Raw genomic sequence first — 144,179 nt, forward strand, 5'->3', positions numbered from 1 at the left:
TGGCAGCAATGAACATGAGCTTGGGCAGACTTTGAGAGATAGTGGAGGTATAGATAGAAATGGAGAGATAGAATGATCTGGGGTGTTCTGATCCATGGGGTCACAAAACGTCAGACACAAGTGAACAACTAACCGAACAACAAAAAACTGTAAATGGGATAAAATGAGTGGAAGAGATATTGATCCGAGAGTCAGCTCACATGATTAGACCAGTGTTGTGCAAACCCTTAGCTTAATGGCCCTATACTACAGGAATCAAAATCAGACAGACATACACATACATACATAAGTATGCATATATGTGTGTGTATATACACATACTTACATATATATTTATCTGTATATATACATAGAGAGGTGTGGAACTATATAGGCAAAAACAAAAATACACATATGTATGTAAATAATCTATTTTATGCACATCTATATTCATTCTCTATATTTACATACATACATATTGTATCCTATATACATACATGTATGTACATATGGCTGTGCATATACATATATGTCACATGTAATACAGATAAGTTATTTAGAGCTAGCACAGTATAATAGACAATCAGCCTCAGAGTCCTAACTGTGATACTGTGTGACACACTTTTTTGTGTGTGACTATGAGCTTATGCCTTAACCTAAATGCCCCAAGAACATCTTCAAGGACATTTACAGAGGAGTTGCTGATCTCCACCTCCAAAGGGAGTTTCCATATTTCCAACCTAGGAGTTCATTATATCAATGAAAAACACAGATCTTGATGAGAAAAAAAAGGAACACACACACACACACACACACACACTCTAGATTTGTATAGATAGTCTATATCACTTTTGTAGTTTTTAAGTGCTTACGTATATATAATTTTGAGCACAATAAAAGATACAGACTATCTATAAAATCCAACTCAACTGCATTTCCTTAGGAGAGCCATTTAAGACACACCCTGATTCTTGCCTGTGTTTCTCCTTTCCTTTCTTTTTTTATATCAGTGTGTTATAAATTGTCGTGTGTGTGTGTGTGTGTGTGTGTGTGTGTGTGTGTGTGTGTTGAGGGGTGTCTTCATAAAATAAGTCATCACAATAGCAAATCCATTGACTCCTTGACCTCAGGAGTGGCCTGGAAAGGAGGAAATCCTATCCTTTCTGTGGCTGGGGCACTGAAGGGTGGAGTCTTGTTATTCTGCAGAAAAAGTCAATCAAGCTTGATTAGCCAAGGCTTAATTCAGAACCAACATGAAAAGCATGAGAGAAAGGTTAAAAGTAAAGCACTTGTTTCAGAAACCAGAGGAAGGCAGATGCACAAGTGCTTAAGATGCCCTATAGGTACTAGGGGATGGAGGTAAAATTCAGACTAGTCTCTGAGCTGTGTACAAATGACAGTTGCCTTCAGTTTCAAAGCCAAGTTCAAAGCCCACCTTCCAGTCAGTGCAGCAGACATTTACAAATCCAGGAATCCTGGGAAGGAGAGGAATCTACTCACCTCACAAGGCTTTGTGTATTTCTTAATATAATTCATAACAGGAACATCAGATGTAAGGGCAGGGACCCAGGAAAACTTACTAAAATGACTCATTTGACAGGGGAAGATTGAAATTAGGATTATTTGAACTGCTTTAAACCACAATCCCCCTCCCCATCCTGCCTCCAAGCTCTAGCTCACTCCTTGATCTCAACCTGAGCCAACCTTTTTCAAGGTTCAAACAAGATTGTTAAAACAATAACAGGATAATTCCCTCCCCACCCCACTCCCAACACACACACACACACACACACACACACACACACACACTCACACAAACTATTCTTAGAATCAGCTAGAAGCTAAACAAATTTAACTCTGCACAAATAGTTCAATCAATCAGTAAGTATTTTTTAAGCACCAGCGATGTGCTAAGTACTCTGCTGTGCTCTTTAGATCTATGTACAAAGAATAAAATGGTCATAAGGAATTGACATTTTAATGGAGAGAAATGTTCCATAAAAGTATACAGAACAAATATAAAGTGAAAAAATGAAAAGTATATATACATATATACACATACATGCATGTTATGTGTGTATATAAGTGTGTATGTGTATCTGTGTGTCTGTCTGCCTGTGTGGTATTCCAAAAGTCTTGGTGCATTTCAAGTTTTAGCAGCTTAAAACTGCATTAAGACTTTTGCCCTCAATAACCTTGTAATCCAGTGAGTCCCTCCTGTGTCCCACAGAGACCCATGTCAACAATCAGCTTTATGGTACAGCTGGAAAGGAAATGTCCTTGGGGACATTTCGTTGAGTCCAAGCCCACGGAGACCCATGCAGGCAGTCAACCTCATGGTACTACAACAGCTACTTGTAGTTGGGGGCAGCTAGGTGGTGCAGTGGATAGAGCACCAGTGCAAGAGTCAGGAGGACCTGAGTTCAAATCTCACCTCAGAGACTTGACACTCACTAGCTGTGTGACCTTGGGCAAGTCACTTAACCCCAATTGCCTCATCCTGGGTCATCTCCAGTCATCCTGATGAATATCTGGTCACTGGATTCATATGGTTCTGGAGCAGAAGTGAGGCTGGTGACCTGCACAGCCCTCCCTCACTCAAAACAAAGTCAAGTGCAAGTCATGTCGTTACTTCTCTGATGGCATGGTCTTCTTCAGCAACGAAGGATGAACACATGCTACAACAGCAGGCTTAGACTGCCATGGAAGGGAAAGGGGGCTGCCAAATGAGCAACCCTCCTTCAGGGTTGTATGCATGCATACATACACACATGCATACATATAGCAGTTAAAGACAAGCTATTATGGGATGGAGGACACTGATAGTTGAGGGACTTGGGCAAGGCTTCATTCACAGGATGGTGCTCGAGATGCAGCTAAAGAAACATGGAATGTCATGTGTAAGCAACAAGAGAGGTCAGTTTGGCTGGATTACCAGAGTATAGGAGGGGAAGAAATGTCCCATGAGGCTTCAGAGATTGGGGCCAGTTTGTGAAGGAAATTAAAATTTAAATGAAAGTGTTTATATTTTATCCTAGAGGCAATAGAAAACCAGTGTTTGGGCTGAAAAGAGGAATAAGGTGGTTACATCTGCTCTTAAGAAAAATTACTTTGCAGTTATGGGAAGGGTGGACTAGAGCAAAGAGAACTGTGAGACAGGGAGACCAATCAAAACACTGTTGCAATAATCCAGGAAAGAGGTGATGAGGGATCCATCCAAGATAGCAGCTGTGTGAATGCAGAGAAGGGGTTGGATATGAAGGATACAAATGTCCTTGTTAATTCCAGCACACAGATGCATGCAAAAGACCCCAGTTAGAAATGGTCTCCCTGAACACAGAGCTGGATCAAGACATTAAGGATGCAATTCAACCAACATCAAGAACCTTCCATAGGCAAAAGAGATTAAATCAGAGTCGTCACTAACAATCATGATGAATGGGGCAAGAAGAAAATGTTCCTTTAAGTCAACTTTTTTTAGATAGAGTCAGATGGGGATAATTAGAACCCTTGCATCTTGGGGCACCAGACCCCATCTGTCAATCACAGGCATTTTATTAAATGCCTGCTATGTATCAGGCATTGTTTAAGGTGCTAAAGATACAAAAACAAAAATGAATCAGTCCCTGTCCTTAAGGAAAAGGCATTCTAAACTAACTTTCTATTTGAAGAGATACCCCCAAGACATCATAAGTCTATTTCTGGAGAGGCCAGCATTGGCAAAAAGGAGCAGGGAAGGACCAAGTTGAGGAGGCACCCACTTAGAGATTCACCTGCTAGAGGGAGAAAGAGCATCGTTTGGTAGCTTCCTATTTTCACTATTCTGCCCAACTAGGTGTTAAGCTCAGTCATGTCTTTCTGCTAAGGAAATACGCTCATCTCCCTCTAGATTTCAGTTCCCAAGCCAATGTCTCAGTCATCCTTCACTTGAGAGCTCTGAGATCAAGGCTCTCAATCATTCTCTATGTGCCAGTAATAGCTCACCATCTCATTCACCTGCTGGCACCTTGGTATGTCATCACCAACTCTTACCAGAAGCTTCCAGGATAGGAGAGCTGATATGAGACAACAACAGGCATCATTTACCACATCCCCACCCCCACCCCCTTAGTACCTGTTGAAAGGGACAATGGAAGAGCCATACACTAACCAGGTGAGATAAAATTAACTATTGTCTCACCCCTTCTGGGTCTTGGAAGAACCATATGACACATTGGTGGAATGGGGACTGCATCAATATTGCTGTGAACAAATAGGAAGTTATATAACACAGTGGATAAAGCACTGGGCTGGGAATCAGGAGGACTCAAGTTCATGAGTTTAAATCCAATCTTCAGGCATTTACTAGCTGTGAAACCCTGGGCAAGTCACTTAATCCTGCTTGCCTCAATTCCTCATCTGTAAAATGAGTTGGAGAAGGAAATGGCAATCTACCTCATTATATCTGCCAAGAAACCCCCAAAATGGAGAGGATACAACTGAACAAGTGGGCAAATAGTGATGATGAGAATAAGAGTGACATTGAAAAACAGTGTAGCTTCTGAGAACTGGCCTGGAAGACCTGGGTTCAAGTCTCACCTCTGACATATACTAGTCGTGATCTTGGACAAGTCACTTAAGCAATCGTTAGTTTAGGCAATGAAGATTCTAAGTTACAAAGAAAGTGCCAATCTGAATTAGTAAAGGTACTTGCCTATATCCATGAAGCCACCATTCTCTGTTCCTAATAATAGCCATAACTGACATTCATACGCTGCTTTAAAGTTTACCAATCCTCTGATATACGTTACCTCTGATGATCTAAGGCTCACACTACCCTGAAAGGAAGGAACCACAGACGTTATTTTTTTTCCCATTTTACAAATGAAGAAGCGTAAGCTAAGAGATTTTGTGACTTGCCCAGCGTTACACAGATAATTAGTACTAAAGGCAGGAGCCAAGCCCAGGTCTTTCCTGACTCTAATTGGAATCATTCTGCTTATGCTCCTGATTTCAGATCTTGTGGACCTACATTTGTACATGTTAGACTCCCTTCAGTCTCTTTAAGGGTGGAAACAACTTTGTTTTTTGTCACTATATACCCAGTGCCCAGCACAGTATTTGGTAAATAGTAGGTGCTTAACAAATAACTTTTGAAAGAATGTATGAATGAATGCATACATGCATAAATGAATGAATGCATGCAACAAACATGGGGACAGTTTTCATGTGGTACCCAGCATCCTTCCTTCCAGTTTCCACTCAGTGAAGCGAGTCATTTGAGCCCAGCCTGGACACCTCTGCTTAACCTCTCACTAATTATTCATTAGACTTAGCTTCAATTCAGACTTTGCGACTAGATAACCTATATTCCAGCTCACCTTTCATTTCTCTGTTCCAGTTTCTTTCATGCTTTTTCCCCTTCTATCTTGTTCTTCCTCTTACCTATAAGTACACTGAGTCCCCAGGTAGCAAGCTCCTTACAGTATATTCAGGTTAATATTATTAGACAGAAATTTCCACTCTCTCGCTATTGATCCCTAAAGCAATTCTGACCTGTTAATAGATTTTTAAGCAGTCCTGAAGTCTGAATTCAGAAGGACTGCTTCCTCAGCTGCAGAATCAAAAATGTTTCATTATATTTTGTCTTTATCATTCATTTATTTCTAAATGTTATCATGCCTGTGCTTTAAGTCTATTTCCTCCGCTCTGCCCACTAACCCAGAAAGTAAATTATTGAATTATCTTGACAGAAAATTTAACACTTCTGACAGCAAGATCAGTGCCCTTCCTACTATACCACACTAAATCTCTTAGTATCTGATTCTAGCACTAATGGCACTATGCTTCAACATGTCTATGAAGTCACACATAATAGAAAATACATATGTATGCAGTGTTTCTCATATGCAGCATAGGCCCCTCCATACCAAGTCTCACAAGGGGGATCAGCTACTGGAGATTCAGAGTAGGAAGAGACTTTGAAGGTCCTCTACTACAACCCTCTCATTACAACTAGGTGGTTTAATAAAAACCAGTGGGACAAGGCAGTGTGGAACAGTGGATAGAGTATAGGAAGACCTGAATATAAATCCTTTCTCGGATACTTAGCTGTGTGCTCTTGTGTAAAGCACTATACTGCTCTGGTCTAGGCTTATTAATCTATAAAATAAGGGGTTGGATTCAGTGACCTCTAAGGACTTTTCCAGCTCTAACCTTATTATCCTATGACCTCTCAGATCTAACTAGTCGTGAAAATGACACTTGTTCCCATAATTCCTCTAGGGCCAGGAGGCTCCTTTCATAATATTATCCTTACCCCTTCTCTTGACTTACCACTCTAATTAGGACAATTTGGAGGGATAGGATAATGGGAAGGGTTGGGAGGGACTTTTTTGCAGCTAATCAGATGTACCACAGTACCAATCAGTACTATGGAATGCTTTGGCTCATCCATGTGTGTCTAGTCTCAGAACACCAAGAGCTTTGGCATGCCTTACTGCAGAAGCGTGAAGATTCTACTTTTATGTTGGTGTTTCTGGGTTAGAGGACAAGAGCTCTTTATAAGTGGTCTCAGAGAAGTTACTGAATTGCCCAGGTTCCCCTTCCCTTTCTTATTCCAGCTCATGCTACCATTCTATTCCTTCCTTAAATCCAGAATCTATGCTCATACTTTGATTTCTTGAGGGAGGGGATGCTGCTCATGGGGTTACCTTAACTGCCTAGTCTATATACTTCAGGCTACTACCCAGCATGAAGACCATGTCTTCCTGGCATGTGCCAGGCAAGTAAAATAACCCATCTTGATAAAAAAAAAATACCTTCTTGATCAAAACCTTCCTTCAGACCATTATGGAACTGATGACCTTAGAGCCCTAGGAATAGTAGTGCCCCTGCTGTCATCCTGAAGAAGGATAATCTCTGTGGAAAAGGAGTTCACTTTCCCAGCTATCATCAATATCAGCTGCTGGTCAAGGGCCACCATCAGGTGGGTAAGGCCAAGACCCCAGGGTTTGTCACCAGCCCACAGACCACAATTCCTGCTTCCAGCCCAGGTACCATGGGCATCCTGGGAAATGACTCCTATGGAGATGCAACCTGGCAACAATTTCTGAACACCCAGAAAACAAATTCTTGCCTCAAAAGTCCTTGATACTGTCAAATGGTTGGCCATCAGAAACTACTATGAATATCAGTAGAAATAATATTACAGAAGACCCATTTTTATCTGCTTTGCTACTACACTCTGAGGACCATAGGACTCTAACCATATACCCTGCACTGGACATGTCTCCTCCATTTTATTATGAGCTCCTTGAAAATGGGAAGTTTCATTTTCTCTTTCTAATCCCAGTACTTAGCACAGTGCTTGGCACAAAATAACCACTTAATGCTCTTCATCAATTCATCTATTTATTCATTTTAGCAGAACCCAACCCTAGAAACATCAGTTCAAGACCCAGTCATTGTCTCTAAATGGGCAAGTTTCATTGGACCATGGGGTACCTCTTAGAAGCTGAGAATAAAGAAGTATTTTTTCATCACCTATCACATTAAAAAATTAGGCATGGAAGACACAAAGAGAAAAACCAAGCAGTATGGTTCAATGGGAAAAAAATTACCACCAATGGATTGGGAGTCCAAGGACCTGGGTTTGGATCCCATCTCCACCCTGTGTGACCCAGTGAAAGTCACCTAATCTCTTGCTGAACTTAAGTTTCTTCATCTATACATTGCAGGGTTTGGATTGGATAGTGTCAAAGGTCTACTTTAACACTAAATATATGGTCCTGTGAAATAATCTCTGCCCTTAAAAAATTTACACTTGATGATGGAGCTCAGAAGATGGGGAGATACAGACAGGACAATCTAAATAAATATTGTATCAATACGGATGAGTATTACTTGTCATTATGGTAAATACTGTGCCATACAGGAAGTACCTAAAAGGACAAAATGATTACATTAATGAGGAACACTTGTAAGCCAATGGAAAATTAATGCTTAGATTCTAACCTTCACCAGGGTTAAGAAAGTTAATACTAGAAAATCCACACTGCTGAGAAATTGCCATGAAATTATTATAAACAACTCAAATGACTACGACTAATTAAATATTTATTCTTGGGAATCATTCCATATTCAAAGGCTCATAGGACCTTAGGTTTGGAGTTAGGAGAGACCTTGAAGGACATCTAGTCCAAACCTCTCATTTTATATATAAAGAAACTGAAGTCCAGGCAAGTGATATGTCCAACGTCACACATGTAACCATCAGGACTTCTCTATTTTACTCATTTGTTTGAGAGTTACCACTTTTCAGACCATTATCTGTGAAGACATTTTGAAGCACTAGGAGTTGGCTTTTTCCTCTCACACAACTAACAGTTACTGCTTTGGAGGAATTAAGCTATTAGCATGTCTGGGTCCCCTTCTCCCACCCTCGATCTCCCAAAGCCATTAACTAAACTCTGCTCCCATAACCTCAGTCTTCATAGTTCATTGCTCCGGTAGCAAAGTCATCGGCTCACAGCTCCAATAGAAAATGAAGAGAAAGATAGAGAGTTCATTGTTATTTGGGAAATACATGTGTATATTAGTACATAGGATACCGTGGAAAAGCTAGAAGGGACCTCAGAGGCTGGATAACCCAATATGGATGAGAAACTGAAGTCCAAGGGCTCATAGCCATTAAGTCGCACAGAACGGATTCAAGCCAAGGTCCTCTGACTTATAATCCGGTGTTTGAATTCTATCTCCATAAATGTTGTAGGATAAGGAGGAAAAGAAGGGAAGGAAGAAGAAGAAGAGGAAGGAGGGGTAAGAATAGTAACAGTAATGGCAATAATAGTAGCAAAGGTTTGTAGTAACAGCAGCAGTAGTGATAGTAGTAGTAATGGCAATTGTCATCATAGTAGTAGTAGTAATAGAAATAGTGAGAGTAATAATTTCCCTATGAGTGGTAACAGTATTAATGATAGTGATAGTAGAAGTAGTAATGGTAGCAATAACAGTAGCCATAGTAATAGTAATAATATTAGCTTACTACGTACCAGGGATTGTACTGAGCCTTTTATAAATATCTCATTTGATCCTCCAACATCCCTCTGAAGAAAGTGCTATAATTATCTCCATTTTACAGTAGAAGAAACTGAGGCAAAAGAGGTTAAGTGACTCACTCAAGGTCATACAGTTACTAAGTGTCTGAGGCTGGAATTGAACTCAGGTATTCCTGACTCCAGGTTCAGTGCTCTATCCATTATACCACCTAGTTACTAATGCATGTATACATATATATGTATGTATATGTGCATATTATATACACATACATACATATAGGTATGTGTGTATATACACACACATACATGAGTATCTGTATGTACATACACACACACACACACACACACACACACATATATATACACACATATATACACTTGGCAGCTAGGTGGTGCAGTGGATGGAGTACCAGTGTAAGAGTCAGGAGGATCTGAGTTCAAATCTCACCTCAGACACTTGACACTCACTAGCTGTGTGACCTTGGACAAGTCACTTAACCCCAATTGCCACATACTAGGTCATCTCCAATCATCCTGATGAATATCTGGTCACTGGATTCAGATGGCTCTGGAGGAGAAGTGAGGCTGGTGACTTGCACAGCCCTCCTTCACTCAAAACAAAGTCGAGTGCAAGTCATGTCATCATTTCTCTGATGGCATGGTCCTCTTTGGCAACGAAAGATGAACACACACATATATAGACGCACACATATAGTGTGTGTGTGTGTGTGTGTGTGTGTGTGTGTGTGTGTGTGTATATATATACATATATATATACATAATTGCTAAAGATTGGACGCCAAATGATATCTGTAGAAAGGAAAAGATAACTGGTGAATCTGTGAATTATGTTCCTTTTTAACAATGACTGACATTTATATAATGTTGTAAGTTTTGCAAAGTACTTCACATCCAGTTACGCCTCTGACACTTGAAGTCACCTTGTGAGTCACCAAGAATAATGCTTAGTTGTTGTAAGCAAGGCCAGTTGCTGTGATTATATTCTTTAGCAAATGAAAGTAGGTTTGGATTTCACCAATTTATGGGCTCTACAGTTAGAGAACTTAAAAATCCTCATTTCACAAATGAGGAAACTGAGACCCATTGAGACTGTCCAAGAATACATGTATCCTAAGTAGCAAAGCCAAGACTTAAGCTGAGGTCCTCTGGCTTCTACCTCCAACACTCCTCCCACTGGACCACACGCTTGATTTTTGCTACTCCTATTTCATGCTATGAATCTAGGCTCCACAAATTCCTTGTATTTATTCTAGAAGTAACAATATATGTACATATTGTTTCTCTTCTACACTGTAATCTCCTTGAGGGTAGAGGCTATTTCTGTTTTTTTATTTTTGTCTTTGTATTTCTTCAAGGACTAGCACAGTACTTGACACATGGTAATACTCTTCAAAGTAGTAGTAATAGTAATATATAGTAGTAGTACTAGTGACAGTAATAGTAAGAGTAGTAATAGTAGCAATGGTAGTAATAACTGATTGAAAATAGTGATGATCAAAGCCCAAGTTCTTATTTAAATACTATCTTGATGACAGAATACTCAAAAGACATACAATAATGAACCGACCGATTATTGCTTCATAGAAAGTCTTAGCAGTCATTGGTGGCTGGCAATGACACCCTTTCCCTTCATATTATCATATCTGATGACCTGGCGATTATGTGAGAGTTATTCCACCATTCTTCACCCTTTTCAATAGTCTGATTCAAGCATGATGGTCAGAGGATAATTCATCTCCATGTGGTTTCAATTCCTGATCTATTAATTGGCATCACTGGAGATGCATTTAATCCACCAGATGTCCAACTTTTAGACCACAGATCTAAGTGCATTTTGTAACTTTTGTCTCTGGATGATCTTTCATTTTCTTCTGTTTCCGCTAGAATAAACAGATCCTCACCAGGGACAAAACAAAACAAATCTGTTACTATGTGAAAACATTCCCCCAATAGGCAACCTCACATCATCTCTTACATTGGGTGTGAGCATCTGGAAGTCAGCGGTGGGCCTTCAGAAAGAGGCAGTCAAGTATCTACAGAATAATTACTGAGTTCCATGCATAGCCACGTTACTTCTTTTTTTTTGTACTTGTGCACAGAGGAGTGGACACTTGTACTGGCTGCCATGGCATGCTTGCATTGGAACCATAGACTTTTGTGGGTTAATTCTCTTAATATGAGATGATAGGGTGAGGCAGGGGTGGATGGACCACAAGCCTGATTCTGCAGAAAGTGATCAGCCTCAGGAGTAGCAGTAGCCTCAGGGAAACTTAGAGTCAAGAAGGTCTGAGTTCAAAGTCCACCTCAGGTCTCTGTAAGTTGCTTATCTGCTGTGACATTCCGTTTTCCCCTCTGTAAAATCAGAGACAGCAATAGTGACTTTTTCAAAACACCAAAGGCAAGATATTGATATATCAAAGGCATATACACAAATATATATATTTGTGTGTATATAATATTTGTGTGCTAAATAAATATTAGCTAGCATTCTTAACATAGAGCCATTTATTTAGAAAAAAAACAGCAACTTGGAGATGATCTAGTTTAGACTCACTTTACATATGAGAAAACTGAGACCCAGAAGGAGAGAAAGAGAGTAAAGATTACCCAAGTAGCAAGTTGCATGACTGGGATTCCATCCCAGGTCCTTGAACTCTACATTTGGGTTAAAAATATTCTTTCCCCAGTATTCTTAGATTATAGTAAATGCTTAATAAATTCCTTATCTCTGTGTCCCTGTACATCCTTCATCCATTTCTACTCAACTCAGAGTCCCTGACTCTAAACAAGTCATTCCCCAGAAGAAAGCTATTACTGGTGAAGCAACATAGTGCAAACTCTTGTAAAGGCTCCCTTTCTGCTGTTTAAATGAAGTCACAACAAAATGGGAAGATGGCACCCTACTGCCTTTGGTCATCTCCATCTTTTGCACAATGAGGACGCCTAGTGGCCAAAGTTAGCATGTACCTCACCACCAACCCCTCCCCCTCCCTTATCATTTTAGCCTGAGGACAATTTTTTCCTTTGGGATTACTGGCTGTGAAACTGTAATGTAAAGATCCCTATCTCTGCATTGTGAGAAGCAGGCTTCCTTTGGTCTGTTTCAGAAGAATTTGGTTCTTAATAGAAAGACAAGCTGTAACCAGTATGTTCAGAGAACTGTGAAGGTTGAAGCTTCGCATCTTGGGTCCTTACAAAGAGCTAGAGAGTCTTAGCAGTTCTTTTTACTGAAAATGAAATTTTAAATGATTCTTTTTCAATTAACAATCACTCATTTTCTTTCTTCCACTTTCCACTCCCCACCCTCCCCCATGGAAGAAAAAAGAAAACCTTTATAAGAAATGTGGAGAATCAAGCAAAACAAATTTCCTGCTTTGGCCAAGATTCCTGGTAGTTCTAACTGGCTTTGTTTTTCATGAAAGTGACCTGGAGTTGTTTCTTTCTGGTCTCTACATGTGCACTGAAAGGCCTGTGATTCACTGTTGAATTAGCTATTGTTGAACAAGCCAAGATATAAACTCAACAGCGTCCTTAAAGAGTATACCTTGGAAAGAGTACCTGACCCAGCAGATCCCAATACTCACATTCCACAGGGCCACTGTTGAATGTTGACAGCCTACTGGCCTGGACTCAGGCCTGTAAGGTCAGATGGTTTTGGACAACAAAGAAAGTTTATCTACCAGTGCATGCAATCTAACAAACATTTTTTAAGCAGTTATTATGGGCAAGGAGCTGTGGAAGGTGCTGAGCATACAAAAACAAGGTGACCGTCTATCAGGAGGAAGTACACAATAATCAGGTTAGCTAACATTTATACAGACTTTAAGGCTGGTAAATGCTTTACACAATATATTGGGAGCTCCTCAAGGACAGGAACTGCCTTTCGCCTTTCTTTATACCTCCATGGCTTAGCACACTGTCTGGTACATAGTAGGAACATTATAAAAATTTATTGATTGACTAACATATTTCACTCGATCCTTACAACCCTGGGAGGTAGGCACTATTATTATCTCCATTTTACAGTTGTGGAAACTTGAGGTTAAATGATCTGCAATAAGTATGTGAGACAGGATTTGAACTCAGGTCTTCTTGATTCCAGGCCCAGCTCTCTATCTACTGTGACACTTAATGTCCTACAATGGATCCATCTCTTGATGTAGTCCTTAGAATTCACCTAAAGGCTACTGGGCTTGGATATCTACCTTACTATTCCACCCTTAGAAATTTCATATCTTTCTATCCATCTTGCAGCTGAATTCTCTCAGTCATCTCACTCAATTAGAGATTACTTCCTTTAAATAGTCTGGCTTTTCCATGTGTACCCACAGCTTGTAACACAGGTATTTAGTAAGCACTTAAATGTCTTTTAATTCATTAATTCATTCACTCATTCCCTCTCTCTGTGGCAGTCTCCAATGACCCCATCTTCTCATACCATTTTACTCATTGCCTCCATTTCTTCTAAAGGGGATCCATCCAACATTCTGGGTAGAGGTCTGGGGGGGGGGGGGTGTCTCTTGACACAGCCTAAATACCAATGGAATCCTTAAGCTGTTCAGACAGTCCCCTCATGTTACTGGCCCACCTTCTTTTCTAGCTATGAAATATTATCTTTTATAATATACTATCACAGCAAAATTCACTACTGTCCATAGTAACTAGGACAAGATGAGTTCTGAGAAAGTAACCATCCATTTGGAGAGAAGTCTACATGGAGGAGATGGGACTTCTTCAGAGGGATGTTTAGAATTTAAGGAACCAGAGAAGAGGGTAATGGGAATTCCAGGAGAGAGAGTAGAATGGATCAAAGCTCTGCAGAATGTTTCCTGTTGAGGTCCAGCATGATTCAAGTGAAAGGTCTGAGTGGAGAAGCAAAAAAAAAAAAGGAAATGACACCAGATCATGAAGGGTTTGGGAAAGCAGGCAGAAAAGTTTAGATCAAGCAGTAAAGAACCACTGTAGCTTTTTAAGCACAGGGTAATCTTCAAATTAATCTGCTATTAGTATATAGGACGAATCTAAAGAGATTATGCAAAGCAAGACCCAAAAGCTGTAATACAAGTAAGAAACATTAAGGGCTTGGATTAAGGTCATTCCAGTGGGAATGGAGAAAAAAAGAAATGAATGAATATAGACAATGAATGAAAAAGAAAGACTTTATCAAGCGTTAATACGTGACAGACAGAAGTTCTGGAGAGAAAAACAGAAAAACAAGACAGTGCCTGATCCCCAAAAAGTCACACTTTAATAAGGGGAAGAAAATACATATAGGAGGTATCAGATGCAGGGTGATGGAAAGAACCATTGCTCATCCCATGCACCAGAGGGCAGATCACAGAGAATCTGAGACCCTTTTCAAGCCACAATGATTCCCTATTATATGCCAAATTAATTTTTTAGCTCTTAAAGTCTGGTTCCGGTACAATTTTATATACTTCTTCTCCACTCCTCTTTCTCTGTCCCACATTCCATTTAAATTAGACTATTCGCTATTTTCCTGTGCCCAAATATTTACTCGTGTTGCTCTTTCTCCCTTATATGGCTCCCCCTTTATACCTGCCTGCTAAATGGTATCCTTTTCCAAAGCACAGTTCAGATGTCATCACCTTCCTTGCCACCCTCCCACTAGGTACATACTCTCCTTTCCACCTCCCAGAGCACCTCATTTGTAGTTCTCCTAAGGTACTTCCTCTATTAAATTCTACTACAAAAGGGTATTATAGTAGAAAGATGATTCTAGGTCGTCAAAGGCTAGAGCACAAGTTTTGGCCAGTACTACATCAAGCTGGACAATTCCAGTGAAATACTATTTGTCATCTGAAAATTAGTCTATGGTGAGGAGAAGAGATGTTGACCAAAATGTTGACCATGATTTTTTTTTTCAATCAGAACAACTCACAAAAACCATTTTCCAAAAGGTAAAGATGCTATAATCTGTGTTAGTGGAAAGAAAACATACAGATGCCAACAAAGGCAAGAGAAATAGTAAGGGCTCAGAAATGAACTGGGGTAAGTGTGTCTGGGAATAAATGCTGCAGAATGCAGTTGTTTGGGTTTTTCTTTAAATGCAATTAATTTAATGCAACTAGTTTTTAACAAAAAGTCATCACTGATCTACCTTTTGGTATAATCTGGTTCCACAGCATCATGAAACTTCTAACAGATTCCAGTGCATATGGCATTCCCCATGGGGTCACACAACACAAGGAAATACAAAACAAACAAACATACATTATAAGAGGGAAAGCCAGTCAGGTAGAGGGACAGTAGAGAATAGGGAAAAGAACATTGTATTTGAGCCAGAGGAGCTCTTCCCATACTACCTGTGCAACCGTGGGTAAGTCACTCAACCTCTGTGTGCTTCAGTTTCCTCATCTGAAAAATGAGGAGGCTGGGTTACATGGTCTCTAAGATCCCTTTTGGGTCTAGAGCTATGATCTTATGAATTGAGGAGCTGTGCTGGTGTGCCAAAAAAAAAAGTCTCAAAAGCCTCACCTAGATCTGTTGTTCTTCCTCCTCCAAGGATACAGAGCAGTGTAAATACTAACTGTCCCTAATTTTATAACCTGCCTTCAGGTAGCCTCGGGGTCAGGTAGGTGGCGCCATAGTGCACAGAGTGCCAGGCCTGGAGCAGGAAAACTCACCTTCATGAGTTCAAATCTGGCCTCAGACACGAATTAGCTGTGTGAGCCTGGGCAAGTCACTTAACTCTGTTTGCCTCAGTTCCTTCATCTGTAAAAATGAGCTAGAGAAGGAAACGGCAAACCACTCCAGTATCTTTGCCAAGAAAACCCCAAATAAGGTCATGAAAAGCCAGACATGAATGAAAACGATTGAATAATAACAACATGGTCAGACTCAGGGTAGAAGAGAAGCAGGTACCCTTGTGAAGACTTGGGCAGCAGCCACTGCCTTTATGCCTGTAGATCAATTCTCCCACTTCCCTGCTTAAACTAGCATTTAAAAGGCCATTCTTTGACTTTTTTTTTTAACCTAGTCTTTATCACTAGATGGGTGTTGCCTCAGTCAAACTGAGACCTGCTAAAGACCTTAGTTTCAAAAGGCAAAGGTCTTTCACTGTAGCTGGCACCATTTCCAGTCTTGTGATGTATATTTGGCCACTGTATCCAGATGGTTGCAGAGGAGAAAGTGAGGTTGGTGACTTTGCACAGCCTTCCTTCACTTAAATCCCATTTACTTGCATGTCATGGCATCATGTCCCTAATGCCGTGGTCCTCTTCAAGAAGGAAGGACAAAGAACATGCCCAATGAAATAATATTTTACCTTGTATATTTGCAGTACTCCCCACATGCTATTCAATATTCATCTTTATAGCCCCTGGTTCCATGGTTTGCACATAACAAGAAGCCCAGTGGTTGACTAGAATCAGGGTTGAAGGTAAGAGAGATCTGGGTCCAAATCCTGCCCCTGAAACTTACTGGCTGTGGGACCTTGTGCGAGTCCCTTCCCTCCTCTGAAATGCAGATAGTGGTAACTAAGCTCCAGTTTTGTAAGGAATACATAAGATCAGCTTTGTACATTTTACAATACTATGAAATAGTAGCTGTTATTCTAGTAGGTATTTAAACTTCACTGAATTGAATTTTTGAAAGGTAGACTGGAAAGAATTTGAAGACACATTGGTTCCAAAAATCATACATTTTGAGATGGAAGAGAATTTAGAAGTCATCTCCTACAACCCTTCCTCTTATTTGAGAGGGGAGAAGCTGAGGACCAGAAACTTTAAATGATTTGCCTGAGGTTACACAGGTAGCAGATGACAGAGATTTGAATGAAGGTCTTCCATCTCCAAAGCCTGCATCTTTTCCACAATCCCCAAGTCGAAGTGGACTCCAGGGTTTGACTTTTAACTTCAGGTCTTGTGATATCAAAAACAAAACAAGACAAAACCTTTCCTTCCCCTTTCCCCTTTGTCCTGAAACTATGAAGTTAGGATGAGGAGTGAATTTAGGAGAAAAGATAATAAGGTCATTTGTGAACGTGCTGAGTTTGGAAAGATGGCTTGTTTCATTTTGAGGGCAGACTTCCAAATGGAAGCAAAAGTATCTGCCAAAAAAATGTTTTCATCAGCCAAGAAAAAAAGGTCAAGTGTTTGATGAAAGTGGAGTACTGCTATAGTTCTGACCACCCAGTGATGCCAGAGAGCCATCTGGTGACTATATTTCCATGAGCTACTAAGAAGCTTCCAGGAAACCAAAATATTTTGAATTTGACTTCAGCACAGTTCCACTGTTGAAATACAAAGGATGTGACCAAGAGAAAAGTCAGGCTATGGAACTTTATTAGGCCCACCATGGAAAGTCAATGGCAGCTAGGTGGCTCAGTAGAGTCTAGAGCCTAGAGTTGGGAAGACTGAAGTCCTGGGCAAGTCACGTAACTGTGCTTGCCTCAATTTCTTCATCTGTAAAAAATGAGCTGGAGAAGGAAATGGCAAACCATTTCAGTATCTTTGCCAAAAAAAAAAATCCATAAGTGGACACAAAGAGTTCAACATAACTGAAACGATTGAAAGATAAATGTCAAGCCAAAGAAGAAGTCAAAGGACCAGTACAGATGGATGTCATAATGGATGACATGAATGGATAATATATGAAACACTTCAATATCTGGCTCTATCCTAACTTTCCAAGTTTATTGCACATTATTCCCTTTCATGCAACCAAACTGGACTGTTAGTCCTATTCTATATATTCAATATTCTGTCCACCACCTGCATGTCTTTACACTGTGTGCCACTCTTTCTTGGAAAGCATCCACTCCTTTTCTCTACCTCTTAGAATCTCTAGAATCTTTCAAGGTTCATTGTAGAACCATCTTCTACACACTGCTTCTCTGATTGCTCCTTCCCACATTCCTACCCCAACATTGTTGTTGTTTAATCACTTTAGTTGTGTCTGACTCTTTGTGACCCCATTTAGAGTTTTCTCGGCAAAGATACCGGAGTGCTTTGCCATTTCCTTCTCCAGCTCATTTTTCCAGAGGAGGAAACTGAAGCAAGCAGAATTAAGTGACTTACCCAGGGTCACACAGCTAGTAAGTGTCTGAGGCCAGACTATGACTCAAGAAGAGGTGACTCCCTGAGTCTAGGCCCAATGCTCTAGCTACGGTGCCATCTGGCTTCCCTACTCCCATATTACTTTGTATTCGCTTTCTGTATAGTTTATATCTATTTATCTGTGTCTGTGTTGCATCCCTCAAGAAGAACACAAGCTAACCAAAGTATTACACACATAGTACGAAAAGAGTAAATCAGGCTTTTCATCATCCTTTTTTCCTGAACATTATGTCTTCTTAATGGAATTTCAGTGTGCCTTAGCCATTTTTGACTATCATGTCTCACTGCTAATTCATCCAGACTTCACCATCAACTACGAAAGTACTCATAGTTTTCAGATCAACAGCTGGCAGGCCATACCTCCCCATCCAGCATTTCTCAGAACTATAAAGTGGAAAGCTTTAGTTTAGAATTCATCTAGTCCAAGAGTATGAGTAATTCCCTCAACAGCATCCCTTCAAATGGCTGTCCAGTCTTCTCTGCTTGAATACCTCTGATGAGGGAGAGCCTACTACCTCCAAAGGCACTTTGGGATAGTTTTAATTATTGAGTAATTCTTCTTGACATCAAGCCCAAAATCTGCCTCTGTAGTTTTCTGTCTAATTGCTGTATCCCTCCAGCTAAGCAAAACAAATCTAATCCCTCTCCTGTGAATAATAGTCTTGTAAATCCTTGAAGACAGCCAGAACGTCCCCCATCTCTAGTTTCTCTTCTCCACCCTAAATATCCTGGTTCTTTTAACTAGTCCTTATATGACATGGTCTCAGGTACTATCTCAGACAGCTGGGTCGTAAAGTGGATGTTCCCTTCCACATTATCCCTTCCACATTCTGACTTCCCCAGGTTTCCACAGATGGCAGGTTGGCATGAGAGATTAAATGGGAATTTCAGGGGAATTTTGTGGAAGCTGCAAAGCCTATGATCAGATGCTAAACCCCAGTTTTACAATGGGATACTGGAAACAGTAAGAAAAGAAAAAGAAAAATTCAAATTTCTTCTCTGGGATGAAGGGACGGCCAAAAAATGTTACGCAGCTTTTCCAGATCTGGATGGTGCCATCTCCACAGTACCAGCGATGTGAAAGGAATAATTGTACTTTGTAAATGCTTCATGAATTGAAATCAAGGTTAGCAGCGAGAGCTCTGGTTGATTCAATTCAAAAGATATTTATTGATAGGCAAGGAATGGGGGAGTCACCAAGAGCCGAGTTCAAATCTTGCCTCCAGCATTCATTTACTGTGTAACCCCCTCCATATATCACTTAACTTCGGTTTGCCTTAGTTGCCTCAACTGTAAAATGGTGATAATAATAGCAACCTTGCTGCGTTGTTTGGGGAACAAATGAGATATAATACTTGTCATGCACTTTGCAAACCTTAAAGAGCTATATAAATGCTAGTCGATGTCATCATCATGCGGGTTATTTTCCTCAGGACAAGTTCCAACTTTTTTTTAATCTTCCCTAAAATGTGGTGCAAAAACTGAATATACCATCTCAGATGTGACCTGCCCAGGGCAGAGAACAACAAAACTGCTGCCTCTTTCATTCCAAACACTGGGTCTCCTTTAATTCTACCTATTGTTGTTCAGTCTTGTCTGATTCTTCATGACCCCATATGGGGTTTCCTTGGCAAAGATACTGGAGTGGTTTTCCATTTCCTTTTCCAGCTCATTTTACAGATGAGGAAACTGAGGCAAACAGGGTGACTTGCCCAGGGTCACACAGCTAGTAAATGTCTGAGGCCAGATTTGAAGAATCTTCCTGACTCCAGGCACTTTAGCCACTGCATCACCTAGCTTCCTCTTCTAATTCAACCTAGGATAACATTATTATTTGGAGCTATATTGTCACAGTGAGGATTCATATTGAGCTTGCAGCACACTGAAACCCCTAGAATATATGTGTGTGTACATATGCACACATATATACACATACATACATGTGTATATATGTGCATGTAATGTATATATTGTGTGACTGTGTGTATACATGTATATGTGTATATATGTGTGTATGTATATGCATTGTGAACACACACATGCAAATATACATATATACATGCATATATACATATGTGTGTATATCTATATGTATGTGTGTGGACATAAAAATAGTACTTATCTCCCAGAGTTGTCATGAGAATCCTTGGGCAATTTAAGGCTATATTTTAGGTCTTTGGTTGGGATTCCCTCAAGGGTTTGATTGTCTCTAAAGTTAAGCTCAATTTAAGGATCATGGGGCTTATCCAATATTAAGTCAGAGCACCAAGGTAAATCCTTCTCAGTTTACCTCCTGCCTTGGAGTTTTGAGTATTTCCCAGGGGAAAGTGTTCATCTACATGAAATGACTCTGACATTTAGGGTTAGTGACTAATAAGCATTCAGCCCTGTAGATGGAAGATACCTGAATATTCAGTTCTGATCTCCCAGGATTCTTTGTCCAGGAGAAGAGAATTCTGTGGGAGCAACAGGCACAAAGGGACTTAAAGCCAGAATATCAGAGCTGAAGATCTGTTTCAGCCCCCCTTCTCTTCCCCAAATTTCCCTCCCCCTATGACAGCTTCCAAATTTAGATACTGATGTTGGTTTTTAAACCCAACACCCTTAAGTTAGGAGTGTAGAGGTTATCAGGCACTCATATGTTTGTATGTATTCATTTAATATTCATTATGAGAGAATTTTGGGAATTGCGATATAATGAAAGAGGAACTAAGGAGCAAGGCTAAAGCGGGATAACTTTAAATACTAGCCATGTAGTAGAACAAAGGTTATTAGACTTTTGGAAGGTGAGAGAGGGGAACCATTATTTTTCTTATTTTAGAATTTTGCCTTAGGATGGGTTCTTCTTTCTCCTCCCTCCCAGAGGGCAAGTATAACTAACATATCATTCATAATATCCTACCTGAACAAGCCTTCCCACTGCAAAGATGATAATCTCAATTCATTTGTGGTCCCATATGTCCTAGCTCCCCAGTCCATTGCAGGCCACTGTGGTCTTTAGTATGTCCCTTCATTTCTTCTAGACTCAATTTCTCCATTGTAAAATGGAGGCAATGATACTTGTCCTACCTACCTCATAGAGATACCCAAATGAATTCATGTATGAAAAAGTACTTTGTAAACTGTACCATAGGATGCAGTTGTAACTATGATTGTATAGGCAATAATATTACCTGCCTTGCCTATCTCATAGGATTGTTGTGAGAACCCACTGAGATCATAGCTAGGATGGATTTCAGATTTAGAGCTGGAAGAATCTTTAGAAAAATCTTTATAAAGTGCAAAGTCTAAGCCATTATCAAAAGATGAGTAAGTATATAAAATGTCAGTGAATATTAGAGGAAGGCTTTTTGGAGCCATAGACTCAAGCCCAACATTTTATTTTTATTTTTTTTAATATTGAATCAAACACCTGGTTTGATCTTGGAGGATTAAAAAAATGAATTAGAACATTCAAGAGTAAGCTCTGAATTCAGTCATTCAAAACAAACAATAACAACAGCTTGTGTGTGCAGACATGGAGAGCCATAATGAATGAGGACTGATGGCGTCACTCAAGTGAGACTTTATTTCTGTGGTCATGCCTCAGTGCTCCCCTTCAAAAGACCCACTGAGCCATATTGGGACTGCTTTTGAGAGCTCCCACCCTTGAAAGAGTACTTTGGAATGTTTGTTTCTCTTAATAATCTCCCTTGATTAACAGCCTTATTTTCATGTCAATAGCATGGTGGCCAAGGCGGGGATATTGCTTGACTTGTCCACCACTCTTGCCAGTGAAGGATTTCTTTTCACTTTTGACTGTGACACTCATTGTCATGAGATCTATTTGGGAAAACTAAAACCTCATAAGGAAGACCCATCTGTTCCATCTTTGCGGATTGTGATGCCTGGTCATGGTAGCTATTAAGAGATTCATGTAGAATTTGGGGTTAAATTTGATGCTTGGCAATCTTCTGCTGATTCTATATGCTGATATAGTGGTAACCTCTTAGCCCCCTAAAGGAAAGGGGTTGATTATTCTTGGAGGAGTTGATGTCAAATGTTACAGAGGTCAAGAAGACCTAAAAACAAACCTCTGGATTTGGGCTACTAGAAGAAGGTCACTGATGACCTCTGAGAGCAGTTAGGGGAATATAGGCAGCAGGGTGGAAAATAAATTGTAAGAGAGAATGAGTATTGAGGATAATTTTATGGGAAACAAGACTTTGGAGTTCTACAGGATGGAAAGCTCAATACGATGGACAAAAAAATAAAAAGTAACGTAGGCTATTTACACGAACAAAGAATTTACCTTAGCAGTAAGAATTCAGGACAAAACTACTAGTTGTGCCCTAGCCCCCTCTACTGTTGTTAAGTGACTCCTTAAGACTCTTGAAGCTTTTACACATGGCACTAGTCACCAGAGACTTGAAAACGAGTTTATTTTTCTTAACCACTTCCTAGGGGCTACCTATGGGGGACAAGAGCAAGTGGATGGTTGTTGTTTTTACGTGACAGTTATTCCAAAAGTTTTTTGTTTTTTTTTTTATGGGGATAGATGTAGCATTGTATCTGACTAAGGAAAGAGTAGACAGCATGTTGATCAGCCCCCAGGTATGTTGGCAGGGAGTCTCTCTCTCTCTCTCTCTCTCTCTCTTTCTCTCTCTCTCTCTCTCTCTCTCTCGCTTTCACAAACACACACACACACACACACACACACACACACACACACACACACACACACACACACACACACACACCCTACCAGAGCACTCTGTTTGAGAAAAAAAAGAGCTTAATCAGCAAATGACAATTCTAGCATATAGCAGCAGCAGTGACTCAGCAGAATCATGCCCAGAACCTCCTGTAGAAGAAAGGACAGATTTGGCAATAGTGTGGAGGAACAGTGAGATAAAGTCAACAATGACAATATATCAATCATATATGTGCCAGGTATTGTGCTAAGCCATGACATAATTTTAGGAAAAGGAGCTACAAGGAATGGCCCTTCCATCATGCACAAAGGAATCTGGGGAGGTAGGGTTTCTCTGTGTATGGAGGGGAGGAGTGGGATGGAGTGGAGAATAAATCTATGACTTGATCTTTCCTCATTCATTTTGCTAGTCTGTCCTAATTAAGAGCTTTGATATTTGGTTCCTGCCTGATTTGTTAGCACAGAATGCACCAGATGGGGGCTCGAGCTTTATTTGAATAGCTATAGTCAGTCAAAATACCCCCACACTGAACGGGTGGTGGCAAGGAGTTTCAGAACCAAGTGGCACGTATGTTATAGCCACATCAAAGGAAGCCTAGTGTCCAGAATAAGAGACTGATACATCTACTATGGACTTCCCCAGTCAGAACACTATGAACACTACTCTGGGAAAGGATTTCTGGGTACAGGTGAGACCTCCTTCCCAGCTTGCAACAACTCTTAAGATCATCAGCAATGATTAATAGGATGGTGTAGGGGGCTGCATTCAACTTCATGGTGAAGTAGAAAGAGTGTTTACATTTAGAAAGGGAGAAAACCTGGGATCAAATACTGAGTCTCACTACATGTAAATTTAATCCTGGTGACACTTTCACACTTATTACATTGAACAAATCATTTATCTCCCTAAGCCTGAGTTTCCTTATCTCTAAGATGAGAGGTTAGGAGCTGATGATCTCCAGGGTCCTTTCCAACTCTAAATCTGGGGCCCTCTGAACTCAGTAAACAGCTGAGACCTGTTTACAAAGAAAAGGAAGAGAAAGGCAAGAGGCTGCTTCCTGCCTTGTGAGGGAAAAATAAACCAAAACTGCTTGCTCTAATGTAGTCACCAGAAAAGAGATGCAGCTGACTATTCTTCTGCCCCCCCAAAAATCAAAGGACCAGAGACTTCATGCTGGAAGAGGTTTTTGAGGTCATTGAGGTTCAAGACCCCTCATTTTGCTGCAGAAATTGAGGACAAAAGTGGTTAAATGACTTGTCCATGTTTACACTACTAGGAGATATCTGAGGCAGGATTTGAACTGAGGCTCCCTTGGTCCGGATCTAGAACTATTTTCACAATGCCACCCAGAGCTGCGTGTTCTCTCTCGCTCTCTCTCGCTCTCGCTCTCGCTCTCTCGCTCTCTCTTTCCTCTCTTTCTTCTCTCCACCTCTGCCTTTTTCCTTTCTATCATCCAGCCATCAATATAAAGAGAAGATGCAGAACAGATCTGAAACCATTTGTGTGTCCATCTGATGTCCTCCTCACCCCTATTTTCATTCTAGTTGCCTCTTTCTAGAATCTCTTCGACCCATTCCCCATCTACCCTGAGGATCACAGACAAAATTATAACTTTTCCCTTTGAAGTTCTGTGCCAGATTGGAGCATCATTGTGGAGTGGTATATGCCTTTAAGCCAAAGACCCATCCTATTAGCAGTAGAAAGCCACCTTGTTGCCTTGATACAGCTACATGATCTACTGTTAACCCTACCTGTTGATAAAAAAGAGAGGAAGGATGAAGAGATTAAGGAACTCAGGGTAGAGATGCTCAGATAGTTAGAATAGACTGCCTCCTCCCAAATACCTCTAGAAATGAAAATAGAAAACAGGATTAAGTGCCACTTTCCAAAACCTTATAACACTGCATTAAAAATTGGCAGTGAGGAAGGCGACAGAAATCCCTTGAGAAGTATCTGGTGGTGACATAATTAAGATGTACAAACATCTTGGGGAGCCCAGGAGTCAACAGGTTAGCTTGTCTGAGACCAAAGGGAAGCTAGACCTTGAAACAAACCCACTCAGCTGACTTTGCCTTTATTGACTCAGTCACTATTCAGAAAGCAAATAATCTCCAAGCAATTTTATTAAGAACCTACTATGTGCCAGGTATTGTGCTTTTGTAGACATATCTGACTCTTCATGACCCCATTTGGAGTTTTCTTGGCAAAGATATTGGAGTAGCTTGTCATTTTCTTCTCTAGCTCATTTTACAGATGAGGAACTGAGGCAAACTGGGTCAACTGACTTGCCCAAGGTCACACAGCCAGTAAATGCCTGAGGCCAGATTTGAATTTGGGTTTTCCTGACTCTAGACCTGGCACTCTATCCACTGTACAGCCTAGCTACCCTGGCATTGTATTAGACACTGGTTAAAAAAAAAACAGTCCCTCCCTACCTTTATGGACTTTACATTAAGATCCTAGAATTCAAGTTGGGAGGGAACTTACTGGTCTGACTTTGGACAAATCACTGTGGGCCTCAGTTTCCCTATCTATAAAATAAGGACATCAAATCCAGTCCTTTCATTTTATAGATGAGAAAACTGAGACCTATAGTGGTTAAATGACTTTTCCAAGATCAAACAGCTATTACATCTTCAAAGTGGGATTTGAATACAAGTTTTCCAAACTTCAAGTTGCACCACACTGTTCTGACTTCCTCTAGTTCTGATTCCTCCTAACATCTTGGGATGCCACTAGCAGTTCTCATGGCCTAACTGCCAGTATCTTCCTTTCCCTCAGCTAAAGGTCTTCTAGACTTAGAATTTTTTCTGGGACATCCCCAGTTCCTAACTGGACCAGAGGTAAAGAGGTGAATGGGACCTCAGGGGAGTATCTAACCCTTTCATTTTTACAGATGGGAAAAAAAGTAAAATGACTTGTCCAAGATCACGTTAGTCATAAATGGCAATCAGGATTTGAAGCCAGACGGTCTGTGTACTGTAATTTTTGGTAGTCTAATGGGGAGACAATACACATACAACTATATAAAAGCCTAACATTGAATTCAGACACACTATATACAGGATAAGTTGGAGATGATCCACAAAGGGAAGGCACTAACACTAAGGGGGATCAGGAAAGGCTTCTTACAGAAAGTGGAATTTTAACCAAGACCCAAAGGAAGCCAGGGAAAGAGGCGGTGGGGATGAGGAGGAGGGAGAGCAAGTTCCAGGAATTAGGGCAAAATGCCCTGAGTCAGAGCATCTTGTGAGGAACAACTTATTCCCAACACTGATAATGACTTTGTTCATTGGAGCAAGTTCTTTGAATGTCCTTCAAATCAGGAAAGGATCATCAAGTACCTCCTTTATTTCCCTAGACCCTCTGCTGGGTGCATCTCATCAGCATCATCTTTCGCAAGTGTGACTTCTGTGTGCCCGTAACTTCATCTCAGACTGCTATCAAGATTGGTGATGGGAGAAGGCCACTGGCCATGCACGAGGACGGAGACAACAGGGCAGAGCTGGTCATCACCATCCTACGGGTGCAAATCTAAGCATGGCCTACAGATGGCAGTCCCATCTCAGTTGTTAGGAGAAAAGCTTTTCATTTTTGTTCCTGAAAGCTTGAAACAGTTCACTTGCCCCCTTTCTCTACCAAGAAAATGGAATTTTGAACAAAATTTGACTCTAAAACTATAAATATGGAAGTTAGTGATTTCCTCCCAAAAATAATTCTCTCCTACCTTATCTGTGTGCGTATATAGATATAGATATGTGTATATGTATATAAATATATGTATATATTTATACGTTGTATTCTCTTGATATCCTGAATATATTCTGTATGTATATCTACTTATATATGTGTATGTATGTGTGTATATGTACGTACGTATGTGTGTGTGTGTGTATCATTTCAGTCGTGTTCAACTCTTTCTGACCACTTTTGAGGTTCTCTTGGCAAAGACACTTGGAGTGGTTTGTGATTTCCTTTTCCAGCTCATATTGACAGATGAGGAGCTAACAAGGCAAACAAAGTTAAGTGACTTGCTCAGGGTCACACAGTTAGTAAGTGCCTGAGGCTGGATTTGGACTCAAGAAGATGAGCCTTCCTGACTCCAAGTCCAGCACTCTATCCATTGCAGCATCTATCTGTATATCTAGAGACAGAGATATATAAAGACAGATATACAAATAAACAGATCTAGAAAGCTAGACATACATACGCATCTATAGATATTGATACATATACACATATGCACACAAATAAATGTACATACATATATGCATTGTGTATATATGTATACATATTTATACATATGTATGTACTTTGTGTTTATTCTCCTTCTATTCTGAATAGACTTACATATACACTTCCTAGAATCCTAGATTTAGAGCTAGATCTTCTCAGAGATCACCTAGCCCAGTGGGGACAAACTCAGATAGAATCGGATCCCTGCAGCCTCCATACTGACTTAGAAAATAACTAAATGGCATTATCTATGTTGTATCACTTTTTTCTTTTATTTTGTTTAAAATCTCCCAATTTCACCTTAATCAGGGTCAGGCTTAATCTGAAGGGGTGAATTTCACACCTCTGATAGTTCAATTTTCTCATTTTACATATGAGACCACTGAGGCGCAGAGAGGTTAAGCCAGAGAGATTGTTTGTGTGCATTTATTACTTCTTGTCTTCTCCACTGGACTCTGAGCTTCTTGAGGACAGGGATTGTCTTTTACCTCTTTTTGTATCCTAAGTAGCATTTAGCACATACTTAAGCCTTTCAAACGATGCACACACACATAAACATACGCCCCCAAAACTGACCTATATGCATGTATATTGATGCATACATGCATTTATATATGCATATACACAATTGCATAGATATATTTGTATTATGTAAACATGCATGTGTATAAACAAACACACATATACATGTATGTGTATACATGCATGTATATATACATGTATATATACATGCATGTATATATACACACATATAAACACGTGTGTGTGTGTGTATAGTTTCCAAAAGTTGATGCCTTTCTGTTTTAATAGCTTAAAACTGCACTAAGACTTTTGGAACATCTTATATGCATATATATATGTTTATACACATACAAATATATTTACATACATGTGTAAATGCATGTAAATATATGTGCCTATCTGTACATATATACATACATATTTGCCAAGGTGTGTTTTGGGAATAATACTAGAGTAGATATTTCCATGTATATGATCATGTTCAGAGAAGAGATTCCTTTTTAAAATTATTTCTTTGGTTAAAACTGGACATGCATGCACATATGTAAATACATATACGCTATATATAAAATGTGTGAATTATATATCTATTTTATCATGTATTATCCAATTTTCTATTACATTTGTTTTTACTCACCTGAATCAAATGTCGACCCTCGTAAGTTTAGCCCAAAAGAAGAGCTCCCAGAAGACATCCCCCTTCCTTTGCAGAGGTGGGAGGCACTGCATAAAGCAGCAGTTTTTTGTGGGGGTTTTTTGATGTGTTACTCAGATTTCTTGATTTTTTTTACTTCTTCCTTTTCGGTTTTTAAGTTTGTAGTTATTACGGTTCTCTGAGAAGGGAAAGAAGGAGGAATGTGGAGAAATGTAAGTGATAGAAAAGCAAAAAATATTGATAAGATTCTACTTTTTAAAAATATGCATCATCTTTATTAATTGGTCATCACATGCTTTTATTAAATGTTTTCTGCATGCTAGGCACTATGCTAAACACGGGATACGAAGTAGAAAAAAAAAAAAGACTTTCTTCCTAAGGAACTTACATTCTAATACAGGAGACAATGTGTATGTAATTCTATACGTAAAAGACATAGAGAGTGCAGCTGGAAGCCTTAGAAGTCTTCCATATGAGTGGACATCTTGACAAATTTTGCCATCCAAGGAATATAGGAGTGAATTGTTAACTGGAGAGTAGATTTCTAAGATATAGCAGAAAGTTCCCAGAGAAGATGGTGGTTCCAGCAAGATCTTGGCCTAACTGGTCACTAGGTGGCACTCCCTTAACATACTATTAGCTTTCCCTCTGTCTTCTGTAAAAAAAAACCCTACCTACCTGCAGAGGTCACAGTGACTGAGAACATGGAGGCAGCTTTGGAAATAACAAATTATACAGCTTTGCCCCAAAGGTTAACATGCCCTGAGATGTTTCTGCAGACAGATTTGAACTTTATGACACTAGGCTTGAATACATGAGCCCAGTATCTCCCTCCCCGCCATTGACTTTTACCAAGTTCAGGTTCATCCAACAGGCCTTGGTAATGAAAACATGTTCTTTCCGATAGAGAAAAATAAGAGCTCATTGCAAGCTTGAATTTGGGCTCTCAAGAAATAAATTCATTTTACCCAGATAACTGAGGTTTTCTGGTCACACAAGGCCATAAATATCCATCAACTAAACTTAAAAACAAGCCAGAAAAAAAAAGTCGCCCACCTTCATCCAACCAATTATTTGACAACTCATAATCACAGCTGTAATTGGTTCATTTCCTTTCTTTCATTTCCTTTACCCCACCTGTCACTGCACACAAGGAAAATAAAGACAGAGTAACAAAAAGCAATTTATATGGAAGGAAGTACCTCTTCTTTCTGTACCTTGTTCCATTATCAAGTGAGATGATGAAATAAGAATAGCTAACACTTATACACCTTAAGTTTTATAAAGCACTTTATAGATATTATCTCATCTGATGCTTGCCACAACCTTACGACTTGGGTAGGATTATTGTCTTCTTTTTATATGTAACCTGAACCCCGAAGACCATTGGTGTAGGACTCTTTCCTCACTGGTGGAAACCAATGCCCCTTCCAATAGATTTTGGGGATTTGAGTAACATACAGGAAAGGAAATAAGGGTGTAGTGACTTGACCTGATAATATAGGCAAAACATTTTAAAATGTTAAGTTGCCATATAGATTATTGCTATTGTTATCTCATTAAATGGGAAACAAGACAGTAAATGGAAAAGAAAACTAATTCTGGCTTCAGAATTCTGCCTCTGCTATTTGTCACTTGTGTGACCTTGGTCAACTCATCCTTAGTCGCCAGACCAGATGGTCTCTGAGGTCCCTTCCAACTTTAGACTGACTTTCCTCTGACCTTTTCCATTGGGTGGATTTTACATTGAAATTGTTCTAAGAAAGACAAGTCATTTTTCTGCCATTATGCTTTTATATTTAATGTCCTATGGTTTATTGTACAGGTACTGCTTTTTATAATTCAACAAAAACATTAGAATACAAATCCGCCATCTTGCAGTTTGACTGAAAACTCCTTGGTTACAACTTCAGTAATAGATAGACCAACAAGGATGCACTCTACCTACCTATCTACCTACCTCACCCTGTTCCCACGTGATTTTGATCTACTCTACCAGGTCTGTGTATTTTGAGGTCTTTTTTTTTTCTATGCAGCTTGGAGATTTGGGGATAGAGATATTTACTTAAGTTTTTATTCTTACATTTTTATTAATGTTGTGTCAAGGCACTGTGGCATGACATTGTGAGTAATAATTTGGCCTATATAAAATGCCGATTGGAAATGTTCAAATACAGATGTTGGCTGAATTCTTTAGGGTAGTTTGAGATCTGTATCCATGATATAGATATTTCTCAAGATAATGAGTTTCTAATGTATCATTCTAGCCATAAAGTCATCTCTTGTTAAGTATTCAGTGGGTTCTAAATCTTTACAGACGACAATCGATTGTTGAACGTTTCCACTAGAGCACAGAGTATGGTCACCCCTCCAGTGTAGCCCATAGGGCATAGTTATTGATTTCCTCCCTCCTCAACTCTCTAAAGACTCTCTTGCTACACGTCCTATTCCTCTGCTCATCCTGGAAGGTCAGAGATATTATTCCCCAGAGGAGCTGCCTTTAAGTTACCACTCACCCTCATGTTACTAGGGGTAGCATCGGTGCTGGGGGAAGAGGGAAGCACATTTTGCTTTCTCTTATCAACAACCAGTACCAGAGCTTTCTTCCATTTGGATCAGTTCCCTGTATCAACTGCTGGTATAATAATAATAGCTAACACTTTAAGTGCAGCACTTTAAGGATCGCAAAGCGCTTTATTTTATCCTCACCACAACCCTGAGAGATAGGTGCCATTATTATTCCCATTTTACAGATGAAGAAACTGAGGCAAGCAGAAATATAATGTCTTGCCCAAGGTCACACAGCTAGTATTTGAGGCTGGATTTGAACTCAGGTCTTCCTGACTCCAGGTCCAGCACCCTATGCATTGTCTCACCTAGTTACTTTTCTTTCGTCATCTGTTCTCAGGTGACTTCTTACATCCTTTGGCTTTTATGTTCTGACTTCTAATGTCTTGATTTCTACAATTAGCTTCTCTCATCAGCTTATACCTTTTAATTTCTTGGCTCCTCACGTCTCTTCTGCCTCAGACCAGGGCATCCTTGTGTACAATGATCCAGCTCTAACTTAGGTTGAAAACCTCAAATCATATTTCTGTTAAGTACGAAAGAGTCAACATACACTTGTCTCATAGTTCCTAAATACCATTTTGATTCAGAATTTATCAGCTAGAAACTTCAAAGTCCTAAAAAGTCAGATGTAAATATCTGTATTTTTTTTCTCCTCAAGCTTCTTTTTTTGTTGTTGTTTTTCTCACACAGATGTCCTTTCCCTGCCCCTTTCAGTAAACAGAGTGTCCACATAAGAAAGGATCAGGAACTTATACTACTATTTATTTGTATACTCCACATCAAGAACTGAGTCTGTGTTTTGTCAGGAAAACTCTTCTAAAATTTCCGGAAGCAATGATCTAGCTCTGAATTACTATCATCAAGCCTGTTTCCACAAACAAATCTGCATGACTCAGCCATTTGTTCAAGGCTTTGTCAACATATTATTGGCTGAGTTCATGTTGATGTTGCCCATGAAGGAGTCTCTAGTGTTTTCATCTTTTGATGGTAAATATGGGATGCCTTCTATTAAGAAAGGGAGGATCAGGATCAGGCTTATGCCTGAAAAGAAACTGGTGAAATGCCAGTACTTCATGCAACCCTACCACTTTCCAGCTTCAGAGAGGACCTGGAAGGCTAATCACCTTCCCTGACATAATTATCTGTCATTGTTTATATTAATAGTGCATAAGCTTTCTATTTCTCTCTGGATCCTCCTTGCATTTTTGTTGGGTTGTATTTTTTGTGACTGTAGAGATGACCAGAAATTTTCCACCTTCAATGGTTCTCTTTTCTCTGAATGCTTCTCAAGCTCCTGTAATAAAATTTTGGGTGATGAATTATTTATTTGGCTATTTATTTTTGTGCTCCTTTAATTCCTATCACTTTAACTTTTTGACTTTTGCTTCCAATTGCAGGATAAAGCCCTTGCGGGTGATTGGTGAGGCTTCCTCCCGATCTGATCACTTGACAGTACTCCTATCTTCTATTTCATGTATACTTGTCATTTGCCCACTTCAGTAATCAGTGTCATCTGTACTGAGACAATTCCAATAAGTGAAGTACTGCGGTTTCTGATTTGTTCCCATGTATCTTGCCTTTGCATAGCACCAGAATAGGAAGGTTCATCAGTGTCATCGCTTTGCTATTTTTTGTGTCTGGCTGATTATCGTGGATCTGAGTAGCATCAGCTAGCAATCCTGTTGATTTCTAAGATTCGCTGGCCAGGATACAAAACCAATCAGCTACATCACCAATCTGCTAGCATTGTGGGGTTCCTGCCACCATCCATTCACAGTTACCAGAGCATTCGCCAAACACCTAAGTCCTGAACATATGTCACCTGGGCTGCTATTCCTTTACATTGTCATTTCACCCTTACCCTTGATGACTTGGATGATGGACTGGGTTTTGAGGGGAATGGGTGTTACTACTGCTGCAAGATAACAGTTTTGTTCTCTCCACCAAAGTCTTACTGCCTCATCAGGGTATGGAGGTAATCCCACCCATTGGAACACAAATTTTGGCAATTCCCCACCAAACTAAAAAAGTTTTAAGTCCAGGCTGAGCAAGGGGCTTTTTGCCCATACCAATCAAGCTACCTCGGTTCAGAAAGAGCTAGAGCATTCTCTGTCTCTCTCTGTCTCTCTCTGTCTCTCTGTCTCTGTCTCTGTCTCTCTCTCTCTCTCTCTCTCTCTCTCTCTCTCTCTCTCTCTCTCTCTCTCTCTCTCTCTCTCTCTCTCTCTCCCTCCCTCCCTCCCTCCCTCCCTCCCTCCCATTGTTGTGCCTCTCTCTTCATCATCCTCTGTCTCTGTATTTCTGTCTCTGTTTTTCTCTCCATCTCTGCTTCTGTCCCTGCCTATCTATATCTCTATCTCTGTATCTATAGCTCCCTCTGTCTGTCTCTGGGTCTGTCTCCCTCCCTCCCTCTTCCTCTTTTTCACCCTATCCCTCTCCCTCTCTCCCCATAGCAATTCCCAAAGTCCACCTACTCATAAGAAGAAGGATGATACTTTTGTAAATAGAGGGAGTACCCCAACTGGTAAAAATTATTCCTCCTTGAAGTATTTATTCCTTATAAAAGAAAGTTCTCTACAGAAACAAGGTAGCACATGCTGACTACCTAGTTTATATGAATATTTTGATTAACAGAATTTATTCTAAACCTCTGGTATATCTCTTAGTCGCCTATAAAAGTATATTTAACATGCTAAACACCTACTTTTCCCCTCAAAGCTAGATATTCTTCCAGTTATGACATGAGGCATGACAAAGGCTTAGCTTAACGCATGGGAGGCAATGGTACTATCAGAGACAAGTGTCTTTCCTGACAAATTGCAGTGCTAGCAAAATTGCAATGTGGGAAGGCATCGGTAAAAGTAATAGTCTATCACACCTTGTCTTCAAAAGAAAATCTGAAACATTCCATACAAGGAACAAATTTCTCTGAAATAGGCAGGCAGGGTTGGGTTTTTTGTGTGTTTGTTTTTGCTTTTTACTGCTGGGGAAGTACCTCCTTTAGGAACTTCCCAATGCTGGATGGATCTACATTTGCTTATCCTCCAGCCCCTTTTCATCCAGGGCATCCTTGATGTCGAAGGATTCTTATACCACAGACACTCAGTGAGAGGCTTCGGAACTGGGGAGCTTGCAGAAAATGCTTTAGTAGGAAAATCTGAATCTAAAACTACTGCAATGATTACCAATGGAAACATCTTCTAAATGATCAATAATCCAACATTTTTTGACCATATAGTCACCATACTATACTAATTCCTAAGTTAGAATGATATCATCAAGACCTGTGGTTTAGGATCATCTTTTTGGCAATTGTGTAGAAAATGGATGACAGGGCCAAAGATTTGAGACATGGAGAGCAGTTAAAAGTCTATTTCACTAGTAAAGGTAAAAGGTGATAAAGTACTAACCTTGTATGGTGATTGTGTGAGTGGAGAAAAGTTGATCAATGCAAGAGATGTCTAGCGGTGGGGGAAGAAATGACAATATTTAACATCTGATGTTGACTCCCGACCGAAAAAATCATTCCTCCTTGAAGTATTTACTCTTTAAAAAAGAAATTTCTCTACAAAAACAAGGCAGCAAATGCCTATTCCCTAGTTTATGTGATTGTTTTGACTAATAGAATCTGCTCTAAACCTCTGCTGTATTAGTGGTCTACAAAAGTATATTTAATAGGCTAAACATTTAATTTTCCCCAAGAACTAGATATTCTCAGTAGTATAGTATGAAATATGAGTATGGAGGGGGTAACTAAGAGTAAGGAGTTGGGGATGATTCAAAAGTTATCAGTTTTGGTAACTGGGAAGTCTGTGGTACATTTGATAGAAACAGGGAACTTAAAAAAATAGTGAGTTTAAATAGAAAGATATGCTCTCTTCTGGATAAGTTGAGTTTGAGATGCCTGCGGCTCTATAAGAGATGTCCAGTAGGTATTTGGTGATCTGTGCTAGAGTACAAAAGAGACTATAGCTAGATACATAGATTTGGGAGTCATTTGCATAGCAATAACTAAATTCATCAAAGCTGATGAGATCACTGAGGGAAAATGTAGATAGAGAAGAAATGAGGACCCATGACAGTGCTGGCATACACCATATACAGGGAAGAGAATAGGTGATGCTATTATTACTATTGTTTGACCTTCATTTTTGAAGAGAAACAAAGACATCATGGTCTTGATTTGTGAGTGAACTGGATTTAAGTGAGGCAGCGTTGTACCAAGCCATCAGCCTGACTCTCTCTTCCAGAGTCATTGAAGTCCAGTGGCAAGACAAAAGTCATAGATACAGTGGATGCCCTTGGCATCTTGGATGTCTGAACAAGCCCTAAGCATGCCACAGTACCTGCTCCAGGTGTCTTCATGGCTGCTGAAACAAATTACTGTTATCCACCCATTTTGTCAGGGGAAGTCTTCACATGCTTGGGGTAGACATCTCCCTAATTCACCTCTGGGTTTGAGGCATTAAGTTACCCTCCACTTTATTTAGTCTCTCTGCTGAGATGGTTTTACAGGTGTGTGGCTGCTGCACATACTACAGCTTCTTAGAGCCACAGGTGAGAGTTGGGTCAGAGATGATCAGTTGAGTGATGCTATAGCAGAAGAGACCAAGAAGTAGCCATCACATATGTATCAAGACAAACTGCCCAGAAAGATGGAGGAGATGTTCCCACACTCCCCTGCCCTACAACGCATTTGTATTTTGTTCAATTCAAGGGATCATATTTAGGAAGTCTATTGAGAAGCTAGCAAACATCCAAAGGAAGATGACTAGGAAGGGAGAAAATGAGAAATGATGTGAAGATCAGTTGAAAGAATTAGAGACGTTTACCTTGGAGACAATACTTAATGGGGACATTATAGCTCTCCTCAAGTATCTAAATAAATAACATGTAAAAGAAGAATTTGATTTATTCTGCTTGACCCCTGAGGTCAGAACTGGGAGCAATGGACAGAAGTATGGGAAAGGCAAAACTTCATAAAATCACAGAATCTCCAAGTTAGAAAAGTCCCTCAGAAGCCATCTTGTTCAACCAAGGTCCACATATTTATAATCAACCTTTACTCATCTCTATCCCTCACCCCATCCTCATATCTTCTCAGTTGCCAAATCTTGCCAATTCTCTATCCACAATGTCATACATGTCTCCTTTTCTTTATCCATACAACTACTACCCCACACCCATCCTATATCATCTCTCAAGTAAGCTACTGCAATCATCTCCTAACTGGTATCCCTGCCCATCTTAATCTTTCCCCTTGCCAATCCATCCTCTACACAACTACCAAAATGACATTCCTAAAGTACAGGTCTGAGTACTCTGCTCAATAAGCTTCAATGACTCTCTATGAATAAGAAACCCTGTTCCAAAATTCCTGACAAATAGCCCTCCATGAAGACCTCCACTGAGGAGAATCTACTAACCATAGAGGGGGCCTGTTCCATTTTTGAATAACTCAAATATTTTTCATAATACCGAAGTTTTCATAATATCCAACTGAAAGCTGCCTCTCCAAGACTTCTAACAAGCATTCCTTTCTCTGCCCTCTGGGGCCAGTTAGAACAAGTTTACTTCTTACACATGACAGCCTTCCATATACCCAAAGATAACTAACACATTCCTACTGAGTCTTCTGTTTCTAAGACCAAACATTCCTAATTACCCAACTGGGATTCTAATGGCACACCCTTATGTCCCTTTCCAGTTTCATTCACCATTCTCCAAATGTACAGCAGCTTATGAATTTCCACTCTAAAAATTAAATTTTTTTTAAATCTAAGAATTGGAACGGACATTAGAAGCCCCCAATCCAATCCCTATGAGAAGTCACTCTAGAATATCAAAGACAAGTAGTCATCCAGTCTCTAAAATAAAGTAGCTGTCACCATAGGAATCCCTATCAGTTCAGGACAGCTAGAGGGCAAAGTAGATAGAACACAGGATAGGGAATCAGGAAGATATGCGTCTGAATCTTACTTTAAACTCTTACTAGCTGTGCAATCCTGGTCAAGTCACTTAAGGATTGTTTGCCTCATTTTCCTTATCTATAAAATGAGGATAATAATAGCACCTTCTTCCTTGGATTATTATGAGGATCAAATGAATTAAAATGTAACATACTTTGCAACTCTCAAAATGCTACATAAATGCTTGTTATAATCATAATTATTTCTACTTTAATTATCAATTGTTCCTTTTAGATCTAGAATCAGGTCCATAATGAGTATTTCCTCCTATTAATTCCTCCACCTTTTGAGGAATGAAATGATTATTAAGGTAGCTTGAGAGTTCTTCAGCTACTGTAGAAAGCAAGGAAAGCATACTTTACATTTTTTCCTCTAAGTTAACCGTCCTTGCTCTAGGGACTTCATATGTCAAGGACCAGAGAGTTAGAGCTGAAAAAGATCTTAGAGAATGTCTATTCCATTCACCTTGTTTTATGGATGAAGAAACTAAGTCCTAGAAAGATTAGCTACTTGCCCCAAGTCACAGAACTGGGACTCAAACCCAGGTATTCTAACTCGAAATCCAACACACTTTTCACTGTACCACAATACCTTACTCCCCCAAGTCCATAGCCATCCTGTCTGAATCTGTTTCAGTTTGTCAACATCTTTCCTAAAATAAGGCGCCCAGAACTAAACACAATACTCCAGATGTGGACTGACCAGGGTCAAGCAGAAGACTAGTATCCTTGCCCTCAATACTGGACACTCTTTAGAAACCCTAGTTGTACAGGTAAGACCTTAATCAGCAGCAAGGGATGTAATTTTTTTCTCCCTCCCCCCATGCACACACCAAATGGATAAACAAATAAGACTGTTTCCACATTTCCTAGAAGTTTTTAGTCATATGTTCTTATTTTGATCTCCCAGAGTTTCTGAGACTCTCACTACAGGTAATGATGACAGGCAAATCTCCTAAAAGGCATTAAGAACAATTCTAATTTTGCAAGATGATAGGTTAATGAGCTGAGAGTCTAATGTAAAACAATTTCCATGTCACAGTCAATATAATCAGGTGATAGACGTTGCCAGCTGAAACTTTGATCAGAAGCTACAGGCTGGGTAATTTGGTAAATAAGACCTTCACGTTCCCAGGAACATTTTAATGAGCATTCCAATGGCATGAAGCTTCCGTTATCTGACATTATGGTCTGTGTCACAATGGATTAGTTTCTCCTGTTCTATCTCTTCCTACCTGTCACTGGATAAAGATCATGCCATCCCATGGAACAAACTTCATTGCTGATTTATGGACCTCCTACCCTAAGTGAGTTATACATTGTACATTACTTTTCTTCAAGAAAAATTGGACTCTCTGGTCCATACATGGTACTATATGTTCCATCTCTGCATCTTCACTGGCCATCCTCCAGGCCTAGAATGCACACATATAGAATGCCTCAAAGAAGAGATACAGCTTATGCCCCACTTTTTTTTCTTTTCTTTTTTTTTAAATTTATTTATTTACTTTTAGTTTTCAACATTCATTTTCACAAGATTTTGAGTTCCAAATTTTCTCCCCATTTCTCCCCTAACCAACTCCAAAACACCATGCATTCTGATTACTCCTTCCCCCTATATACTCTCCCTTCTATCACACCCTTCCCCTCCCTTATCCCCATCCTCTCTCTTTTCTTGTAGGGCACGATAGATTTCTGTACCCCATTATTTGTACTTCTTATTTCCCAGTTGCATGCAAAAATGATTCTCAACATTCGTTCCTAAAACTTTGAGTTCCAACTTCTCTCCCTTCCTCCCTCTCCACCTATCCCCACTGAGCAGGCAAGCAATTCAATATAGGCTATATATGTGTAATTTTGCAAAAGACTTCCATAATAGTCATGTTGTAAAAGATTAACCATATTTCCCTCTATCCTATCCTGCCCCCCCCACTTATCTTTAGTCCTTGTCCCTCCCCAAAAGTGTTTACTTCTAATTACTCCCTCCTCCTATTGGCCCTCCCTTCTATCTTCACCCCCTCCACTTATCCCCTTCTCCCCTACTTTCCTGTAGTGTAAGATAGATTTTCATACTAAGTTGAGTGTGCATGTTATTCCTTCCTTAAGTGAAATGTGATAAGAATAAGCTTCACTTTTTCCCTCTCACTTCTCCCCTTTCCCTTACATTGAAAAAGCTTTTTCTTTTCTCTTTTATGAGAGATAATTTGTCCCATTCCATTTCTCTCTTTTTCTTTTCAATATATTCATCTCTCACAACTTAATTTTATTTTTTTAGATATTATTCCTTCCTATTCAACTTAGCCTGTGCCCTCTATCTATCTACCTACCTATCTATCTGTCTGTCTGTCTGTGTATGTGTATAATCCTTACAACTACCCAAATATTGAGAAAAGTATCAAGAGTTACAAATATTATCTTTCCATGTAGGAATGTAAACAATTCAACTTTAGTAAGCCCTTCATTATTTCTCTTTCCTGTTTACCTTTTTATGCTTCTCTTGATTTTTATGTTTGACAGCGAAATTTTCTTTTCATTTAGAATGCTTAAAGTCCAGTATTTCACTGAATGACCATTTTTCCCCCTGAAGTATTATACTCAGTTTTGCTGGCTAGGTGATTCTTGGTTTTAATCCTAGTTCCTTTGATTTCTGGAATATCATATTCCAAAGCCCTTCGATTCCTTAATGTAAAAGCTGCTAGATCTTGTGTTATCCTGATTGTATTTCCACAATACTCAAAAATAGTGCTTGCAATATTTTCTCCTTGAGCTGGGAAATCTGAAATTTGGTTACAATATTCCTAGGAGTTTTTCTTTTCATATCCCTTTCAGGAGGTGATTAGTGGATTCTTTCAATATTTAATTTGCCCTCTGGTTTTAGAATATCAGGGCAGTTTTCCTTAATAATTTTAAGAAAGATGATGTCTAAGCTCTTTTTTGACCACGGTTTTCAGGTAGTCCCATAATTGTTAAATTGTCCCTCCTGAATCCATTTTCCAGGTCAGCTGTTTTTCTAATGAGATATTTCACATTGTCTTCTATTTTTTCATTCTTCTGTTTTTTTTTTTTGTAATTTCTTGGTTTCTCATAAAGTCATTAGTTTCCTTCTGATCCATTCTAATTTTAAAGAACTATTTTCTTCAATGAGCTTTTGAACCCCTTTTTTCATCTGGCTAATTCTGCTTTTTAAAGCATTCTTCTCCTCATTGGCTTTTTGGACCTCTTTTGTCACTTGAGTTAATCTATTTTTAATGGTGCTATTTTCCTCAACATTTTTGAGGGCCTCTTTTAGCAAGCTGTTGACTCACTTTTCATGATTTTCTTGCATCTCTCATTTCTCTTCCCAATTTTTCCTCCACCTCTCTTACTTGATTTTTAAAATCCTTTTTGAGCTCTTCCATGACCTGAGACCAATTCATAAATTTCTTGGAGGCTTTGGATTCAGGAATATTGACTTTGACATCTTCCTCTGATGGTATGCTTTGTTCTTCTTCATCCAAAAGGATGAAAGAAAATATCTCTTCACCAAGAAAGTAACCTTTTATAGTCTTATTTTTTTTCTCCTTTTTTGGGCATTTTCCCAGCCAGTTACTTGACTTTTGAGTCCTTTATCAAGTGGAGGGTATTCTCTAGGGACCTGTAAATTCTCAATTCTTACAACATGGCACAGTCAAGGGAGAGGAGTTTCTTCCTCTCCTGACCTTAGCTCTGCTCTGGGAGCAACCACAAGCTTTTCTGCTCAGGTTCTGTGAGTAGAATTCCCTATCCAGATCCTCTACCAGCTCCACCAGCTAGTGCTCCTCCTCACCCCAGGGCCACCACTCAGGACTGGGATCCAGATCAGGAGCTCAATTCCCCCAGGGTCTTTAGGTCAAGGGCTCCTAAAATGGATGCTGCTACTGCCTCAGCAACTGCTGCTGCCCTGGGGCCAAGGCCAGACTGTGTTCCCTTCTCACTTAGGCGAAAGCACTTTCTCACTGACCTTTGAAACTGTCTCTGGTGTTTGTGGGTTGAGAAATCTGGGAACCACAGCTGATACCTTGGATTCCATGCCCTGAAGCTTATTCCAGTCCTGTCCCTGCCAGCACCACACAGTCCAGGTTGGGCTGTGCTCCACTCTGAGCCTGGTGTGATAGACCTTTCCTGTTGGCCTTCTAGGCTGTCTTTCAGTCTGTCATTTTATGGCTTCTGCTGCTATAGAATTTATTTAGAGTCATTTTTACAGGGATTTTATGGGTTGTGAGGGGAGAGTTTCTACAGGTTTGTCTTTCTATTCTGCCATCTTGGCTCCATCTATACCCCACTTTTTACATGATGTCTTTTGTGATCCTATCCCATCCTCCAACTACCAGTGACCTCCTTTACCAACTACTTTACATTTGTTCTTTGTATACTTATAAATGCATGTATTATCTTTCCTAATGGAATGTTAACTCCATGACAGCAGGAATTGTTTCTTTTTCTTTTTTGGTCTTTGCTTCCTCAGCACCCAGAACAGTGCCTAGACAGGGGTGGGGAATCTGCAGCCCTAGGTCCTTAAGTACAGCCCTTTGACTGAATCCAAACTTCACAAAATAATTCCCCTTTAATAAAAGGATTTGTTCTGCAAAATTTGGACTCAGTCAAAAGGCCACACCAAAGGACCTGTAAGGTCACATGTGGCCTCAAGGTCACAGGTTTCCCATCCCTGGTAGCCCATAGTAAGCACCTAATGAATGCTTATTCTTCAGTAACAGCAATATGGTATGATGATCATCTGCAAATGACTTAGCTATTCTCAGCAATGCAACAATCCAAGACAATTCTGAAGGAGTCATAATGAAAAATGCTATCAATATCCAAAGAAAGAACTGATGGAGTCTGAATGCAGATCGAAGCATCCTATTTTTTACCTTATTTTTTTCATGGTATATTTTTTTTGGTCTGTGCTTTTTTTTTTTTTTTGCATCATGACTAATACGGAAATAAGTTTTACATGATTGCACATATATAACCTATATCAAATTGCTTAATATCTCAGGGAGAAGAGAGGGGAAAGAAGGAGAGAGTTTGGAACTTGAAATTTTTAAAAAGGAATGTTTCAAAATTTTACATGTAATTGGAAAAAAATAAAATATTTTTTAAAAAATGAATGCTAGTGCTTGATCCTATTCTCCAGTTCTTCTAATCTGCAAACTTTATTCTGTTCTCACTTTCCCTCTGTCCAATTGTGAGAGGTGTGAGCCATGCCTTCCTTTATCTCTTGACCTTTCATGGTTTCCACCACACTAGCTCTCAATCCTAGGCAACCTGCACCATCTGCCTTCTCTCCTCCTGTGACCAAGCTTTTGAATATTCTTGGAAGAAATCACAAAATTGTACTAATGACATTAAGATACCACCAAAGTGGTAAGAAACCAGGGCGTAGGAGAGCCAAGCTAACCCCTCTACCCTCTCTCTGAGCTCCAGGGTTCCTAATTCAAGAAATAAGAGCATAAACAGCATTAGCAATTGACTACTGGACATCTCCATCTGGATCAACCAATCTCCAAGCATTTATTATGCTCCTTCTAAGAGGCAGGCACATGGAATACAGATACAGAAAATGAAGTCATCTCCCCTCTCAAAGGGCTTACATGTTCCATGTTGCATCGGCACATCAAATTCAATACATCAAAACAGGACCAACTATATTTTCCCCCAAACCCATCTTTCCTTTTTACTTCCCTCTTTCTGTCTCTCCTATTTCTTCCCTGACATTTACTTTATGGTGTTGACATTTTGTCCCCTAATTCAATTTCTGTGTGATGTGGCAGAAGGATTGCTTTTAGGAAATTGTACAGCTCTTTAATAACCTCTGGCTTCCCATGGAAACAAAGACTCATTTTTTTTCTGTTCCAGCATTTTACTGATGTTGGTACATGGACATAAGACATGGGACATATCAGTCTTTGAAGAACTGAAAATGAGTATCGCACAGAGGGTAGGGGAGGAGGGCATGGTGGGTAAGCAGGCCACAAAACATAACAAACGAAGAGCTTTAAAGGGGAACAAAAATAAAAGCTTTCATTTGGGAAAGGTACAGTGGAAAGAGAAGATGGGTTTGCTGTGTGATAAAGGCTTAAGAGAAGGATGCCAGAGGGCCGGAGCAGGGACAGGACGCTGGACAAAGCCCTTGTCCTACTAGTGTCCTTCTGACATCAGGAAAAGGCAAGTCTGTACCATGTTGGGGGTGGGGGACGGCGATGGGGGGTGGTTATCCTTATTATTGAGATCACAGATTCATTTGAGTATTTAAGGTGTAGAATGAACTTCTAGTCAGACGACCAAGTTCCAGCTCTGCCACTTAATCTCACTTAACTTGTCAAAGCCTCAGTTTCTTCATCTGTAACATGGAATTAATAACAGATAGATCTCAGGATTTCTATGAGGATCAAATAATATGATGACTATAAAATTCCATATAATCATAAGCTTTTGAAAACCTCAAATTTTCTCCTTTTTGTTTGGGGATTTTATACTTTTCTTTTTCCCCCTCTTTTGGGGGGTGGGGGATTTGCAAGACAAATGGGTTAAGTGACTTGTCCAGGGCCACATAGCTGGTAAGTGTCAAGTGTCTGAGGTCGGATTTGAACTCAGGTCTTCCTGATTCCTGAGCCAGCATTCTATCCACCACCTAGCTGCCTCTGGGATTTCCTGCTTTGCAAAGAAAAGTCACATAATGACTTTTTTGGGGAGGAGGAAGCAGGAGGAAAGCATAGTCTAGATGTGAGATTTCATTAGTGTAGGGAACTTTCAGTATGGAAAACTCCTTCTGTGGATAGAAGGAGTCCATCTGCACCAACTCACCAACAACTCCATCTTAAAGAGCTGCGCAAGGTTCCCTCCTCTGCAGGCCACAGGCAGCCAGCAAAATCCCAGAGCCCAAACTGGATTGAAATATAACCGGGGAATGTTTAGCAAAATAAATAAAAATACAGTACAACATAGTTAATGCTAAGTGGTACAATGGAAAGAGCCCTGAACCTGGAGTCAGGAAGACCTGAGTTCAAATCCAACTTCAGACACTTACAGTGTGACCCTGGGTGAGTCACATAACTTCTGTTTGCCTCAGTTTCTTCATTGATAAAATGGGGATGATAAGGTTGTTGTGAGGAACAAATAAGATAATAATTTGAAAGTGTTTAACACAGTTTAACTTGGCACATAGTATATGCTGTTACTGTTGTGCAGGCATGTCCAATTCTTTATGATCCTGTGGGCCCTATGCTGTCACCAATGCTGTCAATGGGGTTTTCTTGGAAAAGAAACTGGAGTGGTTTGCCATTTCCTTTTCCATCTCATTTTACAGATGAGGAAACTGAGGCAGATAGGAAACATTATAAAGTTTCGTGGTGATGATGATGATGTTAACATGTGGCTTTAATATGTATTCAATACTACTAGCCTAAAGCTTTCAAAGCCAAGTGACTAGGTCATGGTCTCATAGCTAATATGCTTCAGAGGCAGGTCTCCAACCCAGGTCCTCTGACTCCAAGACTAGCCTTCCATCTATTCTTCCACACTGCATCTCCAAATAATTACCTTCTTTGATATTAAAATCAACCCCATAAGGATAATAGTGGAATTAACATGATTCCCACCTTACAGGTAAAAAAAAAATCAGAGGTTATCTCATCACAGATTTTAAAATTAGAAGAGAGCTCAGAGGTAGCAGCATCTAATACCTTCATTTTGCTGGAGCAAGCTAAGATCTAGGGGCACGCTCGAAGTTGTCAGAGGCAGGCTTCAGGTTCCAATAATTGCTTTTCAGCCATTTCAATTGCGTCTGACGCTTCATGACTCCACTTGGAGTTTTCTTGGCAAAGACACTGGAGTGTTTTGCCATTTCCTTCTCCAGCTCACTTTACAGATGAGGAAACTGAGGCAAACAGGGTTAAGTGACTTTCCCACAGTGACATAGCTAGTAAGTGTCTGAAGTTGGATTTGAATTTAAGAAGATGAGTCTTTCTGCCTTCAAGCCTGGCATTCTATCCACAGTGCCACCTAGCTACCCAGAAACCTTCTATAGTACATGAAAAATACAGTACACGTATAGAAATGAACACCTAACATTTAAATACTTGCTCCTTCTTACACATATTCTTAACTAGTATCAACAGTTTCAGTCAGTTTGCCAGAAGTGCTTGGCTCCAGGGGACGATTCCCCCTTTAAACAGGCATAAACCCAGGGTAGGCAAAGAGAGACAATGTCTCCCTTCACACTGATATCCCCCACATTCTGGAGAGGTCTTTTCTAGGGTCTCCCATTCTCTCCTGTGCTCACAGAGCAGTAGTGGGCTGTGCAAAGTGAAAGTATTTTGTCTTGGGTTTTTTTTTTAGTGCTTCTGTCTGTGGGAACAGGGCAAAGATAAACATAGACCTCCATGAACTTTGGCCAGAGAAATGTTCACCATCTCTAAATCAGTTTTATTTTGCAACGCTTCTGTGTGACAGATGCCAAATTGCCACATTACCCACGCTGGGTGATGGGCAAATGCATTTTCATCCCCATTTGAAAGTACAAAAGTGCCTGACACTCTTGATTACAGATCTAATTATGAAAGTAGTTTCTGAGATGCAGCATAAACATCAACTTGGCATCTAATAAATCAGATTGCCTGGACAAAAATAACAGGATTGTAAAATATAGCAATGACTTAAAACATTTTACAAGTGGAGGCCATTATTATTTTATTTTATTTTCATGATCCCTATCGATATATGGCTTTCATACCTTTCACAGGGGCAGCTGGGGGTGGTGCACTGGATAGAGAGCTGGGTCTGGAGTCAGGAAGACACATTTGCATGAGTTCAAATCTGGACTCAGATACTTACTTGCTGTGTAATCCTGGGCAAGTCTCTTAACCCTGTTTGCCTCAGTTTCCTCATTTGTAAAATGAGTTAAACAAAGAAACTGCAAATTGTTCCAATATCTTTGCCAAAACAAAAACAAAAACCAAATAGGGTCATGAAGAATTGGACACAACTTACAACTTTATACTTTTCATATCATATGATACAGTGATAATGGATTATTAAATGAGCATTAGGACTATATCCAGGTTATGCCAATGATCTTTGTTGATGACATCATGGAATGCAACTATTCCACACTCCCCGAGACCTCAGCAATAGAATTTTGGCCTAGATGAATAAATGTTCTCATCTAGAGTACTATGATGGACTTCTAATTGACCTCCCTGACTCTAGTCTCACTCCTTTCCAGTCTATGCACGACATAGTTTCCAAGGTATTATTTTGAAAGCATGTCTGACCATCTTGCTCTCCTGCTCAAGAACCACCTGTGGCTCCCTATTGCTAAGATAAGATACACACTTCTGTTTAGCATTTAAATTCTTTCAAAACCTCACACAATCCTAGCTTTCCAAGCTTTTTATATTTCCTCCCCTTCAGGCACTCTATATCTTAGCCAAACTGCCTTACTTGCTGTTTCTTCTATACAATATTCCATCTCCCATCTCTGAGACTTTGCCCAGGCTGTTCCCCATGCCAGGAATGCCCTCCCTTCTTGCTTCCACATTTTAGGATCCCTGTTAGTTTTGCTCAGTTATTACCTTCTATATGCGGTCTTTCCTACATCCTTCTAAAATGATTTCTGTTTACCTCAAATAGACTTGTGTATGCATGGGCTATTTCCCCCTAGAACATATAAGCTTCTTGAGGACAAGCCCTGCTTTGTTTGGACTTTACATCCCTACTGCCTAGCACATAGGCTCTGACTAAAGAATGGTTGGCAGATTTATAAAGCAGTCCATTTTTCTCCATTTCAGTCAAACTGGCCTGCTCCTTATATTTGGCAAGCTACTTCCTACCTCTTTGCTTTACACAAACTGCTGACATGTATGAAGTGTCCCCCCTCTTCCACCCAACAGTCTCTAATGTCCTTCAAAGCATAGTTCAGATGTCACCTCCTCTCAGATAGCTTTCTTGTTTTACTTAGTTATTAGTTTCCCTTGTCTGTCTGTCTGTCTGTCTCTCTGTCTCTCTCTCTCTGTATATGTACATATAATCTCTGATTCCTTGAGAACTGGGATTGTATTATTTCTTTGTCTTTGTATCACTGGCACCCAGCACAATGCCTGACAAATAATAAGTAGGTGCTTAAGAAACGATTATTGATTGATTTTTGATTGTCTGAACTGAACCATATGTATTTTAACTGCCTTGTCCTCTATTATCTCCCTGGATTTCTAAGTTCAACTGTCACCTAACTCATAATCAGAAATCCATTTTAATTCTTTGGTCTTGGCATACTCCCCTTGAATGAGATAAATCTCCCCAGGGCTCTATTTTCTTAATGGAAAAGGGATTGAGACACACTGAGGTAAAGAAATGTTCTGACCTCACCCTAGTAGATGGTCTGTTCTATATGTAACAACGATGGCTTTGCAGGCTAGAGAATTCTGAAAGACTATTGACCTTTGTCTACTCCCTAAAGCAACACATCCCAGAATTATCTCTTTCTGTGACCTCCCTATATGGCTGGTCATGGGATTAGACCTGATTGCTATTTTATTTCTTTTACATCTCATATCTTACTTATGCTTTTTCCTTCCTTTCCCCAAATAACCACTTGTATTTCTCTTTTATCAACTTGGCCCTTTTACATACGACAATAAAATAGAAATGGATTTGTCTCTCCTCTGTCTTTGGCTCATCCAGTTTTATTCACAATTCTGCTCTGCCCTAGTTATATAACATCTGGAGTCTTGTATTTTATTCTGGGGTGGTCCTAGAGTCACAAGAGAGCTCAGAGACCAAGATAGTCTAACCCCCTTTATTTTACATGTGATAGAAACCAGAGAGGTTAAGTGACTTCCCCAGTCACATAAGTTGTTAGCTTGGGGATGAGGAGAAGAGGGTGGATATGAAGAAATGTAGCCTTCTGACTCCAGAGTGAAGGTTGTACATGGTACCATACTTCTTAATGAAAAAATGACGAGCTAGGGCTTGTCCAGAGGTGACTAACTCCCAACACCGAGCTATAGTTATTAGTATATATAGTCATTTGACAGATTACATAGAAGGTAACAAAATGAGTATATTAAAAAGCTACTCTTAACCTCCTCCACACATACACACACACACACACACACACACATACATACACACACACAATCACATGAAACGAGTGGTTTTTTGAATCACAAAAATAATAGATCAAAGGAGAGTTGATTACGGGATGCTTCCCATTTTAGGATTAAGGGTTTAAAATGGATGAAAACTTAAGCTGTCTCAGGTCTTTCCTCTTCATTTTAAAGATTAAGAAACAGAGACCCTGAAAAGTTCAATGATTTGCCCATGGTCATAAAGGTTGTAAAAAGCAGAATCAAGATATAAACTTTGTGGAAGGTAAAATAGAAAATCCTAACTCAAGAATGAAGAATTGGAATTCAAAAGAAGTGACATTTTTTAAAGAATGAGAAGAGATTTCAGAATAAATCAGATGATTGAAAAAAAGTTGTTATTCACACGAACTGAGAACCTTAGAATATAGAAAACACTCTCCTTACAATCATTGTTAGAAAGTAAATAATACAAGTCTTATAATTCCCATTTTACAGTTGAGTAAATTGAGTAAACCAGACTGAAAATCTAGTGTATTTTCTACTACAGAAAGCCACTTTGTAATAAGAGTTATGCAAAGAGAAATTGTTTTGTTTTGTGAAAGGGAAGGAGGAGGAGAAGAACTTGACCTGTGATGATATTGGTTCTAGGAACTTCCAGGAAAGAAATTCCTTCTCTCAAAGCAGATCAACCTCCACTTTCTAATTTTTAGGCTTAGAGAGTAGCCCAGAAACATTCAAAGACAAAGTGACTCACCCAGAACCGCACAACCAGAATATATCAAAATCAAGATTTGAACCCATGTCTTCTTGACTCCAAGGTCAGTCCTCTATCCGTATATCCTGCGTCACAAAAAGAACCATTGAGAGTTTGCATTTACTCAGTGCTTTGGAGTTACAAAGCTAATTTCTCAACAACATCTTTGTCATATTGTTACATTCATTCCACAAAAGAGGAAACTGAGGCAAAAAAGAGGCTATGGTGCTTTGCCCAGGCTTACACAGCTAGAAATTGTCTGAGATAGGATTCAAACTCAGGTTTTCCTGACTCCAGGTGCAGCACTCTATCTACAAAACCATATATCTGCCTCTGCCCCATGATGTAGCTCACCCCACTTTGGGACATTTCTACTTCTTAGGAAGCTTTTTCTAACATCAAGGAAACCTCCATGAAGAGTTTCCCTCCCTGACTGAGTAGGTGGAAACACCAGCTCTTTCTCCCACATGGAAGGACAAAAATATGTTCATTAAAAAGAAAATGAGCAAATGAGTCAAATTGCTACATTATCAAGCAGGAAAACCGTGACCCATCTGTTCATGGTACCACCCTCCTGAATGTCTGTTAGGCAGGGGGCTATGCTTGCAAGAAATCCTGGATGAAATCGGGTTTCTTCTACCTTTAATCGCTTATTGAGATGGAAACATGAATATGCAATGAGACGCATGCCTCCCCCGTCACTTGGCACTGAGCTTTTCATCAGAACTCTAGTGGGTGGATGTCAGATAAGGTGAAAGCCCTGAGTGCTGAACTGAGCTGAACTCAGCTGAGCTGGGCTGAATGCCACGTGAGCTAGGCCCTCTTCCCTGGGATGATCTGACCTTCCAGTCCTCTGGGGGTATTTCCCAACTGATGAGAGACATTTACCCAATAAGATCGATACCTCTGCAGCACAGCTTTACTCAATGATCCATCACTGCCAGCAACCAAGCTACTCAAATTGGACACAACAATTAGATGGGCTTTTCTGACACTTGCAATTTGTTTTCCCTCTAGTTCTGGGGTTCTGAAGCTTTTTACTATGTCTTCGGCCCCTTCAGTACCCTGATGAAGCCCACAGATCATCTCAAAATCATGCTTTTAAGTATTTGAAGTAAATGGAAAACTCCAGTTAAAAGTTAGTAAAAAGAAAGATTCATTGTCTTTTTCCTCATCTAAGTCCACAGACCCTCAGATATCTATCTAAGGATCCCTTAGGGAACCGCAGACTAAAACCTATACTCTGGATAAAGACTAACCATAGAATCTTTACTAGCAACTCCCAAAGCCTCAAACAGGCTGCCTTATGATTCATCATGATACAGTGGAGAAAAGTACTGGTTTTAGAATCAGAGGTTCAGTCACTTTTCAGTTGCATCCAATTCTGCATGACCCCATTTGGGATTTTCTGGGCACCTACTGTAGTCATTTGCTTCTCCAGCTCATTTTACAGATGAGGAAACTGAGGCAAACAGAGTTAACTCATTTGGCCAGGGTCACACAGCTAGTAATATCTGAGGCCAGATTTGAACTCAGGAGGCTGAGTCCTCCAGGTCCAAGATTCTATTCATTGCACCACTGAGTTGCCCCTTGGGATCAAAAGCTAAGGGTTTAAATTCTAGCTCTGTTTTCTTACTACTGGTGTCACCATGGATAAGCCCTTTCATCTCTCTAGATCTCCATTTTCTCATCTATAAGAGAGTTGTACTAGATGACTTCTGAGTTCCTTTCCAGCTTTTAAATCTATGACCCCCTGATCTGAATGAAACAAAGAAATACAGATTTGCTTCTCAGAGGTTTTCAACTGAGATAGTCTGTCTGTCAGGCAAGGATGAGTCTCTCTCTCTCTTCTTCCCTCCCTCCCTTCCTTCTTCTTTCCCTCTCTGTCTCTTTGTCTTTCTCTATCTCTGTATGTCCTCTGTATCTCTGTTTCTATCTCTCTGGGTTTCTGTCTCATTGTGTATCTCTTTCTTCTCCTTCTCCTTCTCCTTCCCTTCCCTCCAGTCTTCCCTCCCTCTCTCTGTCTCTGTCTCTGTATGACTCTGTCTCTTACACATGAAGTTTCACAGACTTAGCAGGGTCAGCACCTCCAAACTTGTTTCCAGTGGGAAAGTAGGAAGCAAGTTGTAGCTTAAGGGCCCTTTGGGGAAAATACCTGGTCCCTAGTTCATCAGAATTTAAATCCAGGTACCATTAGCCAGTGTACTCCCTTGCTCTAAGCAATTCTTATTAGCAAGAATGTACCATTGGGGAAAGAGGTAATTGTGCAAGCTATCAGCATGGAATCAGCCCTCTGAACTGCATGGCTCATGACTGCACTCAGCCATTTCCAAATGCTAGGCAGTGCACTCAGCAGTGATCAGGTAGTCTGAGTCAGCTGAAGAGGAAAAGAATCCTATCAGGCTTTGGTGGCCTGTTTGAATTAGTTCATGGGCCCCCTTCCCTGACACAAGTAACCAAGTTGGTCCAGGTAGCCTGATTTGACAAATATTTTAAATAATTACATCTGGATTTACCAAATGCTTAGATACTGTCTTAAAAGGCTGTGGAAGAGAGAAAATTGTCTTTTCTCTGTGCTAATCTCAGGATTATCTGCAATGCCTGAGATGAGATAATGAAGCAGCATGGGATCTAGCACATTTCAAGAATGAAAAAGAAAGGAAAAAGAGACACATGTGAAACCTCTACTGAAGAAACAAACTAGTTAGGCTGGTTAGTGAACAAGCATTTATTCAAGGTTTACTAGGTATCAGGTGACAGGGAGTTTATTGGAGGGAGGAGGGGCGTGAAAACATATGGATAGACCTCCACTTTAGAAACCCACCTTGGCAGCTGATTGAGGATACTTTGAGATGGAAAGAGACTTGGGACAGCAAGGTGAATTAAAGACGAGGGCAAGAGTCCAGGTGAGAGATGATTGAGGTTCTAAAATACAGTTGTGATTACGTGAATGAAGACAAGAGGACATACATGAGAGATGCTAAGAAGGTAGAAATGATGAGATTTGACAACAGATTGCCTTGGAAACACAAGTATGGAATATAGAAACATGGTGTAAAGGTAGAAAAGGTCATAAGGATCAAGCTCTCACCCCTCATTTCTAAAAAAAATTAGTTATTGATGTATTTTTCTTTCCATGATTGTCATCCCCAGGGGTATGGTAGAGTCAGATTGAACTGGCTAACAAGAGCTCATTGTAAAATTTTCGGTGTGAACATTTCTACCTTGGAAATCAGTAAATGCTGAAAATCAGACTTTGATTTTATTATTTTGTTGAATGTTTAGACATAAGAAAGTGATGGGGGAAATATTAATAATCCAGATTAAACTTAAAAGTGATTACATTTTTATTTGTGTTTTCAGAAAACCAGTTATGAAACATTTACCAGCCCTTTTCTTTGTTGTTCAGTCATTTCAGTCTTGTTCAACTCTTGGCGGAACCATTTGGGCTTTTTTGGCAAAGTTACTGGAGTTATTTGCCATTTCCTTCTCTAACTCATTTTACACATGAGGAAACTGAGGCAAAGAGGGTTAAGTGACTTGCCCAGGATCACACAGCTAGTAAGTCAATCTGAGGTCAGATCTGAACTCAGCAAGATGAGTTTTCCTAACTTCAGATCTGGCACTCTATCTACTACAGCACCTCACTGCCCCATTTACCAGCACACTCCTGACCATATCTACCCCACCCTAGAAGGAATCTTCCCTTGTAACAGATAAAAGCAATTAAATAAAGTCATTCAATACTGAAATATTTTCTGAAAAAGTATTCAGTGTTCCATTTTAATATTTCTCCATTTTCTCTGCTTTGAGAGAAGATGAGTTTTTCCAACCCTTCCTCTTTTGATTAAACAAAGAAATACAGATTTGCTTCTTAGAGGTTTTCAACTGAGACAGGATATCTGTCAGTCAAGGGTGAGTCTCTTCTTCCCTCCCTCCCTTCCATTTTCTTTCCTTCTCTGTCTCTTCATCTTTCTCTATCTCTGTATCAGTCCCCCACTCATCAAACTCCAAGTAGTGAATATGTCCTTGGAATTGTGATACCTGACCTATCCTTCTACTCTTGTTAACAGAAGATTTCCCTCCATTCACTTTAGCATCCAGTCACAATGTCCTACTTTGGTGTTTCTTAACCACTGCATTCCACAAACTCTTCCCATTCTCTGCCTTTGTCCTGTCTGACCCTATTTACAGAATGATTTCCCTCTTCATGGGTTCCCTTTATGGGTCTCTGTAGCCTTAAACTCATTATCATTAGTTCTAAACAGAACTGTGTATGGCTTCCACATTAAAGAGTTGCAACATATTATAAATCACTTGTTGTACACTGATGGCAAGTTATCTTGTCCCACAGTAAAACACATTAAACAACGTCACCTAATAGAATCTTTCTCCACTGAGATCAAAATATCACTTTTGACCCAGTAAGTATAAAATTATTAAACTATGCCAAGGAAAGACAGAGAATAAAGGATTTCAAACTGGAATCTAGGGAACCAGATGGCATCAACAGACAAAGAGGATTCTTACAAATACCTTGGTCTCCTCCAAGCAATTCACATAAAGCATAAATTTATTTCTTTAAGCAGGAGAAAGCTGTGACTGTTAAGAATTTTACTGACATCAGATTTCAGTGGGAAGGATACATTTAAGGTAATTAAAATCAGTCTTAATGTACATTTTGAGAACTATAAAATCTATTCTAACCAGATTGGGAAAACCTTCCAACAAAAATATACAGACCACTAATGAAATGCAGGGCTGATCACCCTATGGCAGCTAATGGAAGATTAATATTTCTTTGTCAAAAGGGAAGAAAAGGATTAATAAATATTCTCTGAAAAACTGGTTAAAAAACTTACAGATCTACTTCTGGAATTGTCTTTCATCAAGCAATCTTACATACTGGCAATAGGTGCATACCATTCCCTTTGTCTACTGTGCCTAATAGCAATTTAACTCTGGATGGAGCTTATAGACAGGCTAAGATACAAGAGCAGAATGAAAGCATTCATAGGGTAGCTTTCATATGAACTTGGCCAACGATAAGTTGAGAAAGAAGAGTTAAACAAATGATTTTACAGTGTTGCCCTTGATGACTGACTCAGGGTGTGATCTCTTGAGTGATCTGCTCCCTTTTGCCTCTCTTTAATCAGTAAAAGAAAAAGAACCTAAAGACTTGTGGTGCAAAGCTGACCAGTCCTCAAGTAGATAATTAAATTAGCTTGTGAGAGATTTAGTCTAAGACAAGGGTTTTATTTTCACGTCTTGCTTTCTCAACAAAATAAGAATTAAAAAAACCCACCATGCATACAAGATGCAAATAAAATTCTTACAACATGTCCAACCCCCAGTAGGTCAATCAATGAATATTTTGCAAGCACATTCTATCTGCCAGGCATTGTACTAGGCATTGGGGAAACAAAGAAAGGTGAATCTCAAAAGATTCCTAGTTTAACAGAAGTGATAAGATAAGAACAATAATGTGGAATCAAGATATAGTCAGAATACATTGGAAATGATCAGCAGAAGGAAGATGTTAGCATTAAGTGAGTTCAGGAAAGATTCTCATTGACAGTTGGCTTTTAGCTGAGACCTGAAGGAAGTTAGGAGGCAGAGGTGAGAAGGAAGAGCATTTCTGGCATGGCACACAATCAATGAAAATGTCCTTAGTTGAGAGATGGAGTGTTTTGTGAGAGGAACAGCAGGGAGGATATGTCCTTGGATTGCAGGATATAAAGAAGTGAGGTATTAGAAGACTGGAAAGGTAGGAGGGGACCAGGCTAGGAAAGGCTTTGAAAGTCAGAGCTTTTGGTTTGGGGTTTTTTTTTCTGTTTTTTGTTTGTTTTGTTTTTTGATCCTAGAATCAATAGGAAGTCACTGGAGTTTATTTGGATGGGTTGGAGGGGGGAAGGTGACATGGTCAGATCAGACCTGTGGTTTAGGAAGATCAATATGACAGCTGAGTGGAATGTAGATTGGCATAGGGAGAGAATTAAGGCAGGAATACCAACCGAAAGGATATTGCAATAGGCCAGTTGGGAGTAATGAGGGTCTAATGGTTGCAATGTCATAAGAAAGAAGGGGGCAAATGCAAAGAGATATTGCAAAGATGGAATTGATAGGACTTGGCAATAGTTTGGATATCAGGGTGAGAAAGAATGAGGAGTAAGGATAATGCCTAGGTTGAGTCTTGGAGACTGGGTTTTGAGGCTCCAGGGTAATCTGTGGGGATGGTGATTTCCTAACCAGTTGAATTTAGCTCAAATATGCACAGGATTCCTTTTCCTCTCTCAGACTCACTATAATTAAAGATGTATTTAAAATTACCTTATGTTTATCTATAAATCATTGCTAATAATAATAGCAAAATAATTAATAGTTAAGAGTTTACATATATAAATAACAGTAATTAACCTTATAATTAACCTTGCAGCCTATTGCTCTGGGCACTGAAGCAAAAAGGAGAATGGAGGGTGGAAAAGATTCATTATTTTTTCCAGCAATTTCTCTGAGAAGCTAGAATTCAATCATACTCTCTGCTGAACTATCTTAATAAACTGAACTATAGACCAGGGAAAGGAAAAACTTCTATAAGTGGCCAGGGCAACTTCCTCTGTCACCACTACCACAAGAGTCACAATCTTCTGACCACTAGTTCTCCTTAACTGGACGATTTCCCCAACCCTCGTCATTCACCTAGGCTGTGATTCTGCCAAGTGGTCAAATGCTGGTGATGACCCAAAGTCCGTAAGGTCACAAGTCTTTGGGCTAAAATCAATCAATATATATTTATTAGATACTTATCATGGGTCAGGTACCATGGGACCTCCATGATCATCTAGATTTGACAGATGAGGAAACTGAGGCTTGGGGAGGGCTAAGGACCAAAAGAGTAGATTTAGAATTCAAGCTTAGGTCATTTGATGCCAAACCCAGTATTCTTGCCACCGTATCAAAGCTGATCATGAAATACACCTAAGGCAAAAGAGACACAGGACAGGTAATAAGTAGCTATCTTGTTAATTTAGCAAAATTATGAACTTCCGTTTTAAATTTCAAAAAGTAGAAAAATTATTCATTTGAAATTCTCTTTAAATGATCTTATGCATCTGGGAGACAATATGGTGGGATAAGCAGTAAATCACCATAACTCCTTCATATTCATCTCCAAACAACCATAAATGGCACTCCAAAACAAATCCTAGAACAGCAGAACCAGCAAAAAAGATGGGGCATAACAATCTTTTAGCCTAAGAAACTTGGAAAACGAGCAAGAAAGTTCTCTCTCAGGTAAAAAGGAAATGCAGTAAAGGACAGGAAGCACTTCAGCAAGCCAGCAGCAAGCCCCACCTCAGTAAATCAGTGGGAGATCCTGAGCCCCAGAATGGTGGAACAGGTAAATACTAACACCAGGACCCCCTCACATGCCTTGGCATAGCCAGGAAAATGGGCAGACCCCAATTCTGAGAACCTCCCACATGCTTCAGCATAGTTCCAGGCAGACAGGCAGCCTCCAGCAGTCCTTCATGTGCTTCAGTATAGCCCAGAGCAGTAGACTCAACACATGCCAGGCTCAGCACCAGATACACTTCTAGATCCCTGCAGTCTCCAGTAGTACCAGCCACTCCTCACCCCACCCCTCACCACGGCCCCAATGGGCTTCAGGGCAACATCAGGGCAACACCAAGTAAACGGCCAGAACCTGTAGCCCCTAGCACAAGAAATCTTAAACAGTGACCCTTCCTCCCTGGGAGCAGAGTTTAAATTTAAAAGAAAGGGGAGAAATCAAAAAAGATGAACAAAAAACAACAACAACAAAAAAAAAAGAATCTGACTATAGAAAGTTACAGGAAGATCAAGACAAACTCATAACAGCACAACAGTGTCAAAACACCAATGGGCAAAATCCCAAAAGAAAATGGGACATGATCTCAATCCCAGAAAAAAATCATAGAAGAGCTCAAAAAGGAGCTTAAAAATCATATAAGAGAGACAGAAGAAAAGTTGGGAAAAGAAATGAGAGTGATGCAAGCGAATTATGAAAAGAGAATTAGGAAAAAGTAGAATTGGCCAAATAAAAAAAAAGGTACAAACATCTACTGAAGAAAACAACTCCTTAAAATCTAAAATTGGACAAATAGCAAAGGAAGCACAAAAGTTAACTGAAGAAAACAACTCCTTGAAGTTAGAATTGGGAAAGTGGAAAATAATGACTCTATGAGACATCAATAATCAATCAAACAAATTCAAAAGAATGAAAAAACGGAAGAAAATGTAAAATGTCTCATTGGAAAAACATCTGACCTGAAAAACAGATGCAGGAGAAGCAAAGTCAGAATTATTAAATTACATGAAAGCCATCATCAAAAGGAGGACCTGAATTTCTTTCAAGAAATTACCAAGGAAAACTGCCCTGATATCCTGGAAGCAGAGGGTGAAATAAACATTGAAAGAATCCCCTAATCACCTCAGAAAAGAGATCCCAAAATAAAAACTCTAAGGAACATGATGACCAAATTACAGAATTATCATGTCAAGGGAAAATGTACTGTAACTGACCAGAAAGAAACCATTCAAATATCAGGGAGCCACAATCAGGATCACACAGGACTTAGCAACTGCAACATTAAAGGATCAGAAGTGATGTAACATGACATTCTGGAAGGCAAAGGACCTAGGGCTACAACCAAGAATCATCTACCCAGCAAAATTAAGCTTAATATTTCAGGGGGAAAATGGTCATTCAATGAAATAGAAGGATTTCAAGCTTTTATAAAGGAACTAGAATTGAACAAAAAATTTGCTCTCCAATATCAAGATCCAAGAGAAGCCTAAAAAGGGGAAAAGAGAATAGAAAGCATAAAGGATTCAATGGATCTGAACTGTTTACATTCCTACATGGCTAAATAATACTTGCAATTCTTAAAAACTGTACCACTAATAGTATAGCTAGAGGAAATATACATACATAGAGGGTATGGGTATAAGGTGAATTTGAGAGAATGACAAAAGTAACAATTAAGGTATGAGAAAGAGGAGTATACTGCATGCAGAAGGAAGGGAAAGGTACAGTGGGGTAAATTATTTCACATGAAGAGATGCAGAAAAAAGAGTTGAGGGAAAGATGAGAGGGTGGGCAATGGGCATTTCTTGAACCTTACTCTCATCAGTATTGGCTCAAACAGGGAACAATAATGCACACAATAATATACACAATCAATTGAATATAGAAATCTATCTCACCCAACAGGAAAGTAGGAGGAGAAGAGATTAAGTAAAGGTTGGAGGAGGGTTACTTACAAAAGAGAGGGCAGACCAGGGGAGGCAGTAGAAAGAAGCAAAACACTGTCAAGGAAGGAAAGGGTGAAAGAAACAGAGGACAAATAGGAAGAGGGGAATAGTATAGAGGGAATTATACAGTTGGTAATTGTTACTGGGAAGATAAACGGGATGAACTTTCCCATAAAATGAAAACAGATAGTAAAGTGGATTAAAAAAAAGAATCCTGCAATATGTTGTTTACAAGAAATACACTTGAAGCAGAGAGACACACAGAGTAAAGGTGAGGGGCTAAAGCAGAATCTATTATGCTTCAGTTGAAATTTAAAAAGAAAAGCAGGAGTTGCAATTCTGATCTCAGACAAAACAAAAGCAAAAATAGACCCAATTAAAAGACACAAAGAAGGAATTACATCTAGCTAAAAGATACCATAGAAAATGAAGTAATATCAATATTGAACATATATACACCAAGTGGTATAGCATCCAAATTCTTAAAGAAGTTAAGTGAGTTACAGGTTCATGGTCAAACAAGAGATAGGGAGCATTCCTAAATGTAAAATAGATAATTTAATTATGTTAACTTGAAAAGCTTTTGTATCAACAATGCAATTGTTGCATTGCAATCAATGCAATCAATATTAGAAGGAAAGCAGAAAGCTAGAAAACAATCTATAGCAAGTGCTTCTGATAGAGGCATCATTTCTCAAATATATAGAGAACTTAGTCAAATTTATTAGAAGACAAGTCATTTCCCAATTGACAGTGGTCAAAGGATATGAACAGGCAGTTTTCAAAGGAAGAAATCAAAGTTATCTGTAGGCATATAAAAAAGTGCTCTAAATCACTATAGATTAGAGGAATATGAATTAAAACAATTCAGGTACCACTTCACACCTATAAGATTGACTAATATGACAAAAAAAGGATACAAATATAGGAAAATTGGAACACTAATGCACTGTTGGTGGAGTTGTGAACTGATCCAACCATTCTGAAGAGTAATTTGGATCTATGCCCAAAGAGCAACCAAAGTGTGCATATCTTTTGATGCAGCAATACCACTACTAGAGTCTTGTCATTATATCCCAAAGAGATCATAAAAAGGGACAAAGATCCAAATATGCAAAAATGCTTACAGCAGCCCTTTTTGTGGTGTCAAAATATTGAAAAATTAGGGGATGCTCATCAATTGGGAAATGGCTGAACAAGCTGTGGTATATGGATGTAATGAAATACTTTTGTGCAATAAGAAATGATGAAGAGGCAGATTTCGGAAAAATCCTGGAAAGACATGAAATTGAGTAAAGTGAAATGAGCAGAACCAGGAAAACATTGTACACAGTATCAACATTGTGTGATGATCAACTATGAATGACTCAGCTCTTCTCAGCAACCCATTGATTCCAAGACAAGTACAAAGGACTCACAAACGAAAATACACATCCAGATGGACTCTGAATACAGATTGAAACATACTTTCTTCACTTTATTCTTTTTTGTGTTTTTTTCTTTTGATCTATTTCTTCTTTCACAACTATGACTAATATGGAAATATGTTTTACATGATACAGCATGTATAAATTATATCAAATTGCCTACCGTTTTTGGAAGGGGGGAAGGGAGAAGGAAAATTCGGAACTCAAAATCTTGTAAAAATAAATACTAAAAATTGTCTTGGCATGTAATTGAAGGAAAATAAAATACTATTTAAAAATAAAATAAGTGATCTTATGCCCATTTTCCACCTGCAGGATGATAAAATGGAACCAGTGATAAATTAGGAGGGAACACTCTCAGAACTCATGATAAATATCTCCTTGCTCAATGCTCCCTTTGAAGAGACCAGGCAAAAAACCAAGGATATGAACTTAATAGATTTGACACAGAAAAGACAGACAAAAAGGAGATTCAATCAGAAAATCAGGCTTACATGAGGTTTCAAATCCCTAAGGCTTAAAAAAATTGTTGTGAGACATGAGACAACATTCTATCCTGAGTAGAAAACTAGTTGGAGGATAGGAAATACAGAATAATCTAATACAACAAGGAAAGAGATGAATAGCGAGGGACTCAAAAAGCCTAGATCTACCTTTGATTCATATTGATTAAAGGCATAGTGAGATAGTCACGGAGACCTGTAATTCTGTTACTTCCTGCAGGGAAAAGCACCTGAATTACAAAAACTGAAAAAAAAGCAAGGGAGACTAGGGGGAAGAAGGAGGTGAGGAGATACAAAATAAATTGAAGCCATTATTAAAAGAAATTATGGGAAGACATGGAAATGTGGTATGAAAATGGAGGTAGGAATGGAGCCCCACCTCTCCATCCAGTAATATTTTCATCTCTCCTCCTATTCATAGGATCAGCAATTTGAGAGATGAAAGGGAAGTCAAGTCCAATCCTTCACATTTTATAGATGAGAAACTGAGGTCCAGAGAGATGAATTGATAATGTACAAGGTTATGTAGGGAGTAAGGAAAACAAGGAACAGAGTTGGGTTTTGGGTCCAATTCCAATTTTTCTCTCCATAACACTCTGAAATTTCATCTTTCCTTAGATAATATTCTTTGAAATGGTAAATCTTCTGACACCCCAGGAGGCAACAAAAAATTTTCCCTGGGTAAACAGGACAAAAGTTACCTGGAAACTCTTGAAAGGGGTGGGGAGATTTTAGTCATCAGGACTCAAGGTCCCTGTTGGGAAGAGATTCTTAGTCCACATCTGACAGTCCACACTTCAGAAGTTGACCTACAGGAGAAGAAACAAGACAGTCCTGGGAAGGGAAAGAATTAATTTGGGCTATTTACTGACCTATTAGTGGTATCCCTTGGTCAAAGGGTATACATGGTTTTATAGCCCTTTGGGCATGGCTCCAGATTGCAATGAATTTATAATCTAATGGATCAGACACCATGCAAACAAATATGTACAGATAAGCTAGATACTGGATAAATGGTTGGTTGGTTGTTGTCCTTTATTCTCAAAGAGGACTAAAATGCCACCACTAGAGCCAAGTTTCAAAGTGTTGGACTGTGGCTGACCAGAGCAATATGAGCTCAGAATGCTCTACCACAGGTCAGGCACAAATAATCCATGTGAACATTTGGGGTGGATTCTCTAAATCTGCGCATCCTGTGTTTCCTTTGAGCTGTTTCAATTCTGCTTTTCACATAGAACACAACACCTTTTCTGATGTGGGCCATGCTGAATGGTCCTGTGCTAGTGTCTCTCATGTCAGTAATTAATTCCAAAGTTCTTAAGAGAGAACTTGAAAGTATCCTTGTATCGCTTTTTCTGACCACTCTGTAAGTGCTTGCCCTATGGGAGTTCTCCATAAAATAGTCTTTCTGGAAGGCATATGTTTTGCATTTGAACAATGTGGCCAGCCCAACACAATTACCCTCTCTGAGGCAGAGAGTAAATGCTTGGCAGCTTAGTTGAGTAAGATCCTCAGTGTCTGGAAACTTATCCTGACAAATGATCTTCAGAATCTTCAGAGATTTCAATTCAAATGGAAGCAGTTCAGTTTCCTGGCATGGCACTGGTAGACTATCCAGGTTTCAAAGGCATACAACTATGAGATCAGCACAATGAAATAGCTCAGTTGGGAGAACATTAAACTGAAGACCTAAGACTCCCTGGTTCAATGCCAGGTTTTGGCAACAACTGGATGAATAAGAAAAGGTTAACAGAGAGAAAGTACTGAAATTAAGAAAGATTACAGAAAGCTTCCTATAGAAGATGAGATATTAGCTGGGACTTAAAGAAAGCCGAAGTCAATAGTTGCAGTGGAGGAGGGAGAATATTTCAGGCATCTCAGAGAGAATGCCAGAAACTGAGAGATACAGCATCTTGTTCGTGGGACAGCCAAGAAGTCAATATCTTTGGACTGAAGAGTATATGTCAGTCTAAGAAGACTGGCAAGGCCTAGAAAGTTAGGTGATAAAGGGCTCTGAATGTCAAACAGAGCATTTCGTATTTGATCTTAGAAGTAATAGGGAAAGCCACTGGAATTTAATGAGTGGCAGGGAGACTGACATCGTCAGATTTGCATTTCAGGAAAAATCACTTCAGTAGCTAAATGGAGGATGGAATGGAATGGGGAGAACCTTGAGTTAGACAGATGCACTAGCCAGGGAGGTGATGACAGCTTGCACCAGGCTAATGGAAAAATCAGAGGAGAGAAGCTTACTCTTACTGAAAAAATGCAAATGTCATTGTCTTCTCCTAAATTTCATTGTCCCGTGGGAAAGCCCTATCCTCATCAAACTCTGCTTCATGGTCCATCAAGATATGCTCCAATGTTTATAAAAAGTAAAACCTCATTTTATTTTTTGTGAATACATTAAATCATACAATTTAAGCATGACAATATCCCAGAGGTCACGCAATTCAATCTATGGGCCACATTTTTTATCTCATCATCACCCACACTTGTTTCATTTACATGACCATGAATACTTTTTAAAAGTATTTTCATGTATTTCTCATATGACAATCATCAACAAACTCAAACATTTCAAGATATAAAGAAAATTATGCATGAAATCATAAAGTTATATACAGTTTAACTTTTCTCATTTTACAGGTAACCAATCTGAGTTCCACAGAGATTAAATGACTTGTCAGTAGTAAGTATCCTGGTACTTTGATTCCAAACTCATCGCATCACATTGATTTTCTATGGAAGATTCTTATAGGATCATAGGTCTTAGAGCTAAAACAAATTTCATGGAGTCACCATAGTTTGGGCCAATGTGGGTATTATCCCCATTTTGTAGATGAGGAAACAATCTCTGAGAAACTGAACTGCCTGGGATCAAATAGAGGTTAAAAAGGGAGAGAGACTTGCACAAAGGAGGATGAGTAGTGAATCATTTGATACAAAAGTCAGGGTTCCTGAGAACATCTCTCCACAGTGAGAAACTGGAAAAGAGGAAACATTCCAGTAAAAGTTCAAACTCTTTCTTCATCTGCAACTTCCTCTCAATGTCACCCATTCAAAGCAGTTTGACCAGAAGAAAAAAAAAAAAACAGGCAAACACAGGTCACAGGATTATAGAGTTAGAATTAGAAAGAATCTTAGGGGCCACCCAGTCCAATCTTCTCATTTTGCAGATGAGGAAACTGAGGTTCAAAACAAGTATGCATTGACTTCCCCCAAGTCATATATATATTAAGGCTCAAAGGAAGGATTTGAATTCTGACTCCAAATTCAGTGTTCTAATTACTATTCTACATCCACCCCCATGCACAAACATATACCTTCAATGCAAGGTCCTTCCCACAGTTGGTTCTCAACAAATATTTGTGGATTAGAAAGACAAAAACAAAGATGGCCTTTATATTCGAATATCCATCAGTGAGCAGCTGACAGGGTCTGGAGTCAAGAAGGCCAGAGTTCAAATCTGACCTCAAATATTTACTAGCTATGGGATCTTGGGGAAGTCACTTAACCCTGTTCATCTTTAAAATGAACCGGCAAGATGGCGGAGTAGAAAGATGCACATACACATAGCTCCGAACCCACAACCCATGGAATAACTACAAGAGGTAACTCACGACGAATTCTGTACCCAGAGGCCACAGAACATTGGAGCGAGGGAGATTTCTGTTCCGGAGAGACCTGCAGACCTCTCGCAAAAGGTCCTTCGCGCTGCGGACTGGGTGCCAGGACTGGGAGCTGAGTGCAGCCCTGCCGTGGCCGAGGCACCGAGAGGAGGAGATCCGAGTGGGCTTCAGGGACGGGATCTCCAGCGGCCGCACAGGTCCCTCCACCCACAGGTGACGGGGGTCGGTGAAAGAGTCTCTTTGGCAGGTCGAGGGGGGAGTGGGGTGCCCCCATGGCTCGGGCCCCCTCGGGAGACAGGAGCTGAGGGGCAGCGGCAGACCGGGGCTCCCCAAGCAGGCAGGAGCCTGGATCCATTGTTGAAGGTCTGTGCATAAACTTCCTGAGGGAACTGAGCCCGTGAGGCGGCCCTGCCCCGACCTGACCACCTGAACTTAATCTCACACTGAATAGCAGCCCTGCCCCCGCCAAAAGCCCTAAGGCTGGAAGCAGCATTTGAATCTCAGATCCCAAACGCTGGCTGGGAGGATCAGGAGGCGAGGTGGGTGTGAGGAAAATATTCAGAGGTCAAGTCACTGGCTGGGAAAATGCCCAGAAAAGGGAAAAGAAATAAGACTACAGAAGGTTACTTTCTTAGTGAACAGGCATTTCCTCCCTTCCTTTCTGATGAGGAAAAACAATGCTTACCATCAGGCAAAGACACAGAAATCAAGGCTTCTGTGTCCCAGCCCACCCAATGGGCTCAGGCCATGGAAGAGCTCAAAAACAATTTTGAAAATCAAGTTAGAGAGGTGGAGGAAAAGCTGGGAAGAGAAATGAGAGACATGAAGTCAAAGCATGAACAGCAAATCAGCTCCCTGCTAAAGGAGACCCAAAAAAATAGTGAAGAAAATAACACCTTGAAAATTAGCCTAACTCAATTGGCAAAAGAGGTTCAAAAAGCCAATGAGGAGAAGAATGCTTTCAAAAGCAGAATTAGCCAAATGGAAAAGGAGATTCAAAAGCTCACAGAAGAAAATAGTTCTTTCAAAATTAGTATGGCACAGATGGAGGCTAAGGACTTTATGAGAAAGCAAGAAATCACAGAACAAAGCCAGAAGAATGGAAAAATGGAAGATAATGTGAAATATCTCATTGGAAAAACAACTGACCTGGAAAATAGATCCAGGAGAGACAATTTAAAAATTATCAGACTACCTGAAAGCCATGATCAAAAGATGAGCCTAGACATCATCTTTCATGAAATTATCAAGGAAAACTGCCCTGAGATTCTAGAACCAGAGGGCAAAATAAATATTTAAGGAATCCACAGAACACCGCCTGAAAGAGATCCAAAAAGAGAAACTCCTAGGAACATTGTGGCCAAATTCCAGAGTTCCCAGGTCAAGGAGAAAATATTGCAAGCAGCTAGAAAGAAACAATTCAAGTATTGTGGAAATACAATCAGGATAACACAAGATCTAGCAGCTTCTACATTAAGGGATCAAAGGGCATGGAATAGGATATTCCAGAAGTCAAAGGAACTAGGACTAAAACCAAGAATCACCTGCCCAGCAAAACTGAGTTTAATACTTCAGGAGAAAAAATGGTCTTTCAATAAAATAGAGGATTTTCAAATTTTCTTGATGAAAAGACCAGAGCTGATAAGAAAATTTGACTTCCAAGCACAAGAATGAAGAGAACCATGAAAAGGTGAACAGCAAGGAAAAGTCATAAGGGACTTACTAGAGTTGAACTGTTTGCATTCCTACATGGAAAGACAATATTTGTAACTCTTGAAACTTTTCAGTATCTGGGTACTGGGTGGGATTACACACACACACATGCACACACACATAGAGACAGAGTGCACAAAGTGAATTGAAGAGGATGGGATCATATCTTAAAAAAATGAAATCAAGCAGTGAGAGAGAAATACATTGGGAGGGAAAGGGAGAAATGGAATGGGGCAAATTATCTCTCATAAAAGAGGCAAGCAAAAGACTTATTAGTGGAGGGATAAAGAGGGGAGGTGAGAGAAAGACATGAAGTTCACTCTCATCACATTCCACTAAAGGAAAGAATAAAATGCACACTCATTTTGGTATGAAAACCTATCTTACAATACAGGAAAGTGGGGGATAAGGGGATAAGCAGGGTGAGGGGGATGATAGAAGGGAGGGCATGGGGAGGAGAGTGCAATTTGAGGTCGACCCTCATGGGGAGGGATAGGATCAAAAGAGAATAGAAGTAATGGGGGACAGGATAGGATGGAGGGAAATATAGTTAGTCCTATACAACACAACTATTAAGGAAGTCATTTGCAAAACTACACAGATTTGGCCTATATTGAATTGCTTGCCTTCCAAAGGGAAGGGGTGGAGAGGGAGGGAGATAAAGAAGTTGGAACTCAAAGTGTTAGGATCAATTGTCGAGTAATGTTCTTGCCACTAGGAAATAAGAAATATAGGTAAAGGGGTATAGAAAGCTATCTGGCCCTACAGGACAAAAGAGAAGATGGAGACAAGGGCAGAGAGGGATTATAGAAGAGAGAGCAGATTGGTCATAGGGGCAATTAGAATGCTTGGTGTTTGGGGGGGGGGGGAGATAAAAGGGGAGAAAATTTGTAACCCAAAATTTTGTGAAAATGAATGTTAAAAGTTAAATAAAAAAAAATTGGGAAAAAAAAAGAAAAAAAAATAAAATAAAATGAACCAGAGATGAATTTGCAAACACTACAGTATCCTTGAAAAAAAAAAATGGCATCACAAAGAGTCAGACACAACTGAAACTACTGAACAATATTCATCATCAGACTGACCCATCTGCTCAAATCCACCAGGACTCTGTAAACTTGCTCTATTTGGAGCAATAACCTGACCAATGCCAAAATGAACAGGGCCCTATCCTGACCTCTATGCAGACCTACCCAGATGTCTCAAATTCTCTCAGAGCCCTTTTGAAGGTCCAGTTCTTGGCTATTTCAATATTCCATGAAACCACTAGGGGGTATAGAAATGCTACCAGTCTAGAGCCACTGGGTGACAATTATCAGTAACATATTTCAATATGTAATAGAAAATGTCATAGAAGTAAATATTCCCTCCACCCATGCCAACCTACCCTATAGCTCCTGCTCATATCCTCCTATAGTTTTGCTATACAAGGTATCCAAACTATGTGTGGGAGGCCTTTAACTTCTCTTAATAGAGAAGTATAGAACACATTGACGATCTATAGGTCAACTCTCATTTTCCCCATACATTCTTTGGGTACTGTCCATTCTTCTCTGTCACCATACATCCTTTGGGTGCCATCTTTGATAGAATTTCTCCTACACTGTTATTTATAATGTATTGTAGAATTCTCATACCTGCCATGTTCCTCTACCATAAACTAGTCTACTAACAAGTATTTATTAAATACCTATTATAAATGTAAAATGGAGACCCTAGAGAAGGAAATGGCAAACCATTCCAGTATCTTTGCCAAGAAAACCCCAAAAGGGGTCATGCAGAGTCAGACACCAGTAAATGACTTAATGCAAACAGTATGTCCCAGGTGCTGGGCTAGGCATTGGGGGTACAAAAACAAAATTGAAAGTGCCCCTGACCTCAAAGGGTTATATTCTGAGGGGACATACAACTGATACATAGAAGTATATATAGAATGAGTGTAAGGAGAATAATCCCAAATAAAGAAAAGTTAGTTTGGGATGGAGGGGACCAGCTTTGGGTAGAAGGAAAACGCTGACATGATTTAATGAAATACAGTATTGTTCATCTCTATGTGAGTGAAAATGGTTCAGATGTATATGTAAATCCACATAATTCCAGATTCCCTATTAAGAGAGAAATATGAATAGCCTGTTTGAACTGGCCATACTCAAAAATTCTAATGCAATGATGCTTAGCAATGTCTAAAATGATGCTATGTGCTGAATGGGTTTCCCAAATAATTACTAACTTTGTTGTTTCAGTCCTGTGATTTTTATTAGTTGGGAAGTCTCAAGGAGGGAACTCCCTCTACCAATGAGACAAGCAACTGTTCTGAAACTTTTCATCTTAAAGGGTTGTCCAGGGGCATGGATATATTAAGTGACTTGCCAAGGGTCACATAAACTAAAAGATTTCAAAGCTATGACTTGAATCCAGGGTCTCTTGATTCAGAGGCCAGTTCACTATCCACCTTGCCAAGTTGCCTTTCTTACTAATGGTTATCCAATTTGATTAAACAAACATTTTTTGAGTGTCTGTGGTTTGAACTTGACCCTCTCCTACCTCTCTGGTCTTCTTACATGTTGCTGTCAACCCCTGCATGCTACAAAATCCAATGACACTAATTTCTTACTACTTTTCAGACTAGACACTCTCCCAACTCCAAGCATTTTCACTAGCTGTCCCTCCCCCATGCCTGGAATTCTCTCCCTCTTCATCTCCTTCTTTCCCTGGATTCCATCAAGTTCCAACTAAAATCCCACCATCTAGAAGAAGTTTTTCCTGATGTCTCTTAATATATTGCAATCTCTTCCTTCAGGTGATCATCAATAGTTATTCTCAGAGCCCAGATTGAAATTTCATTCACTTATAGAGCATGGTTAGGAAGAGGGCTTCCTCTGCATCATCATTAAGGACTTCAATAGGCATTTTGAAGGCAAGTATGTGAAAAAATTCACATTTGGAAGATATGTCCAAGGGAAACCTGAGGGAATGTAATTATTTTTGTTTGGAGAACAGAAGCCTAATGGACATGAGGGGTGGGAAATATATTCAGAAAGGAAGAGGATGTAAAAGTAAAAAAAACATCATTGCATGCATATTTTTAATCCACCCAAGAAGAAAGGGTACCAGAGTGCCCACATAGATAGGCATCACTATTCCATCACTTTAAAGGGAATTTTTGAATCATCCTACAAGTACCTTTAAGAGTTAGCTCAACGTCAGGGCTGATTCATATACCATTTTCTCTCTGCCAAGTTTAGAACTAAAAAAGACAAATGTTCATTCAATCTCTTTATTTCTAGGACCTTGAAGATCATTCGGGTAGGGAACATGCCATAGTGGACATCCCTTTATGTCCTGTACCTGGGTTCAAATCTCTCCTCAGCACTTAGCAATCTGTGTGAACCAAATTCGATATTTATTTCATACATACAGTAAGTATCAGGATTGAATTTAAATTCAGCTTCTCTGACTCTAAGCCCAGGGGTCTTTCCATTGCAGCATAATAGAGGAAGTATTGTCTGGTTATGAAGTGAAAAAGAAAAGTCCAAGGAATACAGAGCAGCAGGAAGTGAGCAGCAAATGGAGGTATCTTTGCCCTTGAGATCATTTCATTAGGTCAAGCCTATTACTGGTTAATACCATGATGATAAGACCTCCATATCAGGGAGACACAAAGTCCAGAGGAATCAAGGACTGCCACATATTGAACTTCAACCAGTCTCATTTAAATCAGGAAGAAATCTTTATTTGGAGAGCTCAACCTCTGGGTGTGAAAGGTCAGCTTGTGAGATGTTAAATATATAAAAATGTAATTCCATCAAGGAAGACCTCATTTTGAATCAGGGTAGAGCAGTAGAACCTATGACACATTTGCTCATATGTCATACAGCTTTCCCCTGTGACAGCAAAACCAAGTGGCAAAAATGCTAGTTAGAGGGATGTATGGAATTAAAATTGGGCACAAAGGAATTCTATCATTCCTTCCCCCCCAGATTTCCCTCCCTGGAAATCTAAGGGTTTTTCCAAGCTGCTACATCTATCTCAAGCTGCAAAATATCTTTAAATGTCTCTGCAAAAGCAGTCTTCCTATAAGTTAAAAATAAGATACAGTAGGAGCTATGGTTTTGACTCAGCTACTAGGTTGTTGTTTTTTTTAATTTGATGCTTTTAGAAATAAAAATATTCCTAATTATCTAGACAGAAAGGATGTATTTTTATAACTTAACTGTATGTTCACTCAAGAAATAGAGAAAGCTTTCTTTGGAGTAAGATCAGGGTTGAAGCTTCACCTGAAATATATAGTGTCTGAATGAAAAAAGGGTAAGTCACATGACTTCTCAGTGTCCCAATCAACTCCTAAGACTAGACTCCAGCACCAAGAGACTTGTATTGGTGGGGAAAAGTGCCACTGGTCTGGTCCTTTTCTTACTATTCCTATGTACGATGTTATGGAACAAATGGGTCTAAGCATGCAAGCTGCTCACTTCCAGCAGACCCCACATTCTGGGCCTTCAATTCGTACACTTGGACAAATCCATGATCCTATTAATATATCCACTGGTGGAAATGGCAATCATACCTTACCAGCCTGTATAACTCTCATCTGTGTCTTCCCATAAATCCACCAGAACAGTTTACCCAATTCATTGGAGATCTGCCTCTAGATTTTTTAATGTTATATAGATACCATGTAGGTTGTATGTCAATTATCCCTTGGTCTTACTATATGACTTATTCCTCTTTGTTTCTTATCATACATTCTATTTTTTGTTATTAATATTTAAGTTAATTTTATTGTATTTAGTTAAACAAATCTATTTTCTCTCCTTCCCATATCTATCTCCCTGTCCCTTAGGGAAAAAATTTTTTAAAAGAAAAACAATATCCCTATAATAGATGTGCATAGTCAAGCAAAACATATTCACACATTGACTAGATTCTGTATCCACATCTTTATCTATAGCTATACGTACAGAGATAGATGGATGGATATATCTATCACTATTAAGACAAATTAATAGATAGATCTACCTCTGTCTATCTCTCTACCTACTTACCCATACCAGTCTGTCCCCTTAGTACATCACCTCTCTGTTAGGAAGTAGAAGCATGTTTCATCCTTGCAATCATTATCATTCATTGCATTGACTGGAGTTTTGAGGTCTTTATAAGTCATTTATCCTTATAATGTTGTTTTTATCATAAACATTGTTCTCCTGGTTTTATTCAGTGCATTCTGTACCAGTTCATAGAAGAACTTCTGAGTTTTTCTGGAATATCCTCTTTCATCTTTTCTTATAGCACGATAGTATTCCATTAAGTTCATGTACTATAGTTTGTTCAGCCATTCCCAAATTAATAGACATACTCTTTGTTTTCAATTCTTTGCCACGACAAGAAGAGCAGCTATAAATATTTTTGTATATAGTGACCCTTTCCCTTTTTCTTTAATCTTTGTGTGGTACAGGACTATTCATAGTAATGCTGGGTCAAAGGAATTCATGGCTTACTAACTCTTGTGCCTATTTTCCCACAGTCTCTCCAACATTTGTCATTTTCCATTTGTCTACTTTTCCAGTCTGGTAGGTATGAGGTAGAACCTCAGAGTTACCTGACCTTGCATTTCTCTTCTTACTAGTGATGTGGAAGATTTTCATGTGACTATTGATAGCTTCAGTTTCTTTCCTAGAAAACTGCCTCTTCATATATTTTGCTGATCATACCTTTCCATGATTATTACATATTTTAGGCAACTTCTGTGTCATTTATCTTTTTGCATTGTTTTATAGTCTGCTCGTACCCACCCTGTCCTCTCCTATTGCCCTTGGTGTCATGTGGAATTTTATTTCTTTGCCGATTATGAAATTCCATGACTTATAGATACACAAAATATTAAACAGTATAAGATATCATGTTATTTAATATCATTTGGGAAGGACCAGACCTGTGATTTAATCTGTGTAGGGAGCTGTAGATGAGGGACTCCTTTGACTAATAGAAGCTTACCACCTTCTCTGCAAATTGTAACCTTAGATAGCTGCTTAGCATCCTGAGAGGTTAAGTTACTTGTCCAAGGTCACACTGTCAGAATGTCAGAAAAGAGATCTAGAACTTCCTGCTTTTCCAATCACTTCCTCATATCATAATATGATAGCATAGCATATTACAGTAAAGCATATATTATAGTATATTATGTTTTGTTATGTTGTTACATATTATATTATATTAAACTGTACTATACTATATTAGTGTTAAATGAGAAATCAAACTAATAAATAGAAAAAGTATTATTCTAGAGAACTTTGTGTTGTCCTTTATTTTCTATTTACTGGAAAATGGGGAAAGCATCTTTCACCATGACCAATTACAGTTCATGGCAATTCTTAATGAATGAATGAGTGATGAGCAAAAGTACTTCCTGGCCAGCTAGCAGTCAGCTCCATTCATGTTAATTGTGTGATTGGATTGGAAATTACTTAGCAACCACTTGAGTAAATGATGGGGAAGACACAACAGAGTGGTTTCATAATTATAATGAAGCAAACATCATTAGAGCCCTTCTCCTGGCCATACTTCCTGAACTCTGCTTATCTGCAAGTTATCAGAATAAAAAGGTCCAATTAAGGAGAACAGTACACATATGACCCACTCCTGGGATCTGTAGATACCATGGGTTTTCTTAGTCCTTAGAAAATTGAGTGGAACTTCTGACTAGCCAAATTTAGTCTAGATATAAGGAAAAGCTTTCTAACAATTAGAACTAACCCATAGTAGGAATTGCCTTGGGTGATGATGTTGGGTTACCCATCTTTAGAGAAGTTTAAACAAAGTTTGAATAAGCACTTCTTTAAGGAGTAGAGGGGATTCAAGTAAGGATTAGGCAAGATGACCTCAGAAGTCCCTTACAACACTGAAATATGAGTGAATGGGTAGAGGAGGTATATAGTGGTCTTTGCTAAGATGTGTGTAGTATTCACAACAGAATGGTATAATAGAGTTAATAGCTAACATCTACATACTATGTAGGGCAAGTACTTGGTGCAGTGGAGAGGGTACCCAGCCTGAAATCAGGAAGACTCATCTTACTGAATTCAAATCCGACCTCAGACACATACTAGTTAATGGACCCTGGGCAAATCACTTACGTCCCTTTGCCTCAGTTTACTCATTTGTAAAATGAGCTGGAGAAGGAAATGGCAAACCACTCCAGTATCTTTGCCAAGGAAATCCCAGAGGGGGTCACAAGGAGGCAGACACAACTAAAAATCACTAAACAACAATGTAGCACCTATTATATGTCAGGCACTACGTTGAGCATTTTACAGATAGACCTCACAACTCTGGGAAGTAGGCACCATTATTATCCCCATTTTACAGATGAAGAAATCGAGACAGAGGTTAAGTGACTTGCCCAGGGTCAAATAGCTGGTTAAGTGGCGGAGGATGGATTTAAACTTGTCTTTCTGACTCCAGGCCCAATGCTCTATCCACTGTACTACCCCGGTTTAAGATTTATATTCCTTGGCAGTATCCTACGAGACAGGTGTGAAACTTTCCTGCCACTATGAAGCTGGGTAAGGCCCCCCTCAAACACAAAACCTTATATTCTTCCTCTGCAGAATAGAACATAAGTTCCTTAAGGAGAGGAATGGTTTCATTTTGTCTTTGCATTCCCAGCTCTTAGTATGGCATCTGGCACATAGTATACCCTCGAAAATGCTCAATGAGTTAAACTGTGTTGGTCTTCAAAATCTCCCAGTCAGTTGCAATTAACTCGTTGGCCATGCCTGATTTATGTGAATAACAAATCCCCAACTTGCCATAGAAAGAGCCTTGGATTCAGACTCAGGAGGCTTGGGTTCAAATTCTGGCTCAGGTACTTAATAGCTGTGTGACCAAAAGGCAAGCACATCATCTCTCTGAGTCTGTCTGTAAAATCAGAATAAAAACTACTTGTTCTGCCAATCCCCATGGAGCTGCTCTGGAGAGATTATTTGTCAAGGTTAAGTCCTAGGCTAAGGGTTCCTTTCTTCAGTCATTTCAGTCATGTCTAACTCTTCATGACCCCATTTGGCATTTTCTTGGCAAAAGTGGTTTGCCATTTCCTTCTCCAGCCCATTTTACAGATGAGGAAACTGAGGCAAACAGGGTTAAGTGACTTGCTCTAGGTCATACAGCTAGTAAATGTCTGAGGTTACATTCAAACTCAGGAAAATGAGTCTTCCTGACTCCCAGCCCTCTTATACTCTCTCCACGGCCATCTAGCTGCCCCTAAAGTTCCATTATCCCCTTTTTTGAAGTCATCTGTGGACCCATTGGGCAATTTGGTAAAACCTAAAGAACGCTCAGAATGTTTTTTAACGCATAAAATAAAATATATAAAATTACAGAGGAAGCCAATTATGTTAAAATTAAAGTGTAACATATTTGCCCATTCAGGTCCACAGACCCCAGTTTAAGAACCTTTGCCCTAGATTATAAATTTGTAAATCTAGAGCTGGAAGCTCAGAGGTCATCTAAACCGACCTCCTCATTTTACAAAAGAGGAAACTGAGACCCAAAGTCATACAGGTAATAAGCGGCAGAAGGAAAAATGAAATTCATTCATTTGACTGGAGTCACTGGTCTTTCCACCAAACCACATTGCCTCCCCTGTTGTTACATATTTTTTATGAAAAAAAAATTTGAAAATTAAAACATACACAGCCCAACAGATGTTCTCAGTCCTCCCCTCCTCCCCTCCGACAGCACTCACAGGAAACGCATGCTTCTGTTGTAGTGGGTCCAGTTCCTAATTATCACGTTTCAGTCGCACATTTGCATGGAGGATAGGGAGGATTTCAAAGGGATTCCTCGCTTTTAAGTTGAGACAGCTGGTACTAATTACCAAGCAGGAAAGAATGTGCAAGCAGATAATTGAGAAGTCATCATCAGTGGGGCAAGAGGCAAAAGGGACTTTTTTTTTTGGTAGGATTGGAAACCTCACCCTTCACCTAATATCCTGCAGTGAGAAAAAACTTGAAATACTCTATGTCTCTACCTTCCCACAGGAAGGTAAATGACAACTTCTGTGAGCCTCCGGTGATGGAAATGTGTGGGAATGCAGACTGGGAACACCAGCCGGCAGGTCATCACCCAGTGTACACAGGATTTCGCAGAGATTCAATCAGAGTTCCCAGAATAGTTTCCATTGCTCTTTCTGTCAACGATCCCAAAGTCCCCCCTAAGCAAAAGTCAAGCGCGTCTCCTGGCACACTCAGCAAATCCAGGCATAAGTGAGTGCTGACTGCACTCTGAGATCTCAGTTACCTTATACAAGTGTAGTAATGGGGCAGAGGAACTGCAGGTCCCCAGGGGAGCGTGTTCTAGCTCTAACTAGCAATATATCTCCCATACTGTGCAAAGCAGGAGATGCCCAACTACAAAAAGTCCCTGCCTCAAAAAGTTTATTTTGTTCGCAGAGACAATGTGTGTACAAATAGAAAGACTAGACCCATAATTTCACTGCATTAGGGAACTCCAGGCTCAAGGAAATTCCATCTAACAATGCAATTTGTCAGATAGATGGTTTATTACTAGACATGGAGTCAAAAAGACTCAAGTTTAAATCAGGTCTCCAATGCTTTACTGGGTATATAGCTCTGAAAAAGCCACGTAACCTCTTAGCCTCAGTTTCCTCATGTATAAAATATGGAAGAATAACAGCACCTACTTCACTGACTTGATGCGTGGTAATATAGGTGCAGGGTTTTCCAAATCAGAGGGCACTATATAAATGTTAGCAATTTTTATTTTCTGCAACTTTTAATCTTTGAGAGTTGCACTGAAAAAGAAAGGAGAGAAACAGAGGAAGGAAGGAAGGAAGGAAGGAAGGAAGGAAGGAAGGAAGGAAGGAAGGAAGGAAGGAAGGAAGGAAGGAAGGAAGAAATTGGACAAGATCTAGGGAAAGGAATCATGTAGGGTGGCCTGTTGGCCTGTACTGCTCCAGGAGAGGTTATGTTAAAGAGCACTCTAAAAATTTCTTTAGTGGAAGGAAATGTTGAAATTCAGGATGTCAGCATGCAAAGAGGAATTAGGTCAATTCTACTTGGTCCCAGGGGACAGAACTAGTAAGAGTAGGTGGAAGTTACAGGAAGGCATATTTCAGTTTAATAAAAAGGAAGATTTCTGAAGAATTGAAGCTATCTAAAAAGAAAATGGATTTCCTCAGAAAATTAATACAGTTAGCAATTTTTCTCACTGGTGGTTTTGGAGCAAGGGGTAGAGGGCTACTTGTTGGGAGTGTTGTGGTGATTCACCATTCCTCTTTCAGGCTATAGAGTTTAGGATCAGAGGAAGAGGGTGGAGTCAGGATGGCAGAGTAGAAGGACAGACCTGCTCTAGCTCTACCCCCATAGCCCATAAAATAACTGTAAAAAGCGACTCTAAACAAATTTTAGAGCAACAGAAGCCATAAAATGACAAAGTGAAAGAGATTTCCAGTCCAAGACTGCCTGGAAGGCCAACAGGAGAGGTCTATGCCATCGGGCTCAGAGTGGAGCACAGCCCAGTCTGAGCCACATAGCATGGACAGGACTGGAGCAGGCTTCAGGGTGCAGAATCACAGGTAGCAGCTGTGGTTCCCAGATTTCTCAACCCACAAATGCCAGACAGCTTCAAAGGTCAGTGAGAAAGCTCTTTCACCTCAGTGAGAGGGGAGTGAAGGTCTGGTCCAAGACCTCACTCCAGGGCAGCAGCAGCATCCATTTTTGGAGCCCTCAGCCTAAAGAACTGGGGGAATTGAGCTGCTGATCTGGATCTCAGTTCTGAGTGGAGGTCCTGGGGTGAGGAACACTGGCTTGGTGGAGCCGGTGGTGACTGTGGAAAGGGATTCCTACTCATAGATCCTGGGCAGAAAAGCTTGTGGTTGCTCCCAGACCAGAGCTCAGGCCAGGAGAGGAGGAAACTCCTCTCCCTTGATTGTGCCACCTTGGAGGAACTGAGAACTTACAGGTCCCTAGAGTACACCCTCCACTTGACAAAGGACTCAAAAGTCAAGTAACTGGCTGGGAAAATGCCCAAGAAAGGGAAAAAAATAACACTATACAAGGTTACGTTCTTGGTGAAGGTTACTTTCAGGGACTACCTGAAAGCCATTATGAAAAAAAGAGCCCAGACATCATCTTTCCTGAAATTATCAAGGAAAGCTGCCCTGATGCTCTAGAACCAGAAGGTAAAATGAATATTGAAAGAATCCACTGATCACCTCCTGAAAGAGATTTGAAAAGAAAATCTCCTTGGAATATTGAAAGCAGGATCAGAAAAAGGGGCCTTTGGGATAATCCCTTATTCTGCATGTCAAGAAACTGAGGCACAGGCAAATTATGACATATTAACATTGCACAGGTGGCAAGTAGCAGAAATTGGATTCAAGGTTCTCTGTCTCCAAATCAGGGCTTTAACCATTACACCATCTCTTTTAAATCATGTCTGAGCTCCCTTCCAACTGTGAGATTCCTGTGCCTTTGCTCTGACTAACTCTTATATTTGGAATCCTCTCCCTCCTCAGTAACCTGATCTTCTCCAAGGTCAACTCAAGCATCACTTCCATTAGAGTTTTCACAGATTTCTTTAGCAATCTAATGAAGCCTTTGGACTCATTCTCAGAATAATGTTTGCTGCCTAATCCCTAATGGAAGGAAATGCTAAGTTTCAGTTATAGGTTAGTGAAAATAAAGATGTATTTTTTTTTCGCATCCAAGTTCACAGACCTCCTGAAATTTATCATTGGATTCCTTGGATGGTTGGGGGTGGAGATGGTACATGGACCTCAGGTTAAGAACCCCTGTTAATGTTGAACCATTTCAGTCATGTCCCAACTCTTAATGATCCCATTTGGGGTTTTCTTGGCAAAGATACTAGAATGGTTTACCATTTCCTTCTCCAACTCATGTTACAGATGAGAAAACTGAGGGAAACAGGGTTTGTGACTTTCCCAGGGTCATACCTGGTAAGTGTCTGAGCTCACATTTGAACTCAGGTCTTCCTGATTCAGCCCCAGTACTCTATCCACTGAGCCACCTAGTTGATTCCTCCCTGCTTCCACTATAATGCTCTTCCTCTCAAACTACCTAGAATTGATATAGATATATGAAAAATATATGAACTCTTTGTCTATATACATTTATAAACATAGATGCTATTTTTATGTATATGTATGTGTATATATTCATCTATCTATGTAGATAGATACACACACTTATGTGTGTGTATTTGATATAATAAAGAGAAAACTAGTCTTGAAACTAGAAAGGCCTGGGTTCAAGTCTCACCTCTGACACTGAGTGGCTGTGTGTCCTTAGGCAGGCCATGTAACTGCTCAGTATTCTAGACAACTCTCTAAAATAAGATGTAGGAGGCTTGACTTACTTTCATAAAGGGAATTTCTTCCCCTGTGCGGTGATCAGTGAAATCCCAATTCTAATCCCATTCCCCTGTATATTTATATATGTACACATCTTCTCCCCCATTAAAATGTGAGCTACTTGGGGGCAGGGATTATTTCCCTTTTGGCATTGTATCCCAGCACTTAGTACAATGCTAGGCACTTAAGAAATATTTGTTGAATGTTTGACAAGTTATCCATTAGTCACCAGGCTTATGTATTCAACAAACACTTATTAAGTACCTGCTGCAGGTGATGCATTGTGTTGGGTTGGGGGCTTAGAAGTGAAAAGCAAAGTCTCTGTGAGAAAGAAATTATAACTTGAGGAGAATGGAGAAGGATAAAAATGAACACGAAAAAGAATGATACAAGGCAGTATGTGTTAGAAACGATGAGCTAAAAGTGTTCTAAGGAAATGTGAAAAGGCAGAAGTTTCTTCCAGTTGGAATGATCAGGGAAAACCTCATGGAAAGGGGGTCAAAACATAAGCTGAACCCGAAGGAAGAGATAGATTTCAACCCAGATAAGGCAGGAATGTGTGCCAAGCATAGGATCAACCTTCTTCCGGAAGGTAAAGATCAACAGACTTCAAATCAGTCAGTTCCCAAGCATTTGTTAAATTTCTGCTATGTGCCAGGCACCAGGCTCAGCCCTAACGATCTAGTTTGACTGAAACCTAGGGCTCTAGCAGGGGAGTAGAGTGAAACTAGACTGGAGAAGTCAAATAGTAGAGGACCCTAAATATTCAGCTAGGATTTTATCCTACAATCAAAAGGATGGTATTGCAAACTTCTGAGCAAAAGAGTCCGACTTGTGCCCTTGGAAGATTAATTTGGCAGCTGTGTGAAAGAGAGTCTGGAGAGAGAAGAGATTAGGGGTGTAAAACCTGGCTAGAATGTTATTATAATAGCCAAGCAAAAGATGATGAGAGACTGAGCTGGGGGATGTGACAGCAATTAGTGAAGAGGAAGGGATGGATATTAGAGATGTGGTAAAGTTAGAACTGATAGGATATGGAGTGACTGATAGGATATTTGAAATTGATTGGATATTGGGTTGGGGGAGAGACATGTAAAAGAAAGGGAAGAGCCAAAGATAATTATTAAGTTTTAAGCCTAAGGGTCTAAGAGGATGGGAGTATCATTAACATTCCTGACACATAGACTATAAGAAAGTGAAAGGAATTAATTGAATTTATTATTCATTGAATTATTATTCATTGAATTATTACTCAACTGAATAATGTCATTTGGCCATCACATACAGCTGAATTGAAGTCTTTGTTGTAAAAACATTCTAGGGGTAACTGAGCTGTAGACTAAAAATGAGCATACAATATTCTACTTGTCTATAGGTATATATAGGGATGTATAGGATATTCAAGGAAGAGTGGCCCTCTGGTATCTACCTGGCCCTCAACTCTCACTTGTGGCTCCAAGAAGCCATAGCATACACAGGAGCCACACTCCAATAAACCATCCTGGAAGATGGGCTAAACCAGGTGAAGGATAACCAACAGGTCTCAAACCTGAAAGTAATTTAGGGTATCTACCTTGAGCATGTGAAGACTTCCCCTGATGGAATGGGTAGATGAGAACAATTTATTCCAAAGGCCATGAAGGTAGCTGAAGTAGACGCTATGAAGTGCTTAGAGCTTGTTCAGACATCAAAAACACCAAAACCACCCACTGCCTTCTGGGCCATCACCAGTTGTCTTAACTTTTGTTCTGCCACTGGACTTCCATGACTCTAGAAGAAAGGAAAGGCTGACAACTTTGTGCGACTCTGCCTCACTTAAATCCAATTTACCCAGGAGTCAAGGCATCACCCCATAATATCATTATTCTTCTTCCAAACCAAGGACAATAATAGGTAAATTCCCCCTGGACTTTTCACAGAGCAAATCAATTTGTCTGCCTTGGTGTTATAGCTCATTTAGGCTTTGCCATAATCTCAGAAATGGTTCTTTTTTATTCTTACCATCACAATTGAACAAAATGTCTTCAATGATGATACAAATAATCAAGTAAAAACTAAACATCCTTCTACTTCAATATTTCAGCAACTCTAGGACCTTGTCAATATGGATATTCCTTCCAAGTATCCAGATTATAACTCATTCATCTAACAAACCTGTGAAACTTTGCCCATATTTTCCCATAAGTCAACCATGAGGAATCTACCATACATGCTGATGACCTTCCTTTCATTCTCTTGATGTCACATGGGAACCAGTGAAGCACATTGTTCATTCATCCATCTGTCTATCATTGTCATCGTTATTGGATAATCAATAACCAAACACAAGCCCCACCTTTGAAAAACTAAAAGTAATATTGTCCATGCCAAATATTCTTTTATACAGAGGAAAAATTTGATTAAAGATAATGATAAGATGTAGTCAAATCATCAAACCTCAATTAAAAAAACAAATTTTAGTTGTAAATATGTGATAAAAATGTCATTGTATAAATAAGCGTATGTCTCTGACTGTGTTTGTGAGTGTGGGGATCAAAGAAGAGAGAGGAGACATAGTGGGGATAGATAGCGGATCTTAAAAGCCCAGAGGACCTGGGTTTAAGGGTTGCTGACTCATTGCATAACCTTGGACATTTTCCTGAGTGTCTCTTTTTTTTTTCAGGGAAATACAAGACTAGGGGATATTTACATAATGCCTTCAGGTTTGGAAACCCCTTTAAGAGCACTATCTCATTTGAGCTTCATAACCATCCTAAAAGAGAAAATGCTATAGGTATACTAGATCTGTTCTTGAAAATAAGGGAAGTAAAGCTCAGAAAATTAACTGACCTAACCATGCTAACAGTTAGCAAGTATCAGAGGAAATATTCAGACCATACCGCCTGACTTGAGGTCTAGCACTCCTCTCAATATACTGGACTGTCTCTCCCTTCACTATTTATTGCTTAAAGTTAACATGCTTTTATAAAGAGATCCTAGCTTTTAGGAGGGACTCAATAAATATTTATAGATTAATTTTTGACAAGCAGTGTGTGATTGATAACACCTGCTTTTGCACCCATTTGGAAATGTAGCATGCCATCTGCCCCAGCTAATCTGAAACCTCCGGAGACACACCTGGAAGGTAATTAGCAAACAGCTGGTAACAATAACCCCAGATTAGTATAAGGGCAGCTGTAAGAAGATAGATGAGGAAATGACAGGACACTCTGTCACAAGCCCTGTAGCAAGTCTGAAAAGGTGGGAACAGAGACAGCCAGGAACATAATGGTCCCCCAAATGAATCTGGAGTCATTTTCCTAAGTCATTTCAGCTATAAACACTCCACAGGACATGCCACTTTGTGTTAGAAAGAAAGAATAAAAAGAAAAGACAGCCCAGAAATCTACATGTAACTTACACCTTTCTCTATAGCCCCAGCACTGAGCATGGTACCTGACACATAGTCATCTCTTAATAAATGTTTATCATTTGTTGACTTTCCAACAAGAAAGGCTTTAAAATATTTTTTTTCCTAGTATAAGAAACAGACAATAGCAGAGAGATGGACTGGCCAATTCTTGACTTTGGGAAGTGCCAGTTCCCATTGGTGTGGTGACAATGCTACCAGGATCAATTAGATTACTAATAAACTTTGTATCTCAATAATCTCAAATGCTACGATGATACTGACGACAACAATCACGATGATGATGATGATGATGATGATGATGATGATGATGATGATGATACTAATAGCAACACTAACATTAATAATAATTAACAAATTTTGAGTTTGGATAAATTGTATCACCTTATATATCTAAGAAACGATGTGAGCAGATGAAAAGAACATTGGCTTTGGAATCCAAGTTCTCCCTTTAATATCTGTGGGCTGGGAGGGCAGTCACTTAATGACTCTTCCACCTTCAGTTTGGGCTCTATGAAATGAGAGGATTGAATTAGATGACCTCCAAGGTCTCTCCCAGTTCTGTCACACACAGAGAATTAAATTGACTGGTGAGCTCATTTACTCACCTTTCGCCAATTTCCCCCCTCAAGCCAGCTTAGCCAGTCAGCTTGACGATACATGGGCATCTAGATCCAGTGCCATGACTGTAGTCACATTCTGTCCTTCCACCTGAAAGGCCTACTCCCAGGTTCCCAATAATTGAGATATGGCACACTTTTCAGCACACAGTTAAAAAGTAAAAGCAACTACATCCAAACAGAAAGGTGATTTTTAAAAAATATGCCAATGTGAGAATTTGTTCTACTTAACTATACATATTTGTTACAAGGTTTTTTTCTTCTTCTTTTCCCTAATGGGAAAAATAGGTGGAAAATAGAGAAAATAGTTTTGTTTTAATAAAAAAATTAATTTTTAAAAAGATTACAAAACATAAAAAAGCCCTGAATCAGTATGCCATATGAGTATTGGTTGAATGAATTGGGAATGTTTAGCCTTGGCTAAATAAGATTTGGTAATGGAAAACATGGTAATTGTCTTCAAGTGGGAGAGAAATTAGTCTCACTCTACTTGACCCCAGAGAAAAGAACAAGTCTCAGTGAGAGGAAGCTACAGAAAGTCATATTTCAAGTTCCTAGTCACTCCAAGAGGGGAAGGGGCAGTCTCAAAAGTTAGTGGATGTCTCTTCATTGGAATTCTTCAAACAACAGCTATGACCACTCAATCAAGCATGGGTTGACCTAGATGACCTCTAAGGTTCCTTCTAACTCAGAGATTCTCTAATTCTATAGATGGTATCCCTATTGCCCATAATTCTTTGCGCTACAGTAAGTAGATGCAGAATCAATATAAAAAATGAATTCTATTGATGGTTTTTCTCACCACCCAGTATGATGGTAATTATATTGGTAATAACAACTGGCAGTTTGTCTTTATTTATTGTTTTACTTCAACTATCTCATCTGACCCTTACAAAAACCCTGTGAGTTATATATGACAAAGATGAACCATACTCCTATCACTCTTTTTTAAATTTTACTTAGTTTATTTTCCATTTATGTACTAAAACAAACATTTCCATAACATGATATAATTTTTTAAAAAATATGATTGTACCTAAAACTGCAAATCTATTATGGACAACTTGTTATTCCTTTTAAATATGTAATGAAGTTTTCTTGTATATTTAATTTTTTCCGTTTTTTGTCTCTTCCCTCCCCTCCATCCTAGAGAGGGCGACCATTAGACACAAATATGTATATATAATCACTTAGCCTGAACAATAATAATAGCATACACATCACAGAATTGTTCGCTTAGTCTTTCTCAGCCTCAGTTTCCTCATCTGTAAGATGAAAGTAATAATAGCACTTACCACATCAGATTATTGTAAAGATCAAATGGGATATGCAAAATGCTTCCCAAACCTTAAAATACTATATAAGTATTAGTTATTATTATTTCAAAGTGAGATAATAGGTATAAAGTACTTTGCAAACCTTAAAACACTTTTTCAAAATCAGCTCAAGGCAATTAGGTAGCTTGATTATTCAGTGGATTGAATGATGAGCTTGCAGTCAGTAAGATAACTTCAAGTTCTGTCTCAGTTACCAGCTGTGTGACCTTAGATAAGTCATTTAGACACTCTTAGCCTCAGTTTCTTTATCTATAAAATGGGGGTAATAATAGAACCTACCACTCAGAGTTATATTAAGAATCAAATGAGATAACACATGTAAAATGCTTTGTAAATCTTAAAGCTCTATGTAAATTGTAGTGATGATGATAAGGAGGAGGAGGAGAAGAAGGAAGAGGAAGATAATGATGGCATATCAGAGGGCTGACCTTAAAATTGGGAAGGTCTGTGTTCAAATCATGCCACTGATACCTATTGGCTATGTGACATTGGGCAAGTCACTTATGCTCTCAGTTCTCTTGGAGCACAGGGCTGTCAAGCTTGGGCCACCTACTGACTTAGAAAACCTCAAATTGACATCATCCATGTTATATTGTATTTTTATTCATTCTGTTAAACATTTCCCAATTACATTTTAATCTGGTTCTGGGCAAACTCAGGAGTGGCCTGTTGCAAGTTTGACACCTCAAATAGGCTGCTTTCTAAGACTGTAAGTTAAAGAGAAAAGTGCCTCCAGGCATTGGTAGAGGGAATTTCGTCACTGGAGAGTTTCCTAAGTCAAGAAAATCACAAGTCCAGTCTCTATTCCTATTAATTTAACTGCAATTGTATGTTTGAGTTGGTTCTCATAAAGATAAAAGTCACCAGATGACAAATAGTCTTGGACCAGCCCCAGGTGGTTGAGGTAGTGATTTTCCATGTCCCCTTCTTCAAGCTAGTGCTGAATTTGAATTTGTAATCACCCAGCGCTTTACCCTTCCTTCCTGATCACGTTTAGCTCCATCCTTATAAGATCTGTCAAGTACTTCAGAAGAGAACCCAGGATTCCTTTCCTATCTTTCTAAATTTGTGTTCACTCCTCAGACCCAGCATCATTGGTCATGAAGTTTGGCAAGAGAATGTATGTGAGCAAAAACTAGTGACCCAAGGAAATTTTAAAGTGTTCTGTCCTCTGACCTCCCACTTGATAAAACTCCGTTACAGAGAACTGTGTCAGTCTTTTTTGACAACTATTGAAGAGACATGAGTGGGGCAATGACTTGCCTGAGTATGCAATTTGTGGGATCATCCACAGCATGGTTGGCAGGGTATATGTTGCCAGCACAGGCTGGGTATCAACTTCCTTCCTGTAGTTTTACATTTTCTCCACTGTGGATAATGATGCTATTTTCAGCCACATGATGAGTTGATTACAATGTAAAGCTGGGCTGCATGACCAATGTGCCAGGTGTCTGTTTTAGCAACTCCAACTTTTATTACTTTATTAACAAATAGGGGAAGTGAGGAGGGGGTGGGGATTTAAAACGAGCAAGAACTTCCCACTGTCCAACAAAGGACATGTGGCTTGATTCAGTTTTCCTTTAAAAAGTTCTCCCTAATCTTTCCTGTGACCTACAGAACAATTTGACCATTTCTTGCTATTGGCCAGAAATATAGAACTGACCAGTCATGTAATGACATCTGGAAATGGGGATAGTTTTCATTAATAAGTGGTGAAGGAATAAGGATTGAGATAAACTCCATGCTTATAATAGAATTTAAATGAAAAGTCCTGGAAACTGATGCCTTCTATTGATTCACGGATTAGTTTCAGCACTGGATCATGATATGTGAAGTGCTGGGATTTTAGCAGATCCATTTCACCTCCTGAGTGAGTCACTTTCTTTCTTAGCATCTAATGGAGAGGAAGATTTCAGAGACTTGGGATAAAATGCCAAACACAGGGAAAGGTGAAACAATGGCCAACATTACATGGGATCATGACATCATAGATTTAATGCTAGAAGGGACTAGAGGCATCTATTCCTATCACTTCAATTTCCAAAGTGGAAGATACTGAGATTCAGAGCTTTGAAAAACTTCCAAGGGTAAAATAGTAAATGTCAGCAGATATCTTTAGCTGGTCATGCCCACCAACACAAAGCTGCAACTAACTTCAGCATGCATCAAAACTTGGTAGAAAACACATAAGGATAGACTTGAGAGCAGTTTTCATCAGAAAAGTCATGGAAAGTAATATATTTAGAATCCCTGTCTCCAGTGTCTCCCTCAACTCTTTAGTAGCTTCCAGGGCAATTCTTCTCCCCTGAAGATTCTACAATCATCGTTTCTGAATCATTACCCAAATGCCCAAGAATCTTTATGGGTAACCAGTAGCTCTTTGAAGTAGTTTTCAACCTTAGTGAGAATGGGAATTCCTTTTCAATGTTAAAAAATTTCTTGAACTCTCACATGATAATAGATATATTAGTAGTATCCATTAAGAAAATACATAATAGCCAGAAGCTATCATGAATTCAGCAAAAAAAAAAAAACTCTTTTTTCTTTGTGAAGTCAAAGATTAGTTGGTATATTTTCTTTATGCATCACCTTTCTTTTACTAAGATATCCCTTCCCTTTTTCCCTTTTCATAGATTTAGCTTTTGTGCAGGAGATATGGTGCCTTATGTGTAAGTTAGTTATGTGTGTCCACATGAGTCTGTCTAGATGTACCTTACAGGAAGACATGAAAAGACATCTCTTCCTTTCTTAAGCTCTTACCCATTCAACTCCTCTCATGAGAAGTTTTATGCAAATGGACCTTGAGTTGGGAGTTATGTTTGTAGCAAAGAATTAAAAGGAGAAGAAAAACTAACATATCAACAGAGTTTAATAAGAGAGAGAATAATCCATACCCACAGTCTCCTTAGTTCTGTAAAGAAAGAAGTACATCTTCTCATCTCTCCTTTGACCTTTATATTAAGCTTAATCTTTATAATTCTACATCACTCAGGTTTGCTTCATCTGTTTTTCTCTCTTACATTTAAATCATTGCAGTCATTGTATATAGATAGCAAAATATTTTTAAAATTACATTAATATAGTTAGTTTTCTATCATCTTCACTGATGAATGTATTCTCACTCTTCCCTGCCTATTGAATCATCCCTTATTGTAAAGAATAAGGAGAGAGGAAAGCAGTTCAGAAAAACTGACCAATATAACAGTATCTGAAATATTTCATACCCATTGTACCCCACCTCTGCAAAGCAGGAAGAGAGGTTTGTTGTTACGGTGATGATAATGAGTCATTTCAGTAATATTCAGCTCTTCATGACCCCATTTGGGGTTTTCTTGACAAAGATACTGGAGTGGTTTGCCATGTCTTTCTACCATTTTATTTTACAAATAAGGAACTGAGACAAACAGGGTTAAGTGACTTGCCCAGGGTCACACAGCTAGTAAGTGTCTGAGGCCAGATTTGAACTCAGAAAGATGAGGTTTCCTGACTCCAGGCCTAGTACTCTATCCACTGCACCACCTATATATTCAAGAAAGCTTTAGCAGAACTTTTCAGTGAATTTGGGTTTTGTGAGTAATTGCATCTGCCTACCTTTGAAAAATAGTCCTATGTATATGAATGAGACAGACTGTTAATTCAGCCTACAGGACGTATGTTTTCTTATTATTGTACTGAGTCAGAATATATATATATATATATATATATATATATATATATATATATATATATATATATATATATATATATACATATATGATATTAATTACGTAAGAAAGTCAGAACCATCTGAGAAAGAGGTAAGGCCACCAATGAGCAGGTCAGCTGACAGAAATCTACAACACATGTAAACCTGCCTGATCGAATAGAAAATACCAATTGTTGTGTAAGCCAATTTTAAAAAATAAAATAAAACACAATGAAGTACCAAATGTATGACCTCACGTGGTACCCATAACATTCCTTTCATCCTCTCCGTATTGGTGTTGGGACTTTGTTGATGCCACAGCTTTACTGCTTCTGTTGTAAGTAACCAGATCCTTGGGAGAAGAGCGGGGCTAAAACAGGCGGTCCATTTACATCACTGGGCAACAAGCAGAGCCTAGAGGAAGCTCAGTAATTCAGATAACTTACTTTAGTTGAAATCAATACGGATGCAAGCAAAGTTGTTCAGCACTGGGAACGCTGTCCCATTGATGGAAGATTCTCAGGTATCCAGCCAGTTCTAGCCATTAACAACTAACTTCAACACTGACTCACAGCCCTTCCCCAGGGAAAGGATTCTGGAGAGCAGTTCAGAGCACTCAGCAAGGAAAACAAATTCAGATGGAGTATCTCCAGAAAAACACCATGGTTTGCTGTCAGTCATTGGGGCCCCATTCTCCACTTTACTTCAGGTCTTGGTTCTCCCCAAAAGGGTCCACAAGATCCTTTCTGGAAAGGTACTCAAAGGGCTGCCATCTTGGCATCCAAAGGGAGTGACTGGTTCTGAGTCAAAAGAGCTGGACTTGAGTTACTTACTAAGTACATTTATGGTGGTGGTTGTTCTTCATTCTTGAAGAGGACCAAAATGACATCACTATGATAAAGTCAAGTTTCAATGTGTCCAAATTACATGGCCATGGACAAGGTCACTTTTCCCTTGAGGGAGTGAGGGCGTTCAGGGCCTTTGGCTTTAAATGAGACTAATGCTACTTCTTAGGTGGTGAGGATCAAATAATATATTATAATAAATATAGCATACCATACTGTAAGTCACTATGTAGAGGTAAAAGGAGTGCTCAGATCTTGCCCCTGGGATTTGCTAACTGGAGGCAAGTCACTTAACCTCTGACCACTTAACAACTTCCTAAGATTTATAAATCAAAAGAGTCACTGGTCTTGCTTAGTAAACCTCTACCATGGCTATTGAACTAGAGAGGGGACTCAGAGACTAACACCACCCTCAGTAAACTGAGACCCAGACAAATTAAATGACTTCTAATCATCCTGGTAGTGTTAGAGGCAGGATTTATACCCAGGTCCTCTGACTTCAGAGGCCAGTGCTCTTTCCACTCTATCACGTGGCCCACCTACATCTTCCTAGTTAATAGTTCTGGTCATAGGAAAGCAATGAATTATTTTTAACATAAAGGAGGGAAGGAAGAAAAAAAGTAGTCATTACCAGCTACTATGTACCAGGCACTTTGCTAAACACTTTACAAATATTTCCTCATCTGATCTTCACAACAATACTGGGAGGTGGGTGTTATTAATATCTTCATTTTACAGTTGAGGAAACTGAGGCAGACAGAGATCAAGTAACTTGCCCAAGGTCACACAGCTAGTAATATTAATAATGATAGTAATGAATAGCTAACATTTATATAGGGCAACTAGGTGGAGCAGTGGATAAAGTGCTGGGCCTAAAGTCAGGAAGTCTTACCTGCATGAATTCAAATCTAGCCTCTCATACTATTTGTGTGACTTAACTCTGGTTGTCTCAGTTTCCTCATCTGTAAAATGAGCTGGAGAAGGAAATGGCAAATCCCTCTAGTATCTTTGCTAAGTAAACCTTAAATTACCATTCTCCTCATTTTGCAGTAGACAAAACTAAACAGTGACTTGCCTAGGGTCACATACCTAAGTAAATGTCTGAGGCAGGTTTTGAATTGAGGTCTTCCTGACTTCAGGCCTAGCAATCTATCCACTGCCCCACCTAGTTAACTCTAAAGGAATAATGACTCACATTATTCCTTTTCTTGTCACTTCTGATTAAAAATAAGTCCCCACAATACAGTGGAAAAAATCCTTGGTTTAGAGTCAAGGAACCTGGGTTTCAACTCTACTTATTTACTAGTTGTATGACTTCTCTCTGTGTCTTAGTTTACTCATCTATGAAATGGAGGAACCATACACCTAGACTTGAAATAGACCCTAAGGGTCTTCCACTCCAAATTCCTAATGTCACAAATGAGGAAATTGAAGCCTAGACAGGGCAATGTAAGCTAGTAAGTACAGGAGGTGATCTTTGTCATTTCAAACACAACAGTCTATCCACTACATCATCCTGTATTTGCTGACCTCTGAGCTCTTTTCTAACTCTATATTTGTGACCCTCTGCTCTTGTCTGGTCCAAGGTTTCTTCATCTTTAGGATAAAGGGGTTGAACGGATGAATGACTTCTGACCTCTCTTCCATATATAGATCTCTAATTCTATAACCACAAAGAGATGATTATCCTCCCTGCCTTTCTCCATCTCTGCCTATACTGTGAAGGGTGTCAGGCTGTGAGCCTTATGAAGCAATGTAGAGAAGGCTGCATTTAAAGTCGGGAAGTTGTTGTTCATTTGTTTTTTAAGTCGTGATCAACTCGTCATGACCCCATTTGGGGTTTTCTTGACAAAGACACTGGAGTGGTTTTCCATGTCTTTCTACCATTTTATTTTACAAATAAGGAAACTGAGGCAAACAGGGTTAAGTGACTTACCCAGTGTCACATAGTAATTGTGACTCCAGCTGTGGTGTTCTATCCACTAGTCCACTAGGCTTAGGAAGGCCTAGGTTTAAATCGTGCCTTAGATGTTTATCACCAACTTGTCACACACAAGTCACAACCTCTCTGACTCATCTGTAAAACAAAGGGGTTGGGTTTTATGGCCTCTAGGGCTCCTTCCCGCTCTAATTCTGTGATTCTAGGAAAATCCCTTTGTAATCACAGAAATGCCATACTCTCCATATTCGTGGTCTCTCTCACAATCACAGAATTGTATAGAAGGAACCTCCTGTGTCATGTAGTCCACACCCTTCTCTAGAATGTGTGCTCAATGTGGAGTCAGAGGTCCTGGGTTCAAATGTTGGCTCTAACACCCATTTGCTCTTTCTGTGCCTTGAGGTAAATCACCAGTATTTCATCATCTACAAAATGAAGTCCTGAATCTCAATGATTTCTAAGGTTCCTTTGCACTCTCAACCTACAAGAGAGGAATGTGAAGCCCAGAGAATTTTAGTGACTGCCCAAAGGTTACATAGGCAGCAAGTAGCTGCTGGTATTTGAAGCTTGGTTTGTTGAGCCCACTTCCAATGCCCTTTTCACCACACTATGATGCCTCTCACAACAGCTTCTCTAAATCTTGTTTTGTTCTAAATGTTAAAAATGAAAGTAATCATGGAAAGAATTGTATCTTCAAGCAATGAAAATATTCCAAAGTCTTCCACTTCTCCAAAAACTAAGATTAGTCCCCTCATCTAAATGGAAAGTCAGGCAAAAAAGGGGGGGGAGGGGACTATCAATTTTTTAAATTACCATCTGAGTAATTTTAATGTTCATCTACTTATATTTACTTGGTGCTTTGAAGCTTAAGAGAAAAGTAGGAATAAGGAAGTTTCTAGCTTTCTCTAAACTTGACCAAGGGTCCTTTGGATAAAACCCTAAATGTGAAGTTCCGTCTTGGTCAGTTTCACTATCTAATATTTCTGACATAAGATCTATAGAAGAGTGAGGACTCCATCTTTGTTAATACACTCCAGGGTCTTTGCCAAGAAAACCCCAAATGGGGTCACAAAGAGTCAGACACCACAAAAAATCATTGAACAACAAAACATTTTTTCCTGACCTTTTGAGTGTGTTGTTGAGTGCTGGGGTTTTTCCACCTAGCTTTGCCCTCCATTCAAAAGTGACTGCCTAGGGGGGAAGTCTAGCATATCTTTAACTGAAATAGTTTCTCAATAAAGTCCTGAGCCAGTTTGTTTGACTCTGATTTTTAAGATAAAAATAGAGCTCAAGGGGGGCTCAAATCTGATATACAGGAAGTCCTGTAATTACCATGTTGGTACATGCAGATAAAAGACACCTGAACAAATTAAAATGGTGCCTGTGGCAATAATCAGGAGAACCACTCTGCTGTAATGTATGGAAGCACTTTCCAAGGAGCTGAGAATGCTCTGTCTCCTCTTTCAGTGGCCCCATGACAGAACCACTCCCAATGATACAAATACACTGGCCACATGCTGAACACAAGCTCCTAGTTGGTTCCATGGACACCCTGATGAGGCCAAGGGGATAGAAAAGAGTATTGGGCCCACTTTGAAATTAGAGACAACTTTTGCTATCTCTCTCTCCTCTGTCTGTCCTCCATGTTGGGAGTCTGAGCTTCCATGAATAGGGGAAGAAAATTCTTCTAACTCCAGCAGTGAAAAAAGAGAAAATGCCCATTTTCAGGAGGTAATGAGATCAAGATGCCCTTGAATGAGGTCCTCAGACAATGTAGAGTGGAGGCAAAATGCCTTGTGTAGCAGGCCCACAATGTGTTTCATATTTTTTATGTTTTAAGTACCAACCTCCTGGGAGGGTACAACAGTAGTCAGGGGTTACTGTTTTTTGTTTAAGTATTTGTCAGTATGTATGAGCATTGTGTGTATGTGTGTGTCATGAAGTAAAGAAATAGCTGTCCCATACCTGATAGATTTTGTACATTGAGAACCCTTCTAGAAGGGATCTTGCTAAATCCTTTGGGGGAGACATGAGATATGAGCCATTCCTCCCTAAGTTTTATTTGAAAGATCTTCCTCAAATTCTCTAGGGTTGGGGAGTAATGAGCTGAGTGTGAAAAAACTCTGAACTCTCCCCTTTAGGCTCAAGTTCTCCCATATGACTTCAGAAATAAGGCCCCTTTGGGAGGAAAGTTAATACCTAATCACTTCCCACAATGCCCAAAGCAACAGGTCTTTATGCTACTGATAATAGTATATCCTCATCCCAATCTAGCCCTAATTGGCAATCCATCTTGTAATAGTCTAAGTTATAATGAATGGTTGGTCACTCCCCTTACAGACCCTGCAGGCCAAACCGGGAAGCTTACTTCTAACATTCAAAGAGCCCAGAGATCACCATATTGAGAAATAATGGCTCCAAGGTATCTAACTGACACGTTGGAAAGAAAGATTAGTGACAAGTATAGATCAACCACTCTTTAAGACACATAAATTGTACTCAAATCCAGGGCCCATTGCTTCTTAGAGTGGGCATAAGCACTTACTCTGCAGACTGGTTAGACCCGCCTTCATGGGGTCTTAGACAGAAGAGAGATTTGCCCCTGACTGAAATCTGAATCCTGAAATGACTTCTGCATTCTTTCTTGCCAATAAATAGATGTATCTTTAGCTGGATATTTCTGGGTCTATATATTTCATTTCCATGAATCTCAAGGCTTAGTTTCCAGCTCTGGACATTCCCGTACCACTCCAAAGTCACATAGACACCTAGTCTAGAATGGTTCTTCCAGGTTCAAATTCCTTAAAGTCTACTTTCATCGTTTCATTCTTCTGCTCAAGAGGATTCAATAACTCCCTATTTCCAATTGTGCTAAAATGTAAACTTCTCTCACTGGCATTTAGGACTTTCTGACCCCTTGCTACTACCAAAATGTACTACAGGAAGTGATATACTATTGCTCTGAATCTTTTGTTGTGTACATGTGTCTCTCCATTTAGACAGACCACCCACTAAACAGCTTATTGGTGTGCTACTGATAAGTGTATGTCATGAGGGAATGTGCCTCAGATACCAGAGATACCAGAAATCAAGGTATCATAGTCTAAACTTGTCTTCCAAAGTAAGATGTCCTAGCTTGCTCATTTTCTAGTTTTACCCAATAATCAGCATTCCAGAAGCAAGGTATACTTAACATCCATGAACACTTTTTTTTGGTTACTTATTATGAATAATTGGCATTTTGCATAGAGTTTCAAAGTTCACACAGCATTTCACATACAACATCTCATTTAACCCTTTCCCTGTGAATGTTCTCCAAAAGTCTTGTTATCTAAGTTCTGAAGGCATTGTCATTTTTGTTTTATAGATAAGGAAGTCAAAACTTAAAAAAAAAATGTCACTAAGCTAGCACATCTCATTGGTGGGACTTGAATCTTCGTCTTCCTGACTCCAAGACCAACATTCTCATCATTGGGTCATACTGTTTTCTAATAAATGCATGCTTTGAAACCAACAGAAAATTGATTCAATTTAATTTTAGGCATCCACTATATGTAATGAGTTGGGGTGTTGGAGTTGATTATGACTTGTGGTAGGTATTGGGATAAAAAGATTTTTTTAAGCAATCCCTAGCTTCAAGAACCTTATATTCTACTAGACTCTTAAGCTATAAGTCAAACAGAATAAGTCAATCACTGATCAAGCATTTATCAAATATATACTATGTTCCAGACACTGAACTAGGCACTGGGGATACAAAATTGAAGCAGCCCCTGCCCTCAGTGAACTTACAGTCTGTCAAAGGAAATAATATGTACACATGTCAGTAAATCAGGATTCATGTAGGAGGAGACACTTGACTTGAGGACACTAGGTGACTCTGAGGAGCAGGTGAATTCCAGGAATGTCAGAGAGACTGCTCAAAGGCATTCAACTGGCAGGTGGAAAGGGTTAAGCTAGGTTGAAGCAAATACTCTGTAAAAGGGAGAGATATGCAATAAATCTGGAAAGGATGTCTGAAACTAGATCATAAAGGGTTTTAAATAACAGAAGGTTTGTAATTTTTTTAAATCTAATATTGGAGATAAGACAGATCTACTGGTGATATCTGAGTAGGGGAGTGGCAAGTTCAGACCTGTGCCTCAGGAATTTCTGTTTGCAGCTACATAAAGTATGAATAGATTGGAAAGGGGAGTACCAGAAGGCAAGGAGTAGTACAGGAGAGACTCAAGGAGAGATTGAATTCATGTGAGTAGCAAGAAGCGGGTGGAGGAAAGAGATGTTGCAGAGAGAGAATCAGCAAGAATTGGTGACTGATCAGCTATGAGGGATGAGTGAGAGCAAAGAATCATGGATGACTCCAAAGTTTTGAACATCGGGGACAAGAAGGACAATGGAACCCAATGCAAACCTAGGAAAGTTAGAAAGAGAGGACACTTTGGGAGTAAAGGGGGGCAGTACACATACTGTAGTTAGATAAAACATTGGCCTTTGGTTCAAGGAAAGTATAGGTTCTGACACCTACCAGTTGTGTAATCCTAAACAAATTAGCCTCTCTGTGCCTCTATTTCCTCATCTGAAAAATGGTAATAATACCTGTAATACTTACCTCACCGCCTTGTTGTAAGGAAAAACTGAAATAATGCATGTAAAGTGATTTAAAAACTTTTCATTACAATTAGTCACTAGGAGATGCTTACTAGGTGGTCTGTCATGTGGTGCTAGAGCTCAAGCAGGTGACTAGGGTTGACTAATCAAATCCCCCTTCTTTATGACATTCCTTCAGATAATTGAAAATAGCTATCATATCCCTCCTAAGTCTTCTTTCCTCCCTAGCTCCTTCAAGAGCTGTCCTGTGTTCTCCTGTCCCCTCATCATCTCCCATCACTCCAATTTCTTTCCTCTAATGTGGACAAAACTGAACACAATACTCTAGATGTTTTCTGACCCAAGCCTACCTGTCTGACAGGGTTATCTTAAGGATAAAACAAGAAGACAAATGGAAAGTATTTAGTCCGGTGGGATTTTCTGGGTTGGTCTGGGTACTTTTGTGAGGTCCAATTCAAGAGAAATGACTCAGTGATTACAAAGCAATGACTTCAAAGCAGGATTTTCTCACCCTCAGCAAGTCAGAGTTCTTAGCAACCTCCCCCTCCTCAATGCATCACAAAGTCTACAGATGGTAGCATTCTCACCCCATACGGCACAATTAAAGGCTCTAAGTTAGTGGGTAATTAAAATGAAATCCAGAGAGGGTCGTGAAGAGAGTTATTTTCATAATAAAAGTGGCATTTTATTCATTGATTTATTTTAATATTTGAATGCCAAGAAGAGAAAAAAAGGGGTTCATTTCTTGAAAAAAAAACACCTACCAAAACAATTGAAACTAAACGTTTCAAAATTATGATTAAGCTTGACCGCAAAGATGAGATATGAGAAGGCATCTCCCACATATACACTTTTTATAGAGGTGGGGGATTATGAGTTTGGGACATTTCGTATACTATCAGAATTTCTCAGTATCTTGCTATGAGATATTCCTCTCTGAAAGAAAGAATTAGAAGAGATACTTTGGGAAATGATAATATAAAAAATTAAAATCAATAAAACATATTTTTCAAAAAACAACACTAAAAAAATTTTCCTTGTCTTAAATGTACCCATTTTTTTACAGAGTTTAGCAGTAGTATTTTATTGCTGTTCTAAGTAGTGCTTTTCCAGAAACTTGTAACTAGAAATTCAAAAGTATTTATAAAGCAAAGCTGTGTGGTTAATTAGTAACTAGCTGCATGCTTCCATTTTCCTCTAGGTCACTACTGGTCATCAAATCATTATCATCTGCTGTTTACCGGACTGTGTGAAATGAGTGGGTGGTCTTGACTCAGTTTCTGCTAGGGTCCTTGCTGAGAGTCTCATCTGAGAAGCCAGAGTTTACGTGGGCAGAGTACAAATGGCTCCCTTGCCCCTATAAGCAGCCCTGAATGTCTAGAGTTGGCAAGGAAGGCCATGGAAAACTCAAGGATACACTGGCTTTCTATTAACAGGAAGGATTTAGGCACTGATGCCTAAAGGGTTATTATTCTCTAAAAAGACTGAAGTCACTAAAAGAAGAGTTGTATAATTTTCCAATTCCTTTGTCATTTGTCAGTATTATGTGAAAGGACCTTGGGCTAGGTCAGGCTAACCCTGAACAGGGAGGATCATTTGTCTTATGGAATGTACAGAAACCAGGATTTGTACTTTGCCAGTGGGGAGGAAGGAAATAGAAGTAACTCCATGGGAGCTCTCAAAAACTGATCTAATATTATTAAGCAATCCAAAAAAAAAAAAAAAAAGAACATGTACTAAGTGTCTACTATATGATAGGTATTATGCCAGATCCTGGAGATAAACACATAAAAATTGAGGGATTTTGCCTTCAAAGAACTCATAGTCTACTATTAGGGGAGAGTCAGCTTACAGGTTCAAAGAGAAGTAAACATAAAATAAAGTTGTATATAAACGTATAAAATTGATATATGTAAGTATATAAATATTAACAACACACAATAAATTTCTAATTTTTATATAAATATAAATAATTATGAGTATGTTATATATGATAAATGTATGTACATTTAAAAAATAAATACAAAGTGGATCTTTGGGTGGGGAGTGGCATTAACAATTGGAGGAAATAGGATGGGTTTCTAGAAAGTGGTTGCACCTGAGCTAAGCCTTGAAGAAAGCTAGAGTTTCCAAGAGATAGTGAAAAAGAGGAAAAACCATCTAGGCTGGGGTTCCAGCCTGTGCAAACCATAATATAGCTAGGAGAAGGGACATTATATACAGGAACAGCAAGGTCAGTTTGGCTAGAGTTCTTGGTTCAGTCATTCCAGATGTGTCCAACTCTCCATGACCCCATTTGGGGTTTTCTTGGCAAAGACACTGAAGTGGTTTGCCATTTTCTTCTCATTTTAAAGATGAGGAAACTGAGGCAAACAGAAGACCCTGACTTGCCCAGGGTCACAGAGCTAGTAAGTGTCTGAGGCTGGATTTGAACTCAGGTCTTTCTGATTCCAGGTCCAGTGCTCTATGCACTATGGTACCACCTAGCTGCTACTTCCTAGAGTGCAGAGAAACTAAGAGGGGCTCAAATCAGATGAGGGAGAGATTCTGATGAACCAACCAAAGGATTTTTATACTATCATAGAGATAATATGAAGTCCCTAAAGAAAATTCTTTTCTTTTTTTTTTTTGGTCAGGTGTCAAATTCATTCATTCATTTATTTATTTATTTTTATTTTTTTATTTTTTATTTTTTTATTTTTTAATGTTTAACAATCACTGCCATACAATTGCGATTTTATCCCCCCCACCTACCCCCCATTACCCCCCTCCCTCCCCACGACTGCATACAATTCTGTATAGATTCTACATATACTTTCCTATTGAGTATATTTTCACTATAGTCATGCTATGTAGTCAGACTAAGATAAATGAAAGAAATCGTATAACAAATCAGAACATGATACACAAACACATACACATACACAAACATGATCTGCTACATTTTGTGAGTGACTTCCATATTTCTCTCTCTGAGTGTGGAAGGCATTTTGCCTTAAGAACCACCTTTGGGATTTTTTTTTTTTTATAAGAAGTTTTTGCATTATTACAAAAATCCAAGTCTACCAGAAAAAACTCTCACACACTGTGGTCGTTGCTGTGCACAAAGTTCTCCTGGTTCTGCTCCTTTCACTCAGCATCAGGTCATATAAGTCCTTCCAGGCCTCTCTGAAGTCTTCTTGTTCATCATTTTTTATGGCACAATAGTACTCCATTACATTCATATACCATAATTTATTCAGCCATTCCCCAATTGATGGACATCCCCTTGACTTCCAGTTTTTGGCAACTACATAGAGTGCTGCTATAAATATTTTTGTACATGTGGGACCCTTTCCCATTTTTATGATCTCTTGGGGATATAGTCCTCGTAGCGATATTGCTGGGTCAAAGGGTATGCACATTTTTGTAGCCCTTTGGGCATAGTTCCAAATTGCTCTCCAGAATGGTTGGATGTGCTCGCAGCTCCACCAACAATGAATTAGTGTTCCATCCCTCCCACATCCTCTCCAGCATTTATCATTTTCTTGTTCTGTCATGTTTGCCAATCTTATAGGTGTGACGTGGTACCTCAGAGTTGTTTTGATTTGCATCTCTCTAATCAATAGTGATTTAGAGCATTCTTTCATATGATTATAGATAGCTTTAATTTCTTCCTCTGAAAATTGCCTGTTCATATCCTTTGACCATTTATCAATTGGGGAATGACTTGTATGATTATACATTTGGGTCAGTTCTCTATATATTCTAGAAATGAGGCCTTTATCCCCGAGCTTAGCTGTAAAAATTCTTTCCCAATTTACTACATCCCTCCGGATTTTGGTTGCATTGCGTTTGGTTGTGCAAAAACTTCTCAGTTTAATGTAATCAAAGTTATCCATTTTGCATTTCATAATGCTTTCTATCTCTCCTTTAGTAAAGAGTTCTTCCCTTCTCCATAGATCTGATAAATACACTATTCCTTGCTTCTCCAGTTTATTCATGGTATCAGTCTTTATACCTAAATCATGTACCCATTTGGACTTTATTCTTGTGTACGGTGTCAGGTATGGGTCTATGCCTAATTTCCGCCACACTGTTATCCAGTTTTCCCAGCAATTTTTGTCAAACAATGAGTTCTTATCCCAGAAGCTGGGGTCCTTGGGTTTATCAAACAGAAGGTTGCTATATTCCTTGCCTACTGCATTTTGAGTGCCAAGTCTATTCCACTTGTCTACCTCTCTGTTTCTTAGCCAATACCAAGTGGTTTTGATAATTGCTGCTTTATAGTACAGTTTGAGGTCTGGTAGCGCTAGGCCACCTTCCCAAGCATTTCTTTTCATTAGTCCCTTTGATATTCTGGACCTTTTGTTTTTCCAAATGAATTTTGATATTATTTTGTCCAGCTCTAGAAAGTAATTGTCTGATAGTTTAATTGGTATGGCACTAAATAAGTATATTAATTTGGGTAGAATTGTCATTTTTATTATATTAGCCCGGCCTACCCATGAGCAACTAATGTTTTTCCACTTACTTAAATCTGACTTTATTTGTGCAAAAAGTGTCTTGTAATTGTGTTCATATAATCCCTGGGTTTGTTTTGGCAGGTAGACTCCTAAGTATTTTATACTGTCTACCCTAGCTTTAAATGGGATTTCTCTTTCTATCTCTTGCTGTTGGACTTTGTTGCTAATATATAGGAACGCAGAAGATTTGTGTGGGTTTATTTTGTAACCTGCAACTTTGCCAAAGTTGTTCATTAATTCAAGTAATTTTTTACTTGAATCTCTGGGATTCTCTAGGTAAATCATCATATCATCTGCAAAGAGTGATAACTTAGTTTCTTCTTTGGCTATTCTTATTCCTTGAATATCTTTATCTTGTCTAATTGCTACAGCTAACATTTCTAGTACCATATTGAATAATAGTGGTGATAATGGACAACCTTGTTTCACCCCTGATCTTATTGGGAATGCATCTAGCTTATCCCCATTGCATATAATGCTTGCTGAAGGTTTTAGATAGATACTGCTTATTATTTTATGGAAAGTTCCCTTTATTCCTACATTCTCCAATGTTTTTAGTAGGAATGGATGTTGTATTTTGTCAAAAGCTTTTTCTGCATCTATTGAGATAATCATGTGGTTTTTGTTAGCTTTGTTGTTGATGTGATTGATAATGCTAATAGTTTTCCTAATATTGAACCAGCCCTGTAGTCCTGGTATGAATCCTACCTGATCATAATGTATTAATCTCGTGATAAGATGCTGTATTCGTTTTGCTAAAATCTTATTTAAAATTTTTACATCTATATTCATTAGGGAAATTGGTCTATAATTTTCTTTCTCTGTTTTGTCTCTTCCTGGTTTGGGTATCAAAACCATATTTGTATCATAGAAAGAATTTGGGAGGACTCCTTCTTCCCCAATTTTCAAAAATAGTCTATGTAGTATTGGAATTAACTGTTCTTTAAATGTTTGATAGAATTCACTTGTGAATCCATCTGGCCCTGGAGATTTTTTCCTAGGGAGTTCATTGATGGCTTGTTCAATTTCTTTTTCTGAGATGGGGTTGTTTAAGTATTCAACTTCCTCTTCTGTTAATCTGGGCAATTTGTATTTTTTAAAATATTCATCCATCTCGTTTAGATTATCGAATTTATGGGCATAAAGTTGGGCAAAGTAGTTTCTAATTATTGTTTTAATTTCCTCCTCATTGGAGGTGAGTTCACCCTTTTCATTTTTAATATTAGTAATTTGGTTTTCTTCTTTCTTTTTTTTAATCAGATTGACCAAAGGTTTATCAATTTTATTAGTTTTTTCATAAAACCAACTATTGGTTTTATTTATTAATTCAATAGTTTTCTTAATTTCAATTTTATTAATCTCTCCTTTGGTTTTCAGTATTTCTAATTTGGTATTTACTTGGGGATTTTCAATTTGTTCTTTTTCTAGCTTTTTCAACTGCAAGCCTAAGTCATTGATCTCCTCTTTCTCTATTTTATTTATGTAAGCATTCAAAGATATAAAACTTCCCCTAATAACTGCTTTTGCAGTATCCCATAAGTTTTGGTATGTTGTCTCACTATTGTCATTCTCTTGAATGAAATTGTTGATTGTTTCTATGATTTCTTCTTTAACCCAACCCTTCTTTAGAATTAGATTGTTTAGTTTCCAATTGATTTTTGGTTTCTCTTTCCATGGCCTTTTATTACATGTAATTTTTAATGCATTATGATCTGAAAAGGATGCATTGATTATCTCTACCTTTCTGCACTGGATTGTGAGATTTTTATGTCCTAGTACATGGTCAATTTTTGTAAATGTTCCATGTACCGCTGAGAAAAAGGTATATTCCTTTCTATTCCCATTTAATTTTCTCCAAAGATCTATCATATCTACCTTATCCAGAGTTTTATTTACCTCCTTAACCTCTTTCTTGTTTATTTTGAGGTTGGATTTATCAAGTTCAGAGAGGGGGAGGTTGAGGTCCCCCACTAGTATAGTTTTGCTATCAGTTTCTTCCTTCAACTCCCCCAAGCTCTCCTCTAAGAATCTGGATGCTACACCACTTGGAGCATACATGTTTAGTAATGATATTGCTTCATTGTCTATGGTGCCTTTTAGCAGGATATAGTTTCCATCCTTATCCCTTTTGATTAGATCTATTTCTGCTTTCGCTTTGTCTGAGATTAGGATTGCTACTCCTGCCTTTCTTACATCAGCTGAAGCACAATATATTCTGCTCCATCCTTTGACCTTTATCCTATGTGTATCCCCCCGTTTCAAATGTGTTTCTTGTAAGCAGCATATTGTTGGATTATGGCTTTTAATCCATTCTGCTATCCGTCTCCGTTTTATGGGAGAGTTCATTCCATTCACATTCACAGTTATGATTACAATCTGAGTATTTCCCTCCAACCTCTTTCCCACCATTTGTGCTTTTAGCTCTCCCGTCTCCCTTCCCCTCCTCAATAGTATTCACTCTTCTCCCCCTCCTCCTGCAGCCTTCCCCTCCTTCTTTTAGCCCCCCTCCTTTTTACTCCCCTTTACTCTTATTGCTTCTTTCCTCCCTTTTAGCCACCCTCCCCTTTCTTCCCCTTTCCCCTCCTACTACCTATAGAGCTAGTTAGGATTATCTACTTAAGATTATTGTTCCCTCCTTTGAACAAATTAGATGAGAGTACCTCTCAAACAATGCTCATCTCCCTCCCCTCCTTCCCTCTACTATAGTTTTGTACTTCTTCCTGTGATATAATTTGCCATTTTCTGCTTCCCCCTTTTCACACCTCCTATTACATTCCCTTCTCATACTTAAATCATATTTTTGACATGACATCATTTACTTTATGCCCGTTCCCTCTACATATATCCCTTTTATCATAATAAGAAAATTCTTGATCAAAGAATTCACACAATGAAACCTGACATAGGAGTATAAATCTGGGTGTGATGGTTTTTGGTCCAGAATGCTTTGTGACTTCTATAGTACTCTGATCTTACAGTTTTAACTGTCATTGGATATACTGTTTTGATGACTATAAACCCATTCTTGGGTTCCAAGGAAAGGTTGGAGCATGATCCAGAAAGAGATTTTCGTGTGAGAAGCCCACGGGATCAACCCTGTTTGTTGTAAACTCAGAGTGCTATGGATCTTTGGTACATACACACACACACACACACACACACACACACACACACACACACACACACACACACACACACAAAGTAAGGATGGACACAGGCTTAGCCATTCACTTAAGGTGCATCCTTTTCTGCATCGTAAGATTAAAAAGACAATCATCACCTCTCTTACCCAATAACCTCCTCCAAAAAAACCATCCACATATCTTTTGAAATCTTTCCCTGCCCACAGTCATATTGTCTAAAATTCAACCAATTGAGAATCTTTTAAGTTACTCTTTTTTTCAAGATGTAGCAGAAGCACCACCTTCTATATAAAGTCTTTTCTGATGCTCCCCCAACACTAACACACTCCTTCCCAAACTACCTCGTATTTATTTCCTTTATATTTATTGTGAATATAATCCTGTCTATTTATTGTCTCCTCCTGTTGGAATAATAGGTGGGGTGTGTGTATGTACATACATACACACACATAGATATATACACACACATTCATATGTTTATATATATATATATACATATGTATATATAATACTTCAAAGTTTGCAAAATACTTTACACACATTATCTTATTGGATCCTCCTAACAACAGACAGGCACTATAATTATTCCCATTTTACAAATGAGGAAACTGAGACCGAGAGTGCTTAAGTGATTTGCCCACTGTCATATAGCTATTTAGTGTCTGAGGCAGGATTTTAACTCAAACGTAACTGATTCCAAATTCAGCACTCTCCCCTCTATGGTCCTGAAAGGTACTGTATGGTAATGTTTCATTCTTTTATATATCCTCAATGAATTGCACAGTTCTGGGCACACAATAGAAATTGAAGAAATACTTGTTGATTGAGTGAGTCTTCTAAAATGTAAATACTCTTAGATAGGTTAGTCATATTGTTTTTCTCCTATTACTTGACTTTGCCACGCTAACAAGTCAGGTTCTAGTCCAGCAGAGAGACCAACAATCCTCTGGGGTAAGAGGATGCCTGCCCTAAGGCATGCCATATCAGTGTGTGGCTATGCAGCAGAATCAGGAGGTAAGGGCAAAAAAGACAAATTTGGCTACTTCACCATTTGGCAGATGTCTGGCACCAATCAGGTTAACGTATTCTATAATAATAGCATATTGTAATATAATGATACAATAGTAGTACCTACTAAGTGCCAGACACTATGCTAAATGCTTTACAAAAATTATCTCATTCATTCAAACTCTAAACTCCACATAGGTCTCAATCATATCTGCTTAATGAGGACTATAAAATGTCTTATTGTGCTGAATATGACATTCAGCTCAATGGGCAATCCATAACAATAATCTGTCTAATCCATCCATCCATCTGCCTGTCTGTCTGTCTGTCTATCCATCTGTTTATCTATATTCATTGATACACAGACTATATATGTTCTTATCGACATATGTGGCATATATATGTCACAAATTTCCTTAGGGAATGTTCCTAAGATTTTTTTTTATTGAATATATTTTGAAAGACATTCTTTTCATCTATCAAACTAAAGAAATCAAAACTTAACTAAGTTTATTTTTAATCAAGAACTAAATTTTACTTTAAAAACAAACTGAAACAATAGGACATAAAATACCAATTTTTTCTTTAACACATTAAGTTTTGCTTGAGCGTACCCAGCATGTCAGTACACATCCAGTGAAATATATCTTAGGCAGGAAATGCAAATGGACAATGAGCCAAGAGAGGAATTGGAGAGGAGAAAGAGACCAGGCCAGATCACATTTTAGCAAACAAATAGCACTTTCTATAACACTAAGCTGTCCCTAATACAAAAGTCCACTTTTAAAAAAAATCACCAAGATTGTCCCAGTGGTGCCTATGTAGTTACAGATAAAGAATTCTGCAGTTTCCAAAGGATCAAAATTTCAAGTCTCCCAGAGGGCAATGGAGAGATGCATGGTGAATATTGGTGGACTGCAGTATATTTCCAATGCTCATTTGAATGCAAGAAGTGGCTTAAAACATATCCTCAAGGGAATGGCTGATTAGAAGAAGACCAGTCATGTAGCAAAGGTGAGGTATAACAGATGGACAGATTATGTACTCAACTGATGCCAATGGAATGCTAAAAGACCAAAGCAAGACCTCCAGTGCATTAAGGTAGATTCTCCTGGAAGGATTCTTGAGAGGATGAGGACAAAAATCACAAGGGATAAAAAAGCAAGTAATTGGCATTGATTGGGGAGAGTACTCACTCAAAGAGATTCACAGATTCATGTCCAGTTCAGCCCCATGTATCTATGGATAGATTCAGAAGAAACTTTTTGGGGCTATGCCCTAAAAAATCATGAATATGAACCATACAAGGACAGCCTGGGAGTAACTTCAATGTACTGAGAAAGAGGGGAGAAAATAGGAGCAGGAAAACAATATAATGACAATTTAAATGCAAAGGAAAATTAACAAAAAGAAGCCACATGTCATGTGATTATAATGACAAGCTTGGCTCCAAAGAAAAGGGAGAAAATACATCTCACTGTGTTCTTTGTTTGGGGTTGGAGAGGGGTACTATGGGAATGAAATCTTGCACGTACTGCTTGATCCCTAGCTGATATGTTAGTTTTGATAAACTAACTAGATGCTCTTTCCATTGTACTCTACTGCCTCCCAACTCTAGGCAGCTGAAGAGTTGTCACATGGAAGAACAATTAAACTTCTTATGGTTGACCCAAGGGGGTAAAACCAGAAGTTGTAGGTGGAAATTGTAGAAAGGCAGGTTTAATTTCAATAAGAGGAAATTTTTTCCTAACATCCATTAGAGCTGTCCCAAAATGGAATAGACTAAGACTAAATTTCCTGTGCCATAAAAACTCTTTACATGAAGCCCAGATGCCGTAGAAAGGTTTCATGCTTAAGGGAGGGTTGAACTGAATGACTTCAAAAGTTCCTTCCAGTTATTGGATTCTAGTGTTCTTAAAGAATTCTAAGTCAAATGGCAAACCCTGCCTTTTAACACCTATATAGTGCTTGTCATATAACCACTGGCTTCCTCTGTCCCTAAAATAGCTTGATTGATCTCTTTTGTCTGTGCAAACTTAATATATAATTTCTAAAATAAAAAAAGACCACATTAGCAGTACAGTGAGTCATCCTATCCATTGTGCCCTGAATAAATGTGAGATACATCTGTTGACATGGAATCTGTGGGCTCTTTTTAATGGGCTGCATGTCTCCAAGGACAGAATAGAGGTGGGAAGCCATCCAGCTGCTAGAACTGCCCTTCTTTTGCCTTTGGAAGTAAAACTGGGAAAGTATTATCTAAAACTGAGTGCCTATACTTTCCTTTGGGAAAAGATGAACAAAACTGAGCCAAAACAATGACTGTTTTAAGGCTCTGGGCTCTATTTCCCCCTTCCTCTTTTTATACAAGTCCCTACAAGAAGGGATGGCAAGTGGAGATTCCAGTACATGGTTAAATCCCTGGGTGATCACTAATATAACATTTCTAATAAAATAGGAGTTCACTAGGTTGCCTCCGAGGTTTCTTCTAACTCTCAGATCCACTAATTACTCAGGGATTTAACCAGGTATTGCAATCTACACTTGCCATCTAGTTTCTGGGGACTTGTGGGAAAAAAGGAAGGAGAAAATAAATACTTTGACTATCTCCAACAAGTGGTCATCCATCCCCCTCTTAAAGACCATCATTCATAGGAAACTCAATACTTTCTCCTTTCAGGGCATCCTATTCTACCTTGGAAGAGCTCCCAATTTTCCCACTCTAATCATTCCAAAAATGATTTTTCATATGTTTCTCTGCTATTAGGTCAATGTCCAAACAAAACCAGCCTAATCCCTCTTCCTCAAGTACTTAAAAAGTATTTGAATCAAGTATCGCAACTGATTCTTCTCATCCCCCTAGATTTTCCAGTGGTTTTCAGATATTTTCTGAAACAATTCAGCTGTACACAATCACACAGAATCTCTCCTCCTCCTCCTGTTTAACATCAAGGAAAGAAAAACTCATCAGAAAATAAATAGGAAAGCAGTACGTTGCTTTTGATAAAATCAATAGCAAAGGCATAGCTAAGTCAATTCATTCATTAAACTTAGAGACAGCCTTCATTCCTTTCTGGGCAAGTCGTTTAACCTCTATTTCCTCATCTGTGTATGGGGATAATAACAGCACCTGCCTCCTAGGGTTGTTATGAGGATCAAATGTGATATTCGTAGAAGTACATAGGACCATGCCTGCACACAGTAGGTGCCATACAATGATCATTCTCTTTCTTTCCTAGAAGCTCACAGGGATCATTCACTAAACTCCCAATGGGTCTGTGTTAGTGGACTACATATCTTTACCAATAAAATCATGAATGATAAAAATACTAAAGAACCACTGATTCTGCCTGAAGAAAAGAGACTGGACTATACTATGCCTCTAAATCTTTTTCAAGTTTTCTGATCATATGCCTTACATCATCTCCAACAAAGCAATCAGAAGAGTCCCCCAACTAGGTGCTCCATGTACGTTTTGTGTCAAAAGGAAGTTCTTAGATATATGATACTTCTCCCCACAGGATGTCAGCTCTTTGAGGACGGGGAATTTTTTGTTGTTGTTTTTATATTTTTCCTCTTTCATCCTTCGCTCAGGATCTGCCACATGGCAGCTGCAATAAATGTACGTTGATTGATTGGACAGAGATGGTAATGATTTATAAGAAAAGAGGAAATAAGGGAAGTGAATGGAGCACACGGGTGGGATTTCTCAGCTCTTTTTTCACTGGCAAGTTGAAGCACCCAGGTCTTTTCCTGAAACAGGTGCAGGAAGGGTCTGGTATCCCAAGAGGGTGAGAAGAAGGTCAGATGGTTATAAAGAAGCTAATTGAAAAGCAGAAGAGAAAGTCAGCTGAGGATTCAGCAGGCAAGAGATACTTAAGGGAGAAACAATATGATCAGAAAAATGGAAGAAGGTATTTATGGCAAAGAAGAGACAGCTGAGGAAAGCCCAATTTATTTACAATGCTCCCATGTTCTAGCATGCTTTATTTCAAAGTCCTTTTATCCCAGAATTATCCCCTATCACTTCCCACTGGGCCTTCCACAACATTCAAATTCACATCCAAAAAATCAGCCGAAACAGGACTGAACATCTGTGGTCTTCATCTTCCACTGCGATCAGCCTTTCCCAGGCCATTACATCATTTGTGACCACAAGCAGATGCAGGCGGTAAAAGATGTAAACAGCTGTAAGGAAGGCATGTATAATGAGGCTGACTTGTCCAGCTTTGTGTATACAGCTCATGTTGGAAACTAGATCCTTCACAATGGCAACACATACACCACATTACACTTTTTGTCCTTATTTCACAGTCACCCAGGGCCACAAAATATACCCTCAAAATCAACTTTGAAAAATGCATTACATTTGAAAAATGTAATGAGACAAAGGATGATTGTAATCCACACACTCCATTTTTAGCCGATGATTTTGGCTTGCACTGCTACTTCCAAACCTTTTTTTCCCCCAGTGACAGAAGTAAAATTGACTTATTTGAGTCTCACCTCCTCTCCATGGCCTTTTTCAGGGTGCCTCCAGGCACTGAAATAGCCCATGGGTAAAAAACAAGAGACTGAAGAAGAAGAGGCAGTATAAAGACCTGAGTCACCTGCAAAGGCAAACTCACTGAGTGCCAACAATAGATCTTCCTTGTGCCTTACCCTGAAGTGCATTAAGAAGATGTCAATTTACTTACAAAATTAAAATTGAATGAAAATGGCCTTGGTCATCCAAAGGGGGAAGTTCCAATAAGTCAGGCAGAGGGTGTAGTTACTATTCCAAGGCCTTGAAAGCAAGTAGCCCTCCCTTTTGGAAGTGGTCCAGACAGGCCATTGTTTTGTTATTCCAACATATAAGCTTCCTGTAGGTCACCGTGTCTCCTGCCCGCACAATCATCCAGAGGGGCCCAAGCTCCCCTATTATCTGCCATCTCCCAAAGGAGGTCCCCTGCTCTTTCCCCTTCAAAAAACTCCAGTGGAGATGATAGAAAACAGGAGGAAGTAGTAGACATTCAGGAGGGCCTTGTGGAAAATCACTTGATCCCATTTTTTTTCTTCTTTCCTTTCTCCTAGATTCATTCCACATTCACAATGCCTAAGAGCATAATCAGAAGCCTCTATTGAACTAAAAACAACACACACACACACACACACACACACACACACACACACACACACACACACACACACACACACAGATTTCCAACAGGATGGAGGGTTGTTGTTGAAATGTGATTTGTGAGGCCAGGCTTAAATGCTGAACCAGCCCACAGAAGATGGGAGCCTTGGGGAAAGAAGTGATTTGGCACTCACTACCCCCACTCCCCTCCATCTCCAATGGTGTAAACTCAACAGCCCACACTGTTCCCTTATTTCTTCCTCCAAATAGGAAGAAACATTTCTACTGAGACATCTGTTTTAGTTCCCAGATGCCCTCAGAAAGCAAAGCATTGGCTAGGGCCTATTCTATGCTATGACTGGGGGGGAGGGGAGGGGAAGGGAAGATGGACCTGGGAATGATCAAGAAGACAGGCTGGGTGGTGAGCCCAAGGGCACCTGGCCTAGGAAACTGGGAAAGCTAACCCCATGGTATATTAATTTGGACATGGTCTGGTTCTTCTGAGCATTGGCCCGAACTTTTCCATAGCTCTGAAGTTAAAGGAAATGTAAGGTGATGGAACTATTAATATGCAAATCTCAATCTCATTCAAATTCTTCCATATGGAAACTCTCTGGATACAACAATTGAATAGACCCACATAGGGATCATAGGGGTCATAGGAGCCACGGGGCCACCAGTCCACCATGCCATTTTTTGACCATTGAAAACAGAAAGACCTTGTTTTTCTTTCTGTAAAATATGTGTATATGTACATACATACACATACACATATGTGTGTATATATACATGTATGTTTGCATGTATATATATGCATTATATGTGTGTATACATGCACACGTATGCCCAAATTAGTGCAAATAATGAATCCCATGAAGTGGGGTCACTATTCAAATTCATATACCATTGGCCTGGAACCAATTACCTTATTTTACATAATTATAACTTATAGCAGAGCAAATCTGAATATATGTGAGCACTTAAAGGGATTCATCGTTTTCACTAATTGGGACTTAGATATATATCTGGGGCAGCTAGGTAGTAAAATCATAGAGCATTGGGCCTGGAAAAAGATCTGAGTTCAAATCCAGCTTCAGACACTTACTAGCTGTATGATGCTGGGTCAACCATCTGCCTCAGCTTCCTCATCTGTAAATGAGCTGGAGAAGGAAATGGCAAACTGCTTCAGTATCTTCACCAAGAAAACCCCAAATGGGATCATGAAGAATTGGACATGACTAAAACAACTGAACAACAATATACTTCAGCACTTCTATGGATCCAGGAATGGCTGGGGTAACTCATTTGAATGGGAAGGATGGTAATCCATCCATGCCTTCTCAACATGTACGATTATTATATTTGTACTCCCATAAATACACCATGGAAGATCTAGGCAATACCATGGCAGTCCCTGTGTTGGATCTTTTCTATAGGGGACTAGCATGGCTCTGTCTATGACAGGCCTACTTCCCTTCTAGTCATTCATTTCCTGAATAATTTCTTTAATGCCACTTTAAGGCACAACTATCCCAATTATCCTGGATCTATCTTGCTTGCACAAGTTGTTTGCACACTGTCTCCATCATTAAACCTAGAGTTCCTTAGGAGCATAGATTTTTTATTTTTTTTTAATTTCTTTGTATACCCAACACTTAATTCAGTGTTTGACACATAAAAAGTACTTAATAAGTGTTAGTTGACTAACAATACACTGGAGTCTATTTCTCATTGTAATAATATTTTTTTAAATGAGAGTTTCTTAAGAAATAATGCACATAAGGGAAGAAAAAGTTGTCCTAGGAACCAGGAAGACTCATTTCTGCCACATATTGGCTGTGTGGCCTTGGGCAAAAATCTTCGCTTTCTTAGTACTCTAGGCCAGTTGTCAAACTGAAATAGAAATGTCTACATATTGACTTAGAAAACTACGAATTGTCTATGTTACATTGTATTTTTGTTTATTTTTTATATTCATTTATTTTGTTAAACATTGCCCAATTACTTTATAATCCAGTTCGTCTTACTGTCCAAGGGCGGTGAAATCTCTGTTCTAGGCTATTTTATTAGATTATAAATTGTAAAGAAAATATCCTGCATTGGTACAGGAAGTTTCCTCATTTGGAAGTTCACTGGTTCAACCCCTATTCCTTTCCTGTCTTAGCATCATAACATATATTTGTCAGCCCAGAACCATAAATAAGAATTTTTGCACATCAGTGAAGGTTCAGCTGAGGAGAACATCATGTAATGGGAAGAGGGAGAAGCAGTACAGAGGAGGGAAAAACTCACTCTGAGTCTACTATCTAATACTTTCCTATTTTAAGTAGTTATTCTTGCTAAATCCTAAACTGGTTTTTTTTTTCTACACTATTAAATTTCTCCAAGTGTTGATAAATTCAAGTTCTTGGGGCAAAACTCAAGCCTACGCGCTGTGGTTCCACTTATCTACAAACCCCTTTAAGTCATTAGAAAAGAGATTCCATAGGATTTGAATGTCAAACTGGCATCCAGTTTAAATCCTGAATGAAATATGCTTATTAATCATAAAGTCCTTGAGAGCAGGAACTGCCTTTTTGTCTTTCTTTGTATTTATAACAATTAGCCCCGTACCTAGAAAATTTGTCATTGAATTGTTCAGTTGTGTCTAACTGCCCAGTCCTGGAATGTAATAGTTACATGATAAGTGCTATTTAATTGACATTCACTAGTTGCATGCCCACAGCCAACTCATTTCCATCTTGGAGCTTCACTTTCTTCTATAAAAGGGAGGTAAAAACACTAGTACTGCCTCATCACAGGGGTGCATAAGAGGAACACTAGTGAAATCTTCAAAATGCTATCGAATGTTCTTCTTCTTATGCTATAGAAATGTTCTTTCTTCCCTGGAAGCTATGTCAAAGTTTGAGGAAACATTATTTATTATGTGATCTGAACAATCCCTGAGCACTCTATCTCTTCTTTCACACCATGTCTGCTACTTTTAATCAATCAATGCAGCCTCTGGACTGTATCGAAGCAATTTTTCTATACCAATCCTCAGGACCTTTCCTTTTAATAAGGGAAGAAATACCCACATAGAGCAATTTGATGGAACAATTCAGCTCCCAAATGGGACTCCGAAGGGATTGCCTGAGAGAAGTACAAAAGAAAGTCACCAAATCAGTTTGTTTTTTTTTTAATTGAGCAATAGATACTCATGGAGATATTTGTCTGAAGTGTGCATTCACCAACTCCTCAACCTAATATTTTATACTTTTCTAAAATCTGGCACAAGCCAAGTCCAACCTTATTTCCCATTCTTTCCAATCAGGACCCTTAAGCTCAGATTAGGCTTGTATGTTACGCTCGTTCCCATCTGATGCCTTTGGTGGTGGTTCTCTCCCCATATCTACCCCTCCTCTCAGACTGTTCATGTCCAACATATTCTTCAGAAACCAGTTGAACTCCAGCCTTCATTACAAAATTGTCTTTGGTGACTCCAACTCAACTGAGCGCTTCGTTTCCTGAGTCATGTTGTACTTATGCTAATGATACTACATAATCATGATAATATTAATAATCAGTATTGGCATAGGACTTTAAGGCTTACAGTGTTTTCTTATTTGCTCCTCTCAATAACCCAATGAGGTAGGCTTATTGATAATTAGTTAACTAACCTCTATTAAAGTTGACAAAATACTTCAAATATGTTACCTCAACACTTTGTCCTCACTATAATAACTGTGAAGTAGGTTTATTAATAACTAGATAGCCAACTCTTATTCAGGTTTACAAAGTACTTCAAATGTGTTACCTCTTTGGTTTTCAAAATAACAACTGTGAAGTAGGTTTATTAATAATTAGATAGCTAGCCCTTATTGAGGTTTACAAGGTACTGCAAATATATTATCTCATTTGGTCCTCACAATAAAAGCTGTGAGGTAGGAGATATATGAATAACTGTCCACATTATATAGATGGAGAAACTTAGACTGAGAACAGTTGTGAGAGACTGGGTTGAATTTCTGGAGAGAATATTGGATTTGGAATTAGGAAAACCATGGTTCAGTACTCATCCCTGACATAAGCAGTGTAACTATGGCCAACTCATGCAACACAGTTTCAAAAATGAAACAGTAAAGAAGAGAAAATATAACTTAGTGAATAGAGGGTCATCCTTGGAATCAGGAAGAGCTAGGCTCAGATCCTATTTCTGACAAATATTGACTAGAGGACCACGAGTTGGTCATTTGACCTCTCAGTTTCCCAGACAACTCTCTATGATTATTTACAGATGTGTTACCAATAGGCATCAATAGGATTTTCCCCTTCAGATGCTCTGAAACTAATAAAATCATGGGTCCAGACGGCCCCTTCTCTTCCCACCCAAGAAAGGAACCTAAATCAGGGTTGCTCTGAGGCTCAAATGAGGTAGTATTTATAAAGCATATTCAATTTTTAAGTGTTATAGAAAGGTTTGTGAATATTAATAAGCATGAATAATAACAATAACTGCTGTTTATGTTTTGTTGTTCAGTCATTTTCAGTGGGCTCTTTGTGAGCCCATTTAGGATTTTCTTGGCAAAAATATTGGAATGGTTTATCATTTCCTTCTCCAGATCATTTTACAGTTGAAGAAACGGAAGCAAACAGAGTTAAGTGACTTGCCCAGGGTCACACAGCTAGTAAGTCTCTGAGGCCAGATTTGAACTCAGGAAGATGAGGCTTCTTGACTCCAGGCTATACCCACTAAGCCACCAAGCTGCCCAACATTTACAAAGCACTTTAAAATTTGCAAAACACTACATATGTCATCTCACTTGACCCTTACAACTCTGTAAGGTAGGTGCTATTATTTTCCCCTTTCTACAAATGGAGCAACTGAAGTTAAAAGAGATTAAGTGACTTTTCATGACAACACAGCTACTAAGTGTTCTGAGGCTTGATTTGAACTCAGGTCTTCCTGATTAATTTCCACTACATCAGGCTATCTTTATTATGTTATACAGTGTTTTGTTCTCTGATTTTCTGTGTTGTACATTTTAATAATTTATTACATGTAATCTTGTTCTCTAATCATGTGCTATACTTTTTCTTACCACATAAATGATAAGCTCCTTGTGAACAGGAAATGGATATATTTCATTCTTTGAATTCTTTTAATGATAATTTCGCTGGAAGAAGCATTCAATACATAATTGCTGACTGTTGAAATAGTAAAAAGTCAAATAGCATAGTATTCGAAGGCCTTTTACACACCAGATCAGTGGGATTTTAGAGAAAATGTAACTAAGTTATAGAAAAGTCATCTCTGAGAAACAATAGTCCTCATTATCATCAACAAAGATTTCACCCAGCTTTCAAGGATGGAGTAAATAGATATTGGGAGGAGAGATGTAGGATAATAGTCAATAACAATGGTCAGATCAAGCTGGGGATTTATGTGGATGCTTAAGACATGGCTACGTTTGTAGGCACTAGGGAATCAGTCAGCAGATATAAGTTGAAGATTGGTGAGAGACTGGGGATGATAAAGGGGCAATCTGTTGGAAGACAATAGAATGGGATTAAGGGTCCTTGCAAGAGAGGAATGAGAAGGGTCATCTCTTCAAGTGAGACAGACAATAGTGAGGGAAGACATCTGACTGAAGTTGGATGAGGTGGGAAAGGGAAGCTCGTGGCAAACAATCTCAGATTTTTCAGGAAACATGAGCAAAAGGTAAACATAAATGGAACATATATGACCTAGGGACATACATAGAGGATACACACATAGGGATATGTGGAGCCAGGACACATACACGTCAGAGGCAACTGCTACTTCTCATCCTTTGATACTGTCTTTTTTTTTTTTTAAGGAATTGGGGTTAAATGACTTGCCCAGGGTCACACAGCTAGTAAGGTCAAGTGTATGGTCTGAGACTGGATGTGAACTCAGGGCTGGTACTCTATCACCTGTGCCACCTAACTGCTCCCATTCCTTTGACATTATCATGTCGCTCTCTCCTAGGCATTAGATCTTTGTTGGATATTGTATTTCTTCAGTATCACATCATCTCTGTTGAATATCTCTACTGGTCTCTGACTGCATTACTCATGGAATGTGTCTCTTCTACTATGCCCTGACCCTCAGCTACTCATCTTCTTTGGGCCATCTGCTGCACTCTGCTACATTCTGCTAGGGTAACTCTGCTGGTGAGCCTTCCCCTTAAACATGAATGGTTACACTATTTCAGTGTGCATATTCCTGGAACTCAGCCCTAGTGTTATGACAGCTGTATTAAGCCGAAGTCAGAGGAAACCCTCAGGCCAGGGCTAAGCCTCTTCTTTTGACTTCCTCCATAGTACCCACTTAAAGTCCTTGGCCCCAGCCAACTGTCTGATTTGGGGTTAGACAATTACCTTTAACTCCTGTTACTTTACAATCCTGAATCCCCTCCAACCATTTCAGAGATTCTAACCACAAAGGAACTGAATGGGGCTAGAACCTATCAGCTCCATACATTTGCCACAGTTCTTTGTTAGCATGTAAATAAAGCTACTAGTCTCCACATATGATGTTTTGTTCTCCATTCAGATTTTTTTATTATGCATGCCTGTCAACAATTAAATTCCAGTTCTTTATCATTCTATCCAGTGACAAACTTTGACATTCTTCCTATCTTCTGGAGACAACGGAAAGGAGCTGCTAAAGGCGATTTAGCATAATCTTGCTAATATCCAAGGTTTTTCTCTCAATCCTTACAGTCTATTGATTGAAGTTAACATTATTAATCATTCCTCCTTTCCTCACACCTTTCTTTATCCTTCCTTTTTCTTAGTTTCCATGATACTATTGCCTTCCTGTTTATGATACAGAGAGTTTACAGTTAAAGAGACTGGTAACTATGTAAATGAAGTTACTAAAAATGTCCATATACTTTAATACAGAGATTCTACTGCTAGGTATATATGCCCTCACATATAAGGCCATAAAGTGGTCACTGATAGAAAGAAAAGCTCCATATACAACAAAATACTTATAGAAGCTCTTATTGACAGTAGCATAGATTTGAAAACAAGGTAGATGTTCACTGATTTGGAAATGGCTAAGGAAATGGTGATACAAATTCACTGGAGTATTACCATGTGGTAAGAAACAGTAAAGAAGATGAATACAGAGAAACATGGAAAAGACTTATATGAACAGATGGAAAGGGAAACAAGTTTAGCCAGGAAAATAATGTAAACAATGAGAACAACGTAAGCGCAAGGAAAGAGTCAAAAAAACTATCATGATTGAAAACTGTGAAAAAAGAGAGCTTGGCCCCAAAGAAGAGACATGACCCCTGCCCCCACCCCCCACCCATCCTACACACACACACACACACACACACACACACACACACACACACACACACACAGGAGGAGAGAGAGAGACAGAGACAGACAGAGACAGACAGAGACAGAGACAGAGACAGAGAGAGAAAGGTGGAGCCCTGTAGGTATGAAGCACTGCACATAATGGTAGACTTCTAAAATATTTTTATTATTTTTGATCAATATATTTTTCTTTTTTTTTTTTTTTTTTTGGTTTTTCTGTATTATAAAAGAAGGCTTTCTGAGAGGGGGAGGGCTACAGAAGGAAATGTAGGCTATTTCAAAACAAAATACATGAATTTAAATATAAAATCTATTATAAAAACAACTAACTCCCAAATAATTGAGGTTTTTTTCATTTGTAAAATGGTGATAATAATAACTCCCTATCTTATCATTTCACTATTGTTATGGGAATAAAATCACTATTGTCCTATATTTCTTCTTCCCTTTGTAACTAAACTCCTAGAAAAGGTTTGCAAAAAAGGTACAGCCCTCCCTTTTCTTTCTTCTCCCTCTCTTCTTAACCCCTTACAATATGGCTTCAGATTTTATTCTACTGAAACTGCTCTCTCCAAAGCTACTGATCATCTCTTAGTTCCAAATCTTTTTCTCAATCCTCAGTTTCCTTGACCTCTCTGCAGCCTTAGACGCTGTTGATAAGTCTCTTCTCTCTTTACAGACACTTACTGGTCTTCCTCTTACCTATCAGACGACTCCTGGATCCTCCACCAGCTCATGCCTTCAAACAATAAATAAATTGGTCCTGTACTGGGGCTTCTTCTCTTCTCCCTCTGTGCTATTCACTAGGTGATCTCATCAAGTACCATGGATTTAACTTCCTTCTTCATGCTGATGATCCTCAAGTCTATCTTTCTGCCCCAATCTCTCTGCTGACCTCCAATCTAAAATCTCCAATTATCTTTCAAGTATCTTGAACATCTTAAATAAAGGTCCAGTAGAAATTTGAAATTCAGTATGCCCAAAACATATTATTATCTTTCCCTCTAAACACTGCCCCCCTCCTACCTTCCTTATTATTGTAGAAGGCACCAACATCCTCCTGGTACCAGTCCCTCAGGATTCATTCCAGAATCTTCACTATCTCTAAACCCCCACATCTATGCCAAGGATTATTGATTTCACCTTTGTAACATCTCTTCAGAATATAAGGTTCCATGTGCTTTGGTCTTTTAATGTCAACACTGCTAAATCTTGTGTTATCTTAACTGCAGTACCACAGTATTTAAGTTTTGGGGTTTTTGTTCCTAGTTGCTGGTAATACTTTTTCCTTGACTTGGGAGCTTTGAAACTTAGCTATGATATTCCTGTGAGTTTTCATCTTAGAATCTCTTTCAGGTCATGATCAATAGATTTTTTTTCCATTTTTATTTTACCCTCTCATTCTAAAACTACAGGGCAATTTTCCTTAATAATGTATTGAAGTATAGTGTCCAGACTCTTTTTTGGATCATAACTTTCCATTGGTTCAATAACTTTTATAATTGTCTATCCCCAATCTGTCTGTAGGTAAGTTGTTTTTCTTTTTCATTTGCTTGGGTTTTTTTTTTTTCATTTTAATATAATTTATTCTCAGTTTTCAACATTCACTTCCACAAGATTTTGAATTCCAAATTTTCTCCCCATCTCTCACCTCCCCTTGCACCCTAACCACCCCTTTCCCCAATCTGCCCTCCCTTCTATCTCCCCCTCTTCTTCCATCCTCTCCCCTCTATTTTCCTATAGAGCAAGATAGATTTCTATACCCCACTGCCTGTACAACTTATTTCCCAGTTGCATACAAAAAAATTTTTCATATTCATTTTTAAAGCTTTGAGCTCCACATTCTTTCCCTTCCTCCTTCCGCACCCACTCTCATTGAGAAAGCAAGCAATTTGATGTAGGTTATACATATGTAGCCATGCAAAACACTTCCATAACAGTCAGTTGCTAAAGACTATCCACATTTCCCTCTGTCCTGTCCTTCCCTCCATTTATTCCATTCTCTCCTTGATCTGTTCCCCCACAATAATGTTTGTTTCTGATTACCCCTTCCTTGAATCTGTTGTCTCTTCTATTATCTCCCCTCTCCTATTCCCTTCCCCCTGCCTTCCCGCAGGGTAAGATAGATTTCCATACCCAATTGAGTGTGTGTTATTCTCTCCTTAAGCCAAATCCAATGAGAGTAAGGCTCACTTATTCTCTCTCATCTCCCCTCTCTTCCCCTCCATTGTAAAAGCTCTTTCTTGCCTCTTTTACATGAGATAATTTACTACATTCTAGCTCTCCCTTTTCCTTTCTCCCAGCACATTCCTCTCAACATTTATATTTTTTAGCAATCCTCCCTTCATGTTCAGCTCACCCTGTGCCCCCTGTGTGTGTGTATTCACACACACATATATATGTATATGTATGTATATTATACATACATACATATGTGTGTGCACACATACATACATACAATATACCTACACATATAATATGCATATATATGCATACACACATATGTGTGTATACATATACATACATATATGTGTGTATATATTATTTGTGTGTGTGTATGATGTATGGATGTACAGTTGTTCTCAAAGAGAACCAAAATGACATCAATATGATAAAGTCAAGTTTCAGTGGTTGATCAGACCAACACAAGCTCGGAATGCTCAATCACAGATTGGGCACAACTAGTCCATGTGAACATCTGGGGTGGATACCCTGATTTGTGCATCCTGCCTTTCCTTTGAGTTGTTTCAATTCTGCTTTGCTCATAGAGCACAGCACCTTTTCTGATGTGGGCATGTCCTTCTGAGCAGTCCTGTGCCACTGTCTCCCATGTCCACACAATCAATTCCAAAGTTCTTGAGAGAGACCTTGAGAATGTCTTTGTATCCCTTTTTCCGACCACCATGGGATCCCCTGCCCTGTGTGAGTTGTCCATAAAAGATTCTTTTTGGCGAGCATATGTTTTGCATTCAAGCAACACAGCCAGCCCATCAGAAGCATAGTTTGAATTCTTGGCAGTTTAGTTCAAGTAAGGATCTCAGTATCTGGAACCTTATCCTGCCAAGTGATCTTCAGAATCTTCCTAAGACAATTCAAATGGATGTGATTTAGTTTTCTGACATGGCGCTGGTAGACTGTCCATGTTTCATAGGCATACAACAATGACGTCAGCACAATGATTCTGTAGACCTTCAGTTTAGTAGTCAGTCTAATACCTCTTCTCTCCCATACTTTCCTTCAGAGCCTCTCACATACATATGCATACATACATATTTATACACATAAACATACACATATATATACATATATATGTATGTGTGTGTGTATATATACTCCCTCTACCTACCCTCCTACCCTAATACTGAGAAAGGTCTCATGAGTTACAAATATCATCTTTCCATGTAGGAATGTAAACAGTTCAACTTTAATGTGTCCCTTTATGGCTTCTCTTTCCTGTTTATCTTTTCATGTTTCTACTGATTCTTATACTTGAAAGTCAAATTTTCTATTCAGCTCTGGTCTTTTCACCAAGAATGCCTGGAAGTCCTCTATTTCATTAAAATTACATTTTTTTTCCGTGAAGTATTATACTCAATTTTGCTGGGTAAGTGATTCTTGGTTTTCATCCTATCTCCTTTGACCTCTGGAATATCATATCCCAAGCCCTCTGATCCCTTAGTGTAGAAGCTGCTAAATCCTATGTTATCCTGATTGTGTTTCCACAATACTTGAATTATTTCTTTCTGGCTGCTTATAATATTTTCTCCTTGACGTGGGAATTCTGGAATTAGGCTAAAATATTCCTATGACTTTTCCTTTGGGGATGTCTTTCAGGAGGTGATCAGTGGTTTCTTTCTATTTCTATTTTACCCTCTGATTCTAGAATATCAGGGCAGTTTTCCTTGATAATTTCTTGAACTATGACATCTAGGCTCTTTTTTTGATCATGGTTTTCCAGTAGGCCAATAATTTTTAAATTGTCTCTCCTGGATCTATTTTCCAGGTCAACTTTTTTCCAATGAGATATTTCACATTGTCTTCTATTTTTTTATTCTTTTGGTTTTGTTTTATAATTTCTTGATTTCTCATAAAGTCAATAGCTTCCATTTGCTCCATTCTAATTTTTAAGGAATTATCTTCTTCATTGAGCTTTCAGACCTCCTTTTCCATTTGGCCAATTCTGTTTTTAAGACATTCTTCTCTTTCTTGGCTTTTTGGACCTCTTTTTCCATTTGGGTTAGTCTATTTTTAAAGGTATTATTTTCTTCAGTATTTTGGGGGTCTCTTTTAGCAAGCTGTTGACTTGTTTTTCATAATTTTCTTGCATTGCTCTCATTTCTTTTCCTATGTTTTCCTGTACTTCTCTTATTTGATTTTCAAAATTCTTTTTGAGCTCTTCCATGCCCTGCAACCACTTCATATTTTTCTTGGAGGTTTTGGATATAGGTGCCTTGACCTTGCTATCTTCCTCTGATAGTATGCTTCAGTCATCCTCTGGTTGTATGCTTTGATCTTCCTTGTCATAAGAAAATACCTTTTCACCAAGAAAGTAACCTTCTATAGTCTTATTTTTCTCCCTTTTTGATCATTTTCCCAACCAGTTACTTGAGTTTTGAACTCTTTGTTAAGTGAAGGGTGTACTGCCCCAAATTTCAGGGGTTTTGTGCAGCTGTTTTCAAAGATATCTCTAAGAACCTGTAAATTCTCAGTTCCTCCAAAGTGGTAAAATCAAAGGAGAGGTATTGACTCCTCACCTGGCTTCCACTCTGATCTATGAGCAGACACAGGCACTCTTTTTTTCCCTGGAACTATGAGTAGGACACTCTCTCCACAGCTGCCATCAGCTCTGCCATGCCAGCACTCCTCCTAGTCCCAGGACTGCCAGCCAGAACTGTGATCCAGATTACCCTCTCGATTCCCCCACCATCTGCAGGCCAAGCACTCCAAAGCAGCCACCTGTGAGGCAGTGGCTGTCACTGTCCTGGGACTGAGGCTGAGGCTGGGGCCAGACCACATTTCTCTCTCACTCAGGTGGGAGAGCTTTCCCACTGACTTTTAAAGCTGTCTTTGGCATTTGTAGGTTGAGAAGTCTGTCATTTTGTGACTTCTGCTGCTCTAGATTTTGTTTAGAGTCATTTTTACAGGTATTTTGAGAGGCTTGGGGGCAGAGAGCTCAGGCAAGACATTGTTTCTACTTCGCTATCCTGGCTGTGCCCCAGATCAGTTGCTTTTCTAATGAGATGCTTCACATTCTCTTCTATTTTTTCATTTTTTTCATTTTATTTCTTAGTTGTTTATGAAGTCATTATCTTTCCCCTTGACCAATTCTAATTTTTAAGGAGCTGTTTTTTCCATAAGTTTTTATATCCTTTTTTTCCAGTTAGTTGACTTACTTTTCCCATTTTTTTATTTTTGTAAAGTGCTTTGAAAATTTTAAATCACCATTTAAATAGTAGTTGTTATTATTTATCAGAGCTATTGATATGTGAAATGGATTGCCTTAATCGTAATCTTAATAATGTTCTCCATTATTGGAGGTCTTCAAGTCTTGGATATGTTGTAAAGATGATTTTTTTCAGATTTTTATACTTCAAAATGCTAAGATTCTGTGATTACTCTGGCAATGGAATGTTCCTTATTTCCATCAAGAATACCTTTATTCTTCCAGTTATCAAGGTTCATAATCTTGGAATCATTGTTAAGTCCTCATTCTACATGTACATTCAGTTGACAAGTCTTGTCAGTTCTACTACCACAACATTTCTCAAAAGTGTTCCTTTACTCCAACTTATAAATGGTCAAAGGATATGAACAGGGAGTTTTCAGATGAAGAAAGCAAAGGTAGCTATAAGCATATGAAGAGCTCTAAATCATTTTTTGATTAGAGAAATGCTAATTAAAAGAACTCTGAGGTACCACTTCACACCTATCAGATGGTGAGGATGTGGAAAAATTGGAACACTAATGCATCATTGGTGGAGTTGTGAACTGATCTAACCATTCTGGAGAATAATTTGGAGCTATGCCCAAAAGGCAACCAAAGTGTGTACACCCTTTGATTCAGCAATAACACTACTAGATCTGTATCCCAAAGAGATTATAAAAGAGGGAAAAGGATCTACATGCACAAAAATACATGTGCCACATGGTGGCAAAATATTGAAAATTGAGGGGATGCCCATCAATCAGGGAATGGTTAAACAAGTTGTGGTATATGCATGTAATAGAATACTATTGTGCTGTTGGGACTGGAAGCTCAATTCCGTGTGGACAGTCTCGGGCAGGTAAAAGTGGGACTTCTAAATCTTAGAGTCTTACGAGGCCCTCCATGAACAGCGGGGGTTCGAGAAGGTCAGACCGAGCTAGCTCGGCTAGCTCGGGTATTTCCGCCTCTCCCCCGGAGATACCTGATGGGTGGAGTCTCCCTGCCCTTGAGGTCGTCCTGGATTGGAGCACACCTAGTTACCTAACAGCACGGTATTGAGATGCAAACTGTGTGGCTGAAGATTAAGTAGGATTGAGGAAGCCTAAAAGCTCTCTTAGCACGTGTGGAGCCAAAGAGAAAAGTAGGGCTCCGCTTCTTTTCTTTCCTCTCTCCCCTCCCCCTCTCTCCCCGCTTGTACTTCTACTTCCAATCCCTTAAGCTTAGCCTCCTTAGGAAATCTCCCCCTCTTCCTCCTAAGAAAGAAGACTGCCCTGCACTTGTAACCGAAACCCTGTAATAAAGCTCAACCCCTGTTTGACTCTGGAACGTCCTTTCTCTCATACGTGCAGCCGGGCGTGGTGGCGCGCGCCTGTAGTCCTAGCTACTCGGGAGGCTGAGGCTGGAGGATCGCTTGAGCCCAGGAGTTCTGGGCTGCTGTGTGCTATTGTGCAATAAGAAATGATGAACAGGAAGGTTTCAGAATATCCTGGAAAGACTTGTATGAACTGATGCAAAGTGAAATGACCAGAACCAGGAAAACATTGTACATAGGGTTGGCAATATTATGCGATGATCAACTATAAATGGCTCAGAGTTCTTCTCAGCAACACAATGGTCACAACAAATACAAAAGACTTAGGATGGAAAATGCTATCCATATCCAGATAAAAAACTGATGGACCCTGAATGCAGAACACTTTTCACTTAATTCTTTCTTGAGTTTTTTGTCTGTTTCTTCTTTCACAACCCTAACTAATGACAGTACATATATAAACTATATCAAACTGCCCACCATTTTCAGAAGAGAGGAGGAGAGAGAGGGAGAAAATTTATAACTCAAAATCTTGTAAAAATGAATGCTAAAGATTTTCTTGACATGTAACTAGGAGAAAAAATACAATACCATTTTTGAAAACTGTCCTTCCTTCTCTACGCACAAGAACACCACCCTAGCTCAACTCCTCATAGCTTCCCAGTCATACTGTTATAGTAGCCTCCTTATTGATCTCCTTTCTTCAAAAACTCCCCCTTCTTTAACATATCCTCTGTGTGTGTGTTCGTCCTTCGTTGCCAAAGAAGACCATGCCATCAGAGAAATAGTGACATGACTTGCACTTGACTTTGTTTTGAGTGAGGGAGGGCTGTGCAGGTCACCAGCCTCACTTCTCCTCCAGAGCCATCTGAATCCAGTGACCAGATATTCATCAGGATGACTGGAGATGACCCAGGATGAGGCAGTTGGGGTTAAGTGACCTGTCCAAGGTCACACAGCTAGTGTGTGTCAAGTGTCTGAAGTGAGATTTGAGTTCAGGTCCTCCTGACTCCAGCACTGGTGCTCTATCCACTGCACCACCTAGCTGCTCAACATATCCTCTATACAACAACCAAACATATATTTCTAAACCACAGTTCTGATCAGGTCACTCCCCTATTCAATGAATTTCAGTGACTCCCTATTACTTCTAAATTACATTAAATAGATACTATTCTGACTGACATGCCCTTCATAATTTAGATCAAGTCTTTTTTCCAAATTTATTATACATTTCTCTCCTTCACACACAACATTCCATCTTTCTATGTATCTTTGGACAGGCTGTCCCCTACGTTTTAACTGTATTCACTTCTACCTCTTAGGATCTTTAATTTCTTTCATATTTTAGTCCCAGAGTCATCTCCTACATAGGGTCTTTCCTTATCCCCATAAGTGCTGGTGTTCCCCCAAATTACCCTGTATTTATATTAAATATACTTTATATCTGTGTGGGGTATAAGATCCTTACCTAAAATTTTAGAAAATAAAGAGACTTCTTGAGGTAAGAACAGAAAATGTTTTATTCAATCCTCTCGAGAAAGGGATGTCCCTCCACCAGGATAGGGCTCATGGAAGGAGGTAGCTTACAGAGAACAAAGCACCATCATATACTCTAACACAGAGAATCCCACCCCCCACTATCCCACCTCTCCGTTGGCTGGGAGGTGGGCTTACAGTCTAAGCATGAAAACTAGACAAGACCTGGGAAATCAGGTAACCAGGATCCACCTATCCAAACACACTTCCTTATCTAATACCTAACTAACTGCTGATGTGGCTATTCTATAACTATAGTAAAAAGGAAGGGGTGGGGAGAAGAGGGAACTTAGCTGATATGGCCCTAGTATCAAACAAAGAGAGATTTGATTAACTTCCAAGTTTCAGCTACAATCCATAGCACTATCACAGAGACAAGGTGGGGGGGGGGGGGGGGCCTAACTGCCCATAAGCCCTGGATTCCTGGAAATCAGGTATCCAGAAAGAGAGGCATTATGCAAAAGAAATTTTATTTAGAAAGTACAATATTCCCCATACTTTTATTATGAGAAGTCTTCACAATGTCTTCATTTCACTACTTTTGTTGCACGTTTCTCAAGTAGAACCAAAGTTCTCTGAAAGCAGTAACTATTTCATTTTTTTTTTTTTGGCTTGGTAACCCTTGTGCACTAAGCACAATTTCTGATTAGTAGCAAAAACTAAATGAATGCTTATTATACACTGGAGACAGGGAGATTGGTTGGAAGTACCCCCAATAGTTCAGGTGAGAGGCAACGAAGACCTGAATTCAAGTAGTGGTTGTGGGAAAGAGGCTATTTGTGAAAAATTATGGAAACTGAGGTGACAAAACTCCATGCCTGATTCAGTATGGGAAGATAGGTAGAGATATAGTTTAAAACTTGACTCCCAGGTTTTAAGTGAGGGTGACCAGAAGAGTTGATGGGGTTTAGACTCTGGTAACCTCCCTGAACTTCCCTTGAATCTCCCCACCTGGCCTTCCATACTCAAATTTGTAGCCAGGTCCTCCCAAATCTTCTCACTTAATCTGACCTTTCATATTCAAATCTGTTGCCCTTGGCCTAGCCTGGCCTTCCATTGTCTGTTACCTCTGGATTGCCCCACCTGCTTCTCACCCAAACCCTCCAATATCTGATATCTCCTGATTGCCTCTAGTTGTTTCCAACCCTTGACCAGTCATCCCAGTCCCATGGAGGGCCTCCTTGCACTTCTCCTCAAAACCCTCCCTAAACCCCTCCTCCAATCACCCTAGACTATCAGACCACCTCTTACAATCCCTCTTACAATCTTTTCTGAATTTAAGTTCCATAGTGCCTCCATGAAGGCAGTCAGATTCAATCCAACTCAGACTCTGTCTAGCTGAGATTCTATCTGACCCGCTTGTGAATACAAGCGTTACAAATGCTTAGGCTCCTTAAGAGTCAACCCAATATGGCAAATCTTTAACAAACTTTGTCTTTCTTTGGCTTTAAGGTTTGAGTCGAATTCATTCAAGCAGGGCCTGGAGTGTTGATATTTTGGGGTACAACACCCTAACCTCAACAGAATCATTTTATCACTAACAACAATGAGGAAGTTAAGAGGAACATGGGAAAGATCTACCTTGAAGATAATGAGTTTGAGGTGACAGTAGTCTGTCCAAGGGAGGATATCCAATAGGAAGTTGAGGGTTTAAAAATATTGCTAAGAAGAAAGGATAGGGCTGAAGATAATAGATTTGAGTACTATAAACAAGAAATAATCATTAAAACCCTGAAGAGTTAATGAGCTAATCAGAAGCCATAGAATATAGAAAGAAAAAAAACAGGCAGTGGGGAGGGAGGGCAAGTCCAGAACCTTGAAAAATACCTAAAGGGGATTGAGAAAGCAAGAAGTAGCGGCAAGATAGAGGGATTAAACAGTGGTTAGGGAGAAAGGAAAGGGGAAGAGCCATGAGAGTTCAGTCATGGAAGCTAAAAGAGGAGAGACCAAGAAGGATAAAGGGATAGTCATCAGTCTTTGCTACTTTAGATATGAGAATGAGGACTGAGAAAAAATATATATATTTGGATTAAAAGATTAGAAAGTCTTCTGGGAACCATCCTCCGAGAAAAGTCTCAACAAGGTACTAAGTAAGGAAACTAGATTGGAAGAATTTGAGCAGTAGTTGGTGAAGAAGTAGAGACAGAAAGGAGAGAGAACTCTTTCAAGAAATTTGGAAGGGGAAAGGAAAAGAGTATTGGGAGGAGGTCATCCCAGGAAGAGATTGTGTTTTAAGGGCAAGTTTACATATAAATAGGAGGTAACAAAGCCAGTGGAAAGAGACAGAAATTTGAAGAGAGAGAATAATGGCTAACATTTCTATAGAGCTTTAAGGTTTGGGAAAACACTTCATATATATTATAACCTTATTGGAGCTTCACAAAAACCTTGTGAGGTTAATGTTATTATTTGTCCCCATTTCACAAATGAGGAAACAGAAATTACCAGAAGTAAAGTGGCCTGCCTCAAATCATATAGCTAATAAATGTCTGAGCCAGAATTTGAACTTAAGCCTTTATGATGCCATGTTCAGTACTTTATTCATTATTCTACCTAATGGAAGCAAATTGGACATAGGAGACTTTGGAATCGATGATATATTTGGAAGGAATGGCTGGGGGTGGGGAAGAGAACCTCTTTTTTGTTTGAGAAGAGAAATAAAGGAGAAGCGAATGCGTGAAAATACTAAGACATGTTGAGATAAGGAAGAAGAAAGTTGACAGAGATCGTATCAGATGACCTGTATCTTCTCTGAAGACAAGTGATTAAGTTATCTGACTTTAAGAGGGAGGAGGATAGAGATAAGTTAGGGGCTTCAGGAGATCGTTTTGACTGACTACTTTGGAGAATATGAAAGTCAGTCAATAAGTCATTAGGAGAGTACAAAGCAAAGGCAAAGATTAGCTGGGGTCAGTTAGCTATCAGTATAACAGAAGAAGAAATAATGATGGTGGTGGTGGTTGTCATGCAGAGTTGGAGACTGGCAAGACAGAAGTGATAAAAATCAAGAGAAGGAAAAAGCAAGGTTCTATTATGTGCCTGGCACTGTGCTAAATGATTTACAAATATTATCTCCTTTGAGCCTCACAATAACTCTGGAAAGGAAGTTTGTTATCATACTCATTTTGCAGTTGAGATGAATGAGTCAAGCAAAGGCTTGCCCAAGTTCATACAGCTAATAAATGTCTGAAGCTGGATTTGAACTAAGGTCTTCCTGATTCCAGAAGTCTATCCTGTGTATGTCTAGCTAACATATCATCTGTATATCTATCCAAGTGTATCACCTAGATGCCTCAGGAGAGTGAATCAACAATATCCTTTTGGAATGGAATGGAACATTTTTGCACTGTTTGAAAACAAATGAACATTAAGAATTCAAAGAAACATGAGAAGACAGATCAGATGATAGAGTGAAGTAAGCAGACCCAAGAAACTAATCTACACAAAGATTGCAAAAATGTAAACAGAAAAACAATTACAAAACTCTGAATACTGCACCATTCCAATAGCCAAACAAGGCTCCAGGGCAGAGATAAGAAAATAACTTCCTTCCCTTTGCAGATATGGGAGACTGTGGGTGTGAAAGGTTGCAAGTACTACCAAATAGTTTTGCTGAATTGTTTTCTTTTTTTCCTTTGCTACAAGGGATGACTTGCTGGGGAAAAGAAAGAGGGATATTTTCAGAAAAGAAAATAATGTAAAAACAAAACATATATAAAGGGGTTTTTAAAAAATCAAGTCAAGGGGAAAAAAGAGATAATAAGTTGATCATATCCAAATTAGTGAAGTAGTTAACATGATGAAAATGAAACTAGAACAAGAACTTGCGAAAATAGGGAAAGGGTCATGGCTTCGAGATCCTAATGAAGCCCCAAAACAGGTTTGGTAGGCATGCAATAGAAGAAGAGAAGGAAGAACAGGAAATTGTGGTCAGGGAAAAGAATTTCTGAATTGAGAAAGCCAGCATAGTAAGAGCTATGTACATGTTTAAAGTTGATTCAAGTCAACACAGCAAGTATTTACTCAGTGCTCAGTGTGTATAGAATATTGTTCTGGGCTTTGAGAAAGATTTAAGGCTTAAATTAAGCATGGTTCCTAACCTACTAGGAGCTCACAGTCTAGGAAGGAGATGTATAGCATCACAGAAAGCCACAATACACAGTATTTCATGGTCAGCACTAATCAGCTCACTCTGAGATAAGTGTTCTATCCACTTTCTCACCTAGCTGAAAAGGTATAAAAATACCTAAAGCACAAGGTGAGCTCAGTGGAAGAAAGTGCTGGATTTAGAGTCAAATAACCTAAGGCTCAAGCGATGACCTTGCTATTTCCTCCCCACTTAACCTTGAGCAAGTCCCTTAACCTCTCTAGGCCTCAGTTTCTTCATCTGTAAAATGAGAGAGAGAAAGAGAGAGTATGGGTTAGGCTACACATTGTCCAAGGTTCCCTCAAGTTCTAAATCCAATCCTATGATTTGAGGGAGAAAAGTCATTATCAGTTTCAGGGAATAAAAAAGTTTTCTTGAAAGAAGAAACACTTGAGGTGGATTTTAATGAATGGGTTGAAGTTCAACAGGCAAAGTTAGGAAGAAAGGAGAAGAAGGAGAAAAAGCAGGATGGGGAGGTGGTAGAGGAAGAAGAAGGAAAGAGGGAGAAGAGAAGAAGGAGAAGGAAAAAGAAAAGGAGACAGGTTAGCATGCTGGACTGAAATTTAATTCAAGTCAATAAACATTCATTAAGCATCTACTATGTGCCAGGCCCTGTGGTAAGCTCTGAGGATACAAAAAGAGCCCCTGCCCTAAAGGAGCTTATGTTCTAATGGGGGGATTTAACATGTAAACAAATATACACAGAGTAAGTTATATACAGATAAATCGGATATTATTAAAAAAGGGAAAGAGGGGTTAGGGAAGGCTTCTTGTGGAAAGATGTAATTTAAAAGAAGTCAGAAAGGTCAGCAGTTGGAGCGGAGGAGAGAGAGCATTCCAGGCATGGGTAACAGCCAGAGAAAATGCCCCCAGAGTGGAGAGTTGGAGTGTCTTGTTTATAGAACCACCAGGAGATCAACGTCACTGGATCAAAATGTGTATGTCAGGGAGTGAGGTAAAAGAAGACTGGAAAGGTGGGAGGGGGGGTAGGTTATGAATGGTTCTGACCTGTGGTAGAGACTTCCAAGCTTGCGTTGGTCTGATCAGTCACAGTCAGACTGTACCCTGACCCCAAGATACTGGTGTCATTTTAGTCTTAGGCAAAAATGACAGACAACAACCAAATGACCTACTTAGGAGTTTGACTAAGCAAAGGAGGAATGATATAGGATGCTAGCTTGAGGGAATGGTAGGGTTTGGTGCACAGTTTTAATGACGGTATTTTGGAAAGAACCAGTAGAGAGGGAAAGGCTGAAGACTGGGGATCATGTGTGGATGACTGTGGTTACAATCTGCTGGAGAAAGCAGTAAGTAGCCACTGAAGATTTTGGAGAATAAATAACATGATTCGATCTATGCATTAATAGGAGTTCTGGCAGAATTCGGAAGGTGGAAGTGGTAAAACCTATAAAGAGCTTATTGCAGTAGGCCAGTCAGGTGATACTAAGGACCTGAAGTAAGTTCATAGCATTAGGAGTAGAATGAAGAGACAGATGAGAGGAAAATGGCAGACAGGGAATCAGAACAACCAAGCCATGCTTTGGTTGGGAGAAGCAGAACCACAGGATCATACCAGAAGGACTAGACGGGATCTTTGAGGCCATCTAGTCTCATCTTATAAATAAAGAATTCATACCCAGAGGTTGCTTGACTACCTAAGGTCATAGAGGTGAGAAGCTATTGTACCCCACCCTCAGTTCTGCCAACAAGGATATCTGTACTCTGCTAAAGCAATGGGTTTCCCTCAACATGGAAACAACCCATACACATTTAAGTGCATGGTAAGTTCATAGACCTAGAGGTGGAAGGAGTTTTAAAGAGCATTATTTTTATAGATTAGGCAACTGGGATCCAGAGAAATGGAATGACGTGTTCAAGACCACACAATTAACTGACAGAGACAGGAGCAGAGCCCAGTTTGATGTGTGTGTCCTGTGTGTTAGGAATTGACACATAATAAGCACTGAGGGAATTCCTGTTTATTTATTGACAATGAATGAATGAATGAGAAGCTGCAAATATTTTGCCTGAAGAAAAGGAAATATTGGAAGGTTGGTGTGGAAACATAATAATTCCCTTCAAGCATTTGTAAAGCTATTAGGAAAAGTTATACATATAGGACCTTTCACCTCAATATCAAGAAGGAAGCAGGAATTTATATAAATGTCTTCTATATTGCTCGACATTGCCCTGAGCATTTTACAAATATTATCTCATTGATCCCCACAACAACCTTGGGAGGAAGATGCTATTATTATCCCCATTTTACAACGGATGAGACAGAGGTTGAGATCAAAGGTAGAAGAGACCTTAAAAGCCATTTTACATATCTGGAAACTGAGGCTCAAAAAAAAGTGTCTTACCCAAGATCACACATGTAATAAAGAATAGAGTTGAGTTTCCACCCAGATTCCCTGATTCCAAAGCCTTCCCCCTTTTGCCTGAACCATGCTGCCTCCCAAAATTCTCTCTTTCTGTTCGTTGTCATATTATTTGCCCTAGATGACATATTAACATTCTACAATCTATGCCCCCTCCCCATAAATATTTCTTAAATTAAAACCCCATGTAATTGCATTTCAGGAATGGTCTCTAGTGAAAAGCTTCATTTGACCCAATGCATAATTTATCTCCTTCCTGGAAAAACTGTTCTTTCTTAAATAGGAAGAGAAATAAAGGGATGTCTGCCTTGCAAGCCACCCCCTTCATCCTCATCACAGATGCACGTGCATCCTTGCAAGAGAAAGGAAAATCTATGGCAAGAAGCCGCTTCTGAATGGAACAATAAATCACAAGCCAGTAGGCTTTGTCCTCAGTCACTCTGTATGCAGGACAGGATCTGGAGAAAGGGTTAAGCACAAAGTCTTTGCTCCTCTGCTCCCCCCTCACCCTTGTGCACAGGAAGACAACCCAAGAGTATCTGATATTCACAGACAGTTGGACAGCAGCTGAGGTTTCATTAAGAATCCCACGTATGGCCATCAGCAGTGTATACCTCCATGTCCCCAAGAGCCGCAGGCGGGTGGAACAGATGGTAGAAATCATCCACACACAGTCATCAGGGGAACCTCAGGCCACATGCTTGGATTTTTCTCAATGAACCGCACCAGAGTGCGGGCAGCATTTGATCCATATGACTGCAGCTGCTTAGTCCTCAGGGTAAGGGGGAGACCTTTGATTGGTGGGACTACTCAGGTTATTAATGGGTCATGCTGTGACATGAGTAGCCTGGAAACAGCAAAGAAGGAAGGAAAGAAGGAAGGAAGGAAGGAAGGAAGGAAGGAAGGAAGGAAGGAAGGAAGGAAGGAAGGAAGGAAGGAAGGAAGGAAGGAAGGAAGAAAGGAAGGAAGGAAGGAAGGAAGGAAGGAAAGAATAGAAAGGGGGAGGGAGGAAGAGAGAAGAGAAGAGAAGGACACACTTCATAATCTAGACAGTTCCATTTTTATAGATCACAGTGGAACATAATCTGCTTGGCAACAGCAGGGGCTCAATGAGACATGCTGCTTTCTGATTTATTTCTTTTTTCTGTTTCCATGAAGAATGACAAGGGAATTACTTCCACAGTTAGCTTCCTCCTCCACCCTCAAAGGAAAGACACTCTTAACTTCCTTATACATTCCTTAATACTCTCCCTACTCAAGAGATCCCAAGAGCCTGACTTTCCTCATACCAGTATCCAGAACAGCAACAAAAAATAAATAAATAAAATCAATGCTCTTTTCTGTTTTGGGGGGCATTGTCCTCATTTGTGCCCGGTTCTGCCCTTTGATCAGCACAGATACCCAACCCAGCTTTTTTGTTTCCTGTTTGTCAAAGAAACCAATGAGGTGGGAATGAGTGGGTGTGACTAAATTGACTCCTTTTACCTGTTTGCTAGTATTCTCCTATTGAAGATTTTCTTAGGTTATTACAAATATCATGAGGGAAAGAAAAAAAAAATCACTCCATTCCCAAATCAGTGTGAAGAAGCTGATGCACCTGCCCAACTCTTGGCCCACCCCACCCCTTAACTTATCCTCCCAGGGGGAGGGGAGGGGGAAGGAACCACTGGAAAATAATAAGAGCTGACATTTCTGTAGCACGTGAAGGTGTGTAACACATCTACCACCTCATTTGAGTCTTACAACACCCCTATAAAGTACATGTTATTATTACCAACACCCTTATATTCCAAAGAGGAAAAGTGAGACCTAGAGATGTTAAGTGATTTCCAGAGCTAGTAAGGATCTGAGGTGGGATTCTAATCGAATTCTTTCTGTTTCTAAGCCTGGTTCCCAACGTACTCTACCACAATGCCTCTGAGAAAAATAGCTGTAACAGGTAATTAGTTCTAAAAGCAGGTGGAGGGGTAAGAGTCAGGAGTAAGGGAAACTGTTCTTTGAAGGGCTGGGACTCCACCATTTTCTAGGAAGGGTTGTACCTCCTAGATCTAAATGTATTCATTTGCAGCTAAGTGACTTGAAAGAAGTAAATTGAACTCCTGGAAATAATTGAAACCAAGGAGGAGGAATACATTTCCTCCCTGTTTTGGTCTCTTGGGAATGACTTTGACCTTTGCTTCTCTGTAACCACACTCCTCCTTCCCCTCACATGATTCACTGGATTTTTCTTGAAAATCAATAGGGAGGGAGCAGGCATGCTTTCCCTCCTCCCTTTAACCTACCTGCATTCTAAGCAGCCTGTGTACCAGGCTCTGATCTCCCAAGCTACACCGCCTGTCTTGCCTGGCTCCCTTTCTCCCTCTCCTTCCATCTCCCTGTCTTCTCTCCCTACCTTCTCCCTTCCCTGTCTCTCTGTTTCTGTCTCCTTCCTCCTGCTTTTTCTCTTTCTCCTTTTCCTTCTCTGGCTCTCTTCTCCTCTTTTCTATCTCATTCTCTCTCTATCTCCCTCTCTGTCTGTATGTCTCTCTCCCTCTTTGTCTCTGTCTCTCTCTCTTTCTCTCTCTCTCTCATACACACACACACACACACACACACACACACACACACACACACACACTTTCTCTGCTTTCTTTTATAACACTCTACCTCCATGCTATGGGAACAGAGAATCTCAAAATTGGAAGATACCCCGGAGGAGTCATCTAATCCAACCCCTACCCTGCCATGAACACCATCTATAGTCTCCTTGACAAGTGGACAGAGCCTGATGCCTAGACTGACTAAATATAATATATCACCAGCCCACCAAGTTTGTAGCAGGTGCCTGCAAAGAACACACCTTAACTACTGTTCCATGCAGTAGGAGGCAGGGAAGAATAGGTAGCAAAACTAACAAGCACATGACCATTAAAGTGAGGAGGAGAAGGGAAAATGGAGGCATGGCCTGGAGCAAGGTGATTTCACTAGATTTGTGATCCTGAAACCAAAACAGCAGAAATCTTCTATTCTGCTAGCCATCTTATGGGATGTTTTCTCACTATATTTTCATTTTCCATGATCCCTCAAAGAGAGAAAAAGAATAGCAGGCTTGAGACTGGGATGGAACTAACCCCAAACACAAAACAGTATTTGCCCTGTGGATCCATTTTTGAGCACATCAAGGGATAAATCAATAGCCCTTCGTATCAATAGACCATGCCCTTCAAGGTTTCAGAGCTGGAAGGAATCATAACGTTACAGTACTGTAGGTTGAACTGGAAGAGGACATCATTTCACAGATGGGGAAACTGAGGCCCAGGAAGGCCATACCTGTGACTTGCACAAGGTCACATGGATAATAAGTGTTAGATGATATTTGATAAGGGATTTTACTCTTCATTTTTGAGACCCAAAGTAACTAAGGAAGCAGACAACAGAGCTAGAATGCAAACTTAGGTGTTCTGGCTCTACATCCATCACTCTTTCCCCCTGTTTCCTGTACCTCTCTATAAGAAGCTCTAGGTATTTACATTCATGAGAGTTTTTCTGTCCATTAGTTTGTTCAGTCAAAGAGCTCCTATCGGCATGATTCCAAAGTTTGAGATTTGTTGCCTCAGTGAGATTGGACTCAACTAAGAACCACAGATTTTAGCCCATGCCATTAAACAGTTCATCTAATAAAATGAGATGTGACAATTTCAACATCTACACCACTGGACACAGTCAATTTTGGTTTTTTAACAGAGACTGGAGAGTTTGGGGGCCCCACCTTTAGACCTCTCCAAAGCAGGGCTGGTACAAGGCTTTTTTTTTTTTTTTTAACCAGCCCTACAATTGAATTGCTATAGAGAATTCCCAGTGAGTCAGCTTCCTCTACCAGTTCCATTATCCACTGCTCTGCACCTTGAGTTTTAGAAAATTCTGTGACAAAATTATATACTTTGTTGTTCAGTCACATCTGATTCTCCATGACCTATTTGCAGTTTTCTTGGCAAAGATGCTGGAGTAGTTTGCCATTTCCTTCTCCAGCTCACTTTGTAGATGAGGAAACTCTCAGGTAGTTATTGTCTGAGGCCAGATTTGAACTCAGAAAGATGAGTCTTCCTGACTTCAGGCATGCCACTGCAGTCACTGTACTATCTAGCTTCCCTTTATAGGACAGCTTTCTTCCCAATCTGTTTTTATAGTTTATCAGATAGAGAGCTAAGTGGGACCCTAGAAATCTACTACTCCAACCCCCTAATTTCACAGATGAGGAAACTCAGGCAAACAGGATTTGTAATGAAAAGCAAATGAAATAATATATACACATTTAAACTATAAATGTAGGTAAATATATGCATGTGTATATAGATTTATATATAAAAATATACACTTAATTAAATGCAATTTCATTAAAATTCATATAAAATTCATTTCATTACAGTAATTAATATTTAATTGAATGATTTAATTGAATAATACATAGTATATAACATATATAAATGTAAGTAAGCAATGACTGTTTTTAGTCACAAGCCTAGACATCCTTCCCAAAGATATGTACTATCCCTGGGCATACAACGCTGAAAAGTCAGGTGCTGTGTCAATCAGTCAAGTATTTATACAACACCTGTTATGTATCAGTCACTGTGCCAACTGTTAGGGATGTCAAGAAAGGCAAAAGATAGTCCCCACCCTCAAAGGGTTTATAATCTAATGGAAAAGACAATAAGCAAACAACTATGGACAAACCAGCTATTTGCAGATACATAGGAAATAAATCAGAGAGGGAAGGCATTAGAATTAAGAGGGTTTGAGAAAAACATCCTGTAAAATGTGGGAATTTAGGTGAAACTGGAAGGAAGCCAGGGAAACCATTAGGTAGAGATGAGGAGAGAGAATGTTCCAGGTCTGGGGGAAAAGCCAGAGTAAATGCCCAGATCCAAGAGAGCGTCTTGTTCACGGAACAGCCAGGAGGTCAGTGTCACTTTCCGTAAAATAGAATAATGAGGACAAAGCTAGACAAAGCACTCTAGGAAAAGCTGGGCAAAAAGAGAACACTTTTAGTTGGCTAGATTTATGCTTTTCAAAGCACTTCATGAATTAATATTCTCTGATTGAATCCTGAGAACAACCATGTAGGCTCAATGCCATTATTATCCCCATTTTACAAGTGAAGAAACTAAGCCTGAGAGAAGTTAAGTGACTTCACCAGGGTGATAGATTTAAGGACTGAAACAATACTCAAACTCAGGATTTCCTGGTTCTAGCTCCTACTATATCAGCTCAGTGCATAGAGAGGTAGGCCTTGAGTCAAGAAAAATTGAGTTATAATGAAACCTCAGATACTTATAAACTATGCCATCCTCTTAACTTCTGCCTGCCTCAGTTTCCTCATCTATAAAATGATGATAATGATTACCCCTACCTCTCAGGGTGGTTGTGAGGATAAAATGAGATATTTGTAAGATGCTTTGTAAACTTTAAATCATAATTCAAATGCAAGTTATTGTATAATTTTTGTTGTTGCTACTATTTCTATTATTATTATTATAATACCAACCAGCTTTACCATTTCCCAATACTTAAGGGTTTACATCCCATTGGATACCCTGGAGCTATCCTTTTTTCACTCATCAGTTACAACAAATGTCATTTAATGAAAATGCAGTCATTGAAAAAGTTTAAAGATACATATTATCTCTTTGGGGTAGATACACTCACAAATTCCTCTTCACGCAACATTCAGTCTCTGTAAAAACTCTTGTTTTGGTGGTCACTGGTGTGTTGTAACTGTAATAAGAAGCAGCGTGAGATTTTCCAAATAAAATCTGGCCAATTCTATTGGCTTCTGCCAAAGTCTAGAAAACAGTGACATCACAGGATCTCACAGTTAGAAGGGATCTCAGAAGTCATCCAGGACAACTCTACTTGAATAGGAATCCTGGCTACAACTTCCTCAACAAGGGGTCCTATACTCTCCTCTGCTGGAAGACTTCCAGGAGGCATCTCTTTCCACATGTGAATGAACAGTTCTACTTTTCAGTCATGAAGTGATTTTCTTACTTTGAACTAAAATCTACCTCTCTGTAGCTTTCACCCAGGACCACTAGATCATGCAGTAGATAAAGTGTTGGGCCTGGACTCAGTAAGACTCATTTTTATGAGTTCAATTTCAGGATCAGACACTTACTAGCTGTGTGATCCTGGGCAAGCCATTTGACTCTGTTGGCCTTAGTTTCCTCATCTGTAAAATAAGCTGGAGAAGGAAATGGCAAACCAATTCAGTATCTTTGCCAAGAAAACCCCAAATGGGGTCACAAAGAATTGAACATTACTGAAATAACTGAACAACAAGCTTCCATCCTTGACTCTGATTCCAAAACCACAATTGGTAAATTTTAAAGATCAATGACTCTGAAGTCACTTGACTTGAGTTCAATTGCTTTCATGCATGACTCCTACCTGTGTGACCTTGGACAAGGCATTTAATATCTCTAGACCTCAGTTCCTTATCTATAAAATGACAAGACTTGGACTACATCTCAGGTTTCTGAAGTCTCTTTGGGCTGTACATTTAAGATCTTAGGTGTGGACTTAGGAAAATCATAAAACCACCCTGGACCTCAATTTTCCCCATCTGTAAAATGGGTTAGAGTTATGTGAGGGGTTAGTTGGGCTGGATCACCTCTGATGTCCCTTCCAACTCTAGATATGTTATCCTTTTCCACATGTTACATATCAAATGCTTGAAAACAGCTATCATGCCTCTCCCAACCCCACAAGCCACTATTTTCTCTTCTCCAGGCTAAGCATCACCAGTTTTGGTTACTTCTCATCTACTCTATATCTACCTTGCGCCTATTTATTTACATGTTCTCTCTCCTACTAGAATATAAGCTCCTCAAGGACAGAGACTGTTTTTGACCTTCCTCGTATCCCCAGTGCTTCGTACAGAGCCTGTATATAATATGTTCCTAATAAATGCATGTTAATTGATTGACTGATTGACTGGAGTTAGGAAATCAGGTTTCTAATCCTGACTCAACCATTAGTTCATCTATGACCCTGATCAATGTACTACCAACCTCATACCCCACATCTGCAAAATAAGTGAGTAAAAATAAATAAACCCAAAGCTACTTTATAGATGTAACATTCTATTGCTTTAAAACACTAGTTCTTGTAACAGGCATGCCCCGGCAAGAAGCCCACCCACAAAAGGTTTACCATCTGGAAGAGTCAAATACCAAAGATCAGCATGAATCCAGGGCATTGGCTTTTCAAGGACTAATCTAGAACGCAAAAGAAACATAATGAGAGTCTCTCTCTGAGTCTAGTACTGCCTTAAAACCTAGGTCTGGCTCTCATTAATGATTAACAAACCCTGAGAAGTGACTGGGGGTCCTATACAAACTATCTGATAAGTCACACTAGGAAAATGTAAAGACACAGGACTGGAGGTCCCTGCCAGTAAGAGAGTAGTGAGTGAGGAGGTGCCCCAAGTCCTGAGTCCCCTGGTTGACTAGATATTAATCCATCAAAGAGTTTAATCATAAGCAGAGCAGCTTTTGGAGATGCTTATTAGCTCTGAATAATTAATTAATTGTAAGAGTCACTGAGGGCAAGGTTTAAATCTAAGTGCCAGAACTGAGTTTGTTGAAATTCTGGATGTGGGGGTATGCCTATAACACTTGTTTGGCTCTATATGACTCTATGGCAAAAAAAAAAAACCATGAACATCTAACCCTTGTGGTAGTTATTTTTAACATATATTGAGTGCCCTTTTCTTTCCATGATTATAGGAAGGTAAGCCACATGTCTGTGACTGATTGCATTATGCCATATTTTTGTGTGACCAAGGCTCAGAAGGGAAGGAAGGAGAGCAGTATTTTCCAAGGGAGTGAAGACATAATAGCCATAAGATAAAATCCACATATGCCACACCCCTAGAATAACATGAGCTTAGGCATGAACAACAGGGACAAAGCCAGGGGACTGATGTAACAAGATGCCTGAGAGTCAGAGAGAACTTGGCATCACCACTAACTGACCTCTTGTATAGGGTGGAGTGCAAGAATGCAAAATCACTGAGGAAAGTATGGGGCTGTCATTTCTGATCTTCATCACAAAATAGGGTCAGACACGGGGACTCCTGGTGCTAGAAAACTTATAAGATCATAGAATCATAGATTTAGAGTTGGGAGGCACTTTAGAGGCCATTTCATCCAACCTTCTCCTTTTACAGATGAAGCAATCGAGGTTTAGCATGGAGCTTGCCCATGGTTAAGTTTGAAAGTGTCGAAAGGCAAGCCTCAAACCCAAGTGTTCCTCACTCCAAGCCCAGTCTTCCATTCATTAAGCTACACTGACTTTCTACCCTTAACCTAGTACCAATTAAGCCTGATGTTGATGCTGCCATCACAATTGTAATACTTACTCTGTCCTCTGTTACTGGGTGATGGCTAATTTTATCATCTTCCAAATCAAGATTTACTTAGCCCTCTATTTCCACTAAGAGCCTAGAGTGGTCTTAGATCTCTTTCCTTATATTATGTCCATCTTCTTATGCTCAAAAGAATTGGCTTTCCTTAAACGGATACCTTCTCATTGTCTACACAGTCTCCATTAATGGTTATTCTTTGTCTCATTTCCCACTGCCAACACCCTTACACACACGCGCGCACACACACACACACACACACACACACACACACACACCCTGAGTAAAGAGAAGTAAACTTATCCCTTTCTTCCCATTGCAACTTCTAGACCCTCCCTTTGTAACCATTATTCAGGCATCTCTCTTTTAAGGATCATTCCATCTCTTTCTATCCTACTTTTGAGATACATGTTGCTCTTATCTACTCACCTATAAGTCATCACTCTGCCTCCTTTATCAATCATTCAGTACCTGGCTCATAATCTAGCTCTCTACCCTAATCTCTGTCTTCCTTGAAGACTTCAATATACGTATTTATCCTTGGGTAGGTCAATATGTATGTTTGCCAGCCTCAAAGCATCTGACTTCCCAGTTCAATACCCTCCTCAGTTTCCATTATCTACATCTTCATTCCATCTAAAGCATCTCCTGGGGTTGTCATACATTTCACCATCATCCAAAACTGTTTCATCTATATAATACTTAACCCAGTAATTCTACTCTGATCATATTCTCTTTTTTCATTCTATCTCTGCCTCATTTCCCCTAAACCTATTTTTCATCCTTACTTTGAGCCTCTAGTCACTCTACTCTCATTCCTCTTCTTCTAGGTCTATCTTCAGTTTCCTCTCTTGTCAGTCTTGAATCAATATTTCTTTTTATTCTTGAATTTATTTCCATTCACCATTCACAACGCTTCAGCCCTGGATCAATCCCACCACCTGCCTGTGCCTCTCTTCTCAAACCAATGAACTCTTCTAGGGATCTGTTCTGAGATCTCCCTGATGCAAGGATGTTCTTTTATTCTTCTATTATTCATTCTTTGAGTCCTATAATGATGGTTCCAAACAGTGGTATGCTGTTAAATACTTAACAACTAGATTTAAGGGAGAAAAATTCCAATAGCTAGTATTTATATAGTCCTTTAAAGTCTTCAAAGCTCTTTAAGAATACTGTCTCATTTAAATCTCACAATAACCCTTGGAGGAAGGTGCTATTATTATCCCCATTTTACAGATGAGGAAACTGAAAAATATACAAGTTAAGTGGCTTGCCAATGGTCATAAATCTAGTAAGTATATGAGGTTAGAAGTGAATTCTAGTCTTCCTAACTCCAGCCCAGTGCTCTATAGGTTGTCCTGCCTAGATGCTTTCAAAGCATGTTTTCAGTTTAATCTGCATCATTACCATTTCCCCTACCACTTTCTTAAGTCTAAATAATCAACAAGCAACAAATCAAGCCCTCACTTGAACTTCCAGGAGCCAAGGTGGTGAAGTGATCTGTAAGTACTCATACCCTCCTCTTGCTGACCTTGAAAAACACACAGAATATTTTCCCAGGAAAAATCCTGGAATAGTGGGATCAGCAGAAGGAGTAACAGTCTCTCATCAGTTTGAGAGGCTAGGAAAATCATGAGGGAGAGTACCTCCTGCTGTGGATGAAGAGGACTAGTGAATGATAGGAGCTGTCCCAGACAGACTCACTTTAGTGAACCAGAAAGAGATCCTGAGCCCCAGTAGGGTGGAGAGCATAAGCACCAACACCAGGCCTCCAAGCATGCCTTAGCACAGCCAGGAATCAGGAAGACACCAGCACGTACGGGGCTTCACCAACCACTGAGCTTGTCTGGACTCTAGCTCAGGGAAGGAGACCTCCTATGGTCAGACCACCCCTCCCCTACACCTTACACAGCGAGTTTCAGGGTAACTCCAGGGAAACTCAGAAAGACTTCACCTGGCTTCTGCCTTGGCACACCAGCCAGCTTAACACCAGGTAAGCTGCAGCATTTTAGCTTCTAGCTGAAAGAACCAGAGACCACAATACAAAAAGCTTGAAGTTCTCAGCACAAGAAGCATGGGACAGAGCCCCCAGTGCCCCAGAAGTAGAGATCTACTTTAAAAGCCAGGAAAAAAGCAATCATTATGAGCAAGAAGCAAATCAGAAAAGAAAAGACCATAGAATCTTACTATGGGGACAAAAATCGAAATACAAATACAGAACAGGTCAATATTGAAACTGTAGTCACATCTGAAACCTCAGAAGGGAATATGAACTGATCTTAAATCTGGAAGAGCTCAAAGAAGTATTTTAAAAGCCAAATTAGAGAGGTGGAAGAAAAATTGGCCAATGGTTTTAAAAATATGAAAAAAAATTTACAGAAGAATTTCAAAGGAAAATTGGGTAAATAGATAAGGAGATACAAAACCTAACTGGAAAAATTGGACAAATGGACAAAGAGACGCAAAAGTTAACAGAAGAAAACAATCTATTAAAAATTAGAATTGGGCTCATGACTCGATAAGACATCAAGAATCAGTCAAGCAGAATCTAAAGAATGGAAAAATAGAAGAAAATATAAAATAACTCATTGGAAAAACAACTGACCCGGAAAATAGATCCAAGAGAGAGAACCTAATTATTGGTCTACCAGGAAGCCATGATGAAGAAAAGATCCTGGAAAACATCTTCCAAGAAATCATGAAGGAAAATGTCCCTGAGGTTCTAAATCCAGAGGGGAAAATAGTCATTGAAAGAATTCACCGATCACCTCCTAAAAGAGATTCCAAACTGAAAACACCAAGGAATATTGTTGCATAATTCCAGAACTATCAAGTTAAAGGGAAAATACTGCAAGCATCCAGAAAGAAATAATTCAAATATCAAGGAACTACAGTCAGGATCATGCAGCACCTTGGAGCTTCTACATTAAAAGACTGGAATGATTAGAATATGATATTCCATAAGGCAAAGGAACTTGGACTACAACTCAGAAAAATTGAGCATAATATTTCAGGCAAGAAGATGGACTTTCAATAAAATAAGGTATTTCTAGACCTTTGTCATGAAAAGACCAGAGCTCAATAGAAAATCTGATCTTCAAATACAAGTCCCAAGAGAGGCATAAAAAGGTAAACAGGGGAAAAATCTTGTTATTCAATATGGGCACACTGTTTACATCCCTATAAAGGAGTATCATACTGGTTAATCTTGAGAACTGTATATTTATTATGATATTTAAAAGGGATATACATAGATAGAGGGAGTGGGTATAAATTAATTGATGTGATGATAAAAAAATACGATCCAAGGGTATGAAGGGATTGTAATGGGGGATATGAAAAGAGGAGGCAGAAAAAGATAGATTACATCAGAGGAAGAGGCACAATAACATATTATAGTAGAGGGAAAGAGGGGAGGGAGATGAACACTGTTTGAGATTTACTTCACCTGATGTGATTCAAGGAGGGAACAACAAACTCATTTAAGTACAGAAATCTAACTTGCCCTATAAGCAGTAGAATGGGAAAGAAAAGGGAAGGGATGTTTAAAGTAAGGGAAGAAGTAGTAAGGGAAAAGGGGAATAAAAGGGAGGGAAGTTGATAGAAGGGAGGGAAGACTGAGGGAGGTGGTGATCAAAAATTAAAACTTTATTTTGAAGGGGAAGGGAGAAGAGAGAACTAAAGCCATAAAAGGGGGGGGGGGGGAAGGATGGAGAGAAAGATACAGAGAGAATCATAACTATGAATGTGAATGGGATGAACTCTCACATAAAATGGAGGCAGATAGCAGAATGGATTAAAAACCATAATCCAACAATATGATGTTTACAAGAAACACATTTGAAACAGGGGGATACACACAGGGTAAAGGTAAAAGGCTGGAGCAGAATGTATTATGCTTCAGCTGATATAAAAAAAAAAAAGCAGTAGTAATCCTAATCTCAGACAAAGCAAAAGCAGAAATAGATCGAATCAAAAGAGATAAGGAAGGAAACTATATCCTGCTAAAAGGCACCACAGACAATGAAGCAATATCATTATTAAACATATATGTACCAATTCTTATAGCATCCAGATTCTTAGAGGACAAGTTAAGGGAGTTACAGGAAGAAAAAGACAGAAAAACTATACTAGTAGAGGACCTCAAACTCCCCTTCTCTGAACTTGACAATAGACTCAAAATAAACAAGAAAGAAGTGAAGGAGGTGAACAGAACTCTGAATAAGGTAGATATGATTGAATGCGGATAGAAAAGAATATATCTTTTTCTCAGTGGTACATGGAACATACTCAAAAAATGGCCATTTGCTAAGGCATATAAACCTCACAGTGCAGAAAGGCAGAGCTAGTCCATGCATCCTTCTCAGATCATGATGTAATAAAAATTATATATAATAAAAGGCCATGGAAAAATAGATAAAAAATTAATTGGAAACTAAATAATCTAATCCTAAAGAATGAGTGAGTTAAGCAACAAATCATAGAAACAGTCAATAACTTCATTCAAGAAAATGACAATAATGAGGTAATCTGCCAAAACTTATGGGATACTGCAAAAGCAGTTCTCAGGGGAAGTTTTATATCATTGAATGCCTACATGAATAAAATAGGGAAAGAAGAGATCAATAAATTGGCCATGCAGTTGAAAAAGCTAGAAAAAGAACAAATTGAAAATCCCCAAGTAAATACCAAATTAGAAATACTGAAAACCAAAGGAGAGATTATAAAATTGAAATTAAGAAAATTATTGAACTAATAAATAAAACTAAGTTGGTTTTATGAAAAAAAACAATAAAATTGATAAATTTTTAGTCAATATGATTTTAAAAAAAAGAAAGAAAAAAACCAAATTACCAATATCAAAAATAAAAAGGGTGAACTCACCTCCAACAAAGAGGAAATTAAAACAATAGTTAGAAATTATTTTGCCCAACTATATGCCCATATATTTGACAACCTAAATGAAATGGATAAATATTTAAAAATATATAAATCTCTCAGATTAACAGAAGAGGAAGAGAAATATTTAAATAACTCCATCTCAGAAAAAGAAATTGAACAAGGCATCAGTGAATTCCCTAGAAAAAAATCTCTGGGGCCAGATGGATTTACAAGTGAATTCTATAAAACATTTTAAAGAATAGTTAATTGCAATACTATATAGACTATTTGGAAAAATTGGCAAAGAAAGAGTCCTACTAAATTCTTTTTATGATACAAATATGGTTCTGATACTTAAACCAGGAAAAACCAAAACAGAGAAAGAAAATTATAGACCAATTTCTCTAATGAATATAGAATCTTACTAAGTAATTTTAAGTAAGATATTAACAAAAAGAATACAGCAACTTATCCCTAGAATAATCCATTATGATCAGGTAGGATTTATACCAGGAATGTAGAGCTGGTTCAATCTTAGGAAAACTATTGGTATTATTGATCATACCAACAATAACACTTACAGAAACCATATGATTATCTCAACAAATGCAGAAAAAGCTTTTGACAAAATACAACGCCCATTCCTATTGAAAACACTGGAGAGTATAGGAATAAATGGAGCCTTCCTTAAAATAATAAGCAGTATCTACCTAAAACCAACAGCAAACATTATATGCAATGGGATAAGCTAGATGCATTTCCAGTTAGATCAGGACAAGGATGTCCATTATCATCAGTTATTTAACATGGTACTAGAAATGTTAGCTTTAGCAATAAGAGAAGAAAAAGAAATTGAATTAGAATAGGCAAAGAAGAAATTAAGTTATCACTCTTTGCAGATGTTATGATGATATACTTAGAGAATCCTAGAGAATTAGGTAAATA

The 144,179-nt window shown here is 39.2% G+C and overlaps 1 long non-coding RNA gene across 2 annotated transcripts; it reads right to left on the reverse strand.

Annotated features, from left to right (window-relative positions):
- Positions 1–10,526: 10,526 nt before the first annotated feature.
- On the reverse strand, positions 10,527–74,032 carry LOC140531530 (uncharacterized). 2 transcript variants are annotated; one of them, XR_011976356.1, is made up of 4 exons: positions 49,264–49,462; positions 48,624–48,709; positions 28,208–28,403; positions 10,527–11,390 (listed from the first exon to the last, which is right to left on the reverse strand). It is a non-coding gene; the product is annotated as an uncharacterized lncRNA (long non-coding RNA). The 2 variants fall into 2 exon arrangements; XR_011976355.1 differs by lacking the exons at positions 48,624–48,709; positions 49,264–49,462 and adding an exon at positions 73,936–74,032.
- Between the last annotated feature and the right edge of the window lie 70,147 nt (positions 74,033–144,179).

Source organism: Notamacropus eugenii, chromosome 3 (assembly GCF_028372415.1).
Source record: "Notamacropus eugenii isolate mMacEug1 chromosome 3, mMacEug1.pri_v2, whole genome shotgun sequence".
Taxonomy (NCBI): Eukaryota; Metazoa; Chordata; class Mammalia; order Diprotodontia; family Macropodidae; genus Notamacropus; species Notamacropus eugenii.